General features: G+C 44.9%; 1 protein-coding gene across 1 annotated transcript; it reads right to left on the reverse strand.

The window, feature by feature from the left end:
• Positions 1 to 34,081: 34,081 nt before the first annotated feature.
• On the reverse strand, positions 34,082 to 114,142 carry LOC144754748 (uncharacterized). The gene is made up of 5 exons (XM_078642936.1): positions 114,040 to 114,142; positions 68,878 to 69,094; positions 59,467 to 60,222; positions 43,430 to 43,513; positions 34,082 to 37,001 (listed from the first exon to the last, which is right to left on the reverse strand). The coding sequence occupies exons 2-5, from the start codon at positions 69,071 to 69,073 to the stop codon at positions 36,625 to 36,627; spliced, it is 1,413 nt and encodes a 470-aa protein (XP_078499062.1). The 5' UTR covers positions 69,074 to 69,094; positions 114,040 to 114,142; the 3' UTR covers positions 34,082 to 36,624.
• Between the last annotated feature and the right edge of the window lie 30,037 nt (positions 114,143 to 144,179).

Raw genomic sequence — 144,179 nt, forward strand, 5'->3', positions numbered from 1 at the left:
CCCAGTGGTTGTCGGGGCGGTCGTGGCGTTGAAGCTGTCATGGATGTCTGCGATCTTGCGGTAGAAGAAGGTGGTGAGCGAGTCACACAAGTCGTGCGAGGGTGGGACGTCGTTTGTGTTGGAGCTGGGGTTGGAGAGTTCCTTCACGATGTTGAAGAGCTCTTTTGCTGTTGAGCATGTTATTTTCTAGCAAAACACAAAAGATGATGGACGGAATGTTGCACAATGGCAAAACATTCACCCCCAGTCACAGATCTGGGTTTAATCCATCGTTATTTTGCTCACCAAGCCACCCCAGTTCAGACATGGCCATATGCAAGTCAGTCTTGACCCTTTGCCTCATATTGTCTAGGCGGTTTTTGAAGGAGGCCCTTTTGGCAAATCTGATGCGGTGATGGTGTCTGCGGGTGGCGTTCTTGTGGGCTGCGTGGCTGTCCGGTGTTCGTTCACAGAGCTAGATCTTCTCCAGCTTTCGGCAGTTTTGCTTGGAGGCCCGGAGGTCTTCAGTGAACCAGCTGGCTTTCTTGTTGGTGTGACTGTTGGAAGGTTTCTTGATTGGGGCGAGGGTGTTGGCGTCCAATGTCTGAGGTTGTGGGCGGTGGTGTGGGGGTTGGTGGGGTCGGCGGGTGGGCTCTGGGAGAGGGTGGTGGTTAGCTGGTCCGCGGGGACTTTGCTCCAGCAGCGGCGAGGCATCTGTGTGATTCAGGCACCGCAACGCTTAATTGAAGAATTGTAATTGCCTGTACATCTTTGATTTATTCATGTATGTATTTTGTTAATTTTATTTATTTACATTTTTATCTATTTTGAAAAGTTGTAACTTTAGATTAACAAAGTGGAAGATGTAGTGTCTTGTAAATAAAAGAACACAGAACTCTTTTGATTCCCACTGTACACCATAGGCCTGTGACATAAAAGTTTGAGAGATGAGTTGAAGGCAGGCTTAGAATGTTGAGTTCTGACGCAGCAGAATAAAGATGTTTAAACTTACTCTCTGTGTGCAGTGTGGTTATTGGCGAGTACCTCGGCAGGAAGGCGCTACAGATTTTTCTGAGTGGGGCACAAAGAACTTCTAAAGATGTGCTCAGAGCTGCCTTGGACTGCACCTTTACTCTGCCTCTTGATGGGCATATACATCTTCTATTCAGGTGTCAGTGGATTCTTGAAGGTGGCACAGTCCCCATTATGTAGTAATCTCTACAATATTCTTGATTTTTCCCATCCCTGGCTTGACTGAATCCCTCAGACCTGTAAGGGATGGCGCTAACTCCTAAGATTGCACCATTCAAAGAAAGAACAGGATAGCACTTAAACCATTAATTTGCTCTCTATATATCATGTGAAATAGACCTGCTAGAAATGTCACTTAAGCAAGCTTAATTCTCATAATTTCTGGCTTTTTGCACAAGGACTTTTTTATGCGAAACTCTGTGGAGTTACAAGACAAATTGACAGTCACTTGGGTAAAGAAATCCAAGAGCAGGAGAAATGAAACAACCTGAAAGCACAGAACAAGAGTGGCTGTGTTTTTGCACTATTTTTTGTTGTGCAAAGTGGGTTCTTCAGGGTTGTAACGGGGGCACCCCCTTAGGCCCCGTAATGAGGGGGGGACCGTAGGATTCCTTGTTTTAGAGGTAGGCCCCTTGGTTTCCACGGCCATGCGATTGCATGTTTTGCAGAATGTGTGCAATGGCATGCATTTAAGAGATGGGTAGAGACTCTAGAAAGTCACTCTGTTTTTATTAGCAGGTCATCTGCATCATATGGGGGCCCAAACCATTTAGGGGGACTCCATTGAGCTAAAGACCAATGGATATCTGCGCGATCTGAGAGGTGACGGGCCCCTAATTACATTTTTAAGGGAAGCCCCATCATTTTGTAATACACCACTAGGGTTCTTGCGTTCACTTTTGATGCTAGGGCACATTTGAGCTAACAAATAGCACTAAATTTGCATAATTTGCAGCAACCCCTTACCTTCCTCCCTCCATGGTTGTTTGTGGTACCACTGCCCTTCCCTCTTGCCCTCCATAGTTAATTTAGATTATTGTGCTGCCACATTCCCTCATGCCTGCTGGCCATGATCAGATTGCTCCCTCTGCCCTGCTCCCTCTCTCTGCCCTTTATTGTCCGAGTCTTTGCCCTTTCCCCTGCCTTCCCATAAAGTATAAACAGTCTGTATATATGAAAAAAAGTGTGGCATACCTGAAGTAATCCTGATGGAATCTAAACTTTTAAACATAAAACATTTAATTTACAAATGAACAAAATTAGCCCTTTTGCATAGAAAGTATGGTTAATGATTCAGAAAGCAAAAATGAGGACATCAAATCTGTTTGTTTCAGGTAAAAAACATGAATGAATTTGATTACGTGGTTATTCGTTGCTACAACAAGCAAAAATCATTAACTTGATGTACTTAAATTGATAAAATTGCTTTCAATGTACCAAGCTAGACTGTTTTCTGTTACAGAGTAAAAGACACCAGGTGCAGGTAAGTGAAGTCTTTATTTATAACCTCCACCGTTCCACCAATGGACAACTCCAGTTCCTCTCATACAGGTCGCCTCTGCGTTCCCCTCTCCCTCAGCTCATAATTCTAAGGCAGCCATCCAGCCAACAATAGGGCAGTAGCAAGAAAGGAAATGGAGGAGGGGTGAGAGGGAGAAGGAGTACAGGGAAAGGTCCTTTTGATGTGAGAGAAAAACTAACAATGAACAAAGAATAGAAATGAAATATATAAGAGAATATAACATTTTCTTTGTAAATAATATTTCTTCGTGAATTTCCACCACTCACCACTCATCATGAGCACTGTATTGTATCTCTTACTGATTTAGAGCCATCTTTATATATGTATTAGAATCTTTGGGGCATATTATGAAGGGGGTTTATCTCTGCTTTTTTGGCTTTAAAAGCGGAGATAAAAGTATCACCCTATTACCTAGCTGTCGCTAACACCAGTTAGCGACAGCTAGTAGGAGATAGCGACCATCTTGGGCCCCGCTTTGCATGTCAGTGATATTCATCACTAATGAGATGCAAAGTGGGCGTGCCAAGATGTTAGCGACTGGAAACAGTCGCTAACATCGCTATCTCCTATTACCAACTTTTGGAGATATTCGCGCTAAGCGTGAATATCTCCAAAAGCTAACACCTGCCTCTGAGCAGTTTTAGCCATGTTATCCAATGGTAGGTGGATAACATGGCTAAGAGCATTAGCTCGGTAATGCATGAATATCGCTGACTTTTCAGCGATATTCATGCATTTCGGCCGATTTTTATGGCTTAGGAGATATACCTTGATAATAGCAAGGTTCTTAAGCGATAAAAATCGCCGCAGCTCGGCGATAAAAATATCGCCGCTAAACCAACATAGCGATAATTATCGCTAGTTGTTGGTAATATGCACCTTTGTTTTTGAGTAGTGTAACAATAATACATGTTTCTTGATAAACTAAACGTTTTTAAGACTACCTTGGTCTCATTTATTGATACTGAGGTGCCCAGGGGAGCATTTCGAGTCAAGATTTATTTAGGAATAGTATTCCCAGCTAATCCAACTATTTGGATTTATATAGGATAACAGATTGTAACATTAATATAAATCCTTTTTTAGTGGATTATAATCATTTTAGAAATTATGATGAGTTTTCAGGCAATTTTAACCTGCATAATATGCCCACCCTCTGTTTGGATATAATGAACCATGATTTGGGGGAGATTTTTTTTTTTATCTCATGATTTTCTCATCAAGATTCGGAAATTTTTCCAAAAACTAAAATGGGAACACATTTTCTACACTACCTTTCTCAGCAATGTGAGAATAAAATCTGACATTCTGAATAAAAAATGTAAAAGAGTTTTAATGAACAACAAGAGCACCAACATTCGGTATATATGACACACATGTAGTATACCTGAATGTCTACTTGATGGACCAAAAGCTGTAAAACTGAAAGCAATTTCCCATAGAGAGTACTGCAGTAAATTAACAAAATGAGGAGTTTCTTTTTGTCACAAAAAGTATGGTTAGTGCTCTAGAAATTTAAAATGAGGACACTTCCCATGAGTTCACAAATATCTTTCTCATCCATTTCACTAAAATATTCTGCTATGCACAGTGAAAGAAGTGATTCCACCTCCAGCAGCCGCATGTCAGTGAACTCCCTCGTTATCATCTGAAACATCACCAGAGTCCTTTTGAGCATGTAGCGCACTAACATGGGCATACCTGAACTCCATTTTGTTGGAATAGGAGCTGTTGAATTTAAAGCCTTTTCCCGAGGAGTGGGTTGAAGTAAATGAGCATTGAAAAGTTAATGCATGTATGAAACAAGTGAATTAAAATTATGTGGGGATGTGTGGGGTTTTTAGTGAAGGGGTTAAAAAGAGTTAAAGAGAGTGATGTTTGCATAATTATAGCATCCCCTCTCCACATCAAAATATATATAGGTTACAAGAATGTTAAAGTTAGGAGAAAATGTCAGTTTAAACTTAGCATTTTAAACTAAGAAAACCACTGAAATTCACCAGATATAATTATCCCACAGGATGAGGTTGTGTGCTTGGCAATGCATTCGGGCAGGTCCTGCGCCCTACCCCCAGCAAGTATCCAACCCCCCCACCTCTGTGCACTGCTGACTATGTCAGGTAACAATATAAAGGGTGTTATTTTAAGTAAGGCAAAGCAACTGGCTTTGTCAAAGGATCAGAACAGTAAAATATAAAAAGAGGCAGGTCTAATGACTCAGTACATCAGCATATAGAAAGCAGACCTAATGGTTTTGTCAAAAAGTGATCAATAGTTATAATCAAATGTATATTTCATTAACTCACATATTGTAAAGTTTAATGATAGTTATTGTCGCATATTATTTTCTTAATATACATTTTAAATAACATTAAACATGCCCAGGAGTCTTTCTGTAGCATTTTTCAGGCCACAAAGAACAGTCATGGAACCAACCACTCCAGGGAAGAGCATACAGCTAGAGTGCATTGAAAAAATACGGTTAGCTCTCCTGGGGTCATGGTTTCAGTGACCCAGGAGACTAATGCTTGGTGGTGTCCCTGACCCTTTTCAGTACCAGGATCCAAAAATATAAATAAAAAGCCTTTGCAGAGCATTATGAGGTGCTCCATTCTAGGAGAAGTGAATAATTAAGGAGAAGATCCTCATGCTTATTTATTATTCTTTTTTTCATGCGCGCTCCAGGGGCCCACCCGGGGTACTGACACTTTGCAATAACCTCTTCTGGCTTCTCAGTAAGCACCTATTGTGGGTGCCAGTGGGAGCAGAGGATCTTACTTTGAATGTGGATGCCCCAGTACCCACCTAGACCACCAACAAAATAGGTAATTGTTAGGGGGAGCACCAAGGCCCATGTGGCTGCTGCCAACTGCCAGTCAGCTGGTGGGAGCCAACTGTTTTAGTTTTAACATGGGTGCTGTGGCTCCTCACTGGGCACCCACAGCTTATGGCATTGTTGGCTGGTGGGGGAGGAGGACCAAGACCCCAGAGCCCCCATGGCAGCTCCCCAGCCATCGCCCATCCAGGCAGCGACTGCTTCATTCCTTTTGCTCATGCACTTTCTCAAGTGGTATTCCCTGACTGTACTCTCCCAGTCAGGGACCACCAGTGTCCAGTAATATGGAGTCCATGGGACACTGCTATCATCAAGCCATGGGAGGGGGTCCCCATGGCCGGTATATTGCTCAGCAATGCTGACCCAACGGCGGGGAATTCTATTTTACATTCATTCAGTAGTCACCCCCCTAAATTGATTTTTAGCATCCCTTATGGGGAGTTACTTAGGATTAAGAGGAATAGTACTAATGAAGAGGATTTCCACAGAAGTGCAGACAAAAGTATAAGGAGATTTAGAGCTCAAGGTTACGGGGAGCAAGCTCAAAGAGATTCATTGCGCACAGTACAAGGAACAGCAAGACAGGATTTGTTAAAGGACAGGAGTACTGCAGAGAAGAAAGAAGAAAATATCAGGATGATAACAACCTTTTCCGGGGGGGCAGATCATTTAGGAGCAGTGTTGAGAAGGAATTGGAATGTATTGAAATCAGATCCAGTTATTGGGGGGGATATCCCAGCCCACCCCATGCTCACTTTTAGAAGAGCAAGGGACTTGAGGGATTCTCTAACTAACAGTTATTTCACGAAAACTGTACCTAGACCCTTTGGCAAAGAGCTACGAGGGATCTACCTGTGTGGTAGATGTAAGGCGTGTAGTACCAGCAAAAAAGTCCTGACATATTAAGTGGTAGGGTCTAGGAAACAACGATGGATAAGGAAGTTTATCACATGCAGTATTCCCTATACTGTTTATTGCTTGGTTTGCCCTTGTGGGCTACGATACATTGTAGTACCATCCACCAAACTAAGATAAGGATCATAGCACACACAAGGGCAATAAAGAACTGTGATGTGTCATACCCAGTAGCCAGGCATTTTCAAGCGCAACATAACAGCAATAGTGAATTGTTGACCTTTTTTGCTTTGGACCATGTACCAGCACATCCAAGAGGTGGGGGAAGAGTAGCTAGACTAAGGAGATTGGAGTCAAGGTGCCTCATTTATGAGGCCGTGCGTCACTTTTACGCTGCCAGTGCGTCACTTTATGTGACGCACCAGCAGAGTAAGAAATGTGCTTTGTTGCACCATATTTACAAAGTGACGCATCTAGGTAGATGCGTCACTTTGTAAACCCCTGTGACACATTATACCTGCGCCAGGTATAATGTATGCAGGAAGGGCGTTCCGTCGCAAGAAAGGGTCACAGAAGTGACGCAGTGAAATCTATGAGATTTCACTGCACCACTTCTAGGACACAAATGCGTCAATATCTTACGCCTGCCTCACAGCAGGCGTAAGACTGACGCAGGCCCTTTCACATAGGGCTTGCCCCATGTGAAAGGATACATTGCTGGAGTTGCGTCACTTTTGTGACACACTCCAGCAATTCTCCACTTTTGCTCCATACAGATACGTCAGAAATACTGACGTATCTGTGACTCCTTGCGCAATGATGCGTCATACTGTAAATATGACGCATCATTGGTGGTGCAAGGCGGACGCAGTGAAAAATGACACATCGCTGTTTTCACGCAGCGATGCATCACTTTTCATAAATGAGGCCCCAGGTGTATTATAGACCTTGGAACCAAGACTCCTGGGGAACTGAACAGTAATGAGGAACTAACAGTGCACCTAGGGTAGAGGGCTCTCTTCTCCCTTTTGATACTGCTCACTATCACCCCCTTCTCATCTATGACCTCTCTGAGATCTCTTTGAGTTTCTGTATATAGTGTATATTCTCTGCACTTTGGGGGCAAATGAAATGTAATATTATGACTCTAAAAAAATGTAAATCCTTATCTTTCCCTTCCTTTCACTGATTAATTATTTCCTCAATTAATTTTTCATTTTTTTCTTTTTTTTCCCTTTTCCTGTATACAGTATAGAGTTTGGCTTGTCTATTCAATACCATGAAATAAGAACACGAGGTGTGGGTTCGAGTAATTATTATTGAGGGGACCTTATGAATTGAGGTAAATGAAATGGTATCGCATGCAATTGTAATGGAAGTTGTGATTTAATGACAAGGCACATACAGGGCAACATAGCACGCAATATCACAAGAGGTGTATACTGCATAATCTACTGTGATCATGTCTGATGATCAGTAGTTTTTTCACATTTTGCTCATTCAGGGCGAAATGTAGGAGATTTCGAATGTTTTGGTAAATATATTTATATTTTCATAAAACGTATATATTTATGTACTCTATACAAGGGATATATGTGTTACATGCTGCTAAAAGTGGATTCTGCATGCACAGCGATAACATGTTACCAAATGGCAATTTATTTGCGAGGTGTTTACTGGTCCCTCCTTTATGTTGCTACTCTGAAAGGGAAATTAGGTTGAATGTATAAAAAATGGCTGTTTCAGGTGCACCCATGTACCATCGAGAAAGGCGACTGCCGGAACGCGTCTGGTGCTGATAGACTCATAATAAATCTTGTGGACTCTTCCCCCTTGAGTGCTGTGTTTTTGTGCTTAAAGGATGAGACGTGTAGCTGTAATATTGGCGTGTACACCTCCCACTGGAATGGCACCTGTTCGTGAGTGCTCAAGCCTGGTGCAGGTGAAGCGTGAATATATAAATATAAATATATATATATATATATATATATATATATATATATATATATATATATATATATATATATATATATATATATATTCACTGAAAAAACCATAGGTTATAGACCATATATAGTTAGGAATTAGCATTTAAAAAACCTTATTTTACTCACACAAAACCATTGAAATTCCATATATAGTTAGTTGCACTAACTATATATCGCGCACCCGCAATCCACTGCTGATCATGTCACATATTACATCATTCATGACATGGTCAGTGACATCACTGATGACATCACTGATGACATCTCAAATGACATCACTGATGACATCACTGATGACAACATCCAGTGACTGTATGTTTCTGTAAAGTTAAAATATGTCTTACATATTGAAGAATGAGTGGATGTATAAGTGTCTGGATGAAGGATTTAGTAGGTGCGTGACTGACTGTATGAGTGAGTGATTAAATGTGTCTCACTGAATGCATGGGTTAGTGACTAAACTGTCTTAATTTGTGCATCATTATGTCTGTTGTGATGTAAACTGCTGCATGTGTTGATCATTAGCTATACGAGAGGCTATATGTGTTATTAATTGGTTGCCCAAGTATTTCTATGGGAGATTGAGTTTGTGTGGGGGTGGCTGGAAGGTGTGTGACTCTATGCATAGATGTGTGAGCAGTTTATTCACTAGGTGTATGAGTTCAAGAGTGCATGTGGAAACAGCTACATGGGCAGTTGACTGTGTGCATGAGTGTATTGATGAGTGAATGGATATCTCAATGCTACATGTCATAGTAAGTACATATGTAAAACACAGTACATGTGAGAGTTGGCATATATAAATAACTGTGCATGAGAGCCACTGAATGAGTGAGTGGTTGTATCGATCATTGTGAACTTGTATCAGGGATTGTATAAGAGAGTAAATATGTGTTAGTATATGTTTCAATAAGTAAGGTGTGTTTAACTATATAGTTGAAGAAATGGAGGTGAGATTGTTTCTTTGCATGACTGACTGGGTGTGTGAGTAACTCCATGGATGAGTGGCAGTGTGTGAGTGTCTGTATACACTGAGTGTATCTAAGGTTATATTAGAGTCTGAAGAGGTTTATCGTATTAGCACAAGAATGATGTCAAATGAGATGTCATCAGTGATGTCATCAGTGATGTCATTTGAGATGTCATCAGTGATGTCATCAGTGATGTCACTGACCATGTCATGAATGATGTAATATGTGACATGATCAGCAGTGGATTGCGGGTGCGCGATATATAGTTAGTGCAACTAACTATATATGGAATTTCAATGGTTTTGTGTGAGTAAAATAAGGTTTTTTAAATGCTAATTCCTAACTATATATGGTCTATAACCTATGGTTTTTTCAGTGAATTTTCAAGGTTTTGTAAATGCTAATTCCTAACTATATATGGTCTATAACCTATGGTTTTTTCAGTGAATTTCAATGGTTTTTTAATAGCAAATATCATAAGCTGTCGAATGTCAAGTACGTGGTAAGTGAAAACATTTTCGTGTTTATGCACACTGATCTGCTTTGAATGGTGCCCCCCCCCCTCATTTCTATTAGGAGTACTCTCTCTTTGCAGATAGTGAAAGGTAGTTAACGCAGGCCTTTGCCCCCGTTGTAATCCGTCGTGCCTGCTTCTCTCTCCATTTGATTGATTGTTATCCAAGTATTTACTATTTTAGAATTAGTTCTCTTTGGTTCATTCTCTATTTACAAACAAACACAGAGTCGCAATACTCTGTTTAGTCTTTGCAGATAACGAAAAATCGTGTAAAAAAAAAGAAAAGGAATCGAGCAAAATCAGTAGGCCACTAATGGGATCTCTTTTTGACCTCGCTAAAATAGAAACATTAGGAACAACCCCTCATGACAAATACAAAACTAGTGAGATGAACTGAACTCCACACAATGATGGCTGCAAAACAGCTCGGCTCCGCCACCCACCCCGCCCAAAATAACGATAAAGAGCGGCTGCCATGATTGGTTGCGGAATGGCCACGACGGAGCTACGAAATGGTGCTGCTCTCATGCTAACCCCAGCTTCAGTCTGAAACATCCAGAAACACTGTAGACTACCAATTCGATCAGTTCCGGTAGCGCCCCAATGTAACCCGGTAGAGAAGAACTAGCCCTCCCCTCTTTGACTGATGGTTCTTGTTGCCTGTCCCTTCTGTTGTCATTTAACAGAACTATTTAGCCTGCTGAAAGGGGTTGTGTTTCGACCGCTGGTTGGTGGAGACATTTTGACTATATTCTGGACCTGCGTTGTCGCGTAATGCGTCATATGACGCGCCGCGTTAGCGCATCCGGAAGTCATCCGGGGCGCGCAGCGCGTAACGTAAGCATAACAAGTCATGTGACTTGTTAATAAAACTTTTCATTGGTTCATTTTACTTTTCTTATTCTAATGATGAAAGCCTTGGTCATATCACCTAAAAATTACGCTTTTAATTACTTCCGAACATTATTTTTTCTTAAATATATGTTATAATGTTCCAGGCTAATGTACTTTCCCGGAAATTTTACAACTGTCCTGCAAGTAAAATATATTCTTTTTTCGAGAAAAAGAGCGTTTCTTCGTCCCATGACGGAGCCGTTGAGCAAAAGAGGGTCGACCTGCTGTCTTAGTCGCCGATACGCCTGAATATGAGATTCTTATCGATCACTTTATGTTGCAGGAATAGAAAACACAACAGCCCTTGACCATTTATCTTTACTGCGTTCCTTCGTATTATACCTTTTACCCTTCATGTAATTGGTCTGCTTTATTTCACTTGCCTTTTAATGATTCTAAAACAGTGACTATTATTAAAAACTTTACCAATGTATATACTACTACCATGTTTTCTTTTAAAAACCTTTATTGTGAAAATTTCATTATACAAATACGAGCCTATAACCACGTGGGCCTGCCACGGAGCAAACTGTAATCGTATATGATGAATAGACATTTACACTGTAGAGGAACGTAACGGGCGGGCCATTAGGTTGCAAGAACTAAGGTGTCTAACAGTTACGGAATCGGTGGACGTACATTTTATAATTAAAATACGACAGGGCCAGTTACAATAAAATTATCTAGATATACATTTGCGGGCAAGTACCATGGGTGACGTTAATTCGAACTTTCAACAGTACAGTAATCAATAACACATCAGAACTTAATATCAATAGGGATGTCGAAATATTCAATCAATTCTCGTCCCCGCCCGCCATGTGCTTCAAAACTGCATACGTATCTCGTGATTTCAAGGTTCTGCAACCAGTACACAACAAGGAGTTACGAGTCCCATTTATTCTGGCGCCATTTTGGGCGAGGACGGGCAGGTCCAGGATATAGTCAAAATGTCTCTACCAACCATCGACTATGATGATGTTCATATGCTGTATTTATTAGAGTAACACTCATCTGTCCACATGAAATTAATTTACCACAATCTAAACATGTCATTTTAATCTTTCCAAAGTTCTTCTAAATATTTGGGACCGTTTCCCTTGCCTCTGAAGCTCTCAGTGCCACTTCTTTGATGAATGTACTAGCAGGTCAGGGGTTCTCCTCCAAATCTCTCTTTTATGCAGCACTATAATTAATTGGTGCCACCTCTCCATATGACGATGCATGGTATAGTTACCACAACTATATTTTTTTTCGGTTCCTCTGGAGAGTTCATCGTGGCAGATGAAGCGTGTAACGTACCGGGCATTTACCTTTTTTTGCATGTACAGGAAAGGAAAAAAAAATCGAGCGTCCAAGTTCTAAGGTGTCCCAGGGCCATTTTAGTGGACCAGGCCCAAATCCAAAGAACAGCCATTTTGAGAGTCCTCTTGCAGCCGCCTGTCGCTGTAGCATCAAGAGCAGCCGAAACTCAGCTGAATGGCAACTGAAACGGTAAATGGGCGCCCCACTACATTTCAGCATTGTAGGATGACCACACCAGTACAGCAACTTGCTAGACATCACCTCGGTGCCATCCGGATCTCGGCGCCCCACTGCAGATGAAGAGCCTCTCAACTATGAAACCACCACGGTGACATCCGGATCTTGGCGCGTTGTGCTGCCTTCGGCCTATTCGCACATCGGTCCGCTACTGACGCCATCTCACAGGCTAATGGGGTGACCCACGCCGAGTTTCAGCATTGTAGGATGACCACACCAACTTGCTAGACATCACCTCGGTGCCATCCGAATCTTGGCATCTCAACGCCTAGTGGTATCTTCCATACAGAAAATATTGTTACGCTGCCTTTGCCCCCATTCGCACATCAGTCCGCAACTTAGACATCACCTCGGTGCCATCCGGATCTTGGCATCTCAGCGCCTTGTGGTGTCAGTCAGAAAATATTGTTGCGCTGCCTTTGGCCCCATTCGCACATCAGTCCGCTACTGACACCATCTCACAGGCCAATAGGGCGCCCCACGCCGACTTTTACCATTGTACGATGGCCACACCAGTGGCACAACTTGCTAGACATCACCTCGGTGCCATCCGAATCTTGGCATCTCAACGCCTAGTGGTATCTTCCATACAGAAAATCTTGTTACGCTACCTTTGGCCCCATTCGCACATCGGTCCGCAACTTAGACATCACCTCGGTGCCATCCGGGTCTTGGCATCTCAGCGCCTTGTGGTGTCTTCTACTCCGAAAATATTGTAGAAAATATTGTTGCGCTGCCTTTGGCCCCATTCACACATCAGTCCGCTACTGACACCATCTCACAGGCCAACAGGGCGCCCCACGCCGACTTTTACCATTGTACGATGGCCACACCAGTGCCACAACTTGCTAGACACCACCTCGGTGCCATCCGGATCTTGGCATCTCAGCGCCTTGTGGTGTCTTCAAATCAGAAAATATTGTTGCGCTGCCTTTGGCCCCATTCGCACATCGGTCCGCTACTGACGCCATCTCACAGGCCAACGGGGCGCCCCACGCCGACTTTCAACATTGTAGGATGGCCACAGAAGTGCGACAACTTACTAGACACCACCTCGGTGCCATCCGGATCTTGGCATCTCAGCGCCTTGTGGTGTCTTCTATTCAGAAAATATTGTTGCGCTGCCTTTGGCCCCATTCGCACATCGGTCCGCTACTGACGCCATCTCACAGGCCAACGGGGCGCCCCACGCCGACTTTCAGCATTGTAGGATGGCCACACCAGTGCACCTTACTAGACACCACCTCGGTGCCATCCGGATCTTGGCATCTCAGCGCCTTGTGGTGTCTTCTATTCAGAAAATATTGTTGCGCTGCCTTTGGCCCCATTCGCACATCGGTCCGCTACTGACGCCATCTCACAGGCCAACGGGGCGCCCCACGCCGACTTTCAACATTGTAGGATGGCCACACCAGTGCGGCAACTTACTAGACACCACCTCGGTGCCATCCGGATCTTGGCGCGTTGTGCTGCCTTCGGCCTATTCGCACATCGGTCCGCTACTGACGCAAACTCACAGGCCAACGGGGCGCCCCACGCCGACTTTCAGCATTGTTGGATGGCCACACCAGTGCGGCAACTTACTAGACACCACCTCGGTGCCATCCGGATCTTGGCGCGTTGTGCTGCCTTCGGCCTATTCGCACATCGGTCCGCTACTGACGCAAACTCACAGGCCAACGGGGCGCCCCACGCCGACTTTCAGCATTGTTGGATGGCCACACCAGTGCGGCAACTTACTAGACACCACCTCGGTGCCATCCGGATCTTGGCGCGTTGTGCTGCCTTCGGCCTATTCGCACATCGGTCCGCTACTGACGCAAACTCACAGGCCAACGGGGCGCCCCACGCCGACTTTCAGCATTGTAGGATGGCCACACCAGTGCTGCAACTTGCTGGACACCACCTCGGTGCCATCCGGATCTTGGCGCATTGTGTTGCCTTCGGCCTATTCGCACATCGGTCCGCTACTGACGCCGCCTCACGTGCCAACGGGGCGCCCCACGCCGACTTTCAGCATTGTAGGATGGCCACACCAGTGCTGCAACTTGCTGGACACCACCTCGGTGCCATCCGGATCTTGGCGCGTTGTGTTGCCTTCGGCCTATTCGCACATCGGTCCGCTACTGACGCCGCCTCACGTGCCAACGGGGCGCCCCACGCCGACTTTCAGCATTGTAGGATGGCCACACCAGTGCTGCAACTTGCTGGACACCACCTCGGTGCCATCCGAATCTTGGCGCGTTGTGTTGCCTTCGGCCTATTCGCACATCGGTCCGCTACTGACGCCGCCTCACGTGCCAACGGGGCGCCCCACGCCGACTTTCAGCATTGTAGGATGGCCACACCAGTGCTGCAACTTGCTGGACACCACCTCGGTGCCATCCGGATCTTGGCGCGTTGTGTTGCCTTCGGCCTATTCGCACATCGGTCCGCTACTGACGCCGCCTCACGTGCCAACGTATTTTCTCCGCATTTTACACCCTATGCCGCATAACAGGTCATGTGACTTGTTTATAAAACTTTTCATTGGTTCATTTTACTTTTGGTTTCCTAATGATGGAAGGCTTGATCATGTGACCTAAAAACAACACTTTTCATTGGATGAAAACTTTTTTTTTTTCCCAAACGATGAAAGCCCCACCTTGTTTCTGGATGTTTCAGACTGAAGCTGGCGTCAGCATGAGAGCACCACCATCTCGTAGCTCAGTCGTGGTCATTCCGCGAGCAATCATGGCAGCCGCTCCCCACCAGAAGCCTGCAGGAGTCGGAGCCCCCAAAACTTTTGATGAATTCTCAAGGCGGAGGGGACGCTTTCGAGAATGGGGTCCAAGACCTAGCAGACAAGCGTCCGATTTCCAAGGTGTCCCAGGGCCATTTCAGTGGACCAGGCCCAAAAAGGAAACAGCCTGCCGCCATTTTGAGAGTCCTGTGACAGCCGCCTATCGCTGCACCGCAAGAGTGGGCGCAACTCAGCTGAATTGCGGCTTTTGACACAGTTGACCAAAAACGGACGGAATGGCAACTGAAACGGTAAAGGGGCGCCCCACTACAACAGATGACACTCCACCTGGAGAGGCCCGTTCACCGCCTCCCCCGGGGCGCCCCGCGCCGTTATTCGGAGCAGCATTGTAGGATACCAAAACCAGTGCGGCAACTTACTGGACATCACCTTGGTGCCATCGTTCTGCTGCCTTGGAACTATTCGCGCAACAGTTTGCTACTGATGACCCACCCCCCGCGACGCCCCATGCCGTTATTTGCTGGGTGGCAACTTACTAGACATCACTTTAGTGTCATCTAGATTTCAGCGCGTTCTGCTGCCTTGGAACTATTCGCACAACAGTTTGCTACTGATGACCCACCCCCCGCGACGCCCCACGCCGGAAATCTGGACGTTGTGCTGCGTTGGGACTATTCGCACAGCCGACCGCTACTTCGTTGTTTTTCCCTAAAAATGTTTATATGTTATTACTATTTTTGTTTTCTTGTATATATTTATAAATTATTAAAGTTTTATAATCTTACTACTTTGTCGGAGTGCTATATATTTTTAATGTGACACATAATTGTAAAAACTTTGATGTACAAAGAGTCATCCCTGGAATCTTCCGCTTCAGGCTCGGTCCCCTCCCCAATCACAATACAGGATGGTTTTCAGATAATAGCAACGCTTCTGCTGTGACGGATCTCATCGAGTGTGGGCCTTGATCTACTATAACTCCTTTGAAGAGGGGTGATTCTTTACAGCTGTGGCCATAAACTACATCTGCAGGGCTAGCTGATACCCTAGGACCAGCCTGGACAATCGGACACAGAGGAAAAGGAGTATCAGAGGGTGCGGTAGTGAATAGGGCGAAAGGGAGGTGTCGGGCGGGCACAGGGTGTGATTCTCAGGGAAGAGCAGCGCAGATGGGGGGAGGTTTATTACCCATGCATAAGACAGAGAGCGGGGGTGACCACTGCCTGGGGGAGATGCTTGCGAGGGTGGGGAGCCATGCTAAGGATCGACAGCGTGCACAGAGTGGGTCTGGTCAAGGCATCTAAAATGGCTGCCGTGCACGACAAAAGTGTGGCATTTGAAAAAAGACAAGATGGCGCAGACAATGTTTTTCAACACTTCCTGATTTCCTTCGAATCGAACGTTAACAGACGTTGGGGCATATTACCAAAGTTAAGCGATATTTATCCCTAACGATGCTTAGCAACGATTTTTTTACCGTCAGAAATTATCGCAGATAAACCTTGCTATTATCAAGGTTTATCGGAAATACGATAAAAAACGACCGCAATGCATTAATATCGCTGAAAACTCAGCGATATTCATGCATTACCGAGCTAATGCTCTTAGCCATGTTATCCACCTCCCATTGGATAACATGGCTAAGAACTGCTCAGGGCAGGTGGTAGCTTTTGGAGATATTCGCGCTTATCTCGAATATTTCCAAAAGTTGATAATAGGAGATAGCGATGTTAGCGACTGTTTCCAGTCGCTAACATCTTGGCATGCCCACTTTGCATGTCATTAGTGATAAATATCACTCACATGCAAAGTGGGGCCCAAGATGGTCGCTATCTTCTACTAGCCGTCGCTAACTGGTGTTAGCAACAGCTAGGTAATACACATATAATTTTATCTCCGCGAAGCGGAGCGCTGTTACAGATATATATCTTGTTTCTGAACGTTAATTTCTCAAAATGCACTGAAGCACATATATTGAGACCTAGCAAAGGCACATCGGGCTACCAGTCCCTACAATTTTGCCAAGTTTCGTGCAAATCCATTCAGCTGTTCGATCCTACCGAGAGACAAGATGGCGGCCGCTACGGACTGTTTGGAATGTTTACAGACACCGGAGAGCCAATCAGCTTCGCTTCGCAAAGCTCCGTAATGCGAAAAGTACGCGAAGCGGTGCGCTGTTACAGATATATATCTTTTTTTGAACGTTAATTTCTCAAAATCCACTGGAGCACATATATTGAGATCTAGCAAAGGCACATCGGGCTACCAGTCCCTACAATTTTGCCAAGTTTCGTGCAAATCCATTCAGCTGTTCGATTATTATTATTTTTATTTTTTTTTGCCCCGCGGGGCCCTTTTAAAACCTCCACATCAAACCTAGGGGGTGAGCGACAATGTACTATGCCCCCTTATGGTCATTTGCCCCTTCGCTTTGGCCTCCTCTTGTCTCTCGATCCTACCGAGAGACAAGATGGCGGCCGCTACGGACTGTTTGGAATGTTGACAGACGCCGGAGAACCAATCAGCTTCGCTTCACAAAGCTCCGTTGCGCGAAAAGTACGCGTCCTGGGCCGCTGCCCGGTCCGCTGTTACAGATATATATCTTTTTTTAAACGTTAATTTCTCAAAATCCACTGGAGCACATATATTGAGACCTACAAAAGGCACATCGGGCTACCAGTCCCTACAATTTTGCCAAGTTTCGTGCAAATCCATTCAGCCGTTCGGGCTAAAAGTGAGGCCAACCGCCCTATGGAAAACTCAATGTTAAAAACACGTTTTGGGACCCCCCTTTTTTCTCGGCCCCCACTGGACGAACCCCCCCCAAATTTTCAAGGGCTGCTCAGAAACAAAATGTGCCATTTTCCTGAAACTTTCAGCCAATTCCGTCCACAAACGCCAAAGTTATTAGACATAGAATTTTCAAAAAACCCATAGAGAAAAAATCCTAACTATATATACCTACTGGCGCTTGCCAGTAGGTAATATATATATATATATATTCTCCAAAGAGCTATCAATGATAGCATAAGTCAGCACTCAAACAAAGGATATATTTCCCAAATTCTCCTTTTATTGTTCAAAAAGGCAGCATTCCTCGCATAGTACCAACGCGTTTCGCAACGTACTGTTGCTTGATCACGGTAAGGATACAATGTTGCAGTTCTTTCTTATATTTTACAAAAAAACGGCCTGAGACCCATCAGTATGATCTCACTTCCTGTCCAACAACAGGAAGTAGCTTGGGAGTTGTAGTTTTTACATTAAAAAAAACGAGTGTTTGTAGTTCTGACATTGGGGTCAATACAGTCTCTTATCTCTCTATGGATGTGTCAACATAATCAATCAAGTAATACATTTCTGTACATTTCATAAAAAAAAATGTTAAAAAAAATTTCAGGGATGACGCTTATTGTATCATAACATTTGTCAAGAAATTTTTTTCCCATTAAGGTGGGTGTCGAGTGTTCGCCCTCTGGTGGGCACAATTATTTTACCATCTATTCTCCATTCAAAACTCTCTAGTGAGTATCTCTGTCATACTTGTACATCTATTGAGGCCCTCTAGTGGGCTGAAGGTCCTCACCTTAACACCCCCTCAACTCTGCGTTTAATTATTTAATTCCCGTTAAGGTTGTTTAAGCACCCCAACATACATCCATCTACATTCCTGTAAAGTAACCCTTCTCATATCATTATTATTCCATACTGTTCATAGGGTACTGTGTTATCCCCCAATGTTTCTCATTATTCCCACTCCTTTATATACAGTTTCTCAACATCTCTATTGCATTCTGTCTCTCCTTCCAAAGAAAGACATATATAGAACATATAAAGAAATTCAGCTGTTAGTCCACATATCTCAGAACAGTAGTAAGTCCAATTGATTATAAATGTACGTAAAGTTCCTCACTCAAATTTAAACCCCAAGGGCTCATCGTTCGGAAGTTTAGAATTTGTCTTGATTCCCTGCATCGTAATTGTTTTTCTTGGTCTCCGCCCCTTTCGTGTGGCAATACACATTCCAGTGCATACGTTTTTAGGAGTTTCCAGTCGCTGTTGTGCATCAGTTCCATATGTTTTGCAACAGCATTGTTTTTGTCTTTGTTTGCTGTCGCTCTGATGTGCTCAAGGATTCGTAGTTTGAATTGTTTCTTCGTGCTTCCAATATATTTTAGTGCACACGGGCATTCGATTACATATACCACGTGTGTGGTTGTACAGTCTATCAATTGGTTGATCTTCCACAATTTTTTATTTGGTAACATTACTTCTTTTTTGTTAGTAGCAATTTGACAGACCTTACATCGTTGGCATTTGATGAATCCTTTCATATTCATCCATTGGATTCCCTTCTTCTTTTTTGTTCTGTCCTGGAAATGACTTTGTATCAATTTGTCTCTCAGGTTTTTTGCTCGACGAAATGTAACCAAAGGGTGATTGCCCATTATTTTTCCCATTGTTGGATCTAATTGCAAAAGTTTCCAATTCTTTCTGAGGGAGTTCACAATTTGTTTTGATTCTCTTGTGTAGTCCAATATTAGTCTCACTTTTCTTTCACTTGGTGGGTTATCGGTTGCATTTGTTGTTGATTTTTTTGTTCTCAGAGCATCTTTTCTTTCTTTCTGATTTGCTCTTTGCCATCCCTTGTTGATAATAGCCTTGTGGTATCCTCTGGTTTTGAATCTTTGAGCCATGTTTTTACTTTTTGATTCCCATTCATTCTTTTCTGAGCATATCCTTCTTGCTCTCAAAAATTCACCATACGGTATATTTTCTTTGACCGAGGATTTATGAAAGCTGTCAAAGTGTAAGATCGAATTGGTTGCCGTATCTTTTCTGTGGAGTGTCGTTTCCACCCTATTGTCTTTGATGTAAATTTCTGTGTCAAGGAAAATTGCTCTGTCCTTGCTTATATGGTATGTAAAATGAATGTTGGAAGTTGACGAATTTAGAATCCGAAAGTAGTTCTCAAATTCCACGGCTGTTCCTTCCCAAATTATTAGGAGGTCATCTATAAATCTGACCCATTTGGCTATTTTCTCCACGTGGATGTCATTGTCAGTGTGCCAGGCAATCTGTTGTTCCCACCACCCCATTGTGAGGCATGCGTACGCTGGGCTGAATGAAAAACCCATAGCGCAGCAATGGACTTGTTGGTAGATTTCCTCTCCGAATAGGAACACATTTTGGGTTAGGCACATTTCCACCATGTCGATTAGCATTTGGTTATGTTGTTGGAAATGAATGTTTCGTTCTTTCAAGAAGAAGGCACAGGCCTTTAGTCCCATGTCGTTATCAATATTAGTGTACAGCGACACTACGTCCATTGTTACCAATAGATAGTTGGATTGCCACGGTAAGTCCTCTAAATGCTGTAAGAGATCTGTGGTGTCACGTAGATAAGAGCTCAAGCTGGTAACAAACGGCATGAGGAAGAAATCAATATAATTAGCGATTGGTTCCATTAGCGACCCCTTTGATGACACTATGGGTCTCCGTGGTGGTCTTAGTGGGTTTTTGTGCACTTTTGGCAAAAAATAGATCGTCGCCATTTTGGGATGATCTGTGCACAAAAATTTCATTTCATCTGTGTCGATTAAATCTAGTTTGTTCCACAATTGAAGTTTTTGGTCCAATTTCTCTTTAAATATTGTCGTTGGATTCGCCTCTAATTTTCTGTAGTATTTTTTGTTTTCCAATTGTGAATGTGCCTCTGCTACGTAGTCGATTGTGTTGAGGACCACAATGTTTCCGCCTTTGTCGGCGCATTTTATAGTTATAGTTTTGTCTTCTCTTAAATGATTCAAGGCGTTTCTTTCCTCTTTGGATAGATTGTCTTTAAATTTCTGTCCCTTGATTTTATAAATATCTTTCACAATGGCCTCCTGGAATAGATCGATCTTGTTACCTTGGGGTAATTGTGGATAGAATTTGGAGGGTGCTTTCATTCCACTTAGGCCTGCGCCTTTTTGGTGTATTATCTGAGATTCTGAGATGTTTTCCCCTTCATTGTCCGTATCTAAATTAGTTAGTAGAGTCAGTGCTGGTAAGTCTGCTGAGGTTAGGCTTTGTTCTGTACAAGATTCATCCACTCTGTTTCGATTTTTATTTTTTGCATAAGATGCCATTCTTTCATTTTCTTCAAAAATCTTTACGAGTTTTATTTTCCTAATATACTTGTATATATCAATTCTTGTCTGTGCTATGTCCATTGATTCAGTAGGGCAGAATGTTATTCCTTTTTTCAGTAGTGAGGTTTCATATTCGTTGATCTCTCTGTCGGACAAATTCACAACCACTAATTCATCATGCATTGCGTAATTTATTTGCCCCTCTTCTGACGCATCGATCTTGTTTCCGTACCTACAGTTTCTGATCCATTTTTTCCTTTGTCCCCTTCTGGTTGTTTTTTTTGTGAGGTTCCTGACCTGGGTACCCATCTGCGTCCTCGACCTCTTCCTCTGATATTTTGATTTTGATTGAACTCCCATGTCCTTTGTTCTAATACCAGTCTCATATCCCCTAAAAAATCCTTACTAGCGGGGTCCACATTTTGCACTCCCTCTTCACTTGTACCCGTAGATGTCAGTGATGTAGCACTCGAAGAACTCTGTTTATTGAACACTTTACTTTGTTTTTTGAAAATATCAAATTTTCTGGCATATGTAAAGATGCACCCGTTATTATAATCCTCCTCATCCCTTTGAAATTTAGCTTGTTTACGATTTCTTACCACTTCCTCATGTTTACTTACATATTTTTCCAACTCCTCTTTGAATTTAGTGTGTTCTGGGCTCAAATCCATAGACGCTAGTTCTTTTTCTAATTCTGCCAATTCCTCCTTTATTTTTACCAATGTTATTTCCAAATGTTTCACAAGAATTTTAATTAATCCCAAGGATGATTCCAGTATAAATTCGCCCCATTCATTTAGCAATTCATCCGACACGTCTTGTTGGCTTGGCATTAGTGAGATCCGTAGTCCTCTCGGGACTCTCTTTACTTCAATGTATTTTTTTAATGTGATTAGTTCCCACCATTTATTAATTTCTTTCTTACTTAGTCTCTCCCACATCTTGAGCTTGCTTTTAGTATCCATTTTATCATCCTTATTTTTATCTTTGTTTTTATTTTTGTCCATTTCCGTCTTTCTTTGTTCAAAGAAACATGAATCCAATAGTTCAGTTCTCTCGGCGTCACGTTTATCCATTATGTATCACAAAAAAGGTTTTTTGTATCACACAAATTACTGTGCTTTCCGCTGCTTAGAGAAGAACAAATCTCACGTGTTCCTCTCCTTTTATTCTTTCCAATTTCAATTAATCAAACTCCTCCTGATTTTGCAATTGTAATGGAAGTTGTGATTTAATGACAAGGCACATACAGGGCAACATAGCACGCAATATCACAAGAGGTGTATACTGCATAATCTACTGTGATCATGTCTGATGATCAGTAGTTTTTTCACATTTTGCTCATTCAGGGCGAAATGTAGGAGATTTCGAATGTTTTGGTAAATATATTTATATTTTCATAAAACGTATATATTTATGTACTCTATACAAGGGATATATGTGTTACATGCTGCTAAAAGTGGATTCTGCATGCACAGCGATAACATGTTACCAAATGGCAATTTATTTGCGAGGTGTTTACTGGTCCCTCCTTTATGTTGCTACTCTGAAAGGGAAATTAGGTTGAATGTATAAAAAATGGCTGTTTCAGGTGCACCCATGTACCATCGAGAAAGGCGACTGCCGGAACGCGTCTGGTGCTGATAGACTCATAATAAATCTTGTGGACTCTTCCCCCTTGAGTGCTGTGTTTTTGTGCTTAAAGGATGAGACGTGTAGCTGTAATATTGGCGTTTACACCTCCCACTGGAATGGCACCTGTTCGTGAGTGCTCAAGCCTGGTGCAGGTGAAGCGTGAATATATAAATATATATATATATATATATATATATATATATATATATATATATATATATATATATATATATATATATATATATATATATATATATATATATATATATATATATATGCCCGTAAACCCAGTCCAGCACCACGAGCTCCCAATCAGCTTGGAGCTCAAACACGGTAAGGAAAGAGGAACCGACCCAGATTGCAGTGAGCAATTTAGAAGTTTATTTTGTGAAGCTCGCCCGCCAGCATAACGTTTCGGCCTGCCCAGAGGCCTTGGTCACATGACGCCAGCATATAAATTGTGCACCTTTATTTCCTCAAACACTACTAAATGGCTATACACCAATTTACAAAAGCACTCTTTCTGGACCAAGATTACGTTTTCTGCCAAATCTGGTGTAATTTCCTTCAGCAGTTTAGTCTGTAGCTGTGTGAAATTTTTCAATAAGAAACTGTCGCAATGGGGGCCAGATTCTCCCCCAGCTATGCTTGTCTTTTCATCCGCTGGTGGGAGGAGCTGGTCCCATTGGAGACCCACAAACATTATATGAACAATAATGTAAAAAATGTTTACAGATATATAGATGACTTATTCATTGTGTGGAAAGGTACACAAGGGGAGGCCATGGAATTTGTATCTGAAATTAAAAAAATAGCGTCAATCTCAGTTTTACAGCCACTATCAGTAATATCAATTCATAAACATAGATACAATGAAAGAACCAATAAATGAGAAATGAGCTTACAATGTATTTATTTACAATGTATGTGCGTATTCAATACCAAAACATTGAATGAGCCTTTATAGACTGTAAAGTGCCCCAAAGGGAGGGAGGAGGGAGTGACGAAGTGAGGATGGTGTGAAATCAGGAAAAGTGACTGTAAAATACACCCAACTGGTGTAACCACGTTTGATATGTCAATTTCAATTTGAACAAAGCTGGACAAACAGTTCAATACATAATTTGATTCATTTCATACTCCACATAAACAACAATGTGTATCCGTCGTGGGGTAAAGCTGAAGAACTAAGGACAGATGTCGACGTTTCGACCCTCTCAAATTGCAGGATTAGTAGTACCCTTGCTGTGGGGTCTTCATCAGGACAGGACGGGGCGGGAGACCTATTTAACACATATCGATCATTAATTAAATCTGCTTCAATATAGAAATAAATCACAGTAAATCCTACTTTAAAGCCCACATTCCGTGACACAGCATACCAGATTGGTTGTTGCTCGTCGTCAGTTTAATGGACACCCGGGTAGGACAGCTCGGGAGATGTCTGGACTTCAAATCCTAGGGATAAGAGCGTATTCAATACTGAGGGATATAGAAGGCCCTTGTTTTACACCTATAATTACAGTGTTAACTAGATTGGCACTTACATGATATGTAGATGCAGTACGGCCCACAAGTCTAGAAAGCGGAAAAATGGACATGGCGTCATAAAACGATCTTATTTGGATTGAGAAATACATCGTAAATCATCATACGTGAAAGAGAATAATAACTTACAAAACGATTAATCAATAACGTTATGTCCGACGGACTTGTTGTGGCCGGGACGCCTAAAGAAACAGAAACAGAACATACAGGCGGCGTGTCAATGTGTGAGCGCTAGATGCCGTGGCTAACTATTGAAACATAGGGGTAAAGGAAACGCTTACCCGTATGTAGATTTACACTACGTGGGTCCCCGCTGGTGTGGGCCACCAAGAACACGGCACAAATGCAGAGTCTGGGGAGGAATTACAATATCAGTCAGACGTGCTGATCAAAGAGGGTGGGTTAGATACACCAGCATGGCGGGAGCGCCGAACACTCACCGGAGGCAGAGTAAATCGTTGCTCTGGAACTGCTCACAGATAGTAATGGCGGGCAGACAGAGAGTCACAATAGTTACTCAGGCAACCGGGACACGTGACCTCAGTATTGGGAGTAGAAGTGGTAGACAGACTAGGTGGTGTATTTGGTATAGAGGAATAGTTTGGAGCATTCGGCATAACGAATGGTGTCATTATTTCAAACGAAATATACAACCTATAAAGAACACTATTTTGCAGAATCGGACGACTTGTCCACTCGACTCCAACAACGTGGCTATCCCAGACGACTGGTCAAAAGAGCAAGAAAATGTGCATGGTTCTTCCCCCGAGAGCACTTACTTACGCCAAAGGATAGATCTGATCAACAACAAGATAGAGTTGTGTGTGTGACCACCTTCTCTACTAAAAGCAATAAAATCGAGCACATTGTGAACCAACACTGGGGGTTGGTTTCAGACGACATCAACCAAAAGGATACCCCTCTACACGCCTTCAAGAAAGCAAAGAGTGTTAAGGACTACGTGGTACGATCCCTTTTACCATCCTTAGAGGAACCAACCATAACTTCTTTGTGGAATCTCCCGCCGGTCATCGGCCATTTCAGATGTGGACATTGCAAGGCCTGTAACACTGCAATACAAACCAAAGAGTTCGAATTCAACCATCGGAAAGTCGTACTTAAATCCCATAGTAACTGTAACACCTCCAATATAATATATGCGATAACATGCCCATGCAATTTGATCTATATTGGACAGACGCAACAAAAGGTGAAGGCTCGCATCCTCCAACATATGAGCCGCATCGGATGCGAAGTACCAGGCGCACCACTCGTCGATCACTTCAAAGCGAGTTCACACCACCCTGATAGCCTCAAGTGGATTGTGCTAGAGAAAGCATGCCTTGGACCCCGTGGAGGCGACATCTCCAGTATTTTGAATACCCGTGAACTGAAATGGATGCTATTTTTTGATTCAATTCAGAATGGCCTAAATGAACATGATACTTAATTTTCCCAATTAGCTACTCTACCCTGACTTAGTTAACTGGTCTGCATGGGGCAACAACGTTGAGATCTGTTTAATCATACTGTATGATGTTTTAATTGGGCTCTTGTGGTTCTCAATGGGTACTACGATAAGCGTATCGCACAATGGTGTGTAGAACAATGGACTCCGTTTATGATAGGGTTACAATGCCAATATGCTGTGCATAGAGACCCCCAGTCTGTGTGGTCTTTACCATCATGTGATAGGTACACCATGTGATACGGGCAATTGTAGGCACCAAGGTATTCCAATTTCAGTTACGATACACTACCTTAACTGTTTCGTCTTTTTTGTGGTCTTTACCATCATGCGATAGGTACACCACTGATTATTGACGTGAATCAATTTGATCAATCGATCTCACCTTCTCTGCATTATATGTATATGTTAATTTTTGGGAACATGGTCTGGTAATTAGCCTGAATACGACACTTCGTCTAGGTTGTATATTTCATTTGAAATAATGACACCATTCGTTATGCCGATTGCTCCAAACTATTCCTCTATACCAAATACACCACCTAGTCTGTCTACCACTTCTACTCCCAACACTGAGGTCACGTGTCCCGGTTGCCTGAGTAACTATTGTGACTCTCTGTCTGCCCGCCATTGCTATCTGCGAGCAGTTCCAGAGCAACGATTTACTCTGCCTCCGGTGAGTGTTCGGCGCTCCCGCCATGCTGGTGTATCTAACCCACCCTCTTTGATCAGCACGTCTGACTGATGTTGTAATTCCTCCCCAGACTCTGCATTTGTGCCGTGTTCTTGGTGGCCCACACCAGCGGGGACCCACGTAGTGTAAATCTACATACGGGTAAGCGTTTCCTTTACCCCTATGTTTCAATAGTTAGCCACGACATCTAGCGCTCACACATTGACACGCCGCCTGTATGTTCTGTTTCTGTTTCTTTAGGCGTCCCGGCCACAACAAGTCCGTCGGACATAACGTGATTGATTAATCTTTTTGTAAGTTATTATTCTCTTTCACGTATGATGATTTACGATGTATTTCTCAATCCAAATAAGATCGTTTTATGACGCCATGTCCATTTTTCCGCTTTTTAGACTAGTGGGCCGTACTGCATCTACATATCATGTAAGTGCCAATCCAGTTAACACTGTAATTATAGGTGTAAAACAAGGGCCTTCTATATCCCTCAGTATTGAATACGCTCTTATCCCTAGGATTTGAAGTCCAGACATCTCCCGAGCTGTCCTACCCGGGTGTCCATTAAACTGACGACGAGCAACAACCAATCTGGTATGCTGTGTCACGGAATGTGTGCTTTAAAGTAGGATTTACTGTGATTTATTTCTATATTGAAGCAGATTTAATTAATGATCGATATGTGTTAACTAGGTCTCCCGCCCCCGTCCTGTCCTGATGAAGACCCCACAGCAAGGGTACTACTAATACTGCAATTTGAGAGGGTCGAAACGTCGACATCTGTCCTTAGTTCTTCAGCTTCACCCCACGACGGATACACATTGTTGTTTATGTGGAGTATGAAATGAATCAAATTATGTATTGAACTGTTTGTCCAGCTTTGTTCAAATTGAAATTGACATATCAAACGTGGTTACACCTGTTGGGTGTATTTTACAGTCACTTTTCCCGATTTCACACCATCCCCACTTCGTCACTCCCTCCTCCCTCCCTTTGGGGCACTGTACAGTCTATAAAGGCTCATTCAATGTTTTGGTATTGAATACGCACTTACATTGTAAATAAATGCATTGTAAGCTAATTTCTCATTTATTGGTTCTTTAATTGTATCTATGTTTATGAATTGAATGTCCGCTACTGGGACCCCTTTCCTCTTAATACTGTTACTACCCAGGTCCCAGTGACTATGATTGGGTGAACCCCCTTTGTTATACACTATCAGTAATATCAGCATTAATTTTATTGATGTAGAAATATACCCCAACAAAAACAAATTAGAAACCAGAGTATACAGAAAAGAAACGGCTGGCAATTCGGTTCTTCACTTTTCCAGCTTCCACCCCAGACACTTAGTCCAAAGTATTCCCTATGGGGAAATGCTGCACCCTAAGAGAATTTTCAGCAACCCTAATGATCTGGCTAAAGCCCAACAAGAGAGCAAAAAAAGATTCCTATCCAGAAGTTACTCTTACAAGACCATGCAGGTGGCAATTAACAAAACACAGAATTTGAACAGGGAACAACTGTTAATTCCTAAAAGAAACAGAATTGCAACTAACAATTTCAAACCAAACCCCAATGATTTGAGACTTATTATTGCTTACAGTGCTTAGGAAAGATCTATTAAGAAAATCATGCAGAGAAACTGGCCAATTGTTAAACATGATCCTGTGATTGGAATGGATATGCCTACCGAACTGAGTATAACATACAGGAGAGCTCCTTCCATGCATAACAGCCTAGTTTCCAGTAGCCCAGCATCATCAACCACTTTCAATTGGCTGGTTCAATCGAATGGGTTCACCAAATGCAGAACTTGTAAAGCATGCCAATATGGCAGAAACAAAAACACTTACTTCACTACATTTTGTCACAAAGAAGTTAGAATTAACAAACCACTTCACTGCAAAACTGAATATGCTATTTATGTGTTGGAATATGCATGCAATATAAAATATGTTGGTAGTACCAAATTACCAGTGAACAAGAGGATTTTGCAGCACATTAGAGCGATAAACAATTGTGACCCCACTTATCCTGTCGCCAGGCACTTTCGCGAAACTCATGACAATAATTTGAAAGACTTCTTGTATTATGTCATTGATGCCATAACAAACACCAAAAGAGGTGGCGACAGTGAAGGACAACTCAGAAAACTTGAAACTGGATACATCCTCAATATGGCCCCAGGAGGTTTGAACAACACAGAAGATTTATACACATGTTTATGATGAGATAATATGTTCCCTACCAACTCCGATTCATTTTGCAGTAGTTTTATAACTCCTTGTTACAACATCCTTTTATCTAAATATTTATTCTATTCAGCGTCCTAGCACACTTGCACTTTATGACATAAGTGAGAAATAAACATAGTAATTTTTCGCCCAGTTAGAACGGATAGTGAGGCTGCCAACTTACCTAAACTATTAATCATTATGTTTTTTTAATAACACATGCACTGCATTTCTAGCACTTAAGTTTTAGTATTTCAGACACTGGATGGGATGGGGGTATTTAGATAGTTATAAACCTCTTATTTTAGAAGCACAATCACTTTTAACTGTATTAAATAGCCCTAAGATAGCCCAGGGGGGGACAAACTGATCAATAGGAAACTAACCACATGGAGGCATTCAGGCCTTATCAAAATCAAAAGAATTATACACAAGGGATTGATCCTAGCGATACCATTTAGCAACACAATTGCGTGAACTATTTCTGCCTTTTATACTTGAAATATTTATATATTTATATATTTATTGAGTTCAAATTATTGGATTGTATTTATTGGCTAAAAGCATTTTTAACAATGTCAGAATGTTATTGTTAAATGTATCGTATTCCGAATAGGATGGTTATTACAATCTTTTCTCTTCCTGATCCAAAAACACATGTTTTTTTTAGACAATGTAGAACCGAGGCACAAGAAATCAGTCAAACAAGTGCGCAAAATGCAAAAAGGGGGCAGGGTAGAAACATCCTGACCCCCTAGGCCCACAAGGACCCCCAGGGCCCCAAAAACATTTTTTTGTAAAAAAAAACGGCAAAATCCACGCAGGGTGCGGTGATCCTGCAGAGAACAAAAATGCGCTTTGTTGCTATTTACCCCCCCGGGGGGGCCAAGCCCCGGGGACCGCCACACCCTGGCTTTTAACCATTATGTGAGGGGGCTCATAGCCCCCTAGGCCCGGGGACCGCCACCCCTAAGGGCTACTAAAAAGACATGGGTGGGGGGTTCAAAGGCCCCCAAGCCACAGGGACCGCCACCCCCGGGCCTTTTTTTAAAATAAATGAACCTGTGGGGAGGCTTGAGCCCTCCCCATGCCCCATGGACCGCCACCTCCCCGGGCACTAAGTCTTTAGATTTGGGGGTCCGTTAAGGACCCCCAAGCCCTGGGGACCACCACCCCCTGGGGCTTTGAAAATGTTGGAAGGGGGGCCATGCTGTTCCCCTCCTGGAGCCCTTAATGGCCCTGGGGACCATCACCCCCAGGGCCGGCTCCTGCAGTGTCCCAGGGTACCCACCCCTAGGACACTGTAGTTTGCTACGGCAGGGTAGGAGCCTCGTGGCTCCCACCCTGCCATAGCAAACTCCTTTGGTTTTTGAAAGAGAGAGCAGGAAACCTTCTTTCTCTTCCAAAAACCAAAGGCGATTACTTTTCCACACTGGGAGCTGCATCTTAGCAGCTCCCCAGGTGGAAAAGCAATGCCGGCTCCCGAGGTACGCGCTGAGCCGGCGGGACCGTGGGGGGGATAGGAGATCCCCCCACGGTCCCCAACGGAGCCAGCCAGCCTCGGGGGATGGAGTCTCCGGGGCTAAAAGTGGTCCAGGAGGGGGACCCCCCTCCCCAAAATTTTAATAATAAAAAAACAAAGGCCAGCCCCAGGGGATGGGGTCCCTGGGGCCATTAGTGGCCTGAGGAGTGGGGCAACGCAGCCCCCCTCCAAAAGATATTTTTTTAAAAAGGCCATGCCCCGGGGCCGGATAAGGCCTTGGGAGGGTGGCCAGGCGGCCCATTTTCAAATAAAAAAATAAATAAATTAAGGAGCAGGCCCTGGGGGATGGGGTCCCCAGGGCCAATAAATTAGAAAAACAAGGGGGGCCACAGAGTCCCCCTTCTTAAAAAAAATAATAATAAAAGACCGGCATTGCGCCAGAGGCCACGACCCCTCCTTGCAGCACTCTGCAAACGCGCCCCCTGGCGCGTTTGCAGATGGGGAACGAATTCCCCTTGAATACTGGGGGTCTCTGGGAGCCAACTAGCCCATCAGGAACCACCAGTATGCGCCAGGGGGCTGCGTTGCAGAGAGGTGCTCTAAGGCAACGGCCCTTTTTATACCTCTCTGCAATGCAGCTCTGTGGTGCCTAATGAAGGTAGCAGGGGGCTAGTTGCACCCCAGGAACCCTCAGGATTCAAGGGGAGTTAATCCCCCAACTTAAAACACGCCACAGGGCGCGTTTGCACAGTGGTGAAGGGAGGGGGCGGGGCCTAAGGTGGCATGTGTGCAAACACACCCTGTGACGCGTTTTAAGTGGGGGAATTAATTCCACTTCAATCCTGAGGTCCCCGGGGGGCCAACTAGTCCACCAGGTACCTCCAGTAAGCGCCACAGAGCTGCATTGCAGAGAGGTGTAAAAAGGGGCGGGGCCTCTCAACACCTCTCTGGAACGCAGCTCTCTGGTGCATACTTGAGGTACCTGGTGGGCTAGTTGGCTCCCAGGGACCCTCAGGATTGAGGAGGAATTATTTCTCCAAATTAAAACGCGCCACAGGGCGTGTTTGCAGACATGTCACCTCAGGCCATGCCCCCTTCCTTCACCATTGTGCAAACGTGCCCTGTGGCAAGTTGTAGGTTAGGGAATGAATTCTCTTTCATTACTGAGGGTCCCTGAGGGCCAACTAGCTCCAGTATGTGCATGGGAGCTGCGTTGCAGACAGGTGTTCAGAGGCCACGCCCCTTTTAACATCTCTCTGCAACTCAGCTCTGTGGCGCTTACTGGAGGTACCTAGTGGGCTAGTTTGACCCTAGGGACCCTTAGGATTCATGGGGATTTAATATCTCAACTTAGAATGGCCACAGGGCGTGTTTACACGGTGGTGAAGGGAGGGGACGGGGTCTGAGGTGACATGTGCAAACACGCCCTGTGGCATGGTTTAAGTTGAGGAAATAATTCCCCTTCAATCCTGGGGGACCCTGGGGGCCAACTAGCCCACCAGGTGCTTCCAGTAAGCGCCACTGCACTGCGTTGCAGAGAGGTGGTGCAGGCCATGCCCCTTTTTACACCTCTCTGCAATGGCGCTTACTGGAGGTACCTAGTGGGCTAATTTGCCCCTAGGGGCCCTCGGGATTCAAGGGGACTAAATCTCCTAACTTAAAACAGCCACAGGGTGCGTTTACACAGTGGTGAAGGGAGGGGACGGGTCCTGAGGTGACATGTGCCAACACGCCCTGAGGCATGGTTTAAGTTGAGGAAATAATTCCCCTTCAATCCTGAGGGACCCTGGGGGCCAACTAGCCCACCAGGTGCTTCCAGTAAGCGCCACTGTGCTGCGTTGCAGAGAGGTTGTCTAGGCCGTGACCCCTTTTACACCTCTCTGCAACGCAGCTCTGTGGCACTTACTGAAGGTACCTAGTGGGCTACCCTGCCCTGCCAAGATTGCTTCCAACACTTCCTGGTTGAAGTGTTGGCAGCCAATCAGAGCTCTGCAGATCTTTGCGCAGGCTCATTATTGTTCATGAAGGCTTCACAGCCTGTGCTAAACAGATTTGGATTTCCTTTAATTTCTCGAAAACTACAGAGATATTTACACCAAATAACTGAAAGCGTAATCTGACAGCCAAAAGCGACCTTTCTGCTAAATTCAGTGTAATTCCGTCCAGCCGTTCGTGCTGCAATCGTGTTCAAAGCCACAAGAGGAATTAGCATGGGAATCTCAATAGTTTACCCTCCCCCTTTTTCTCGGCCCCCGCTTGATGGATCGCCCCAAAACTTTCCATGCACAACTAGAATCACCAGCACACTTTTGGGGGGAATTTCGTGAAGATTCATCAACCAAAACCAGAAATATAGGCAGGTCAAAAAATGCTTTTCCTCTGGAAGCATGGTCCTTACTATAACTACCTACTGGCGACTGCCAGTAGATAATATTTATGTATATAAAAGTCATTAAAAAGAAAACATTAAAGTTAGGTGTTGAAGTAAAGTAAAAGATAAAGTTTTAAATGTTTTTGGTATTGTGCTGTTCGCCTCTGTTTTTATATCATAATTGAATTAATTGCTGACATGTCCATATCTGCCACGACCTCCTCCCCCTGTCCTCTATTCTCTGTGTGCAAGCACCTTCTTCTCCTTCCTCTTCCCAGTTAAAATGTGGTGTCAGCCGTATATTATGGGGTAACCATTTAGTTCTCTGAAGCAGCTTAGACTTGGATAGAGCATGTATTGAGTCTTGAGGCTAGTACTAGAGGCAGTAAATTTAAATCTCGGACTGCCCTAATTCAAATCTACGATAAGTATGTTAATGTAGTAGGAAAATATATATTATGATCCTCAAGATACATTGCTAAAAATGTGAGAAGATGCTATTGCTTGAGATTTTTATTTACTTTTAACAAGGTATAAGGAAATGTGTGTATCTTTTCTATTTCGATGTCTATGTCAAAGTCACAATTTATATGAGGAATAGAGCTCTCTACAAAGTGTTGCACTGCTCTTAGAGGACTTTTGAACTTGGCTTGTAAGCCAACATGGTATGTACATCTAGTTGTTACACATCTAGGGCCCGATGTAGGTAATCCTCATTTACAGACTCTAAAATACCGAATTTTACCGATTCGGTATTCTAGATTCGGTAAATGAGATGTAGCTAAAAAGTCGGTATTTTTTACCGAATCGGTAGGATTCGGTAATTACCGAATCGGTATTTACCGATTCGGTAATTGCCATTGATTCCTATGGGCCTCAAGGAATCAATGTAATTACCGAATCCAAATACCGAATTGTCAAGGGGAACAGGGTGTCACTTTGACACCCTGTTGCACCCCTGATTTTGGCTTGTGTGCCATGTGGCACACATACATGCCCTTAGGGCACGTATGTGTGCCACATGGCACAGGTGTGCATGTACACAGGAATTCGTTATTTACCATGCAATAGTATTACATGGTAAATAACGAATCGGTAATGGCCTGTGACACTGTTTGAAGTGCCACCTACATCTGGATTTACCGATTCGGTAAATTTACCGATTCGGTATTTTACAGAATCGGTAAATTTACTTAATCGGTAAATATACAGATTCTGTAAATATAAGGCCCCCTACATGTCAAACACCAAATACCGGTCGGTAACGGCCAAAATCGGCCGTTACCGACCGATATTTGGTGTCCTACATCTGGCCCCAAATACGTAGAGACAATCAAGAAAGAAGTGCATATTTTATTAGTTAAGGGAAAGTGTTCTGAAGTTTTTTGTCTGTGACACGTCAAGGTCTGCAAGGTTTGATCGTCTGTTGTAAATTGTCTAAATTGAAAAACAGAGTACTAAGCACCATGTTAGAACATTTTCTGTAAAACAGAATACATTTAAATATTGGTGTGTGGATATAATATTGGAAATGTGCTTCAAAGGGAACAGGCTAGAATACACATTTTAAAAACAACGGAATTAGTATGTGAGATAGAGGGAAAGAAAGAAGTAATGAAAAACATAAAACCCAACTAAAGAAAAAATAAATTTTATTTACCGTGTACATTTGTGATTCACAGTTTGATCCAATTCCATAATGAACATTTTATATTTATATTTAATCTAGAAATCTGAAAGTTTCTCAGCACCACCACCGAAAGGAGTTTCTTTCTAGGACCCATACAGGGATTTTTGAGTGTCTTTGTAAATTACCAGGTGCACATAAATCTTCTGAGTGATTCAAAGCATGATTGCTGTCCCTCTTCCTGAGGGAGTGAAAAAAATATACCAAAAGACTGCTGAAATGTCATAAACCCAGTAGATGAAAGCATTAATAGACAGGGATGAGTGCTCAATAGTATAGTTTCTCAGAAAGTTCATCTTCAGGGCAAGTGCAAGGAATTCTGTCACTGTAGTCAAAGCAACATTATTTTGATTCCCTTCTAAAGAAATGAGGTAATTGTGAATTTTCCCTTCCGAGGCCGATCTTTCACACTTTCTTTGTGGTGCCCTACACTGGGGCTTAGAAGCACTTAGCTGTAAATCTGATCCTGGATGATGCTTAAGGAGGGTTTTTGTTATAATGGCTTGATAGAAGGCTCGAGTAGAGCAATATTGGGAAGTGGCCTAGTCCTTCTAATGCCTCTTCTATTGGGTGTGTGAAAAGTAACTGGCATGTAGTTGATACTTTCTGTGGAATCATAACTGTCTGGAAATGAGTCTATTTTCAGTGCGTAGTGATTTGTAAAACAATAAGCTAATTTTTTCTTAAAAGCCCACCACCATTGTTTCCCAATGCTTGTATTGTGGCATAGCAAGAGTGCATACCCTTTGGTCGCTTTCTTCCATCATCCATCAATTCCTGTTTCTTCATCTCAATCATGCAGGTTATATTTCATCCCAGCATTCTCTGTTTGTCACTGTGCTCTTCCCTTTCTCTTGCTTTCTAAATATCTCTTTTCTGCCTTTCTATTTCCTGCTCAATATCCAAAGCTGATGATGGAAAGTAAGTCTCAGTCCCCAGAAATGAGTGTGTATGACCACAACTTGCAGCCTCCGGCTCAAATCACCAGCGGAAATTAAGCTCTGGTGATCTTGTAAAGTGAACCAGGCTCTTTGAGAAAGAGTGGGACTTAGGGTTTGGCAACAATTTCTACAGATGAATTGCTATTCACCTATCACTATATCACCCTTACCCAATTATTAAGCCTCAACTCTCACATCTATATGCCCTTTTGACAACTGCCACACCAATAAATACAGGCCAACCCCTAACACTTTCAAAATATAGGTATATACTTTGTAAAGAGTGAAGAGACATACATTACATCTACATAACATAATAAAATGTTATATCTTTTTAGCCAAACAAGCATTACTGTCCCATAATAAAATACCAGGTAGCTTGCTGAAACTAGGTCAACCTAAAGACCCACTCCAAAAACGAGAAAAATATTAAAACAATAGCTTGGATTCAGACAGTACACAGTATAAAAAATCTACAAACATGTAATGGTGAACAAATCAGAGGGACACAATCTGCCAAATAAGGGAAATATATTACACCAGCCTTTTTGGCCCACTTTGATCAAAAGGTGTGGAAGTTGGACAAAGATAAGGTAACCATCACCTCACAGCCTACCTTCTAACACATTAGGTTTCTGCATACAAATGTGGAACTGTAGTACCATGCATTATCTGAATGGTTTACAAACATCTGCAATTAATGATATCATGTTTTGCTATGTTTATATCACTAAAACTGAAATCACAGAACATTTCCACAGGGACAGTCACTTTGTTCAGGTTTTTTGTTTTAGTGTGTTCTGCAGATCAACCACTGATAATCATTTGCAGTGGTTTGTTTTAATAGTTGAGCCAATTCAGTGCTATATTTGTCAAAATAAATACATGTAATATACACAATTTTCCCAAGTTCTTCATAGAAGCCTTCCACTGGTGGTGTCAAATGATGATGTTGTGAAATACCAAGGCTGATCAGTTTTGATTTCACCTCATGCCTCTTTCTTCAACTGCCCTGCACTTCCAGTCTCATTATTTCACTCATGCAGGTTCTTAAGTCATCCCTCTCTTGTTTTGTCACTCTTTTCCTAACATTCTCCTCCTCCTTCAGTCTCTCTTTTCTCGCTTGACCAGGGTCGAATTCTGATCATGCAAAACAAGACCTAGTCCGAAGAATGTGTGCAGGTGCCCGCCACCTGAAACCACCTGCACAGATCTAGCAGTGGCCTTTATGTTGAGACCTGCTTTAGTTCAAGTCGTATCTAGTTAAGGAAAGAAGGCTTATCTAAAATGTGATCATTTTACTTGAGTCTTTCGCCAAGACATTATTTAGATTTTGTCAGATGATTACCACATCACAAATGTGACATATATCTTGTCACTTTATTAGAGGTGCATTATATCCTACTGCACTTGAAATACCACAGACAGGCTATCCATCACATTTATGACTGGGTCACCTTTTCAATGTAAAGGCATATTTGATAGCAAGCCTTGACAGTATGAATGCATGTTCTCAAGGAAGATGGCTGAAAACAAGTAAGTCTAAGAATTTAGAATTCGCAAATGACCAATCGCTTTTCTCCACATGACTTATCATTCCACTTGCCATTGCTATATATTTCCACACAGTCTTCAACACCTTTTTCATTATTGGGCTCCTTTGGGGACCAGTTGGAGTAGCTGATTTTGTCTCCATTTGGGTATTTGAAGGTGCCTTCTGTCTGTATGTCATTTATGCCAAGATAGGCTAACTTCCCAGTCATTGCAACAACTTCCTGGATGGCGGCATTCTCTGCTGCATTCCTTGGTGAGGCCAGAAGACCACCGGCTTTCACACACGCTACTCTCGCTGCCTCATAGTTCATTTCGAGATTATTGGTCACAAAGAGTTTTTCACCCACACTCCTGGTATTCTGTAGAAGAGATGCTGTAAAACAGAGGAGAGAATCACTGCAAACTTTATCATTGCGATGAGAATTGCCTTCTTTGAGTTGAAGAGATCCTTTAAAAAATACAAACATGCAACAAATCTTTAAACTAAATAAAGATGATCACACAATGTGTTCCACTTTGAGGTTATTATTACTACAGATTCTACACTGGCTGCCAATGAATCTGTGGATTCTTCTTCAGGATAGCCCTTTCAATGATCCTTGTCTATAAGCGTCTAACAAAGATTAGAGATTATATGTCGTGCAACAACATGAACAGCTGCGGCCCGTGCATGTAAGAGCAGTGGGGCCTGGTGGTGGTGGGGGGGATTTTGACAGATGACGATGATCGGAAATTAATTATTTATTTGATTTTCCTTTGTGGTTGTCTGTCGAATCCCCCCCCCAACCCGGCCCCACCGACTCACCACTCTTATCTGCACAGGCCGCTCATAAACATGAATTTCAACTTTTAAGGGACCCTGGCAGGAACTTGTTAAATTTGGTTGACCTCTTCTGCAATGAGGGCCATGCTGAGGAACAATCTAGCCCCGTCTAGGGGTTTAAAGTCACAATATTGTGGACAAAATATTGACCTACTAAAATGTTGTGTCCAAAATATTGACCACCAGAATACCATGAAGGTAAGTCTATATAAGTATTAAATTTTGAAGGTACATTGATGTTAAGTCTGCCAAACCAAGACCTACCTGTTTGGAGCTACCCTTAATGATATTCAAGTAGTCAGTATTTTGGCAGGTCGATAATTAATTCTCTGTATTTTTACTGTAAATCCCTACAGTACAAGCATGCCAGAAACAAGCAGCATAAAAGCAGCATAAAAGCAATCTTACCCATTGGCAAAATGCTCTGATAACTCTGTAACATCAGAACAACCAAACATTTAAGCCAGAGTGAAGATGGAAATGTATCACTATATGACATTTGATGTGGCCATTCTACTCCACTTTATCATCATTCTTACCTGAGCCAGCTGTTTAATGATATGCTGAAGCTCTTTTACAAACACATAATATTTAATTGAGAGATTCAGCTGGTTCGGATTTTGTAACTTGCAGTTTTTGGGATTGATGCACCTGCCTGGGGATACTTCGAGTAACATTTTCAAGACCATCGAAGGGATTGAGGACAATATATACTGGTACGTTATGTGTAAAATATTTGAAAAAGTGGAAATTTAAGTTAAATTTGTTTTGTATCTAATGTTGCACCTGGCACCTTTAGATTTAATATACTAGAAACTTCTGCCCATGTTCTGCCAGCATTAGTTTGTGAGTCATACAACGTATTACACATGAGGAGGAGTCTCGTGTAAATTAGGGAAGGATTAGCACTGCCAACAGTTTCTCTGACATACATAAAGTGAAAAAAAATGTACATGATGGGACGGAATAGTCCTCCACCTGGTAATGAACATGCACTCCTGCGGGTCTGGCCTGGAAAACTAAACAGTGTAAAGTTCTAGGTTGATATTAATTTTCTTTCAAAGGTTTCAAGTTGGCCCTTGTCTATACTTCAGGGTTCTGGAGCTGGTCGAATCAACCAATCTTTGCAATGTATTCTTTGATTACTTTAATTTTCTGAAAACGTTCATTTTTCATACTGACTTGGAAATAAGAAGTCCAAAACTATCCTGAAGTACTATATTTCATATTCAGTATCAGGGGAACCGTAGAGTCAAACAGCAAAACCCATTCGCCTCTGAAATTCCAGGAGTAAAAAAAAAAGGCTTGGTGGATCTGCCTTCTTGCCTCTTTATGACTGTATACAAACATACCGTGCTACAAAGTTGCTTGCCGCGTCCACCTGGTTGTGAAGTGGGAGTCGGCACCTGAGCACCTTCAAAAGCAGCAGCGGGGTCCTGCAGCACCGGACGCGTGTGGGACGAGCCCGGGCTCGGCCCAGGTGAAGACCGGGCCATGACGGGCCCATCCTAGCTCATCATAGATCGGAAGAGGCTGGGCTGGGCCACCCCTCTTTCTTTTGGGGTTTGAACTGTGAACCTTGGGAGACAATGAGCGGGTATCTTTGGGGCATTCTTTGTTGTGTCACCCGCAGCCTCTGTTTGTCCTCCGCACTGACTGGGATCATTGGCCCAAGGCCCGACAGACTTTCTGTCGCTGTTATTACTGCAGGGGGTCAATTGTCAAACGGTGGGAGTTTGTTTAACAACACCTCTGGAGTGTGTGTTTTTCTAAGCCTGGTTTCACCTGTATCTTTCTGCAGTAGGTCACTTGACCAGTGCTTGAACTCTTATATTGCCACATTTGAGGGTTGGATGCAGATCAGAAGTCCATCAGGACTTATTTCTGGGTAACATACATGGGGGTCCTGAGCTATATTAGAGCGAACCACCGAGGTCCCTTTTTCCATCACTTCGGGCAGTAGAGCCCTATTCTCAAGGCCATTGACTGATTTAGCGAAATGAGAAAAAGGAAAGCTAAGCCTGTGACCCCGTTGGGGCAAACGCATCTTACTATCGACACAATCCTGGCAAAAGCTACAGGAGCAATTAATAAGGAGATAGATCGGGCTGAGAGGTGGCTTTCAGCCAATATGGGAAGCTTGGCACTGTGTCTTACATCTATGCCATCACTGACCGTCAACGCCCCCTTGGTCATTCCATTCTCAGCCCCATCCTGTCCGCCCTCAAATGTGGATTCAGGCGAGCAATCTCCTCATGAGTCTTCGGCCCGCGCCCTCTTCTATTCAGTCTACACCCCTTGCTGTTGTGGTGAGTCCCCCAGCTCCAAAACGGCAGAGTAAGGCTTAGAGAGCAAACGACTCCCCTCCAGCTACTCAACAGGAACAGGAGAGCCAGGTATCAGGGCCCAATGCAGAAGAACTGCTGTACCAGATGGCCCCAGTGCTATACAAAATTGAGGCCACTGTTTTTGATCTTATATCACCAATTCTGACCAGACTGGATAAGCTGGAGTCGGCATCTAGGGGTTTGACATGCAAGTTGGACGCTGTATTAGCTTCTTTGGCTAAACCCCTCAAGTCCATTTGCAAGTGCGTCCTCCATTACCTGACATTACACATTTGGGTAATCCCCAGAGTAGCAATGTTATCCTGCATTTTAATGTGTCCAAGGATGTGTCGCCCCAGCAAGTAGCACAAGGGTCTAGCATTTTGTGCTTAAAGGGTGATGGGACGCCCTTTGTTACCCATACTACGTAGGCCTCAGATGGGGTCGATACCCCCATCCAGGGATGCAACTGCCCATGGTTTCACAGCTCCCAGTAATTGATCTCCCCTGGCATGTGCTCCTTATGTGTGGTCCTGTCAGAGGTACCATGTTTGGCTGCCCACAAAGAGGAAACTATCACCCAATTGATTAATAAAGCCTCTCATTGGCTAGCGCAGCATTCAAGGTTCTCCGTTATGGGCTATCATGACATTTTGGTGGTGTGGCAGGTGGCTTGGATAGGCGCCTCAAGGAAAATACACAATGGAGATGCATCATCGCCTCTTTATACCACCGTGAGTTAACACGAAAAATCCTGTTTGTGGCATCCAAATTGTTTTCCGTAGACTCTTGCATTACATTACTTCCATTGGGTTTCTTTTATAGGCCCCCCCATGAGTAACTCGGATAAGGAATTGTGCAGAGTGGGTGGGTGCATTGATGGAGTTATGGGCTGCCAATTGCAAATTAGAAATTTGTACGCTCCCCTAGAGGATTTGGATGACCGGACTGACTACATGATTCCAAGGCCAGTCAGGTTCAGCCGCGCCATCACCCAGGTCCCGTGCGTCAGTGTCTAGGGGTTGTTGGGGTTCCACCTGTGTTAAGCTCAAATGGGATTTGCTTAGTTCCTCCCTCTGAGGTGTATCCTAAGCCCAACCCTGATTCTCATGGTAGGCCTTGTACTCCTTCTGTCCATGTAGGCTACCCAGCCACAATCCTGGAGGGTAATTTATGCTCGTCTCCTGGAATATGGCTGGTTTGTCTGGCAAGTTCTCTGGTGATAAATGGCTTTCATACATTAGATCATATAAAATTATATGTTTCAAGGAAACCTGGGAGACTAATAACAACTTCTTCCTGGAATGGTGCAAGTCCTTTTTTTGTCCAGCACAAGACTCTAACATGGGTAGAGCTAGTCACATTTGTGGCATTAGACTTATGCAAGGAGTTGCAGGCGATAAGGTGGGATTTCCAGGTGCTACAGGGTATTAAATTGCGTATGGGTAGAGAGCCCCGACTTATCATAATCAACTATTTTAACTTGAAGAAGGGTAAGGGTTGACCCTCCACTTTGATGCTCTAAATGTGGCCCTGGATGACTTAAAGGGAGAGGGCATGGGGCACACAAATGTTATTTTAGTGGGGGATTTTAATTGTTATCTGTGCTCATCTTTCGTAAAGATTGCCCCTATCACACAACTTTGTCCATTTACAGAGGATTTGCACATGGAGCGTACTACGGAAGGGGATGAGTTAAATAATCTTTTACTTGATCAAAATCTTGTTCACACTTTAGACAACTGGTACACTGAACCTATTTCACATTTGCCCCATCCTATAAAGCTAGGGGCACTACTACTATTATAGATTTTATATTTGTGTCTGCCTCCATGGGCATAGGCCTGGGCTCCTTTAATATAGAGCATAATCCATTTAGTGACCATAACCCCTGATACTTACACAGAGGGCGTGGGCAGCCATCAATGGGCCCTCTGAACTCCCAGGCACTCTTAATTTCCACAGACCAGGATATGCGCCTTTGCAGGACAAGCATAGATGGTACGGCTTTTGACTATAACTTTTTCTCCACCTGTCAGCCCAAGCTAGGCCGTAGTCTAAATCCGCACTCCCCAAGCGAATATATATTAAGTTCTTTTACTTCTATTGCACAGGTAGTGTCTGGTCTTTTATCTACACAGACAGTGAGGAATCCCCAGGCTTCTCACTTGTGGTTTGACCGCAAGTGCTCGCAAGCACTGAGGAGATTTAAGGTAGCCTTGAAGCAGGGTGCCCGGGAGAAAGACAGTGTGACTCAGTGCCAACGTCATTATAAGGAAGCAGTGATAGTGTGTAGGCAGCTGCTGCAGATGCAGGCCTGGGAGGATCTATCTAAAGCGGGGGAGCTGGGAGACTCAACATTATTCTGGAAGATCATTAACAAGCCCTGCTTTGCTGAATCAGCTAGATCGACTTTGCGCCATCATATTCCAACAGAACAGTGGGTTTCACATTTTGAAAAGGTCTATACTGCAGGCTCTCCGATGGACCCATGGTTAGACATACCCTTTAGTTCAGATTTAACCCTCATTAGTTTCCCTTTGGAAGAGGTATGTTCAAGATCTGTTCTGTGCTAATATTGAGTTCTTGGTCGCCATAGGGCGGCCAGGCTTTTTTTTTGCAGACAACAGTTTGAGCCCCAGGGATGTAATTATAACAGAAGATCCATTGTTTAAAATGTACTATTGACCAGCGTGAAATTATGGAGCTTGGCAAACCCTCTATGAGGGCTTATGTAATCTTAAAATCAATGTTGGTGTATGGAGACATATCTTCTTGGACTTTCCAGTGTCCATGACAGATTTAATCAATTATCCCATCTTTTAGCTTTTCCGGCTGGATTTCTCCCCCTAACCCAAAGAGGCCTCTGTGGCTGCGATCTTAGAACTCCACAGGACACACTTTCCTTTGTTTTATTGTGTAAACTGTTTTCAGTGCCAAGAAAGTGATATCTCCGGTCTTTATTTAAGAGTCTGAAGTTTAGGCTGGCAAAAGTGAAACTTTTGCACTCGCAGCTGTTACCAAACTCCTATACCCTTCGCTCAGTATCACGCTTTTTGCGGGCAGCTTATAGATCTAGGATGTCCAGGATTGATTGACTTCCCATCGTTTTGTATTTATGAAGTTATTGCCGGTTCAATGAGGTGTATAGCCGCAGATCTTGGAGGTTTTAATAGCTGGTTTTGCTCTGTTTTAATAACGCTGCGCTATTTTATATGTAAGTAATGATTTTCATACTATATGATTGTATAATTGTCTCTTTTATGGATTGGTGTTTCATCTGAATAAAGAAAGAAATTATTATTATTACCCTGAAATATTATATTTAATATTCTGTATCAGGGAAACCGCAGAGTCAAACAGCAAAAACCATGCGCCTTTTCCCACTATTACTAGCACCTCAAGCAAATAACCTCTGAAATTCCAAGAGTAAAAAACAAGGCTTGTTAGATCTGCCTTCTTGCCTCTTGATGGCTGGATACAAACATACCGTGCTACAAAACAGTTGGAATCTCGACTGTCACAAAGGTGACTGTGTTGGACATAGAGTAAACATGGACTTCTAGGACCAACTCATCTGACGTCTTTTATACAGTAGCATTGACAATCAAATAAATGTGGCATACATTCAGAGTGAAGAGTGCAATGTACCTTTTCTCTGTTTGGCCGAAGCAGACTGCAATGCCTTCAGCTGTGTGTCCAATGCAGTGACCTGTCGTTTCAGAAGGTCAAGTTCTAAGGAAAGAAAGATAGGTTGAAAATCTGGCAATTCCCTCAGTATCCTGTGCTTCCTGAATGTATAGACAGTTCATTTATAGTTCAACTCCATAGAACACATTAACTTAAGTAATTTAATGAAATCAGTTTGGATCCATGTCTAGGCTTTTGATCACAAGACAGTAAACATTAAAATTGTTATCATCTATTCATGTGAACAGTTCTAAAGTTTGTTTGACAAGTTGTTGACATAGGCCCTCATTACAAGTGGGGCAGAATAAGCTGGGGTATTCACCACAAGTGTAAATGCAAATAACTTTGAATGAAGTATTTACCACGCATAGTAAATACGCCGGATTCTGAATATGCAACATGAAATGAGTCATAAAATTGTTTTTTAACGCAACAAATTCTGCATGTTTTTACTTTATACCGGCCTTCTCTCACAATAAATTTTGCAAAGTTTGACTTGCCGAATCTATCAGGGGAAGTCGGGAGGGTGTGAAAACTATTGTTTGTACAGGAACCAGAATTTAGCTCTTTATTTGTAATGAGGGCCATGGTGTAGTGTTTAACTGTAGAGGCATCCACCTGAAAGTACAGTCTCATCAATGCAAAAATGCTTTTTGCATGTGAACACTTTATGATGTCATTATCACTGTACATCTGGCTAATGTATCACAATAAAATCGGAATCTCAGACACTTCAAACCAGAGTAGCCAAAAAAATCAACAATGTGAAAACAAACAAGAACTACTCCACCTAAAGGTTCTCCACGAGCTTCCACTTAAGGAAAGCTGCCGTTTTTAATCATAATGCCTGTACACAAAAATGTCCATAGGAAGGTACCAAAAAATAAAAAATACAATCAAAAATTATTTCAGAACCCTAGAAAAACCTGAATTCAAATTGACAAAAACGTTACATAGCTAACCCTTAAAAATCTCAGTATGGGAAAGCCGAATAATGGTAATAATATGGCATCAATTCAGAGTTAAGTCTCAACCCTAAGGCACCTTATTGGAGAGGGAACACTCAATGTATTTCGTATTAATATTGTTCCAAAAATTCAGAGCCGTTCATAAAGAATACAGGATCAAAATAGCTAGGATGCAAATACAAACTTGAATTGTATCTGTTCAAAAAAAAGTCAAAGTGCCGACCTTGACATGCATAAGTAAAGCCATTTAATGTGTTACTTATATGATTGCAGTAAGCATAATCTGTTGCAGCAGCGATGAAGTATGCTTAACGCCAACATAATGATTCACCTATGGAATTTAGATGCGTGTGGATCTTTGGTTTAATCACGGCAGAGACTACTCCCTGTCCGCTGTGATTATACCCCTACAGCCCTGAGGATTAAGGGCAATTAGAATCAGAACTCATTCTGCCAACCTTATTTAAATGGGCGAAATGAGAAGTCAGTTTTCACTGCCTGACATTGCCAGGAATACAATGGCAGTAGGAGACTGTGACACTGCTAAATCCTCCCTTCAGCCTCTATACACCAGTAGCGGGAGCCAGGAAAACTGATTCCCATGATATATATATATATATATGTGTGTGTGTGTGTGTGTGTGTGTGTGTATATATATATATGGATGTGATTTAGTAGGTGCAGGTCCAGTAATGGTTTCATTTTGTTAAAAGAGAAATATTATGTGGAGTTTTTGTTTAAAACCCCCAAGAAGGTTTTGGTTTATTTGAAGATTATAGACAGAGACTGAGATGTTTCAATTCGAGAAATTGCAAGAGTGGGTCTGTTTCAGTGGCAGACACATCACAAAGTTGAGGTGAATGGATACACAGAACAATAGAAATATTCATGTTTCAGTGGGAACAATTGTCCATGTATGGCTGTATTTCATAGAGAGATGAGGCAAAGCGTAGTCGTGTTTCGGCTGCAGAAGATATGTAGCACTGAGTCTGATTCAGTGGGACATGATTGTTAGTGTTAATTGTAGTTTGGTAGAATATAAAATGAAGTTGATGGTTACATTTGCGTTAAAAGTAGACACACTGGAAGTGTCTTGTTTCAAAAAGACAAGTTCTTAAAAGTGGCATATTCCTCTTGTGTAGGCAAACCATTCAAATATGTTGTTTGGTGGGTGAAAACTTTAAGAAAGGGTCAATTTCAGTACGAAAATACCTGTTGATCATTACATGAAGAAAATTTCAGAGTTGACACTCAAGTCAAGTAAGCAAGCCATTATTTTCGTTCAAATATTTTACCATTCACCTCAACTTTGTGATGTGTCCGCTACTGAAACAGACCCACTCTTGCAATTTCTCGAATTGAAACATCACAGTCTCTGTCTATATAAACCAAAACCTTCTTGGGGGTTTTAAACAAAACTCCAAATAATATTTCTCTTTTACCAAAATGTAACCATTACTGGTCCTGCACCTACTAAATCACATCCATCTTACCTAGCATCTACCTTCAGTAATTACAACCACACTGGGAACCCCATCTAACCAAAGCACAATTATGTTTATGAATTGTTTGCCTTCTTTGAATTTGTTCTATCAAACCACATGCCATGTCTGGTTTTCTCACCAAAATCGTCTTTAAGCGAAGCCAAGCCAGAGAAATTAATTTCCCAACACCCTTCAGCACAGGAAATTATATCACAGCACCCTGCACTCCTCTCCCAGGACTTATATAATGGCAGCTGCAACTAGGACGCGTAGGGGGCGCGCTGCTGGTATGCTGAAGGCATGCCAAAGGCAAGCCCATCCGTGCCCCTTAATGCCTGGTCTGCACCCAGCGTAAGGAACCCTGGACCAATCACCGCCCAACGGTACTCCGCAGCACTCCTAGGGTCACTAGATCCTGGACACTGTTCCTCCAACTGCTGCCATGCCTCATGTAGGAGAGTAGGGTCTGCTTCCTATGGTTACCCCCACTTTTTGCTGTGATTATCTGGTTTTTTCGACTTTAGTGTGGCTGTGGACCTGCTAATCAGGCCCACAGCCCAGCTGTTTTCTCTGTAAATTGATACCATGTCCTTTAGGTACATACCAGATTGGTTACTTAGTCCCCCTTGTGAGCCCCTGTATAGTGTACCATAGGTACCCAGGGCATAGGTGCACCCTAGTCCTACCAGGGGCTGCAGCATGTATTGTGCCACCCCTGGTTTGCCTTCCAAACTGACACCACAGGTCTGTTCACACAGCCTGGGTAAGGTGGTGTAATCACCCCTTACTTAGATATAGTTACCTATATCTATATATACATAAAGACACATATACACTTATAAGTCACTCCTATGGCAGGCCTTGACTATCCTGGAGGCAGAGTGCTTGGTTTTGTGTGAGAGGGTTCCCTAGCATGAGCTGAGCCCCTCTGCAGCTTTTCGGAGCCATCTCCTTATAGCTGTTCTATGATATAGCCATACCATGTACTTTTGAGTGCATTATAATCCTTGTGGTTAATGCTAACTTTGGTTTGGCTTTATCAAAACATGTCGTGTAAGGTGTCAAACACTTTGGAATACTACCCTCCCCCCGCCAGTTCTGGCGGCGGGGGTACCCTTCTAGAGGGAGAAGACATGTAGTTACTGGTTTACCGGGTTAAAGTTAAACAGAGCCTCAGCATCACAAAATAGATGCTGCTGCCACAGACACGAGTCTGCCCTCCTGCTTCTGGACGAAACTCCAGCAGGGGAGGCTTGGGCAATAGGTTCCCTGTCCAGGGAGGTGCTGGCACCTCCCCAGACAGGCTTTAGTGTAATGGGGCAGGGAGGGTTGCATTCAGTGAATGCTTTTCAGACACTGCCTGGGGCACTCTAGGTGCTCCATGCATTTCCCAGTTCAAACCGGTTGCTGGGGCACTCATCCGCAGCTCTGACGTGAAACAAGACAAAGGGGAAGGGGTGTAACCACCCCCACCCCGGGTCCACCCATAGGAGGGACCTTAAAGTTAGTCCAACCCCTAAACTAAGTATAAGTATAGGATCCCAGTCCCAAGGACTTTAGATTACCCTGGATGAAACTCTGAAGCATATATCCTGGACCTTCGACATTCCGTTTTCGACTGGAAGACGGAAGACATCTCCCTTGTGGTCAAGGAGTGACCACCCTGTTCAAACATGCACCAAAGCATCTATGTCGGTCTGCATTTTTGATGCTCCCGCCGGATCCCGAAGAATCTGTGAGACAGGACATGGACTTCCAGATATCTCTGACCCCGACCTTCGCTCACAACAAAGCTGAGACCCGTGGTGGGCACGAGAGATGTGGAACTAGAACTCCTGGACATCCTGCATTTTGCTACCTGCATCAACTTTCTGAGGTATCCCGTAGTTGTACATTGGGGTGCTTGAAGCGCGAGACCCGAGCACCTTTTGCACCGAAGCTCATAGCTCCACACTCCACGAGTGGCCGTGGGTTGCTTTGTGCATTTCTGCTCAACGTGTCTTTGTGGTTCCTAGTCGGTTGTCTTTGAGCCCCCAAGAAGACAATCCTTTATTTCAACTTGCTTTTCTGGTTGCTCCAGGATTGCTCCAACTTCCCTGCAAAGGAAAAGTTCCACAGACCTTGCTGGTCTGCACCAAAACCCATCTCGACATCCTGCGTGGGTTGCGTTTGCCAAGGCTTGTTGGGTCCAATCCCGATACCAACACAGCAGTCAACTAGATCCTTTGTGGCACAGCTCGAATCGAGCTCCTGGTTGTCGTCGATGCCTCCTGGTCCTCGTGCCTGAAGAGACAAACTTCACCTTTTCACCTGAAATCAGCCAACATCTGGTGGCATCTTTCTATTGCCGCACTGGTCACTGGCAAGTGGCCCAGACTCTGTCTCCTCTGCTTTCAGGTTCTTCAGATCTTCGATCCACCCTTGGATCCACCCGGACACTTTTCCTCTGGTCGCCTGCAGCACTTCTTTGCAGATCTCCATTGAAATCCACAACGAAACCCGACACCAAAAGAGACCTGTGCACCCGGCTTCCGTGGGTGAGATAACACGAGTACTCTGGTAGTCTCGAGGGTATTGGCCCTCCTAGTGTCTAAGTCTAAAATGGTTCCATCCTAGTTCAGTTAGAAGTGTCCCTAAATTGTAAATGTGTAACTGGTTTGTTTCCCATAGAAAGTCAATGGTAACCCGCGGCTGTGTTTAGACACTGCACGCGTCTCCCGTGGGCCTCCTACATCCTAACCTTTGGTTGTTTAGAGTAGCCCCAGCGATTCCACAGGCCCCAGGCCTGCTTTCTAATTCTTACGTGGTTCTTATACCACTATTTTAGTACATGGTTTGTGAGGCCCCTAGGGCAAAACATATACTGTGCAACTTATCGTATGCTAATTAAGTAACTTGTATTGTACTTTTACCTCTGACCTCATAAAGAGTGCAGAGGGGTTGTGTTTAAAATAATTACATAAATATTTGATATATACCTTGTGTGGTGTGCTTTCATTTGGTACTCAAGGGATTATAATTGGTAAAACAACTAGCTTAATTTGCTCTCTGAAGTCTTAGCCTGAAGACTGCTTGCCATTCCTACCCCTAGGATAGCTTTCTATAAGGTTGATTTTACAACCACCATCAATAAGGGTCGATTAGACTGGTGCAAGGTGCCCACTAGAACTAGTGGACATCATATGCCAGGCTAACTTCTCACATTGATGTGCAGCGGATGGGAAAAGAGCTTGCATTGTTTTACCAAATAATCTTGAGAAAATCATTTGGGAAAAATCACATCAAGGTACCAGTAGGTACATATGAATCAAGTCTTATAATACATACATTCTACTGAACTTAGCAGTTGTAGGTGGTAAGGGCTTAGCACACCCTGACTACAACTTCTAGAAAGGATCTAGTACTAAAAAAAGTAGTGTAGGTAGTGCACACACCACACCTCACTAGTCATGGCCTTAAGAGCAGGAGCTAGTGGTTCTCTGTAAGATGTCAGCAAAGTGCAGACATCTAAATATGACACATTCTCCTTCCAAGACTTAAGGGGATTATGTGTCACAAGAAAATTAAGGCAAGGACAGAGTCCCACCACCCAACACCTCATAGATATCCTGGTGTCAGATGACTTAGCAAAAGCATCAGATCCAGGTACCCTAGGTAGTGGGGAGGGGGGGCATCCATCACCAGAAGAGGATCCTAGTGGGGCTCCCCACCAGGACTCGGAAGAGGATGAGGATGCAGACCAGGAACTGGTTGAAGAAGCAGACCTGGGAGAGACAGGACTAACTGGAGATGGAGATGGCCATGAGGGTCACTCCTTCATTCCCCCAGGTAGGCCTATTGGTGTACCTAGAAGACAGAGATCTCACTCGGGTGAATCTCACCATGGTGGTTCATCAATAGGGTCCTCTGCCTCATCTCACAGGAGGAGAACATCCCCTCAGAGAAGAGAGCATGAAGCTAGAATGAAAGACGTCAAGCTTAGGATCCAGAGGCAACAAGTTGCCCTGGAGAAAGACACCCTAGCTCTTGAAAGAGAGGGAAAATTGTATGGGTTAGAGCCCACTGGTGGCAGCATAGTATCTAGTGGTAGGGATAGGTCTCATGACCATAGAAACCTAAACAAGATTGTCCCAGATTGGGGATGACATCCACAAGTGGATATTTGCTTGGAGAGGGCCTGCAAAGTACAGCAGGTACCCCAGAGTCAGTGGGCAGAAATCTTGTGGCTCTCCTTTGCAGACAAAGGAAGAGACAAGCTCCTCACTGTTAGAGAAGAGGATGTTGACAACTACAATGTCCTGAAGAGTGCGCTAACAGATGGGTTTGGCCTAACCACTGAACAGTATAGGTTGCTGTTCAGAGATACCCAAATTCACAGACTCAGGACTGGACAGATTTTGTAGATTGTGCTACTAAGGCTCTGGAAGGTTGGTTACTGGGCGGTAAAGTAAGTGATTATACCGGATTGTATAACCTTATAATGAGAGAACAGATTCTTAATAATTGTCAGAACCAGTTATTGCATTAACACCTGGTTGACTCTGATTTGACCTCTCCACAAGAATTGTGTAAGAGGGCAGACAAATGGGTCAGAACCAAGGTGAAGTAGAAGGTACAGAACCAAGGTGGTGACCAGAAGAAGCTAGACCAAAAGGGTGGGGAGAAAGCAAAAGACCAGAAGTCTTCTAAATGTACCCAAAAAGCTTCTAATGGGGATTGCGGGGGGGGGGGGGGGCGGCAACGACCTAAAAAGAAAGAAGGTCAAAAGAAACCATGGTGCAATGTTTGTAAAAGTAATACTCACTGGACCAGTGATTGCACCAAAAAGCAGGCAGCTCCAGTCACCATTGCCCCTAAGGCAACAGTTCCCCCTAGTTCAGCTCCAACTGGTGGTTCTCAACAGAAGGGTGTGTTAGGGTTAACCCTGGGAACTGAGATGGACTCTGGCCTAGTCAAAATACCAACTCAAGCTGTTTTGATCTGTGATGGAGGCATGGGTATGTCCTTCCCTGTGAGTCCCAATAACTTGGGCAAGTACAGACAAACTCCTTTAGTCAATGAAAAAGAGGCTCAGCCCTACAGGGACACAGGGGCTAATGTCACCAAGGTGATACCTGACTTTGTGGACCCTGGACAGATCATACTAGGTGAAACCTACCTAGTGACCAATGCTAGCAATGTCACTACTGCCCACAGTATGGCAGTTGTGAATTTCTCCTGGGGAGGGGTAACTGGCCTTAAGAAGGTTGTTGTTAGTTCAGACCTCCCTGTAGAATGTTTGTTTGGCAATGACCTAGAGACTTCAACTTGGTCTAAAGTGGAGTTTAGGACACATGCAGAAATGTTGGGCATATCAGCCCATGTTCTTGCTGTGACCAGGTCACAGGTCAAAAAATTGCAACACTGAACAGGCACTGGATTCTGGAATAATAGACCAGTTGCCTTCCAGGAAAAGGAGAAGTAGGGTTAAGGCTGTGCCTTCCCCCCTGCCTCAGGATGAGGATCAGCCTTCTGAGGAAGCTGATTGTGAGCCCATAGGAGGAACTGTCCTATAAGAGCTAGAACCTGATCAGGTTGAGTTTCTTGGGACAGGGGGACCGTCTAGGGCAGATCTGAGGCAGGCGCAGTTGGACTGCTCTTCTCTTGAACCCATCAGACTGCAAGCTGTGGCTGAGGTTGCAGGGAATGCTAGTGGAATCCATCAGGTTTACTGGGGTGAAGGCCTCCTGTACTCAGAGGGTAGAGACCCCAAGCCTGGTGCTTCCAGGAGGTTGGTTATACCTTTGGCATTCAGGTGCTTCCTTTTGACACTAGCCCATGATATTCCTCTTGCAGGACATCTTGGCCAGAATAAAACTTGGGACAGGCTTGTTCCACATTTTCACTGGCCCCACATGTCAGAAGACACCAAGTAGTCTTGTCGCTTCTGTGTGACCTGCTAAGCCAGTGGCAAAGCAGGGAGCACTACAAAGGCCCCCCGTATACCACTACCTGTGGTGGGGGTTCCCTTTGAAAGAGTTGGGATAGATATTGTTGGACCAATGGATCCCCAAACAGCCTCTGGGCACAGGGTTATTCTGGTGATAGTGGATCATGCCACCAGATACCCAGAAGCTATTCCACTTACGACCACTACAGCACCTGTTGTGGCAACAACCCTTTTGGGAGTTTTCTCAAGAGTGGGTTTCCCTAAGGAGGTTGTATCAGATAGAGTTGCAAACTTCATGTCTAGTTACTTGACTGCAATGTGGAAGGAGTGTACTATAAGTTCACCACACCCTATGACCCACAGTGCAATGGTCTAGTTCAGGGTTTCCCAAACTGTGGTCCGCGGACCCCCAGGGGTCCGAGAGACATTCCCAGGGGGTCCACAGGACTCGAGTGCCTGTCGTAGTGAAAAATTAAACGCCCATGTATCCTCACAGCACACAAGAGCTGTGACACAGAAGGCAGAAGGGCACAAAAAAACAAGTGGAACAGAGGGCAGAAGGGCACAAAAAACGAAGGAAAACGAGTGGAACAAAGGACAGAAAGGCACAAAAAACGAGTGGAACAGAGGGCAGAAAGGCACAAAAAATTAGGGAAAAACGAGTGAAACAGAGGGCAGAAAGACACAAAAAACGAGTGGATCATAGGGCAGAAGGGCACAAAAAATGAGGGGAAAACGAGTGGAACAGAGGGCAGAAAGGCACAGAAAAACGAGTGGAACAGAGGGCAGAAGGGCACAAAAAATTAGGAGAAAATGAATGGAACAGAGGGCAGAAAGGCACAAAAAATAAGTGGAACAGAGGGCAGAAAAGCACCAAAAATGAGTGGAACAGAGGGCAGAAAGGCACAAAAAATGAGGGAAAAACAAGTGGAACAGAGGGCAAAAAGGCACAAAAAATGAGGGGAAAACGACTGGAACAGAAGGCAAAAGGGACACAAAAACAGGGGAAAAACGAGTGGCACAGAGTGCAGATGGGCACAAAAAACAAATGGCACAGAGGCAAAATGCAGAATACAGAAATATAGGGGCAGCTAAGATCAGAAGTCAGAACGGGCAGAGAGGCACAGGGGCAGCGAGGGGAACAGAAGGGAAAACCGGGCAGAGACATGGGGCAGCGAGGGGTACAGAAGGAAATACCGGGCAGAGAGATCACGGTGATGGCGAGGGGAACAGAGGGAATAAAAAGGGACACGGACCACGTACAGACAGCGGGGAAAGACAGACAACAGCAGTCACAGACACAACAATGAAAATACAGGCAATACAATAAAAGCAATAAAACGTTGAAAGGCACATATGTATAGGTTTCCGTTACTTGGCAGGCAGGTAAAAATAGATGCAGCCAGGATTAGCAGTAAGATTTTCGTGCTGCTGTCTGATTGCTCACTTTCCACAAGCCCTTGGGTACCACTAAATAATACACTGCTGTATGCATACATGTCCATGCCAATAGACCCAATTCAGGCTGTCTCCCTATTGAAATTGCCTCTGCTTCAAAAGGCGTTTTTTTAAAGAAATGTAAATTGTACAAATTGCTTGGGGGTCCCCGGCTTCCAGTAGTGATTCAGTGGGGGTCCTCAGGAGTCAAAAGTTTGGGAATCACTGGTCTAGTTGAAAGATTCAACAAGACCTTAAAAGGTATGATTAAGGATCTCCCAGAAAAGCTTTGGCGAAGATGGGATGTCCTGTTACCCTGCCTTTTGTTTGCTTATAGAGAGGTCCCACAGAAGGGGGTTGGCTACAGACCTTTTGAACTTCTGTTTGGGCATCCTGTAAGAGCACCTGTTTGTCTGGTGAAGGAAGGATGGAAGTTACCTCTCAAACTTCCCAAGCAAGACATTGTGGACTATGTACTTGTTCTCTGCTCCCGGATGGCTGAGTATATGAAAAAGGCATCCACAAACCTTGAGGCAAGTCAGGAATTGCAAAAGACCTGGCATGACCAAAAGGCTGTGCTGACTGTTTACCAGCCAGGACAGAAAGTGTGGGTGTTGGAGCCAGTGGCCCCATCAGCTCTCCAAGACAAGTGGAGTGGACCCCACACTATTGTTGAACAGAAGGGAGAAGTAACCTATTTGGTTGATCTTGGAACTCCCAGGAGCCCCCACAGGGTGCTTCATGTCAACAGACTGAAACCATATATTGACAGGGCAGACATGAGCTTCCTCATGGCTACTGATGAAAGACAGGAGGAAGATAGTGACCCTCTCCCAGACCTGCTCTCTCAGAACCCTGATGATTGTTCAGTTGATGGTGTAGCCTTGGAACGCAGCCTCACTGACCAGCAGCAGAGTGACTGCAGACAAGTTATGCAGGCATACAGACATATGTTTTCACTGACTCCAAGTCAGACTACCTGGTGCACTCATGACGTGGACACTGGGGACAGTCTGCCTGTTAAAAATAGATTTACAGCCAACCTGATCATGTCAGGGACTGTATCAGGACAGAAGTCCAGAAAATGTTTGAATTGGGAGTGATTGAGCCCTCAGAGAGCCCTTGGGCCAGTTCAGTACTCCTTGTGCCAAAACCTCACACCCAGGGTGGTAAGAGAGAGATGAGGTTTTGTGTAGACTACAGAGGTCTCAATGCTGTCACTAAGACAGATGCCCATCCAATAACCAGAGGAGATGAGCTCATAGATAAGTTGGCCTCAGCCACATATCTGAACACATTTGATCTGACAGCTGGCTACTGGCAAATCAGGTTAGCTGATGAGGCCAAGCCAAAAACAGCATTTTCAACCCCTAGTGGGCATTATCAATTTGTGGTGATGCCCTGTGGTCTGAAAAGTGCACCTGCCACATTTCAAAGGTTGGTGAACAAAGTCCTCTCATGCCTGGATGACTACTGTGCAGCTTATCTTGATGATATTGCTGTATTTAGTGCCACCTGGGAAGATCACCTGATCCACTTGAAAAAAAGTTTTGGAGGCCCTGCAATAGGCAGTCCTAACTATTAAGGCTACCAAGTGCCAGATAGGGCAGGGTGGTCAGGTTGTGTACCTGGGTAAGCATGAGCGCAAAATCCGCTCCGATCGCGGATTTTGCGGATTTTCGGTAAATCCGCGATCCGCGAACTCTCGCGAATTTACCGAGAATCCGCAATCCGCGATCGGAGCGGATTTTGCGGTCAAAAGTTCAAGCCTAATGCATTTACGATGGCGCCGGCAAGCTGCCAGCGCCATCCTCAAATGGTTACTTAATTAGCTTCGACAGGAAGCTCTAACAGATAAGATAAAGCAGGGGCTCGAGCGCCTGCTTTATTTTATCAGTTGGAGCTTCCTGTTGAAGCTAATTAAGTAACTTTTGCAGGATGGCGCTGGCAGCTTGCCGGCGCCATCGTAAATTATTTACAGTGTCTTCTTGCATAAATTTGAAGGGCAGGGTTCATTCTGGCACGACGGTCCTGGCACAAAAAATAAACCTCAACAGGAAACACTTGCAGGTGTGCCTTGTTCCCAAATATACCATCGGAAATCCGCTGTGATGCTGGTCTCTGACCTTTTATACACACAAGAGGCATGTGCCCTCGCATTGAAGCCCCGTCCGCTTGGCCCCGCCCACACACTCGAGGTGTGCACCGTCTTCCCGCCATTTACCCACTATGATGGACATTTCACTCAAGGGACCCCTGCGCACTTCGGCGCGATTGCATTAACACACACTTGGTCGCTGGAACTAGTTGAAGCGCAAATGCGGTGACTCATTCATCAGCCCAAAAAAAATCGTGAAATCGTGGCATTTGCATCTTTGACTTTTAAGAGCACAATCCCCGTGCTGTTCCTGTGACCAGGGGCTTCTGTCTCTTAATCTGCTGCTCTGATCGGTCTCTGACGTTTTATACACACAAGAGGCATGTGCGCTCGCATGGAAGCCCCGTCCGTTTGGCCCCGCCCACACACTCGAGGTGTGCACCGTCTTCCCGCCATTTACCCACTATGATGGACATTTCACTCAAGGGACCCCTGCGCACTTCGGCGCGATTGCATTAACACACACTTGGTCGCTGGAACTAGTTGAAGCGCAAATGCGGTGACTCATTCATCAGCCCAAAAAAAATCGTGGCATTTGCATCTTTGACTTCTAAGAGCACAATCCCCGTGCTGTTCCTGTGACCAGGGGCTTCTGTCTCTTAATCTGCTGCTCTGATCGGTCTCTGACCTTTTATACACACAAGAGGCATGTGCGCTCGCATGGAAGCCCCGTCCGTTTGGCCCCGCCCACACACTCGAGGAAGCCCCGCCCCCAAATCAGCAGATCCGCAAAATCCGCAGATTTTGCGGATCCACGATCCGTGAATCCGCAAATTCGTGAATCGTGGATCCGCAAAATCCGCCCATGCTTATACCTGGGCCACCTTGTAGGTGGAGGCCAGGTTCAACCATTGCAGAGCAAAATCCAAACCATAATGGACTGGGTTGCTCCAACCACCCAGACTCAGGTCAGAGCTTTCTTGGGCCTGACTGGGTACTATAGAAGATTTGTCAAGGGGTATGTTTCCATTGTGACACCCCTTAATGACTTAACTTCTAAAAGAATGCCTAAGAAAGTTCAGTGGACAGTCAGCTGTCAAATGGCATTTGATGACCTGAAGCAGGCCATGTGCACTGCTCCCATTCTGCTAAGCCCAAACTACTCCAAAGAATTCATTGTCCAAACAGATGCTTCTGAGTTGGGGGTAGGGGTTGTACTATCACAATTGAATGATGAAGGTTAAGACCAGCCAGTAGCTTTTATTAGCAGAAGGCTGACCCCTAGAGAGAAACGTTGGTCAGCTATTGAGAGGGAGGCATTTGCTGTGGTTTGGGCCCTTAAGAAGCTGAGGCCATACTTGTTTGGTACTCACTTCCCAGTTCAGACAGACCATAAGCCCCTCTTGTGGCTAAAACAGATGACGGGTGAAAATCCCAAACTGCTCAGGTGGTCCATTTCCCTACAGGAGATGGACTATACAGTGGAACACAGACCTGGGAGTAACCATGCCGCCAATGCAGATGGACTCTCCAGATATTTCCACTTAGAACATGAAGACTCAACTGGTCATGGTTAGTTTAATGTCCCTGCGTTTGGGGGGGTTGTGTAGGAGAGTTGGGTCTGCTTCCTATGGTTACCCCCACTTATTGCTGTGATTCTCTGGTTTTTCGACTTTAGTGTCGCTGTGGACATGCTAATCAGGCCCAAAGCCCAGCCGGGCCCACCCTCCACCACTCTTACCTGCAGTGGCTACGGCTGTACAGGACACACACTGGACCTCATCTTCACCACAAGGGACAGCATCAAATACAACTCCACCGCACCACTCACACTGACCAACCACACCATCATCCACTTCCAAATCAACACACCTCAAGTTAACACCCCTACCAGGTTCAGCATTCCAAGCCACAGTTGGGGCAAAATCACCGAATCAGATTGGATTAGTGCCCTTGAAACAAATCAACCTAACCCCATAGACAACCTTGACATGGGCAACAACAAATGGATCAAGACCTGGGACGACTCCTTCACACCCATCAAACCCAACCAGCATGGTAGATCATACAAGCAGTCCAGTTGGTACACAGAAGACGTCTGAGACACAACAACAGCACTGCAAACAGCTAGAAAGAACCAGCCACAACACCACTAAAAGAACTACCAACAAGACTGCTTTCAGACTCTATTATCAGCAAATAAGTGACAACAATATAAAGCACTAGTGGACCGCATCGAAGAAGGCTCCATCTATGACAAGGAGCTCTTGATCTTTAAGGATTTCACCTTGCTCACAGCCACTGTCATCAACATTGCTGCCTCTTAACAACTCTGCAACAACTTATCTAACTTCTTCCACAGCAAAATTGCTAACAGTAACAGCAACTTTGCACAACCCAACCTCAGAGAACTTGTTGCTGACTTACCCACCAGCAACCAAGATGGCTACCTGAATGAATAAACCAACCCTCATCAGAAACGACACAGATACAGTCAAAAGCACCATCCACTGAGGGGCCCCAACGAAGCCATGCCCCAACAACCACTACTACCTGAGAACATAACCAATCAACACTACCCTGAACCAAATTATCAATGACTCCGTCCCGTCTGCAACTTTCCCAGAAATGGAAACTTGCTGAAATCAACACCCTCTTAAAGAAACCCAAAGACGGCCCCAAACAACTGAGCAACTTCTGACCCATCTCCCTGCTTCCCTATCCAGGCAAAGTGATTAAGAAGGGCATCAACAAGAAACTCACAGCTCACCTCGAGATTCACCTTCTAAACAACACTCAATTAAGATTCAGAAAGAACCACAGCGGTGAAACAGCACTCATCATGGCCACCAATGACATTCAAATCATCCCTGAAGAAGGAGAAACAGCATCCCTCATCGTGCTCAACCTCTCTCTGGCCTTTGACACTGTCTCAAATCACACCCTCATCAGAAGACTCCACGAGATTGGCATACAAGGATCTTCTCTCAGTCAAATGGATATGTTCCTTCTTCATAGGAAGAACCCAAAGGGTCAGGCTAACAGCCTTCACATCAAAGACAATGAAATTGAAATGCAGAGGGACCATCCCTCTACCCCACACTTTTCCACATATACATGACACCGCTATCTAGCATTATCTGATCACAAGACATCACCGTCTTCTCCAACACCGGTGATACCCAACTCATCCTCTACCTGATGGACAGAAAAATCACAGCCAGAACCAACTTTACCAACTGCAGACAGGATGTGAACCAACTGCCTGTAGCTCAACTCTGAAAATACATTACGTACTGGTCTTCGACAAAAAGACCTCCCTGTGGGACTCCACCTGGTGACTCTTGGAGCTAGGATCAATACTCACAGACCACGCACGAATTCTAGAGATCATCCTAGGCAAACTCAACATGATGGCTTAAGTCAATGTAGTGTGCACCTCCTGCTTCTACATCATATGCATTGTGGGAAAATCTTCAAATGGTTGCCTCAGAGCACCATTGGGATGACACACAAGCACTCATTAACAGCCGGTTGGACTATGACAACATTCTATATGCTGTAATATCCAAACAACTCCTACACATACTCCAGGCCATCCAGAACACCGCTGCAAGATTCATACTTAACCTCTCATACCACCCCCACATCACACTGTACCTCAAGAAGCTTCACTGGCTCCCCATTCATAGGCACAGACAATTCAAATGTCTCACACACCCATACAAAGCCCTACACAATTAAAGACCAGAATACTTGAACAACCACACCTACTTTCACCAACCAAACAGGAACCAATGCTCTGCCTCACGCTCAATCACACATATTTACAGCATATACAAAAGTAAAAGCTGGAGGTCACTCATTCTCCTACATTGCACCCAAGACATGGAATAACCACCCTCAACTCATTCAAGCCTACTTCTCACTTCTCGCAAGAAGCTGAAGACCTGGCTCTTCGTATATGCACCTTGGGGACAACAAATTTCCACAATTGTCCAAGCACCTTGATACACCCTCAGTGATTAGTGCACTAAACAAATTAATGTAGCATAACATAAGATAACATGCCTTCCACTTACCAGAACCTCCACTCTCTCCCTTCTGTCCTTTTTGTCCTAGAAGTCCTTGGTCTCCTTTTGGGCCTGGCGACCCATTTGCACCTTTTTGAGCTGTTGATCCTGCTGGTCCTGTTGCTCCTGTGGAGCCTTTGGGCCCCACTGCCCCTTGTGGCCCTGGTGGTCCACCTGAACCTTTAGGGCCTGCTGCACCTGTTGCTCCTACTGAGCCTTTGGGACCTGCAGCTCCTGTTGGACCTGGTGATCCTGATGCACCTTTCTGGCCTGCTGGTCCGGTTGGTCCGCTTAGCCCTGTTTCTCCTTTTGATCCTGCTATTCCAGTTTGTCCAATTGGTCCGGCTGGTCCCGGTGAGCCTATTGAGCCTTTTGGGCCCATTGGCCCTATTGACCCACTAGAACCTTTTTGCCCTGCTGGTCCTGTTGGTCCTGCTGGCCCTCCTGGTCCAGGTGACCCTGGGGCTCCAGTTGAGCCTTTTTGTCCTACAGCTCCTGTAGGCCCTGATGGCCCTGGTGGGCCACTTGATCCTTTTGGACCCATTACTCCAGTTGATCCTGCTGGTCCAGCTGAGCCTTTTAACCCTACTGGTCCCTCTGGTCCGGTTTTTCCCACTGGTCCTATTGGTCCTGTAGCACCAATTGATCCTTTTGGCCCAATCATGCCCTGTGCTCCTTTTAGACCTGTTGGTCCAGTTGAGCCGCATGGTCCTATTGGTCCTGCCTTACCTGGTGGACCCTGCAGGCCCCTCGATCCTAGCAATCCTAGAATTTAAACATAGAAAGAAAGTGATTATACACATACAGTATACGTATACAGGTATATACATAACCTTCATCACTAATCTTAAAAGTATTTCCCTGTCTGCCTGCTGGAAGTAAAGACATTGCTAAAATTACTGTAAGCAGAATTTGGTACAGCTACTAATTAACAAGATGTGCTTAGTGTAATAGTGCACACAGTCCATTGAAAAACGTATCATCTTGTGTCTGCCAAATATAGAGAGATAACTTCTTGAATGGCCTCCAGGAACAGGGAGAAAACTCCCTGCGCATTAGGGCATTTTTTTTGTATTCATGAAACAAACTCACAATTTGGGACTTTGTTTTCTCAATACAAAAAAGTTGATAGAGCTGCTACTTTAAACAAAGCTTCCACTTGGAACACCTTCAGTGCTATGAAGTGTGGTGACACCGTGATAGTTTCCTTCACAGCACAGAAATAAGTAGCGGGTAGACCGGGATCGCTCCATAGGCAGAAGATCCTCTGGCAGGGAGACATAAGCCATGGCCTTCCCCAAACGTGGTGTGATGGTGATCCTTGATCAATCTCTAAGTGCTCCCACAATATGGGTGACTGAGTTCAATGAAGCCTATTTGCCAAATATACCTACTGCATGCGAAATTAATCTGTCGATTTATAAGAAATTGATAGAAATTGACATTTGTAGCTGGCACTGGTATGCACCCTGCCCAAGCAAGAACCACAATCCTAGTCAGGGTAAGCAAAAGGAGGCAAGCCAACAAGCCTTTTGAGATCACTCTCAGGTCAAGGCAGAGTCCAGTTCTCCCTCAGCAGGGTAAGAGAGCAGCAGGCAGCAGGGCAGCACTGCAAAAGAGCAGTTCTGCCAGAGCAGCAGTCCAGCAGAGTGGCAGTCTTTATGGCAGCACAGTAGGGCGTCTGGCAGAGGTTCTTTACAAGTCCATAAGTGTCTGACTTGCTGGGGTTATAGACACAGTGCTTATACTCAGTTGTGCCTTTGAAGTAGGGGTGATTTCAAAGAAGGGTTTTTGAAGTACAAAGAAGTTTATTTCCCAGCATTGGCACCAGACTCACATCAGGGAGGTAATCAACCTCTTTACCCCTTTGTGTGGGGACGGGACACTGCCTATTCAGGTGTAAGCGTAAGCTCCTCCCTCCCATCCTGCCCAGGATAAGCCATTGGGATGCAGATGGGCACTCAGAAAGACCTACCTTTCCCTTGTGTGTGGCTGTCTAGAGGGAAAGCACAAAGTAAATCTATCACCCACCCCAGACATGTACAGGATGCAGGCACACAGACCTTTAAGAGTGGCGAAAGGTCGTCTTTTTAAAAGTGGAATTTCAAAAATTGTAATGTTAAATCCAACTTTATCAGTAAAAAGGATTTATCTTTACCATTCCAAAGATTTAAAACATGACAGGGCTACTCCTTCTCAATCATAAATTACAGCTTAGAGATGTAATAAGGGATTCCCAATGTTAACCTATGAGAGAAGGAGGTCTTGAAGTAGTGAAAAACAAATGTGGGTCTTTTTCACTACCAGGACATGCTAATCGTAAAAGTACATGTCCTTCATTTTACTAACACAGCATGCTGTCTTATGGGCTACCAAGGGTCTACATTAGTGGTGACTTATGTGTAATATGATGGGAGTTTAAGACTTGGCACAGGGAGTTAAATGCAAAGTGGTAGTCAAACTGCATACATAGGCTCTGCAGTGGCAGCCTGAGACAGGTTTGAAGGGCTACCTGTGTGTGTGGCGCAATTGGTGCTGCAGGTCCACTAGGACACTAGTAGCATTTAATTTACAGGCCCTGTGCACAGGTAGTGCACTCTACTAAGGATTTATAGATACATTCAATATCCCAATTGTTGATATGACAAATATAACCATGTTTAGGTCAAAACCACACACAGTTTAGTACTGGTCAGCAGGACTAAAGTTCTCAAAGTCCTAAGGCCAACAAAAAGATTCAGCAAAAAGAGGAGGTAAGCAGGAAAAATGTTTGGGGGTAAACTACCCAAACGCTAATAGGTCTAACACGTGTCATCCCCAGCTGAGAGTTGGTAGAGTTACCCAACCTCTAGGAAGTTCTCATCACTAAGATGGAAACACCTGGACAGTCCATCAGCATTGGCATGGTGTACCCCAACCCTATGTTCCACCCTGAATTTCTATACTCTGGGGAATTTGACTACCTCAACAGTTTTGGATTCCCCCCATAATTTGCATTAGCCACCTGAGGGTCCTGTGGTTAGTCTGAATCAGTAAGTGAATCCCAAACAGGTATGCATTCCACTTCTTCAGTGCCCAGACCATAGCAAAAGCTACTCTCTCAATAGCACTCGATATTTGTTCCCTGGGAAGTAACCTCCTGGAGATGAAGGCTATAGGTTGTGTCCATGCCCTACTCATTACATTGTGAAAGTACTGGCCCTATGTCATGCTCTGAGGCATGTATCCATACAATAAATTCCCTTGAGAAGTCAGGGGGCTTGGGAACAGGGGCTGTGAACATGGCCTGCTTTAGGGAGTCAAATGCTACTTGGCATGCCTCTGTCCAAATCACATTTCTGGGCTACTTCTTTGAAGTCAGCTTTGTCAAAGTGGCAACAATGGTGCCATATGCCTTGACAAACCTCATATAGAACCCAGTGAGGCCTAAGAATGAGCTGACCTCAGTCTCAGTTTTGAGGAGCCATTATAGTCTCCATCTTGGCCTGGAGGGGCTGGACCTTACCCTTGCCCAACAGTAAGGACTGCCGGTTGCAGAGCCTGAAGCTGTTCCTGAGGGTGAAAAGGGTGATCCTTCCAGCTGCTACTGATGACCACAAAGTCATTCAAGTAGGCAGCACTGATGGCCTACTTTCCAACCAGAACATGACTCACTAACCTCCATAAAGTAGCAGGGGCCTTATTGAGTCCACAGGGCATCACCCTAAACTGGCAGTGGCCCTCTGGAGTGGAGGAGGCTGACCTTTCCTTTGCTCTTTCTGTTAGGGCAATCTGCCAGTACCCTGTTGTACAATCAAAGGTACTTAAGGAACTTAAGTATTGGGCAGCCCCTAATTTGCCCATAAGCTCATCAGCCCAGGGGATGGGATGAGCATCAGTCTTGGTCACTGAATTGAATCCCCTGTAAGCCACACAGAACCTGTGATGGGGAACCAAACTCTGGTAAAAATACGCATTAGCTCCCTATCCACTGTAGATGTAGTTGCAGTCCTCAGAGGGATGTTCTCTGAGTATTGTGTGGCATGATCCACCAGAATGAGGTGCCTGAAGCAGTCTGGGGATCTATTGGCCCAATAATGTTGATGCCCACCCTCTCAAAAGTGTGCCAATGACAGGCAAGTGAAGAATGGGTGCTTTTACTCTCTGCCCTGTCTTCCCACAGGCCCGGCAGTTCACACTAGTCCTACAAAAAGTAGCAGAGGAAGTCTTGAACCTCTGTCAATAAAAGTGGAAGGCAAGCTTTGTAAAGGTCTTTTCTTGGCCCAGGTGTTCTGACAGAGGTATATCATCAGCCAGCTTTAGCAGGAAGGACCTGTAGCTTTGAGGGGCCACTAGGGCCCATGCACATGAGCCTTAGGCTCACTGTAAATTAATTTGTCCTGTCAGTAAATACAATGAGTTCCAGAAGCATCACCTCAGTCTGTTGCCTCATGCCCTCCAGGGTTGGACATTCTCTCTGTGCCCTACAGAACTCCTCCTTGGCGGGTCATCCTTCCACTTGCCATCCAGCAATTTCTGGGAAGACACCAAGGGGAGCAATGTCCTGCTCAGTAGGCTCTGGGGCAGCCCCTGTGGGTGCCCCATCCACCTCAACTGGGAAACATTCAGAGGGTGGATTCCCATACCCTCTGCCCTTCCCTTTCTTTGCAGCTAGCTAGGCCCTTCTTCCAAGCTCTAGCCCTTGTTGGATTCCATCCTGAGTAGTTACAGACCTGGTGGTAGCAAATATTCACCCAGACAACCCTAACATTTCCAGGTGTACTTTGAGCTCCTCTTCCTTCCAGATAGAATGTGCAAGGGCATTACCTAAAGAACAGTCCACTGGCATGGCGGGGCTCAATGAAACTTTTAGAAGACCTGAAAATCAATGTCTCTCCACGTTCATTCTGTGATCACGGGGTCGAGTCGTCAGTTTACGCTTCTGCTATGCACTACAGGTGAATTGCGGTTAACTTTGAACAAACGCGTATCCTTCTTTTAAACTTTTACTGAATTAGAGTATAACGGGCATTGATGCTTTATATTTTTCAGAGCGTATACACAAAGCCTGACTATCTAGGTAAGAGGCACGCATATGCGTTGGGCAAAGGATCGGTTTATGCCATTTTACGAGTAAGCACTAAATGAATGTGCTTGCATTTGTTCTTTACAGTTGCAGAGCGATGAATTATCCTTTTGGAGAGACGTTGATTTTCAGAAATTTGGCACTGGCTGTCTCAGCAAATGGAAGCAGTTATTTAATTATTCACACGGCCATTGTTGTCTTTTGTTCGATTGAACACTGAAGACAAACACGATCTCCTGGGGTAAGCATTAATGGGATATCCCTGGTTTTCACTTCATTGGCCGTTCTTGACCTAATGCACGTTGTGTTTTTTTAAATCACCCTTGTAATGGCGTACACATCAGACACCACACGTCTTGGTTGCTGACAGCTGTTATGTACACAGAGGATATATTGTTGTTGAATTTCAGCCTCACAATCACCAAACAGCGCTGGGCAGCACGGCTCTGTTCACCTTTGTATGGCAGAGCACCACACTGGGTTTGTGTCGTTGTCATCAATCAGTTTTTGAAACAAACTGGGCATTGCGGGTGCAAATTCTAATGACACTCACTTTGTGATTCAACCTCTAAGATGAATATGTATAGTGATATATGTTTTTGTTCTTGTTCTTTTATTTCATGGTTCCAGAGGGAGGCAGCTATCCGTTGCCCATCATTGTATAATTGTGATGTGAATTGTCTATATGTACCCCTGAAGAAGGGTTTTTAATACCCCGAAATGCATTGGGTCATGTGTTAATGCATTCTTACATGTGGATTTTGTTAATCGTATAACTTGAGCTTTATCAAGTTGAAAAATGTTTAATTTGATGATGGTCATTGTATGTGACATTTGAACTTCGTTTAGGTCTATTATTCATTTAATAGGAATTGACAAAAAATGATTTGCGATTACGTGTTTTATTTTTGGAATGAACCAACAGTAGGTTGATTATACAGCAGAAGCCTTAGGGACACAGCGGTGCACTGCACAGGGCCAGACTTTTCCGTGTCCTCAAATTTGCCGCAAATGACTTGCCTCATCAATATTCATGAGACAGGTTGCAATTTTTGACCAAATGGGAATGGCCTGCACTTACAGAAATGGTGGCTGCTGGGGTCAGCAGACCACCATGTCTATAACTGCTTTTTCAATAAAGCAGTTTTTTTGAATGCATCCCATTTTCCTTAAAGGGAAATGGGATGTATTTAAAAAAGAAAAATTAAACGTTTCTGTTTCATTTTTTAAGAGTAGGCAGTAGTCCGTGGCACCACTGCCTGCTCCTAATAAATATTTTCGCATCCATTCACAAAGGGCAAGGGGTCCCCTGAGGACATGTTGGACTTGGACCTTTTTGCACGGTCATCCCAGGACTTTTTGCCGACCTCCTGGTATTTTTCTGACCTGGTGTTGGTGGTTTTAGGACTCTGAGCACTTTATCACTGCTGTTCAGTGTTAAAGTGCATGTGCTCTCTATGGTAAGATTGGTCTACTAATGTTTGGCGTATTTAATTCACCTATCAGTCCCTTGCAAAGTGGTAAATTATATGCTACTGGTGGGCTTGCAGCGCTGCTTGCGCCACGCACCAAAGTAGCCTTTGAAACCAGTCTCAGGCCTCTGCCATTGCAGGGCTTGTGCGCACAGTTTACTGCCGCTGTAACTTGGCACATAAAGTGGTATCCATGTCTGTGACTCCCCTTTTACTACATATCAGTCACCCCTAAGGTAGGCCATATCTTGCCCTATGGACAGGGTGCAATGTAGGTAAAAATCAGGACACATGCTTTAACTGTGTGGCATGTCCTGGTAGTGACAAACAGCCTATTTCGTTTCTCACTGCTGTGAGGCTGCCCTCTCATAGGAATGCATTGGGGGTTCCCTGATATATGTTTCAGAGGTAAATCCTGAGAGGGGTGGTGTGATCAAGTTTAGTATGTTTGGAATAGTGGTACTAAATGCTGTGTAATGGTGTTCACAGATTTTTAATCACTACTTTAGAAATGGCACTTTTAGAAGTGGGCATTTCTGTGGCCTATGTGTCTTTATGCCTGCCTGTTGTGTATTGCGTGTCTGGCTCTGGATGACAGGGGCTGGGGAGGTGCAGTGTCTCCAGAGGGGTCGGGTGAGTCAGCGCTAGGCTGACTAGGTCGATCTGCATTTGGAGTAGTGGGAGGAGTAGCACCTGACCCTGAATAGGTGCCTGCCTTCCACAATGCTGGCTCTACCTCCCTGTGGTGTGTCTGGGGCCAGAGCCTACACTAACAATGGGGACTGTTGTGGACTTGTTAAGTGCCCCCCAGAAATGGTTTGGACCGGGCACAGAGCCCTGTGCCAGGGGGGAGAACAAAGACACTTGTAATATAAATATTGGGGCTGTGACCCCTGAAAGGGGTGTGTGCATACTTGAGACTTGTGGCCAGCGGGCTGCTGGATGGACAGGAGAAACCACCATGGGACCCAGTTGCTGCCTGAGGAGTCGGATGGGCTGACCTCTGCTGGGAGGCCCTGTATGCTGGTCTACCTGTGCCCAGCTATGCCCTTATGGAGGTCTGGCAAGGAAGCGCTGCCTGCTCTTTGTTGGTGGTTCCGTGTGGGAGATGAGCTGAGTGCTGTACTTTTCTTTTGATCTGCCCTCTAAACCCAGTGCGTGGTGAGAGCTCCATATTCAGGGTCCTGGGGGGCCTAACAAGGGCATTGTGCCCTTAGTGGCATGATGAGCCCTCCAGGATTGCTTTGTGCTGTGGGTTTGGAGCCCTGACGGGGGCTCGTGTAGCATGATTGCCTGGTAGGCGCAGATCGAGAAGTCACACCATTTCCAAGAAGCAGGCAGAGATCTCGCTTTGTAATTACTAGTGAGCCGAAAGTCAGTCAGAGGCTCAGCCTGACTGTGGGTGGGGCCTGTGCATTGGAAGCAGATGCTGAGGGCAGAAAGTGCCCATAACCGGAAGTCAGGCAATTGCCTGGTTGTGGGCGAGGTGTTCAGTGCGCTGTCCATGTGGCTGAAGAGGCGCCAGTGTCTTCATTCCGGGAGTCTGGCAACGGCGGTCTGGGAGATCCTAAAGGATCCCGGACGAGCTACATCGTTGGGACATGAGTCTTTTTGTTGCTCTGCACTAGGGGGAGCAGCGCTCCCCCCCTCGGATGTAAGGGAGGAAATAGCAAGGTGAGAAGCCGAGTTGGTGTCACCACACGTGGCCAGGGTAGCAGCTGCCCCTGATGGTAGTGGTCAGCTACTGGAGTGACCCTTGGCCCCACTAATTTTGGGGGCAAAGGCCTTGTGTGGGGTCTTCGAAGCTTGTCGTAAACCTCGACTGAGGGCCCCAAGCCTTGGTGGAGGAAGGGTCCTCCACAGAAATCACTGCACAGTCCAGGTGGTGAACGCAGAGGATCTGGGACTGCTGATTGGGGGCCAGTGGGCTCCCAGAGAGTTTGTTGCCTATAAACAATTACCTTTATGAGAAGGGATAATAAGAGGTACACTGTGGCAGGTGTTACTAAGGTGCACGGCTGCTGATGTTGTGCATAATTGTGTTATGCTCTGGGTGACCCCTACTGTAAGGTTCCTGCTGAGGGAATGTACTATGCTATAGTGCACAGCTGGTGGGTGCACCTTGTAAGTGATTATGGTGCACTGTTGCTGATTATGTTTTGCATAATAATGTGCTAAGTGTACCCTTACCAGTAGTTACTGGTTGTTTTCACTAACTGTGAATTGTGATGGTTATGACAGTGGCCCAATAGGCCATGTGGTGTATAACCCCTATAAAAACATACCAAGTGCCAGATGGCACAGTGTATATATGTGATTATATTCTAATGTGTTTTATGAGTAATACAAAGACTATTTTTGATATAACCTTGTGTGGAATTTTGTTTGTGGTGTGCCTAGTGTGTCACTGCTGTGTGAGTGTGTTGCGCAAACGCTTTACACATTGCCTCTGGGATAAGCCTGACTGTTTTGCCAAGCCACCAAGGGGATGAGCAGAGGTTATCTTCAGCATGTAACTACCTTGCCCTGACTAGAGTGGTGGTTTCTGCCTGGCTTAGGGTCATGCCCTAGCCAACCAGAAATCCCATTTGTAACAGAACCCTTTCCCATTTGCGAGTGGCTTACCACCTACTTGAAGTAGGTGGTAAACCGCAAGTGTTTTGCAACCACACACTCAATGCTGCCAAAAGGCTGTGTCATGCACTCCCATAAGGTTGGCTGATTAGGATCTAAACTTAGCAATGCTGATTACAAATAGTAAGCCGCAGCACCACTGGGAGTGTGTGTTTTTGAAACCACAGTGAATTGGCACTATAAATAAAGATGTACTGCTGTAGTAAATAGGCTTCTAAGCAACCAGGCTAAATACATATGTATTTTTACCTGGGTCTCCTTTCTCCCCTTTGGGTCCTTCCTTGCCATCTCTTCCATCTCTGCCTGGTAGACCATTGTTCCCAGCAGCACATGTAATCACAGGGCAGGAGTTGGCATGCTGCAATTCCTTCTTAGGTTCAACACTGGCGGCAATGACCACAGACACTACCAACATGAATATATTAATGGAATGAAGAATGTTCATGATTACTCCAATGTATTAGACCTGCAAGGAATCATAAACAGGGAGCTCAAGATATAGCATACAAATATCCAAACATATTTCATTTGTGATCAACACCACAAACTCAAGTATGGTTTCACTATGCAGAGTAAGCAAGTGCGATAGAGTTGTAAATACCATAGTCTCTTGATGGTCTTTTCTCATATGGAATCAATATTCTGCCACGTCCATTTTTCCTGCAGAACCTATCCCACCAGCTATATGTCCACCTTTCAAATTAAATATTCATCCATTTATGATATTATTTAAAACCACAGCCACACATCTATCCAGTTCACCAACAAATAATGACAAATCAAATATTTTGTATGCACTCCTAATAATATGCCCTACAATAATGTACACTTAATATTATGCCCAACAAACTAAACCTTCCAACTATCTGTCTGGTCATTTTCCCACCTGTAGCGATGTGTGTACATGCACGGGGCACTAGGACCTGCCCAAGGGAGAACGAGGGTGGGCGGAAAGGGAGGAGCTGGGGACGGCAGTTAGCCGATAGATAGAGGAGAGAGAAGACGTGCAATAAAAGGCTCAAACCGTTCCCGCCTAGTCCGTGTCTTTGTGGCTACCAAGACACTACAGCTGGCGACAAGGGTGGCCACAGGACCTGCGGTGGTGCGGTAGAAGAGGCTAACTGTGTTGGTGCATGTTGTGTGGCGTGTCCAGTGTGTTGGACCGCCTATCTCCCTACTTGTCGAGTTGCCGCGCGAGTGTCCTCGCGCGCTGGGAGCCCACCCCAGCTGTTCGCAGGTGTGGTATACCTGCTGGGAGCTCACCCCAGTTGCATCATGCTGGTGCGGCGAGTTGTGGGGCTGGAGCGCTGCTCTGTCTGTCGGCCGGGAACCCACCCCGGCGCTGCTGCTGCTAGAGGTAGTCACCTGCCTACCGGGAGCCAACCCCGGTGTTGCTGATACTGTCTGAGGCTACCTGGATGTGCCTTCCCCTTACCTGCTGTGTCCTCGACGCTGTTCACGAGGTGCGGGTGAGTGCTGGCCGCTCTCGACGTTGCGGGAGAGGGGGATGTACGGGCTGCAAAAGGCCCTAATCTCGGCCTGCACGAGAAACTCGCGGCGGCCATCTTAGAGTCAGGCATCCTCGTCCAATCTCCTGTCTGGGAGTGCCGGCAGCCATTTTGGGGTCAGGCAGAAGAGCCTGAAGGCCAACAAACATTGATGCGTGCAAGAGATCAAAATAAACAAGCACTGGCGAGTGTAATGCATCGAAATTAAACAAGCATTTGCGAGTGAAACATAGCAAAACAACAAGCATTGGCAAGAGCAATGAACCGAATCAACAAGCATTGGCGTGTGTAATGAAACGGGTAAACAAGCACTGGCAAGTGTAACAAAATAAGTCAACAAGCATTGGCGAGTGTAACGAAAATAGTCAACAAGCATTGGTGTGTGTAATGAAACAAGTAAACAAGCATTGGCGAGTGTAATGAAACAAGTCAACAAGCATTGGTGAGTGCAAGAAGCATACTAAATAAGCAGTGGCAAATCCGATCAAAGAACCGACAGAAAAGACTTTGTCAGTCCATGACTGATTGACGGGTTCCAGAGATGTCTGGAGCTTGTCAGGAAAATGCTGAGCCCGGTCCCATGGGTGTGTTGGGAGTGTCATTCCTGCACCCTCCGGAGCCCCTCACTCTTGAATCTGGTGGGGGTATGGGCCTTCGGTGGCAAGAATGGTTAGAAGATTTCACGGACTTCATGATGGGGTCCCATGTGACTGCAACAGCTGGACAGCAACTGATCGCTCTCAGGAACCTCGTAGGCAAGGAAGATCATAAAAGAGTTGCCTGCTGCGTCCGCTGCCGCATACGCTGACATCTCTGAAGCGCTCAACCGCAAGTTCTTGCACAAAAGGAATGTCGATTATGAGCGATACACATTTAACCTGGCATCACAAGAGAAAGGTGAGCAAATGAGTGTATTCATCACACGTCTGAGACGTTTAGCAAGATATTGTGACTTTGACGCTTTTTCCAAGGAAGATGCCCTCAGATTGAGAATTATAGAAGGCTGTTTGTCAGAATCCTTGAGACGCAAACTGCTAAAGAAAAGTTACTAACTAGATTAGATTGAAGAAATGACGAGAGTCAATGATCAAGCCGATGAACATGCGAAAAAGATGGAGGCTGGGAGAAGCAAGAAACGTGAGCAAGTGCTCAGAATGCAGTCTCGACAAGTGCATAGACGCTCCCCACCACAAGTGCGCTCCTCCAGATCCAAAAAACAGCACCATCCTTCAAGTCGTCGGCGCAGAAGTTCAAGTCTCACCAAGAAAAGGTCAGAACGACAACTAAAGTGGTACAGATGCGGCTACGATTTCCCACACGCAGACACATGCCCAGCGCTAGGTCAAAGATGCCGGAAGTGTGGTAGAGACAATCACTTCGAAAGTGTGTGCGGAACTTCCCACAAGGATGATCAACGGGCAATATCGTCCCTCAAGCAGCCGTCACCATGCCAGAGCAGTACAGGATAGACGACACTCATCCACTGGGTCGTCACACTCCAGCTGTCACTCCTGCCGAACACATCGATCTCGACGGTTGTCATCAAGAGGCTCAAGATCCCTATCACCCATCTCGCAGGACAGCGACAAATGCATATGTTTTGTAGCGGATCCCAACTGCTTAAAGGAATATCCACAGCTAGACATCAAATTTGGTTCCCACCATGCCAAGTTTGTGCTGGACAGTGGGGCGTCGCTCAATTATGTTCCTGTAGCGGAATATCAAAGAATGAGCACACCACCCAAATTGATCAACGCCCATGTGCGAGTATATACGTGGATGTCAAAGAAACCACTACCCTGTCTTGGGAAGTTCCCGACCGATCTTTCATATCAAGATCGCACCATCCAAGCCTACATCCATGTCATCGATGGGCCTGAGGTGGACTGCTTATTGAGCTTGCCCACCGCAGAGCGGCTAAAGCTGGTGGACATACTATACAAAGTTGACAACAAACTAGACATCACTAAGAAGTTCCCTAAGCTGTTCCAAGGTCTTGGGAAGATGAGAAACTGCCAAATCAGACTCCAAATCAGACTCCACATCAATGAGCAAATCACACCATTGGCACAACACCATCGGAAATCCCATTTCACTTGCAGGAAGCTGTGGAGAAGGAGCTCCAAGACTTACTTGAGGCTTACATCATCGAGAGAACTGATGGACCAACACCCTGGGTCTCTCCGATTGTAGTAGTTCCAAAGAATGGAGAGACGGACCAAGTCCATCTATGTGTTGACATGAGAGCGCCTAACACCGCAATAGAGAGGGAGAGGCACCCAGGCCCCCACATTAGTGACATGATCACGTCACTCAATGAAGTCAAAATATTTTCAAAATTGGACCTTAACAAAGGATATCACCAATTGGAGTTGCATGAGTGGTCCCTAAACATCACAACATTCTCAACACATGTAGGGCTGTTCAGATACAAATGACTCAGTTTTGGGGTGTCATCGACCGCGGACATTTTTCAGGAAGCAATTAGGAGAACGATCCATCATGTTCCCCATGTATTGAACTATAGTGATGGCATCTTGGTATATGGGGCCACCACTCAAGAACATGATACAGCATTAGATCGGAACTGCCATGCCCTGATGGAAGCCAACCTCACACTCAATCAATCAGGATAAGTGTGAATTTCATAAACCAACGCTGAAATTCTTCGGTCATGTCTTCTCTGGCAATGGCATGAAACCGGACCCCGAAAAAGTAGCCACACTAAATAATACCCCGAGCCCAGGTGACGTTGGAGATGTGCGCTCGTTCCTGGTCATGGACAGCTACGGCTCCAGGTGCATACAAGACTATGCCACAATAAGTTACCTCCTGAGAGCTCTCACCAAACAGGGGCAACCTTTTCAGTGGTCCACTCAATGTGAACGTGCCTTCAGAGACATCAAGAAAGCAGTGGAGTCTGCTGAAAACATGGCCGACTTCAACCCAAAAAGGAAGACAAAAATAACGGTGGACGCCAGCCCTGTAGGGTTAGGAGCCATTTTAGCACAGTATGACAGAGATGAAGACCAACGTCACATCGTAGCGTATGCCAGTCGGAGTCTCACAGATACGGAGAGGGCATACTCACAGCCAGAAAAAGAAAGCTTAGCTGTCGTCTGGGCTTGTGAACACTTCCACATTTTCCTCTTTAGAAAGCATTTCACCTTGGTCACTGACCATCAAGCTCTGATCACAATTTTTGGAAACCCTCGAGCCAAAACGCCGCCACGCATAGAGAGATGGGACCTTAGGTTGCAAGAATACACGTACACCATTGTACACAAGCCGGGGAAGGCGGCAAACCCTGCCGATTACATGTCCAGACACCCAACTCGAACCAGCAAATCCAATCAGTCGATTGCGGACGAATACATCCATTTCGTGGTAGATCAGGCTAGACCCCCTGCTGTTCCACTGGAAGCAATTTGTGAGGCAACCCAGTCAGATGTCACCCTGCAGGAAGTCAAACGCCGCATACAGACCAATAGCTGGCAACATACAGAAACCAAAGGACAAGGCGAGCAGAGGAATGACCAAGAAATGTCCGCGTTCAAACACGTCCATGATGAATTGGCAATAGCGGCAAATGGTCTCATCCTAAGAGACACTCAAATTGTGATTCCAAAACAACTAAGACAAGGGGTCATCAACCTAGCCCATGAAGGACACAGGGGCATAGTAGCCACGAAAAGAGCCCTACGCGAGCGGGTCTGGTTTCCGACACTGGACCTAATGGTGGAAACAACGTTGAAAAATTGCCCACAGTGTCAGCAAGTGAGCCGTCCAGATCCCCCTGCACCGCTGCAAATGTCTCCACTGGTATAGAGTCAAAATATCGAGTTTTTAATATCGACTAGACATAATATCGAGTAAAAAATATAGAATGGACATAATATCGACTAGACATAATATAGACCACCAAAATATCGACTAGAAAAATTTAATATCGAATAAAATGGACATAATATCGAATCAAAAATATAGAATGGACATAATATCACCTAGACATAGTATAGACAACAAAAATATCGAATTTTAGGTAAGTTAATATTAATTTATCTTTTTGCGTAATATAATTCTGTAGCGGGTTGTGGGTTTATAGGGGAATAGGGTGGGAAGTAATTTAATTATAATTAATTAAATATGTTATTTTATTTTTTGTTACTTAATTAGAATTAATTGTTAATCAATTATTAATTGGTAATTAATTAAAATATAATTGGTAATTAATTTTAATTGATTAATTGATAAATATTTTAATTTTAGTAATTTATTTTCTGTAGCGGGTTGTGGGTTTATAGGGGAATAGGGTGGGAAGTAATTTAATTATAATTAATTAAATATGTTAATTAATTATTTGGTATTTATTTTGAATTAATTGTTAATTCATTTTTAATTGATAAATAATTAATTCTTGATTGATAATTAATTTTAATTAATTTTTTAATTGATAATTATGTGAATAATATTATTTTATTTTCTGTAGTGGGTTGTGGGTTTATAGGGGAATAGGGTGGGTAGTAATTTCATTTTAATTAATTAAATATGTTAATCAATTGATTGATTGGTATTTATTTTGAATAAATTGTCAATGAATTTTTAATTGGTAATTAATTAATTGTTAATTGATAATCAATTATTAATTGATTAATTAATAATTATGTGAATAATATTATTTTATTTGTAGTAGCGGGTTGTGGGTTTATAGGGGAATAGGGTGGGAAGTAATTTAATATAATTAATTAAACATGATAATTAATTAATTGGTATTTATTTTAAATAAATTGTCAATTATTTTTTAATTGATAAATAATTAATTCTCAATTGGTAATTAAAATGTATTAATTGATTAATTTATAAATATGTGACTTAGATTAATTTATTTTCACTAGAGTGGGGATATTAAAATTTACCCCTATGCTATCCAACGCTTTCCTTACTGTTGCACTCTCTGGAGTGGGAATAGTAATTTTTATCCCTACGCTATCCAACGTCTTCCCTACTGTTGCACTCTCTGGAGTGGGAATAGTAATTTTTATCCCTACGCAATCCAACGCTTTCCCTACTGTTGCACTCTCTGGAATGGGAATAGTAATTTTTACCCCTACGCTATCCAATGCTTTCCCTACTGTTGCACTCGCTGGAGTTGGAATAGTTAATTTTACCCCTACGCCATCCAACGCTTTCTCTACTGTTGCACTCTCTGGAGTGGGAATAGTAATTTTTACCCCTATGCTATCCAACGCTTTCCCTACTGTTGCACACGCTGGAGTGGGAATAGTAATTTTTACCCCTACGCTATCCAACGCTTTCCCTACTGTTGCACTCGCTGGAGTTGGAATAGTAATTTCTACCCCTACGCTATCCAACGTCTTCCCTACTGTTGCACTCTCTGGAGTGGGAATAGTAATTTTTACCCCTATGCTATCCAACGCTTTCCCTACTATTGCACTCTCTGGAGTGGGAATAGTAATTTTTACCCCTACGCTATCCAACGCTTTTCCTACTGTTGCACTCTCTGGAGTGGGAATAGTAATTTTTACCCCTACTCTATCCAACGCTTTCCCTACTGTTGACTCGCTGGAGTTGGAATAGTAATTTTTACCCCTACGCTATCCAACACTTTCCCTACTGTTGCACTCTTTTGAGTGGGAATAGTAGTTTTTACTCCTACGCTATCCAACGCTTTCCCTACTGTTGCACTCGCTGGAGTTGGAATAGTTTTTTTTACCCCTACGCCATACAACGCTTTCCCTACTGTTGCACTCTCTGGAGTGGGAATAGTAATTTTTACCCCTACGCTATCCAACGCTTTCCCTACTGTTGCACTCTCTGGAGTGGGAATGGTAATATTTACCCCTACGCTATCCAACGCTTTCTCTACTGTTGCACTCTCTGGAGTGGGAATAGTAATTTTTACCCCTACGCTATCCAACGCTTTCCCTACTGTTGCACTTACTGGAGTGGGAATAGTAATTTTTACCCCTACGCTATCCAACGTCTTCCCTACTGTTGCACTCTCTGGAGTGGGAATAGTAATTTTTATCCCTACGCTATCCAGCGCTTTCCCTACTGTTGCACTCTCTGGAGTGGGAATAGTAATTTTTACCCCTACGCTATCCAACGCTTTCCCTACTGTTGCACTCGCTGGAGTTGTATTAGTTATTTTTACCCCTACGCCATCCAACGCTTTCTCTACTGTTGCACTCTCTGGAGTGGGAATAGTAATTTTTACCCCTACGCTATCCAACGCTTTCCCTACTGTTGCACACGCTGGAGTGGGAATAGTAATTTTTACCCCTACGCTATCCAACGCTTTCCCTACTGTTGCACTCGCTGGAGTTGGAATAGTTATTTTTACCCCTACGCCATCCAATGCTTTCCCTACTGTTGCACTCGCTGGAGTTGGAATAGTAAATTTTACCCCTACACTATCCAACGCTTTCCCTACTTTTGCACTTGCTGGAGTGGGAATAGTAATTTTTACCCCGGTGCTATCCAACGCTTTCCCTACTGTTGCACTCACTGGAGTTGGAATAGTAAATTTAAACCTGTCGCTATCTTACGGAAAAAATATTGTATATGTTTTGTTAATAATATGTATATATATATATATATATATATATGTTTAATTTTTTTTATTTTTTAAGTTACAATAATTATTTATTAATTTTAAGTTTATTTAAGTATTTTAAGTATGTTTAAAATAGTTATATTTATTATTATAGTACTTTAAAAATACTTTTAAGATATTTAAAAAAATCGATATTTTGACTGTCTATATTTTTTCCTATCGATATTTTGGAGTCGATATTTTTGTACTTACCTGTTTGTAGATAGGAGGTCGATATTCTGGCATTCTATATTTTTACCTCGATATTTTGACTGTCGATATTTTGACTGCCGATATTCTGTCAGTGATCCGTCTCCACTGCCGGATGGCGTCTGGCAACACGTTGCAGTTGATTTCTTTGGGCCGTTCAAGTTGGGGCAATATGTCCTTGTCATCATGGACGAATATTCCAGATTCCCTATTGCACAACTCTGCACATCCACCAAAGCCTCCAGTGCCATACCAATTCTAGATGAAGTCTTCGCTGAGTGGGGCATTCCTCAAGTGGTAAAATCGGATAATGAGCCCCCATTCAATAGCCAAGACTTCGCCGAGTTCGCTCACCACCTAAACTTTAAACACCGGAAAATCACACCACTCTGGCCCCAGGCGAATGGAATGGTTGAACATTTCATGGCCACGGTCAAGAAAGCCATTCAGCAAGCGGACCTCACTCGAAAGAGTGTACAGATAGTGCTCAATGAAGTGCTACGTGCCTACAGAAACACACCCCACTCCACCACAGGCAAGTGTCCGACCACCCTCATGCTAGGCAGGCCAGTGCGCACCAGACTGGCCATGATGAATGTCCCGGTGAATGAACCATATCCTGATTCTGATCATGAGGAAATTGCGGCGTGGACAAGTTAAAGAAGGAAAAGATGAAGGGATATGCGGATGAACGTCGAAACGCCTCTCACGCTGAAATCCGGGAAGGAGACTGGGTGCTGGCACGGCAAGAGCAGCACAGAAAGACTGACTGCAAGTATCATGAGACTCCGTTGAAAGTTGTGAAACAGAAGGGAACTATGATCACCGCTTAAACGGATGGAGTCACCAGGAACGTGACACACTTTAAGAAATGCAGCCCTAGTGTAAAAGAACTATTGACTGAACCACTCTCTGAGAACAATGGACATGAGACACCGCTCAGCAACAGTCAGGTATTGATGCGGACTACTGATGAACCTGAGCGAGATATCCCTGATCTTCAGTTGCGCCCCAGACGGACCATTAGAAAACCGTCTCGCCTCATTGAAGAACTGTAAGTGGTGATCTACAGCGACATGAAAGAAAAAAAAATGTTGATGCATTGTTGTGTTCTTGTTTTTGTTTTACAGAGGGGGGAGATGTAGCGATGTGTGCACATGCACGGGGCACTAGGACCTGCCCAAAGGAGAATGAGGGTGGGCGGAAAGGGAGGAGCTGGGGACTGGGGACGGCAGTTAGCCGATAGATAGAGGAGAGAGAAGACGTGCAATAAAAGGCTCCAACAGTTCCCGCCTAGTCCGTGTCTTTGTGGCTACCAAGACACTCCAGCAGCCTCCAGACCACCCATCATTTGTCCCGCCACCAGAATATTTAATCAAGTATCTACCCTCATATGTCTATAAATAAAAGACTAATCAACTAACATGCAACTCATGCAGATTCCTCTTTATCCACATGCAACTAATCAATGAGCTATCAACACATCAAATATTCTAATTTAATAATATGAGAATCCACCTACCAAAGAGTGAGGTCCACGGCCATTCATCCCCACCGTAATAATCTATCCACACATCTATCTTTTTATCAGTCAAGCTAGCACCCCAAACAAGTAATTCACCATCATTCACTCCTCAAATCTATCTTATCTAAATGTGTAACTACAGAACTGTGGTCCTGATTTAGATCTTAGCAGATGGCTTACTCCTTCACAATGGTAATAGATATCCCTTCCGCCGAAATATAAACCCATTTTTTCCTAGAGAATTTACATCTTGGCGGTTGGGATATCCATCACTGTTGTGACAGAGTAACCTGTCTGCCAAGAGCTAAATCAGGTCCTATGTAGCGATTGGTTCAACAAAGAATGTCTAAATTCATGAACCACCGAAGTCAAGCAACACTATTTTACTGTAAATGTTAGCCAGCACCCCTACATGTCATATACTATATTTACACACCATGGTCCTGGAGGGGTAGGGGGGTTGTTATTTTTTTCATCACCTGATTTTACTCACTTGAATAGAAATTAAAGTGATTGCAAAGTGTTCAAAAGTTTCAAGTGCAGAAGATCTAAAACATACCAGACATGGATAAGTAGCAGTGAGGTTGCTGTGAAATGTGGCAGTGGGTAAATACAATGCCTCAGCTAAACACAGGTCTACAGGGTCAGTTAGTTCCTAGGGACAGTCTGTTCTGGCACAGCTTCAGCCAGACTTTTTTCCAGAGCACTGTGCCATACAATGATTTTCCTTTTATTCGAGCACCATTCTGGGTTTTGAAAGGTTCTTTTTATTTAGAAATATTTGAACATCCTGTTATGCTGGTAAGTTTTCTGTTTTGCCCTCTAAAAATGATCTTTAGTTAGGAAAAGACACAGTTTGGCCATTTATGTGGATGCAGTACGCGGTCGATAGGAGAGGATTTTTTTGCGCTCATTGGTTGTCTTGAAGGCCAATAGCAGAATTGATAAGTAGTAGAACATGACACATTACTGTCTCTTAATCAGAGTTACCAACTTCTCAAAAATACCAACCTGTTAGTAAATATCACCGACTCCTCGACAGCCCTAACAATCATTGCTTTTCCTTCCTTTTCATTCTGAAGAGTGCTGTAACTTCTCCTACATCATATATAGGAATTATAAGCAGTGGCCGGAGTGAAGAGCAAGGGGGTGCTGGCGAGATCTTCGTTTAGTTTGCTGCTCTGCAGCAGCTGATTTAAGAGCAGGGGGGAATGATGCCTTTAATGAGACTGCAGGTATGAGCGGTGGGAGACCCCCATCCTAAACTACTGATTATATGTTTTACAGCCAATATTGGACTTGGCCCCTAACGACTTATCGTAGTACCCGGTCCCAAAATGCTGGAACAACTTCCCACAATACGTCATACCCTCCTCCACTCTTCTTGATTTTTGGAGGAAGCTAAATGACCTGGCTTTTCCAGTAAGCCCTCAAGTGCTGGCCTCACACTCCTGCTACAGAGTACATGGACATCCTCACATGTGATTAGTGCGCTATAAAAACACCGATAACATAACATAAAATCACACATCTCACTTCTCCACAGGTACATTTTGGCAGGTCAAACCTGTCTCATTTTGCCAGTGGAAAAATGCCCAGTAATTATCAGACCATGCAAATCTTGGTACAGAAAGCACCAAAATGTGTGTGCTATTTCCCCCAAAATTGTAAGAGGTAGTATTTATTGGCCCTAATAAATTTGAATGCTGCAGTCTGATTTTATCAGGTGCAATTAAAAGTGTACCAAACACTGGGCAACGTGTAATGAGTTGCTTAGTGAGTGTCAGAAGTGAAGCTGTGTGTTTTCTGACATGGGTCTCGTGAAGACCATGCCAAAGGAGTAAAGCTAGCCCTGCTGTTAAGGGGTGATGCCCCGAAACCTGTCCCAGGATGCTTGTTTCCAGTCATGAAGAACCTGGCCTGGCAGTTTGGGCTGGACTGTTCTCTTGGGGAAGAGTACAAGACTGATTTGCATTTGGTTGGGTTTAAACTGGAATGGCATGGACAGCAAAAAAAACTATGGATTTAGGCTCATATCTCTGTACTGGGGTGAACGTTTGACATTGATCAGCATTCTGTCCATCAATAGTTTTTATTGCATTTGTCACCCCGAGTGGGGCATGTATGCCCCGATGTGAGTCACACACTCTCCATGCCACTGGAGTCAAGCTAGCTTGGCTGATGAGGGATGATACCTCGAAAACGGTCCCAGAATGCTTGTTTCCAGCCCAGGGAGACACTGTCCTGGCAGTTTGAGCTGGACTGCTCCCATGGGGAAAATAGTCAAGAGTGATTTGCATAAGGTTGGGTTTAAACTGGAATGTCATGGGAAGCAAAACAACTATGGATTTAGAACCAGATGGCTCTACTGAGGTGGATGTTTGTCATTGATCAGCATTCTGTCCATCAATAGTTTTTTTTGCATTTGTTGTGAGGTCATATACATGAATGTCAAGTCATCAAAATGACAATTGTAGTTGAATACTAATCCCACTTGTTTTCAGCACATTCAGAGCTATAAATTGCTGCAACCTTCCTATATTTATGATATTTTTATAGCACCAAAGAAGCCAAAGGCAGCAGATATTATCAAAAGTTGGGGAAGCTGGGTTCGAGAGTAGAGGTGGACTGTTACTTCAATGTGTTGTAGGTTTCTTTAAAGAGGTGTGTCTACAGCGTTATCCTAAATTGGAGCAGGATTCAGATGGTCCTAAAGGATAAAGAGATACAGGGATTTCACTTCAATATTTCTTTTCACCCTGAAGATGAAATGATGTGTGCTTTTTTCATTTTTATTATGAAATTAGATTAGCATTTTGTTGCCTTTTATTAAATGGACAAACATAAAATCCTTTAACTTGCCCTAAATGTAAGCAATCTGGAGATACCGAATATATATGGGTTTTCCTTGGGGAGGTGGCCTATTCAATATTTATTTTATATTAGCACATATAACTGAATTGTAGTAGAATAATTGTTGAAGGAGCGTCACCGGATGGTAGAAATCAAACCTAGGAGAATATGGAAAGCCTAAAAAGATAAACATTCTAATTCTTCATATGTATATACTTGTGCAAGCCACTCCTTTACCTCCCTGATCTGCTGCTGCGGAGATAATGTTGAACATGGCATTCGGCAGATTTTTAGCAATCAGTAGCCTAAAACATGTTAATTCCTCACCTAGGAACATATCCCTGCCAAGGCTTGACTCATATCTGTATTCCCAGGGTCTCTTGCATTCCACTGGGTCTCCTGCTTGTGGAAGTATAAGATATGAGTGGGTTTTCATTGGTTTTGGGTAACAACAGGTAATAAACCTAGGACAATACACTCAGACAATTTTGAAAACAACTTAGAGTGCATTGCTTTATCATGGTACATGTATTACAATCATGTATCTCATGCCCTGGGCTGCATGAAGACCTGCCCAACGCTCTTCAACATCTACATATCTCCAAAAAAGGAGAGTGATTCAGTTAAGGGCTGTGGAGGCTGGAATCAAAGTAGGCTACAAACAAGGGTGTACCTCCCATTCCATAAATTTAATGATGATTTATACATAGATGGAACCTGGCTAATATTCCTCTTGCTGTCTATGAATAGACTTACTTTTTCAACTATTTTAGAAATAGCATTCACCCCTGAGTATTATTCTTGCAATTGTGAAAAAAATCCAATGAATTTGTTGTTGAATACAACTTTTTATTTTTACCTATTATTTAGTAAAGAAAGTTGTTCACACATATATACTCTGTACATTTGAAACCATGAGGACAGAATACTGGAAATACTTTTTTTTTTAGTTATTTTTTTATTATCACTTTCCAAGACATAACATGTCTAAAGTGAACAAACTTACGGACCATCACACTACAGCATCCATCATCCGGACACAATATTCATACAACATTATATCATGTATAGAGCATCAAACATCAGAAAGAGATACGGGATACATTTAGTAAACATAGTTAAACAAGTGGATTCGTAAGCAGGTATGCAGTTAAATATTTCCAATAGTCCTTCGGTCGGGATCCAGTGGGCAATTCTTCTTCATAAGTTCGAAAGGTGTCTTGACAATATGCCATATCACGGAGCCATTGATTAATCTTAGGAACATCTTTACTGTCCCAGCATAATGAAATTCTACGCTTAGCAAGTAACAAGGCAACCATGCAAAATTTACGTTTAGTTGCCCGGACATCTCGTAAAAGCCCCAGCAGACAAGTACGAATCGAACAGTCAATTTCAGTACCCACCATGTCACTCAATAGCTTGGTAACTCTCCCCCAATATTCCCGCACATGCATACAGCACCAGGCGAGATGCACAACATCAGCTGCATCATACCCACATCGCTTGCATCTCGTATCCTGCTGCAAACCATATTTAAACAGTCTGGCTGGGGTATAATATGTTTGACGTAGATATTTGATGTTGAAAGAGGATCCTCAAATTACCATTGGGCGTCAGCATTTCAGTGAGAGAACAGGCTATCTGCCATTCGTCCTCTGTAAGCACCTCATCTAGCACCTCATTCCATCGTGTCAGCGCTCTGTGCGTAGTATAGGTGATTTAGTCTTGTGCACTGTTATATAGGCGAGAGACTAGGGGCCAAATGTAGGTCGCCCAATACCGACCGGTATTTGGCATTTGGAATGTAGGTGGCATTTTTGTAGGTAACTTAAGGAATCCGTAAATTACCGATTTCTTAACATACCGATTCTGTAAATTACCGAATCAGTAATGTAGAGGGAACTCAAGTGAGTGCATTCCTCAGTTAAGGATTCGTTATTTACCACCAACTACAAGTTGGTGGTAAATAAAGAAAACCTTTGAAAAAGCAATTTTTTGCTTTTACAGCACTGCGATGTGGCACCGATGCACTATTCAGGGGTGCAACAGGGTGTCAATGTGACACCCTGCCACCCTTGTATGTGTTACCCATTTACCGAATCGGTATTTACCGATTTGGTAATTCCCTTTCATTCCTATGGGCATCTAGGCCCATATGAATGGGAATTACCGATTTGGTAAATACCGAATCGGTTAATACCAAATTTTACCGATTCAGTAAAATTTACCGATAAATTACCTACATACTATTTACTTATTCTTAAATACCGAATCGGTAAAATTCAGTATTTAAGAATCAGTAAATAATATTTACCTATATCTGGCCCTAAGTGTTTGCTACTAGGGGAGGTTATAACCATTTGCAGCATGTTAAGCTGTTGGGGATTCCGCTGGGTAAGTGGGATATAATTTCTTAATCGCCCCCTGAAGCCTATGATATGTAAAGCGGTACAGTAGTGTTTGGTTGTTGACATACGTCAGATCGTGTAGCGTTTTAAATGCACCATTGTGGAGAAGTGGTGCTCAATGGTTAGAGCGGCAGACCCTGATGCAGAGGTCTGGCCCGGGACCAGGGATCAATTCCCGACGCAGCAGGGTCTTGGGCTCAATGTCCGCGGACTCGATAATTCTCGCCTCGTGCCTACTCTAATCATGGGTCCCACTCTGCAACTCTGGGCAATAGCTTGTTTAATCTCCACAACGGCCCCAATAGTGCTGGGATGCCTGGCTTCATCTTGGGGGAGCCCAGTAGGGAGCATCTCACAGGGAAAGCCAGGAAGGGTTCCACAGCGGTATACAGCGTCAGGATGCCCCGAGGTGGGGCGGCAGTGCGCTTTACAAGTATACTTACATACATACATACATACAGGTCTCCCATTGTATCAATGCCTACCTGTTGCAGTAATCCCATGCCTACCTCTTCACTAGTGACAGGGAGTTCTGGGTGATGGTGTGGGGCATTGCTGAGGCATAGAGCGGTGATTTACGTGCTAGACTTCCTAACTTATTCCATGCTGCGATTGTTGCATCTATAGTTTTGATGTCTTTAGAATGCAGGGGCGGCCTATAATGAGTAATGATCTCTGACAGTGGGACTGGCAGTGCGTCCTCTTCCTCTATGACAGTATGCGTCAAATAAGGGACCCGATGGTACCAAAAGTGTGCATACTGGGCTTGTGCACACAGGTCATAGAGCAAGAGATCGGGTACCCTAAAACCCCCTTTGGAGTATGGCAGCGTTAAGGCTCGTAATTCTATGCGGGCCTGCTTACCTGCCCAGATCAGTTTAGTCAACAATGATGACAAACAACGAAAAACTTCTGTGGGGGTGGGACTGGTATGTTATTAAAAAGGTAAAGGAGTTGCAAAATCTCCATTTTCACTATAGCTAGCCGGTCTGCCAAAGAGAGTGGTACTTGGATCCAGCGATCCACTTTTTCTTCCAATGTGTTGATAGCCCGCCCATAGTTAGTCCTAATAACAACCTCTGGATCCCGATGGCACCAAATCCCCAGGTATTTTACTGGGTCTGTTTGCCATTCCAAAAGAAATTATGTGGTGTGAGGATGCGTGGTATCTGTAAGGGGGATTATTAGGGATTTTGCCCAATTAATTTGAAGACCAGATTGTCTCCCAAATTGTATATATTCACGTAATAAAGGGGCTAACTGATGCTCCGGATCCTGTACATAAAGCATCATATCGTCCGCGTATAGGAAGATATGTAGGGGCCTTTGCGGAAATTGTAAAGCCGAATAATGATGCCCCTGCCTGATTTTACACGCCAATAGCTCTAGTGCAAGTGCAAATAATAAATGGGACAGAGGGCATCCCTGCCTTGTCCCTCGCGCTATAGGTATGGAATCAGACACGTAGCCATTGACATGGACACGGGCAGTTGGTTTTGTGTATAGTACCTGTACTCATTGTATAAATACAGGGGGGAAACTCATCCTCCGCAGTACCGTCATCAAATAGGACCATTCTATAGAATCAAATGCCTTAGCGGCATCTAGCATTACTGCGGCAGCTTTCGTGCTAGGTAGCAGGTAGTGGGAAAGTGCAAACAAAGTCCTAGTATTGTGCGCGGTTGACCTAGTTGGGATGACACCAGATTGATCCAGAAGGACAAGATTAGTCATGAGTGGTTGTAATCTAGTGGCCAGCAACTTCGCCAATATTTTAGAATCTACATTGAGGAGTGAGAGTGGTCTGTATGAATTGCAGCACTCTGGGTCTTTAGTGGGTTTGGAGAGGGCAATTAGTATGGCATCTCCCAAAGTGGGAGGAAGCCCCATCTTATCAAACGCATCACCGTACATGGCAACCAGGTGTGGGGCAAGCTGGTCCACAAAGGCCTTGTAAAACTCACAGGTGAACCCATCTGGGCCCGGGGCCTTACCATTCGGCAGTGACTTAATAATCTCCGTGACCTCCTCTACAGTAATGGGCAAAGACAGATACTCATGCTGTGCGTCTGATAGCCAGGCTATGGCCACGTCGGCTAAGTATTCCTTGATCTCTGCTGATGAGGCTGTGGGTTGAGACTGATATAGCACCCCCTAGGTCCTCACAAATCCCTGCAGAATACCTTGCGCTTCTGTATGCACACACCCATCTTCCCCTCTAATTTGTAGAATAGTCTGGGGAGCACGGCGATTGCAAATTTTCGATGCCAACAACCTACCAGGTCTTCCCCTCTCACCAAACAATCTGGCTGCAGCACACTTCATGATGTATTTAAGCTCGTCCTCAGCATAGGACTGATACTCCAACCTGACAGATCTAATATCCCCCAATATTGTATTTGTTTGGGAAGTTTTCTATAGCGCTGGCCAGACCCAAGGGTATCGGAACGCTTTACAACAAGATGAGGAGGAGACAAAAATAAATGATAAGGCAAGGAAAGAGGGAATACAGAAAAGGTTCAAATGGAAGCATTACAGAGTGCTCGCACCTTGAGAGCTGACCACGTATATCTTTTAAAATTCCCGTACTTGTGATGATGCAGGCACCCCTCAATGTAGCTTTGCACGCTTTCCTTAGCAAACTAGGGTCATTAGTAGATGGTTCATGTTAGAAACGGGACCTCTGGCTGGCCAAGGCTTGCGCCAAGGTCAGTCAGGGATCACCATTTCTAAGGTCAGGGCAAGGGAGTCACACACCAAGATAACCCCCGCTCACCCTCTAGGTAACGTGGCGCGAGCAGCAACGCTAATCTCGGAGGCGATGTGTAAAGCGTTTGCGCGCGCACCCCAGCGACAACACCCTAGGCCCACCACAAAGGAAACTCCACACAAGGTTATATAAAAATAGCCTTTGTATTATAGTAAAAACACATTAGATAACACACACACTTTACAATGTGCCAACAGGCACGGGCAAGATTTACAAGGGATTATGTACAGGACAGGGCCACCTGGACCACTGTCAGGGGTATGCACTTGTTAGAAATAATACTTGTAGGTATAACACTTTAGCACATAAACATACAATGACTGTAACACAGAAATAGTAAATGTAGCATACAACCAGTAACTACTGGTAAAGAGAAAATACCTCCTACGCCACCCTAGTCTCTGTAGGGAAATCACGCAGGGAGCTAGGACCTTATCAGCAGGACCTATGGAAGGAAAACCTATCACCTCCTACGCCACCCTAGTCTCTGTAGGGAAATCACGCAGGGAGCTAGGACCTATGGAAGGAAAACCTATCACCTAAGCAAGTCACATTTAGCAAAGGGAAGGAAACCTAAAATAATCACCTAGGCAAGTAACATTTAGCAAAGGCAATTAAACATCAACATTCCTCTAAGCAGGTCACTTTTAGCAAAGGGAAATAAAAGAACAAGGCATTACCTAAGCAGGTCACTTTTAGCAAAGGTAATGACACAACCAATCCTCTAAGCAGGTCACTTTTAGCAAAGGGGATAAACACATAAAGAATTACCTAAGCAGGTCACTTTTAGCAAAGGTAAAAACAAACATTCCTCTAAGCAGGTCACTTTTAGCAAAGGGGAATAAAAGAACAAAGAATCACCTAAGCAGGTCACTTTTAGCAAAGGCAATAACAAACAAGGGCACATGAAACATTAAAACACATTCAGAGGTGCAGGTAGAACATTTGCGCAAGAATCATATAGCAAAGAAATCACAATGTGCAGGGTGCATGTAGCACAACACTCAAAATGTCCCTCAGGCCAACTGGCCTCGAAAGGGGCGGAATGCCCTGAGTCTCAGTGTCAGGGAGGTCTGCGCAGGCAGCACAGACACAAAGCCTAAACGTGGCAACTGTCCACTAAGTGCTGGACAGTTGTAAATATGACTGAGCAACGTTGGAGCCAGGAGGGCCCAAGAACAAGGTGGGGAAGGAGCCTCTCAGGGGCTCGCCAAGCAAATCTGCAATTTAGAGCTTCAGCGCTCTAAACAAGGAACATGCCCCCAGCGAGTCTCTCAGGACTCTAAATGAACAAATATGCCCTTAAGAGCTCAGCGCTCTGAAATAAGGGAAATGCCCCCTCGAGCCTCGGGGCTCGTAACATAGAAGTAGGGCGGGAGCCTCTCGGGCTCTAAATAAACAAATGGCCCCCAGGAGCCTCGGGGCTCCAAGCACCAAAAATGCGGCCACGTGGGAGTCCCTCACGGGGGACTCAGGAATCAATAATGCCCCCGGAGCCTCTTGGCTCCAACAAAGAAATGCCACACACGTTGGAGCGGCCCTCTGCCAATCGGGGCCGCTCGGGAAACAAGGAGGAATGGACAATGCCCCACGAGCCTCTGGGCTCGATCACACCGAGGACCTCGCTTGGTCCGCAAACGGAAGGGGAGGGGCGGCACCGACAGCGTGCCCCGACGCCCTCCTCCCTTCCTTCACTCACCGGCTGTCTGCTGGCGGGACGGCTCCTCTTCCTCGGGAGCCTCGTGGACACGGGAGCAGGCTTCCCTGGTCTCCTGCCTGGCCTCGTCGCACCGTCCTTCTGCCTGACTTCCGCCGGGGCCGCCAATGGCAGCGCGGCCCTGGGGGTCAGGAGGCGGGACTTCCGGGTCGCTCTAGGCAGCGGCCCGGCAACAGCTTTCAGGGCTCCCGGGCTGCGGCGGTGAACACGGGGCAATGCCGGGTGGGCACCGGCTTGAAATAAAATCCGCACAACGGGGCAATGCCGGGTGGCACCGGCCTTCAAATTAAAAATAAAGCGAGGTGGGCACTCGCTCGCTCCAAAAATCGGCAAATCGGCGCCAATGCCGGGTAGGCACCGGCAATATCGACAAAGCGCTCCCAGGCGCTCTGGGAGCACAGGATCAGCGCGCTCAGCGCTAGAAAGACAAGCAAAGCGCTATTGAGCGCTGGGGCACCAGGAAAGCGCTCCTAGCGCTATAAATCCAATAAAAGCACTCCCAGGCACAGCAAAAGCTCCAGCAGGGACTGGAGGCAGGCAGAGGGGCAGGGCAGGGCCAGAGCCAGCACACTGGGTCTCCAGGCAGGGAGACAGTCCAAGTGGCGGTCCTCCTGGCCCCAGCAGCAGCAGCCCCCTCTGGCAAGGATCCACAAGTAGAACCCTTCTGTGGGGACACAGCCCCATATTTATACAGAGAAATCCTTTGTTAGGAGGTGCAGGGTGGGGGGAAACCAGTTGCAGCTGGCTTGGGAGTACCCTTGATGGCCCAACCACCCCTTTCATTCACTGGGGAGGCTTGGGTCATTAGACAAACCACAGGGGGGCGGAGCCAGCATTGTGTGGGGAAAACCCAGCCCATCCAGGACCCAGATCTACTCCTCCCACACATCACTCATGCTGATCTCACACTCACCACCAGGCAGACCCATCCAGACTTCCTGGAGCCTGGCATGCCAGCCAGCTCCAGCCAATCACGCTCCACTATCCTCACTGCACACATACATCAATGTCCAGAAGTAGCACTTCCCTTCTAGACACATACAAGCCGCACATACCATTGCGCAGCATTCATTCTCACGAGTTTATACATACTAAACTCGAGCCTGCACTCCCCACACATCAGGAACTAACAGGGCACACACATTCCCCATGCATTCCTATGGGAGGGCAGGCCAGCCATACTACACGCACGCACTTTCACTCTGGGACACAGGGAAAAAGTGCGCCAAGACCCAAAAATCACTACACAGGGTCACAAATAAAGGCAAAAAGATTAGGGGTGAACCTGCCCTAAGGCCCAAGTCTAACACGACCCCCTTCCAGCCAAAACGCAGGGCAGACCGATCACCACCGTGATGGGCTTCCCTGCTTGGGGCGATAAAACAAGGACGCGGGCCCACAACGGCAGGGACACCCTCCTGTTTTACGCCACGGTGAACCCCTAGGGTTCCTTCTAAAACTACTGTAGGGACTAACTGGGGTACCCCACTGATACTCTCCAGCTGCCCTCGGCCAGGACCAGGCCCTAGGCCATCCAGGTACCACTGGATCCTGTATACTCACAAAGTGGGGGGTAGTAACCCCTGGCACATAATAGCCATGCTCCACTCTTCCTGTCTGTAAGACAGGGCTAGACTGCCACTGGTTCTCCAGCCTAGGGTCTACAACCTCAGGCGGACCAGGAGTCTCAGGGAAGGCTCTCCTCCCCTTACCTCTTCTCCTAGGGTTCCTCCTCCTCCTGCGAGGGGTCCCCTCTAAACAACATTCTCCCAACCTAGGGTTTAACCCCTCAGGTGGTAACGGGGTCAGAGGTGGGCTTTCCCACCCTCTGCACCCCCTTCCAGAGTCCGGCTCCCTCCCAACCGGGGCGGTACCTTTGGAGAAAGAACTGGTCAGGACACTGATTACAGTATTCCCACCCTTCAGGTCAGGTAAACCCTGAACCTGGGCCTCCAACCTCCGGTCTAGAACCTTTGGTGGAATCACTGCCTGGCACTCCAGGACTTCTGGGGATTCACACACCATCCCCCTGAGGCTAGCAAATGACACATATGTTGTGTGACTGTCTGTCTGGCGCAGATCTCCCGCCTCCTGTCCACCTGACAGTGCGCAAAGATCCCCCAGCACAGAAGTGGTGTTACCATGGTCACTCCACGGGATCCTAGCCCCACTGGGTAGTCCCTGACCCACTGGTTCTTCCACTGGGGAACTCCCCCAATCACTCCTCACGCTGGACTCCGGTACTCTCCCTACTGGAGCAGTACTGCCAGACTCTATAACCATGGAAGCTCCGCTTACAGATGCTCCAGGTTCTCTACCCACTAGGAGATCTCCCTCAAGTGAACTAACAGGCAAGTCTAGGTTCCCTTCCTGGTGTTCCCTAAAGGAACCATCCAAGCTCTGTGACAGGGCTTCGGGCGTCTGGGGACTCTCGGTCACACACTCACTCCCGCTCCACTGAGACAGGCAGTCAGCCCCTCACCCTTCTCACTAACCAAGGACCTAGCTGGGCTACTCTCACCCTCCTCCACCACACTGGGCTGGAAGACACCTGACCCACTATTGTTGGAATCACTCACTAGTGACTCTAAAGAACCTCTCGCACTGTCCCAGCGTTCTGCTTCCTCTGCGAGGTCCCAAGGACAAAAACACTTCAACTTCAGCAGGTGCTGGCGCAACTCTGGACAAACAACACTGAGCAACTGCTCTTTGAGGAACATATTCACCACACCGTCCACCTCATTGTCCGAGTTAGCCGTCAGCCAACCCCACATTGCATCCGAACAGTCATCCACAAAATACCCCCACTTCTGGTGAGATGGTTTCTTAAGGTTCCTAAACCTCAACCTATTCTCCTCCTCTGGGGAAACAGGAACCATACTCGGGGAACTGGGAGCGGGACTGTCTACACTGACATTTAAAAAGCTGCCACCACTGGACTCCACCCTCTCTGGGGAATCCAGACAATTACAACTGTGGGTAGGGGAGAGTCTATTCTCTAGGGCTGCGCTCTCACGGATGATGGCCCTTCTCTCCACCTCTATCCTCTCCTGCGCTAAGAGTCTTTCGATCTCTAGCTGCGCCATAGCCTGGGCATGCTCTAACATGAGCTGTTCCATTGCTAACTGATGCTCCCTCTCTTCCTTCCTATCTAACCAATCCTCTGGGGACAGGGAAAGGGATGGGGCGCTGGTACTGACACTGGGCCTAGCAAGGGACTCCCTATCTATGGGGTCCTCACTATCTGCTGGGGCCCAACCACTGTCATCATCCAACTCACATTCTTCATCAGAATCTTCAGGGCTCCCCACAGACTCACCACCCTCATGGCGTGTGGCCTGGGCCCTTTCCTCGCTGCGCTCAAGATCCCTTTGATCCTTATACCATTGGACCAGGTGGTTCCTAAGTTGGTTCTCAGTATCTGACTCATCCACCCCTATGTCTCTCTCTCTACAGAACCTTTCCAACTCCTGCATACTGTACCAAACTAGATCACTGAGATCAAAAACAGGCTCCATTTTGGCAGACGTTCTAGAGACGAGATCACACAGGGAACCTGGGGGTCTGAGCTAAACAGGAGTATACAATCAACAAAATTCAGCAAGATTCCTAACTCAGAACTTGCACTCCACTGTCCAGCGTAACACACACTCATTCACACACAACCCTCCCCTCGGACTGGTAAGGCAGTTTCTACCACCCCTGATTATCTCAACCTGACCACTAGCGACACAGGTACCAAACTCTGGGAGCAGGGCGGGGAACAAGGTACTGGACAAAATACAAATGACACCTTTCAGGAGAAGCAAAACTGAACTTCCCTAAAAAACAATAATCCCCAAAATGTGGTTATCTAAAATTGCAGAGTTTTGAAGTGTGGCCTGTCGCCACTGTGGTACAACGCAAACGCAAGTCCAATCCGCACCGCTAGCCACCAATGTTAGAAACGGGACCTCTGGCTGGCCAAGGCTTGCGCCAAGGTCAGTCAGGGATCACCATTTCTAAGGTCAGGGCAAGGGAGTCACACACCAAGATAACCCCCGCTCACCCTCTAGGTAACGTGGCGCGAGCAGCAACGCTAATCTCGGAGGCGATGTGTAAAGCGTTTGCGCGCGCACCCCAGCGACAACACCCTAGGCCCACCACAAAGGAAACTCCACACAAGGTTATATAAAAATAGCCTTTGTATTATAGTAAAAACACATTAGATAACACACACACTTTACAATGTGCCAACAGGCACGGGCAAGATTTACAAGGGATTATGTACAGGACAGGGCCACCTGGACCACTGTCAGGGGTATGCACTTGTTAGAAATAATACTTGTAGGTATAACACTTTAGCACATAAACATACAATGACTGTAACACAGAAATAGTAAATGTAGCATACAACCAGTAACTACTGGTAAAGAGAAAATACCTCCTACGCCACCCTAGTCTCTGTAGGGAAATCACGCAGGGAGCTAGGACCTTATCAGCAGGACCTATGGAAGGAAAACCTATCACCTCCTACGCCACCCTAGTCTCTGTAGGGAAATCACGCAGGGAGCTAGGACCTATGGAAGGAAAACCTATCACCTAAGCAAGTCACATTTAGCAAAGGGAAGGAAACCTAAAATAATCACCTAGGCAAGTAACATTTAGCAAAGGCAATTAAACATCAACATTCCTCTAAGCAGGTCACTTTTAGCAAAGGGAAATAAAAGAACAAGGCATTACCTAAGCAGGTCACTTTTAGCAAAGGTAATGACACAACCAATCCTCTAAGCAGGTCACTTTTAGCAAAGGGGATAAACACATAAAGAATTACCTAAGCAGGTCACTTTTAGCAAAGGTAAAAACAAACATTCCTCTAAGCAGGTCACTTTTAGCAAAGGGGAATAAAAGAACAAAGAATCACCTAAGCAGGTCACTTTTAGCAAAGGCAATAACAAACAAGGGCACATGAAACATTAAAACACATTCAGAGGTGCAGGTAGAACATTTGCGCAAGAATCATATAGCAAAGAAATCACAATGCGCAGGGTGCATGTAGCACAACACTCAAAATGTCCCTCAGGCCAACTGGCCTCGAAAGGGGCGGAATGCCCTGAGTCTCAGTGTCAGGGAGGTCTGCGCAGGCAGCACAGACACAAAGCCTAAACGTGGCAACTGTCCACTAAGTGCTGGACAGTTGTAAATATGACTGAGCAACGTTGGAGCCAGGAGGGCCCAAGAACAAGGTGGGGAAGGAGCCTCTCAGGGGCTCGCCAAGCAAATCTGCAATTTAGAGCTTCAGCGCTCTAAACAAGGAACATGCCCCCAGCGAGTCTCTCAGGACTCTAAATGAACAAATATGCCCTTAAGAGCTCAGCGCTCTGAAATAAGGGAAATGCCCCCTCGAGCCTCGGGGCTCGTAACATAGAAGTAGGGCGGGAGCCTCTCGGGCTCTAAATAAACAAATGGCCCCCAGGAGCCTCGGGGCTCCAAGCACCAAAAATGCGGCCACGTGGGAGTCCCTCACGGGGGACTCAGGAATCAATAATGCCCCCGGAGCCTCTTGGCTCCAACAAAGAAATGCCACACACGTTGGAGCGGCCCTCTGCCAATCGGGGCCGCTCGGGAAACAAGGAGGAATGGACAATGCCCCACGAGCCTCTGGGCTCGATCACACCGAGGACCTCGCTTGGTCCGCAAACGGAAGGGGAGGGGCGGCACCGACAGCGTGCCCCGACGCCCTCCTCCCTTCCTTCACTCACCGGCTGTCTGCTGGCGGGACGGCTCCTCTTCCTCGGGAGCCTCGTGGACACGGGAGCAGGCTTCCCTGGTCTCCTGCCTGGCCTCGTCGCACCGTCCTTCTGCCTGACTTCCGCCGGGGCCGCCAATGGCAGCGCGGCCCTGGGGGTCAGGAGGCGGGACTTCCGGGTCGCTCTAGGCAGCGGCCCGGCAACAGCTTTCAGGGCTCCCGGGCTGCGGCGGTGAACACGGGGCAATGCCGGGTGGGCACCGGCTTGAAATAAAATCCGCACAACGGGGCAATGCCGGGTGGCACCGGCCTTCAAATTAAAAATAAAGCGAGGTGGGCACTCGCTCGCTCCAAAAATCGGCAAATCGGCGCCAATGCCGGGTAGGCACCGGCAATATCGACAAAGCGCTCCCAGGCGCTCTGGGAGCACAGGATCAGCGCGCTCAGCGCTAGAAAGACAAGCAAAGCGCTATTGAGCGCTGGGGCACCAGGAAAGCGCTCCTAGCGCTATAAATCCAATAAAAGCACTCCCAGGCACAGCAAAAGCTCCAGCAGGGACTGGAGGCAGGCAGAGGGGCAGGGCAGGGCCAGAGCCAGCACACTGGGTCTCCAGGCAGGGAGACAGTCCAAGTGGCGGTCCTCCTGGCCCCAGCAGCAGCAGCCCCCTCTGGCAAGGATCCACAAGTAGAACCCTTCTGTGGGGACACAGCCCCATATTTATACAGAGAAATCCTTTGTTAGGAGGTGCAGGGTGGGGGGAAACCAGTTGCAGCTGGCTTGGGAGTACCCTTGATGGCCCAACCACCCCTTTCATTCACTGGGGAGGCTTGGGTCATTAGACAAACCACAGGGGGGCGGAGCCAGCATTGTGTGGGGAAAACCCAGCCCATCCAGGACCCAGATCTACTCCTCCCACACATCACTCATGCTGATCTCACACTCACCACCAGGCAGACCCATCCAGACTTCCTGGAGCCTGGCATGCCAGCCAGCTCCAGCCAATCACGCTCCACTATCCTCACTGCACACATACATCAATGTCCAGAAGTAGCACTTCCCTTCTAGACACATACAAGCCGCACATACCATTGCGCAGCATTCATTCTCACGAGTTTATACATACTAAACTCGAGCCTGCACTCCCCACACATCAGGAACTAACAGGGCACACACATTCCCCATGCATTCCTATGGGAGGGCAGGCCAGCCATACTACACGCACGCACTTTCACTCTGGGACACAGGGAAAAAGTGCGCCAAGACCCAAAAATCACTACACAGGGTCACAAATAAAGGCAAAAAGATTAGGGGTGAACCTGCCCTAAGGCCCAAGTCTAACAGTTCATTTAACAAAAAATAGTTTGTAATGGCCGTGGTAATAGTATCTCTATATACCGAATCGGACAGTGCTTTCGCATTGAATCTCCAGCCATAAGGAGGAGGCACATAATATGGCACGTTAACGGATAGCAGTATAGGGTTGTGATCGGAAAACGTCCTGGGTAGGTGTGTTATAGCTTTGGTCCAGAGCAGCGCATTTTTTGACCCAATCCAATAATCAATACGTGACCAGCTGCTATGGGCTGCTGATGCATGTGTGGCTTCTCTACTCCCCGGATTTTGAGTCCTCCAGATATCATGTAGCTGCATTTCTGACACAATATCTAGTAGTTTAACCCTCGCCTTTCGGTGCGGTTCTGTAGTGCTGCCGGACCTGTCGAGGTGCTCATTCTGTACAAGATTAAAATTCCCTCTCATAGCAAGGTTTTATTCAACACTCCATGTAGTTTTTGCCAGATCCCATGATAGAACTCAGGATTATCCGTATTAGGGCCATATGTGTTGATAAGTGCAATTGACTGCCCACGAAGCCTGCCTGCAACAATAATATCATTAACTGTAATGGAGTTAACCCTATAAACCTGAGAACCTGGGTGGGTAGTTAAACGAAAACAATGGTTCTGTTGGTGAAGGACTATTCAAATTATCATAGTACTTAATACACAAGGCTTTTCATAAAGTCCCAAGGGGGACAATAATTGTACACTGACCACAAGTAAAAAGAACAAATAAATCTTTAGTTATCATTTGTTTACGATTTTTTTCACTTGTTTTCAAAACATTTTGGTTTCTGCAGTGAATCAGATATGCAGTCCAATATACAAATGATACGTAGGACTGTGATTATACAGAGTGTGTTGATCGTGACTAGTGACTGAGTGTTACAAGTGACAATACATAAATACATGAAACAGAAAACTTTTTTTCAAAATATCCAATACGGGGCACAATAGGTACAAGGGAATTTGAAATGTTCCTTTTGTTCTGTGGTACTTTGTGCGAACTGGTGTATGACATAAGACATCGACGTTTCAACACTAAGGGATGTGCTCATTTATGCGCATCTGAGGCGGGTCTTCATCAGGACTCGAAGGAGGTTGGACAGCCTATTAATGTAAATAAAATAGGGTCAGGGCCTAATGTGTGTCAGTGGTTAGAGATTAAAAGGAGGAGATCTACTGGTATGCTCACCTTGTAATTAGGTGTATTGTTCCTATACATATTGTTCTTTTTACTTGTGGTCAGTGTACAATTATTGTCCCCCTTGGGACTTTATGAAAAGACTTGTGTATTAAGTACTATGATAATTTGAATAGTCCTTCACCGACAGAACCATTGTTTGCAACAATAATATATCGCCCTTGAGTGTCTGTGATTGTATTCTCTATCGTGAAATTTGTTCCCTTTTTTACCAAAACCTTGACCCCTCCGAGAATACGAGGAGTAAGTGGAGTTGTGAATAGATTCTGCCCATTTACGACCTAGGTGACAACTGGTGTGGGGAGCGATGTGTGTTTCCTGCAAAAGGGCTATGTCAATATGCAACCTATCAAAATATGCAAACCTTTGTCTGATTTTTTGGGGGTTGTTAAGCCCTCTAATATTCCATGTGAGCAAGTTCAAATGTGTGGGTCTTGGCTCAGCGGCAGCCATGACAATGATAGGATATTATATTCCAGCACAGTGTGACTTTTATGAGTACTAACCACGTGTGATGTCTGTCGTGGGAATGAATATGATTGACATTACTAAAAACATTATCAGTTCAGATCCCAGCGATGCATCTCAAGTACTCAGGTCCGCAAACAATCCCAAACTCTGACCCACCACCCACTTCGGGCACCCCAACCATGCCAAAGACAAACCCTAGAGGAAAACACCCGCCCAAACAAAAACATGATGGGGAACTCCGGCGTGAGGGTCCGCCATGGGCACACGTCACCATCCAAATCAATGGATGTGGTCAGACCTATCACAATCAAACACAATAGAGCATAACTGACAGCAAAATATAGCTGACATGAGGCCCCAAATCACATCACAGTTCACATCATGATGACTCGATTGGAGAACTGCAGAGGACCATGCCCCCAACATCAGAAGGGAACACAATAGTGTCATACAGTTTGTAACTCAATGATCGGCCAGTCGTGTGAGAATTGGGGACTCAAGAGCCTTACCCCAATCTATCACCACAAAAACTCAATGACCACGCTATTTCGGGAGCAGGGCCCCGCTGCATCCCTGGTGTAGTGTAGGGACATAGCAGATAAGTCTTCACGGCTGCACCAGGTGGAAACCCCTTCGGACCTTTTAACTCCATGTACATCCACCCAGTACAGTTTGATAACAACATGCTCAACAACAGTCTGAGATGTGGTCCATCCAGGCAGAGACATACAGAGGTTTCGCACCGCACAGTGAGGCCAGCAAGGCAACAAAGTCATGAAAAGTGTTCATAAAATGCATTGTTATCATCACCCCCTCCAGGTTATCCATAAGAATCCAATGTCCAGCGCACCTCGCCTGCCCGTGGCATTTGCGCGCCAACTTCCCAGGGGGGGATCAAACTTGTCCAGTATTTTACATTAGTCACCGCTGCCAACCAACAGAGTTTCCACCCATTTTTCTGGGAACAAGATCTCATTAAGAAACATCATCCCTCAGTAGTAGCGTCTGGTCAGGTAGTGCTACTAACAACACATCTTACATTCAAAGATTGAACTTACAATACTGAGCGCTAGCAGCGCACAGAAAACTCATAGTGCACAGGCGAGCATCGTCCAGCGACACTAGTGTGTACTGAAAATTACCTCCACATATGTCCTACTGTCCAGTGAACCATTACCGCTTTTCGATAGCCTCGTCAGAATCCTGGTGATGGTCGTTACGTTTCTGCTCCTTGCGCCTAGTAGCAAGCTTCTTGAGAAATTCTTGTGCAGCTTTAGGTGTCTGGAGAATCATGGATCGGCCGTCCCACGTCACCTTCAATCGCGCTGGATAGAGCATGGCATATTCCACATTCAATTCACGTAATTTCGCCTTAGCTTACGCAAATTCCCTACGAGCTTGCTGCACAGCCATCATGAAGTCAGGGTAGAACTCCAACTTGTTTCCTTGTTACGACACCTGCTGCCGCTCCTGAGCCATCCTCAAGACACTGTCTCTATCTTGGTAATTTAGGAGCCGAGCCACTATCGATCTAGGTGAGGCACCTGGTGGTGGACGAGATGCCAGCGACCTATGTGCATGCTCCACAATGTGAACCGAGGAAAAGTGTTCCACCTCGAAGACAGTGCAGAGCATCTCCTCAACATACGTTTCCATACGGCCAGTGTTGGTGGATTCTGGCACCCCCGCGATTCGTACATTGTTCCGGCGTGATCTCGCTTCCAAGTCCTCAGTTTTAATTTTTATGACTTCCAACAGCTTCTCCATCCCAGCGCACTTACTGGTCATGGCATGCGCCTCATCCTCTACCGCTCCAATCTGGGTTTCGGCATTGTCCAAGCGCTCCCCCTGTTTGTCGATCTTCGCCGCCATGCTATCCACTCGCTGGATGAGGTGGTGCAGTTTCCCATTAATATCTTGGAGACTGGTTTGGAGTGCCTTAAGAACGGATTCCATAGCGCTGTTAGGTGTCGCCTCCATCTCTAATTCAGTGTCGGAAAGTGCAATGGCACCCTTTGTCTGCATTCGTGAGTCAAACGTCAGCTTAGGTTGTTGTTTGTCTGGCTTGCCCAGGATTAATAGAGATAGTTGCGCCGGGTCATGGGAATGGAGATCACAGCCCAATATTAGTCAGGATAAGTCCAGCACGCGACCCGTCTCCAACAGATGAGAACTGTTCATGTACACTGCTTATGTTACCCCGAGACAGCACTACATATCATCACAGTGGGCAGCCAGGATGGAATCCGTATCAATGTGTATAGAGAACATTCAGGACAGGTCATGCAGACATTACAGGAAACAGATCACAATTGTGGGCCTCTCTCCACCAGTGCCACCCAACAGCAAGTCATCAGTGAAACCAGTTATCAAATTACCAATAAAATGGGCACTATAGCAGCAACTGTTGCAGGACAGATCCTCCCGGAGCGCCTCGCCAGCAAAAAGGACGCACTTTAAACGATGCGATCCGAGGCGGCAGTTCAGAAGCACCACATCATGGCCAGCACAGCGCCTCAGGAGCCGCAGATGGCGCGCCGTCCCATATGTCACCCTCGCACGTTAAACAAATCTCCATATGTCCGATAGGCGTCTCCCGCATACAACATTGCAACACTGGTTTACACTTCAAGAAGGAGCTATATAGCGCCACAGCCCCTCTCTTTTTTCACCAAGTCCTGGCTGCACAGTGCATAAGCTCACCACCACTCTGTACGACAACCAGGGGAAACAACCTTTACAACGCAACTTTTACAACGCACTACCATGACAACGAAACTTTTACAACGCAACATCCATTACAACGCATGTCTTTACAACGCAACCATTACAACGAATGACACTACAACGCATACCATTACAACGCATGTCTTACAACGCAGTCAATACAACGCATACCATTACAACGCATACCCCTGGAGTTAGAATAGTAATTTTTACCCCTACCTATCCAACACTTACCCTACTGTTGCACCCCCTGGAGTTAGAATAGTAATTTTTACCCCTACACTATCCAACACTTACCCTCCTGTTGCACCCCCTGGAGTTAGAATAGTAATTTTTACCCCTACACTATCCAACACTTACCCTACTGTTGCACCCCCTGGTGTTAGAATAGTAATTTTTACCCCTACACTATCCAATACTTACCAATCATGCAATGTAATGTTTTGCGTTGTTTGGTATGCGTTGTAAAGGTAGTATGCGTTGTAATGGAATGCGTTGTAAAGGTAGTTTAACAATATTCGTTGTAATGGCATGCTTTGTAGTGGAATGCGTTGTAATGGATGTTGCGTTGTAAAAACTGCATTGTAACGGTATGCGTTGTTAAAGTATGCGTTGTGACGTCATACATCCACAACCAGATCACACGCTAACCTTAAATTATCCTGGTAGATGTCTTTATTTCCATCTCAGCAGCTCTCCAGCATCCGCTGAGCCATCGCTTGGGGCGCCTGAGCCGGGACGAAGGCATGGGGTGCTGCCATTTTGTGTCTGGTGTTCGCACCAATTGACCGCGGGCCGTAGCAGTCACCTTGTCCTCCACGCACAGGCATCTAGATATCCGGCAGAGTTAGGGGCATAATAGCGTGCACACTGTTTTTCACTTGCCGATCAAGGTGCACAGCAGGTGCCAGCAACACGTCCCTCCACCCACGACCGGGGCCCGCTATCAGTCAAGCCCCACCATTTCCCCACAGTCCCGCACGTTCTTCTCCCGGGACCCACTACTGGGGAAAGTTCCTCCCTTACAACGCTGTAGAGGACCCCAGCCCATATCTGCTCGCCTGGCAAGATAGCGACAGAGCCCCTGGACCGCGCGTGGTGATGCCACTGCGACCTTACTGCTCACTGTGTCCCAGCAGCAAACAGTGCACTAGCGGCCGCCATCTTGACGAGCACCATGCGCTCTGGGCCGTCAGGGCTGGAAGAACGATTACACCACCTTTTGCCCGCCGATGCAGCTTTCATAGGGGCTCCATTTAATCACGGCAGTGTCCAATGTCCATTACTGCCATTTGTCCAAAAGTTAGTGTCCGCAACACATTATTATGCGATTCCTGCACCTGACCGGCGGAGCTGTCACTTCAGGCAGCCATCCCGCAGTGCGCCCTCTAGCGCCCCGAATACAGGAAATACTTAAATGTGAATCTCATGTGAAAACATTACATGATGACATTACATAAACACATACGGAAATTGTGACAACAAAAAAATACCACTTCGTCAATACATACAGGACATATTTACAAGCCACAAATTTGATACTCCATTTCATTTGTGAATACATCAAGAATCTTAAAAGAAAAGACCACAAGACCGGGTGGAAGAACCTTCTCCATTGTGGCCAAGACCTGGAATGAGCTCTCGATCGACATTCAACACACCCTCACCCTGCACATCTTCAGGAAGACCCTCAAGACCTGGCTCTTTTACTGACAGGAGCTGCCCCTCCCCCCCCCCATCCCCCCAGCGCCTTGAGACCCTCACGGGTGGGCAGCATGCTTAAAACTCCCTGATTGATTGATATTTCAAATTTCTGTGTAAGAAAGTTGTGGGATCACCGGGCTGACACAAATTTCCGACCACCCAGCATTCCATCAGGTCTCCCAATAAAAATTGTACCTCACCCGTGTGAGTGGCCCAAGTACCCGCGACTGGCAAGGGTCCAAAACGTATTGTGGAGACATCACAATTACCTATCAGAAAAGGACAAGGTTTTGCAAGGGGAGGCACCTGGGTTTTTGGGCCCGGGCTCAGCGGTCATCCAGAGAATCCTGCCAAACCCACACATTTCTGAAAACTAGACACACTGAGGAGTCCAGGGAGGTATGGCTAACGTGGATCCCCTGACGTTTTCTTACCCAGAATCCCCTGCAAACCTCAGATTTAGCTGAAAAAATTCACTTTTCCACACATTTTTGTATGGGATCACTTTGCCTGCACAAATGTCCTACCACCCAGCATTTCCCTTGGTCTCCCGAGTAAAATGATGCCTCACTTGTGCAGCTGTCCAATGCCGAATCAGCTAAAAACATATTTGTTTAAAAATGTAGCGCTTAGAATTCACTGTCCTATACCCTTAATCCCTATGTTTTTGGCCCTTCCCAGTCACAGGCCCTTGGCCCACCCACACAACAGGGAAGAATCGTGCAATGTGAGGCACAAACCATAAACATTGCAAATGCCAGAGTGGGGGCACCACAGGTAAATGCACTTGTCATTGCATTTATATAGCGCTTACATGATAAGGCACTGAAGCACTTCGCAGTGAGTAGCATGCTACTCCGGAACCTAAAGCTAGAGGTAGTTCAGTAGCAATTTTTTTCCTGCTTCTTCTCCTTAATGAGTTAATTGGGTTATGCTTCCGCTCTCGAGGTATCATGAATTTACTCCAGTTTTATGATAGAGTATTATAAGAACTTGATTAATAGAGGTTGGATGTGAGTCATTAGTGGGAATGAGTGAAATGTGCCCCGTTAGTCACATTAGTAGGTTGATGGACAGATGTCTGAAATGCAGTTATGAGAGTCCATGAAGTCTGAAAGGTTTTAAGTGAGTCAACAAGCAAAGAAAAACAAGATTTGGACAATAAAATAGGAGTGCTTGAAAAGGGTGGGTGGAAATCAGGATGGTTGATGTAGGGAATTGGGAAGAGTTTTTTTAAATATACATTTACCCATATACATAAAAAAATATACATATTTGCATCGCTAGACATACATCCAAGCGTTTGGCATACCTATTAAGTATGTCGCCCACATACAGTGTTTATACACACATACAAAGGCATATTTCCGTGAGTTGGACTCTGTGTTTCCTCTTCTCATGAAACTGGCTGCCCAAACCCTAAAAGCTCTTTGCCACCCATGCCTAAGCCCTAAAATCTCCTTCCTATCCCTATACACTAACATCCATGTACCCTAAAACCCACTACAACTCCTAAATACCACCTATGCGAGCCCTATAAACCCCTTACTTCCCCTATATGCAACCCAGCCGTGAACATTATAAACTCCTTGCTAACCCATACACTACTCATCCACAAGCCATAAAACTCCTTACTACCAGATACACTACCCATCCTTGAAACCTAAAAGAGTCTTGCACTCCTATACACTACCCATCTCTGAACCCTAAAAAACCCTTGGCACCATTAAACACTACCCATCCTTAAAACATAAAAAAACCTTCTTACCTATACAATACACATAAGATAACCCTAAAATTTCCTTTCTACTCCATACACTACCCATCCCTGAGCCCTAAAAATCCCTTGCTTCCATAAAAACTACACATTCCTGAACAATAAAAACCCTTACTAGCCTTATACACTACCCATCACGGTACCCTAAAAACCCTAACCTTCTTTTCATAAATTACCCACCACAAATCAATGAAAACTAGCTAAAAACAAACATATTACTACCCCTAACCAGCTAAAAATCACTATTATGTATATAGAACATTTAAATTACGTGTTTTGGCAACTCAGTAGGAGGGTGTTTTGCTTTGGTTTATTGTAAGTCCTCGACCCCATTATTCGTTTGATTGAGTGAAGTATGGTGGCCATCTAGCTTCAAACATTATAATGGTATATGGCCGTAGGTTTTAGAGTTTTCATCTATTGGGTTTCCTTATCAACTTTGTTTGGTTAGACCATGTCTTGCAGGTCTACGTGAATGCAAATATATGTAAAGAAAACACAATCACAGAAAACTGAAAAAAATAAAATTATGTTGCAAGATTTGTTAGATTATGTAGAACTAATAAAGCTCTTTGAAATGAGAGACCATTAATGTATTTTTTTCTGGTAGGATTGCTCAACTGCTTATCGAAGAAGGCATTCGTCCAATGAAGAGGTACACTTTGTTTTTTCCTCTGGCCTATTCAAATTTATTCACGCACTTTATCAACAGAGATATTCAATGCCTTCATATCATAATAGTTTCACAATCGCTTTTCTTATTTCATGAGTCAAATATTACTTTTTGTTTGCTCTTCAAAGAAAGATGAAAATGCTGCTTATTTTTGTAGGCACAGGTGAAATATCCTTACGCCGGCATAATCTTGTGCGAGTCCTCAAATTTTTCATTATGGGCCGAAGAACACCTACTTTCCCTTGGAATATTTCCAAAATGGTGCATCCCTCCCAAATGGATATTCTGGGGGAGATTTACTAAGATTTTGCGCGGTGTTTGTGTCATAAAGATGATGCAGAATGGAGCAAAATCTTTTTTTCCTAATTTACTTTCCAGTGCTAAACTTGTTTACTCCTGGAAATAACGTTAAAGTAATGCGAAGCAGAGCATAGCACTGCTTTGCAATACTTTGTACCATGGGGGCGTGCCAAGGGTGGTGCATGGGTATTCCCATGCAACCACCCGAGGTTTCTCACGCTAAACCGAATTTCCTAAATACAGTAGATTGGGTTTAGCGTGAGAAAACTGCACCCTATTGAACTAGGCGCAAGGAAGAAGAAATGCTTTCATTTCTCCTTCCTTTTCTGACTTTGCATGCGTGCTGCACTGTGCCGCGCGCATACAAAGTGGGAAAAGCTTTCCCTTGTGTCTAGGCATAGTATTTTGTACAGTAAGGGTATCCTTCCTGTACAAATCCTATGCTAGATTCACACACACACCATAGTGCTATGGCGCTAAGGTGGTGTGTGGCGCAGGGCAGCTGTAATCAGGGCCGGCGGAAGGGTTAAGAGGAGAGAGCCATATCTTTGAAAATATGGCACTCTCCTGCTCCTTCCCTTTCGTGCAACGCAGCGCAGCCTCATGGGAGGCTGTTCTGCGTTGTGTGTAGATTTGGTAAATCTCCCCCTCTGTCTCCTGCCTGCAGCTAAGAATACCCATTGGAACATCCCTGTTGTAAAGAATCGTCTTGTTTCAATCTCTACTGACCTCGCTAGCTTGCTTTGGGTTGGAAGGTTTTTCTCCCTGATAATATTATGGGGCATATGTATGAAGCCCATTTCCTGTTCGCAAACTGGCCGATTCTCAGAATCGGCCTGTTTGCGAACGGGGCAAAGCCTTTTGGGATGTATCATCCTAAAATGCTCTCGCGAAATAGGGAATCGCAAAATTTGTGGTTCCTTATTTTGCAAAAGCATTTAAGGAATCGGAATTTACGATTCCTTAAATGCGATGTAAAAAGCACCCAATTTGTGCGATTTCTCCTTAAGAAATCGCAAATTACCACCAACTTGAAGTTGGTGGTAATTTGCGATTTCTTTGAAAAATACACTTTTATGCATTTTTCAAAGTGCCACGTGGCGCACATACATGCCCTTAGGGCATGTACGTGTGCCACATGTGCACACATGTGCATTTCAGGGGTGCAACATGGTGTCCTTTGACACCCTGGCACCCTTGAAATTGCATTCTCAATTTGTGATTCTCTAATGGAGAATCGCAAATTGAGAAGGTCTTCCCATTCATTGCTTTGGGCCTCTAGGCCCGTAGGAATGAATGGGGAGGTATTCCTTAATTCCGAATCGCAATTTGTGATTCGCAATTAAGGAATATGTAGGATTCGCAAAATGTTTTGCAAATCCTGCATACATAGCGTTTTGCGATTCTCAAATAACGATTCTCTAAAAATCGCTATCTGAGAATCACAAATGTATCCTTTGATACATATGCCCCTTAGAGTTTAACAGAGCAGGTAATCAATAATAAATTCCTAATTCACCTGCCCACCAAACTCACAGTTTCCCCATCCATTTGGAGATGTGGAAACTGACGGAGGCTCAGCTAGTCAAAGAAGGGAAATTATTGAATTGACCAAATGTTCACCACCAGCTGTCTACCACTGGGCTCCCAAGTCATAGTAACAACCAGCCCCGCTTATGTAGGTGACAGGGTAAGGCGACAGTCACTAGGATTCTCTGTCCTTTACTATCATACAAGGTATGGTAGTTAGCATGGTACTTAGAAAGATTGTAATCCAAGGCAGTAAAAATGCTGAATGGCCCTTACATGTAGGGGAAAAAGTCCACGAGTGTCAGGGCCACTGATTTTTTATTTTCAAAAAGAAACTCACACTATGAGAGCTTTATGTAAAACTGCAAATGTTGGCCAAGTGCGTGTAATGGAAATTTCAACAGAAATTACCTGTGATAGATCTGGCAAATTAAGAGGGTACTGACAGCTTTTCTTACATACCAAAAAATGTGGCTTGGAGTTGGACAGGCTACATGTCAATTAAACTACAAAGATCTCAGGTAGGCCTAGGCAAAATGACGGTTACGCTGGCGTAATCTTGCAAAATGTCTGTAATTTTGTGATTTGCCTGTAAGCAAAATTCCTCAAATTATGGTATTGAGGGCCATATGTATCAAGCTAATTAGCAAAGGCCGAAATTCTGCGAATTTCAGCCTTTGTGAATGCTAATTAGATAAATGGTATGTATCAAACATGTTTGATGCAAAATAAGGAATTGCAAAATGTGCTATTCCTTATTTTGCGATTGCACTTAAGGAATCGCAAATTTTGCGATTCCTTAAATGCAATGTATCAAACAAAAAATATTCAAAAATTGCCATTAAGGATTCGCAAATTACCACCAACTTCTAGTTGGTGGTAAGTTGCGAATTCTTTTCAAAAAGCTTTTTTACAAAAAAACAAAGGTGCCATATGACGCCCATACATGCCCTTAGGGCATGTATGTGCGCCATATGCCCCCAAATGTCTTTTTCAGGGGTGCAGCAGGGTGTTCTTGAGACACCCCTGCACTCTTGAAAAAATTCCTAATTTGCGATTAGCAAATTGCTAATCGCAAATTGCACTTTCATTCCTATGGGCCTCCTGGCCCATAGAAATGAATGGGTAATTTGCGATTAGCAATTTGCTAATCGCAAATTAGGAATGCTAAGGAATCGCTATTGAACAGCGATTTTGTACATACATACCGTTTTGCGAATTCCAAATAGCGATTCCTTAAAATTCGCTATTTGGAATTCGCTAAACGGAAGTATGATACATATGGCCCTATACGGGACACGGCCAGTACAACGCGGCCGTTTCCACGAGTTACCATAACCACGCATGCATTACAACGCATGCGTGGTTCCACGGAAAGCCTTTACCACGCATACCTTTACTACGAGATACGTAGTAAAGGCATGTGTGGAAAAGGAAACCAAAAAACGGGGGGGGGGGGCTTGGGGGGTCTCCCCCCACCACCAAAAAAAAAACGTAGGTTAAATAAAGGGGGGTTGGGGGGTCTCCCCCCAAAAAAGAAACTCACCTGATTCAGCAAGATGAACAATTATGGAGGCAATCGGCGTCGTTAGAGGAAAAGGAATGACATTTCCGTTTCCTCTAAACTACGTGAAACGTCACCTCGGAAGGGCTTGGAGTGGAGAGGACGTGGAGAGGTAAGGAGGAATGAGGGGGTGGTTTCAAAGGGGAAAAATATACGGTTTAATTTTTAGTGATAGGAGATATCCTTTAACATAAAAATGTCAATAACATGCATATTTTCAGAACGAAAAACGTTGTAAAAATATGCGTGTTAAAGGCATTTTCGTGGTAAAGGAGATGCGTGGGAAAGGAATTCCGTTGTAACGCATGCGTGGTAAAGACATGCGTTGCAACGGAATTCGTTGTAACATCATACAACCGCCCTATACCACGTAGTCCAAATACATACTGCTTGCAGTAAATATTTAGCACAAGCGCACAGGAACAACATAAACGACAGGGAACACGAGAAACTGCTGTTTCGGGGCTTGTGCTTTTTGTGTAGTTTTTTGGTACAAAATACGTTCTTGCTTCCAAATCGGACGTGAGGTTGCAGTTTGGGTAAAATATAGGGCCAAGTGCCGGATTTGCGTTACACAATATGGAAATATTATAGTAATTGCCCCAAAATTTAGCATAATTATGCAAATCCAAATTACACAAATTTCGCACCAAGCCAATCACAATTGTGTGCTAGTCTATCTCGACCCGAATTGGCAACATCAGAGGAAATAAACATATTCATGAACACCTTAAAGATTAATATGTGTTTTTCTTTTTAAGTTAAAATGTAAAGACGATTAGAGATCTTTGATTAATGATGATAGAACAAAATGTACATTCATAGGCCACTGAATGTTTTCGGATGAAAAATCTCTCACTATACTATACAAAACAAGTATCTCTGTAACCTAAAAAAGTTCAAATAAAGTTGAGAGAAAAAAGTTTGCCAAGCGGATGTAACAAAATGATGCCCGCTTGGCAAACTCTTGCCCTTTCAGATCACACACTGCAGCATCGCGTGATCTGAAGGCCTAGAGATTCCCGTCAGACAGAAAGATTGCCTTACTGATGCTGACTGAGACTCATAATTTTTTAGAGGCCTCTTTTTCCTGATCCTTGTGCAAACACTGCACCGCAAGCGGGCGGAGTATTGCCCAGCCACCCCTAATGCTGACATTTCAACCGCATAGGAAACAATAAACTTTACATGGTGAATTGAGACAGAATTTCAGTGGCACTAATTCACCCCATTAGGCCTATTACTAAGCTGTGATGACATCGGCTGCATGTACTGCTGCTTACTCTCAAGTCATGAGGCATCACGGACCTGGAACAAATTTTAAGGCGCTCGGAGCAATAGCAATTGCCACATAAATATTTAAGAAAGTCACATTTCATTTTCTCGGATTCTTTCAATTGAAGCACTCTCCACAGTTCCTAATGATGATATTGAACCAGTTGTCTCCTTTTTTATAGTACCCTGCCACTGGAATCGAACAGTGGGCTGCGCTGGATCTGCGTAGCCAAGTGCCTGTGTTTTTCTCATTACACAATTTGGGAAAATGTTTTCTTTTCTGAATGCACAGAAGCGCACCTAACATACCAGGGGTGTTGTGTCCTGTGAGACACGTTCTAGTGTCTCGACAGGCACTGGTTTAGTAGCCACTCCCCTATGGGAGTGGCCACACACACATCACCCACCCATCACCGGCGTCACGAGTAACGTGCCTCGGCTAATAAAGGGGCACGAGCAGGGCACAAGTCCTAAAAAAAGAAGTGGGGGGACGCTGACATCACGACGGGAACTGACGTCACGAAAAGAGGTCAAAGAGTGAATGTGTGGTTCCATTTTCTTTAGTTATCGCGCTCCTGGTAAAATAAGTGGAGGGACGCCGTCCACCCGCGTGTTACCCCGACTTGAGCCCTGGGCCCGAGTGCACATGCTCGTGGCCAGTTCCAGTACAATACTAAGGTGTCTGTGTAGTCCTTTGGTCCACATGTGGGTCTAGCGGCCCAAGACACAACACAAGGGTTCTCTCCTCACCAAATAACAGTATTCATTACTGCGGTGCATATTTATACTATACTCGCTGAGCGCCGCAACACTATGTACGAACAAATAGCAGCACCATCAGGCGTTTCACAGAGACAGAAGTAATGCACACACCTTTGGCAGAAGATCCTCACAGTAGCGATGTCACACAGGGCAGGGGTTACTTGGAAGGTGTGGGGTTATAGACTCAAAGTCAACAAACCACCCCCATCCAACACTCATTAGCTAATCAACGTCGGTTCAGTGAATGGAAAAGAGAAAGTACTTTACTATTCATACACACTGCAATAATGGACACAGATAATTATTACTCTGCATTCAGGTGATACTTTGGGGCCTTCTGGAAGGCCCCAAACTGGCTTCAGGTGATGCAAAATGCAGCGGCTCGGTTGGTCCTTAGGCAACCGAGAAGGGCTGCTTCCAAAAGGGCCTTGGATGCTCTTCACTGGCTCCCTGTCAGGAAGAGAATTGTGTTTAAGGCCCTTTGTACTTGCCACCGCATCACCCAAGGCATTGGTCCTAGGTACCTGCAGAATCTCATCACTGTCTACAGGCCCGTACGGTCCCTTAGACCTACGGGGACTGGCCTGCTGGTTGTCCCTAAAGTCAAGAGGGCAGGATGGGTGGCAGATCCTTCCGGCTCTTGACGGCCAGGAGCTGGAATAAACTTCCTCTCGAGCTTCGGTTGGAACCCTCTGAGACCAGGTTTAGAAGAGAGCTTAAAACATCCTTTTTCCTTCATTGATAGGCCTGGGCGTTTTAGTCTGGGCATGGGGCTCTAGGATCTCTCACTTTACTACAGCACGGGGACACGCCGGTGGGCATAACCAGGCACTTTATAAGCTTCCTTATAATTATCACATATGCTGTTCCAGTGGGACAGGTATCAGTGGTAATTTTAGTCCAAATGTAGTCTGTTTATCCCTCCTGGGGGAGACAAGACGAGTAATATTGGCAGGCAAGTGGAACCGAACTTTACCAGTGATTGTGAGTGTCCACTCCTTTAATAATGGGGTCCCCCGGAGTAATATTTACCCATTTCCCACAGTACCTTTTGTTTGTTCAGTTGTGGTAGAGCAGCCAGTACCTATTAGTGTTTGGTGGGCTCAGTACTGCTGTGTTGGGTGGGGGTTTCAGCACAGTCCATTGAGCTGGAATCAAATTGGCTCTACCCTGATCCAGTTCACGGTGTGGTCTATGACAAGATATGTTGTGCACGTCTATATAAGTAAGCATTGGCAAAGCCTATATCTGGTGGAAGTAGGTTGAGTCATGCCACATGCAGTTTAGTGGATCTTGCCTATTGTGTTCTTTCCCTGCATATGACAACTCAAATCTACTTTCACCCAAACAACTGAGGAGCCCGCCTTGGTGACCCTGCACTCTTGGTGAGAGTCCTCTCTCTGACTATGAGTGGCGCGTTCCTCCTGGGCACAGAACCTTCTCCGGTACTCTGGATCTAATATGCTCAGTAAAATGAGTGCTCATGCTGTGCCGCTCTACAGCATATACCACAGCTCTGCATCACAGTCCGTCTGTCAGAAAAGGGCTTCAGTACACACACAATTGGGTATGTTCAAGCAAGGGACAAAAATCTATAGAGCTTGCTATGATAGACTCAAGATAGGGGTGCACTGTCTCTAGAGCCATGCAGTGAACCTTTCTCCACTCAAACACTTACATTTGATGATATATGATGTGATTTATTTAGTTCATAACGACTGAAGAGTGCAGTACATGTAAGGGTTGGTGGATCCGGCAGAGCCATGTAGACCGCATTCTTAGCTCCACCACCAACCCCTGTCACTCAGTATGTGCTGTTACCACATGATCACGTTGTCTTAGCTGGCATATTGGAAGAACTGCCACATTCTGTACCCGCTGCAATTTGGCACAAGCATAAACCGGTATTTCCACACAGAGACTATTACTCTTGATAAAATGCAGGCTGCTATTCCAAATGTGTGAAGGAAAAGAGATAAACAGTAGGGTTTGCCTGATAAAGTGATGCTGGTAGAAACATGATCTACACACATTATTCACCTACGAATTCATGGTGAGTTATTGATCTAGTAAAACACCATATTTCATACACAAGCGATGTGCGATCACCTCCCAGGCTGATGGGCTTGAGCTATTCACCCATCGATAAAATTGTTACTAGTGCTTAATATGGGAGAGTGGTTGCAGGGGGGTTCCACAGGCACAGATTTTTGGGGAAAAACACTTATTTTTCTTCAACAATCTTTTACCCAACAAAAGAGAGAAAAACACAAAAGTGAGAGCGAAGGAGAAAAAGAAAAATGGAAAATAGTGATGGCAACACACATGGAAAGGGCAAAAAACATTGAGAAATTAATTATTTCTCCTCGTACTGTCTGGTAATCCATGGCGTTAGAATGGTTCTGTTTTGGACTCTACCTCAGCCTTGTAAATCCGGGGCAGCATCAAAAAGCAATGGGTGTTGCGGTGGAACGCACACAGCTACAACCATTGCATGCCCCTTTGTTGCAGAGGACTGCAGCAGAAAGTGGCATATTTACAAACTGACATTAAGTCACATTAGGTGGCTTAGCGCCACCTTGTAAATATGGGAAATGGTGCTAAAACATAGAAAGTTCACATAGCCATTATTGATTATTTATGTGCAGGGTGTCCCTTCCAGTACATAAACAATCACCTCTGCAGCACAGGCACCCATTCAACATGGCAGCAGGGTGCCTGCGCTGGCGCTAGGGAGCTTTTTTTGTGCCAGCGCTAGGGGAAACATAGGAGTGCGCTGTATTCTTGTGACTATGGCCCATCCCTGCTTTTTAAAAATGTTGGAGCGCGGCACTGCCGAATTTGGCGCAACTTTGCACTCCGAATTTCTTTTGTTTATATATATATGCCCACAAGACTTGAACATGTCTCCTCGCATTTTTAACCCAAGACAGAAGAGAGTAAATAAATAGTTAACCAGCAATATTTGAGAATAATTCGGTGGTAGGTTGTGACAACCGTTCACCACTAATTTGACAGTTGAACAAAAGAAAAACAATAACACCATTTACTAAAAGGCAAGTGTAACTATATCAAACAAATATAACAATGGACATTTATATATAACAGATAACAGCCAAAACTTATTTTGTTTCTTAAAACATAATTTTTTAATTACACAGTTTAATGTAGTAATATTATTGATTAGAAAGGATGATAAACAGAGAATTGTAAATAAGGCCCACTTTCACACTACACTCAGAGTGAAAGGGGCATGCAATGCATATTGTGGTGGGCATTCCGCTTCAACACTCATTGATTTTGACGTGGCACCCTATTTACAAGGATGGTGTAAATTGGAGGCAGCACTAAAATTAAAATCAGGGACAACCTTGTCGTAGCATGGCGAAACAGGGAGCTTTATTTCTCCTAGCTTTTGCTGTTTCTATGTGTGCATTCTACAGCACACATATAAAGTGCAAATTGCCATGAATGATTGTTTATGTGCAGGAAGGTGTTGCATTCCCTTAACTCAAGCACTCTTGCACTATTATTGTAAATGCGGTGCATCCCTGTGTTTCTAAAGTCAGGGAGCACAGCTTTATCAATTTTGGAGCTAACCCGTGCTCAGCCACTTTCTTATACATATGCCCACTGTATTTCTGTGCCTCATGTAGCAGATGCGCAGGACAACATAGATCTGCTCTGGTCGTCTGCCTGGTAACAACGACTGGAGCAGATCTATCCTAGAGAACATTGCAGATGTATTCAAAAGAGTAATACATCTACCATGGCACGATTGGTCCCTCAGTTTGTCCCGATTAAGTTGAAACATCTGCTCCATCAATACTGCATACAGTGGCTGTCCTGCGCATCTGTCATCCACCGCGATTGAGCAACATATGAACATACAGGTTGTCAGCCCAACAGTCCATCTCTCATACGGGGCACCCGACTGAGTCCCCGTGTGAGTATTCCTTCTCTTTTCTCTCACTTTACCTGTATCTCACATATCTCACTGTTTCAAGTGGCTGCGCAACCACTATCAGATTACCTCATATCCCCTGGTCCTGAGGAGACACTATAACGTAAAAGGCTAGAAACGCCATCGACTGTAATTTGAAGCGGACCATTTCAACAGCTCTGACTATTGTATACTGCAGCTGGAACTATCACTAAGTCACTTTTGGTCATCTTTGAAAATTGCGGAAACCAAGTTGTACACATCACATGTTTTTCACTTTCTGTTTTATGGTTCCATTTCACTTGGGGACACAAAGCACCATTGTTTTCTGGTTTGTGTATATATCAGTCTGAATTTTTCTATTTTATAAAAAGAATTAATGTTGATACAAACAAAAGTCTGCGAGGTCATCTTTCTTTCTGACATCACCATAACTCATTTTTGGATTGCGATTGTACATATTATTATCATCATTGATTAGCTTAACTTTCCGCTGAAACCGCTGTTTCTGTTACATAGGACTTACCCTGGTTCCTAGTGAGTAGGGTCCCCCTTGTCCTTGTCCCCCACAAAGAACTAAAAGCAGGTCTTTTAACGCAAGTATGTCCTGAACATAAACTATTTCATCATTAAATCATTACTCTATGTTTCACAAAAGCGTCTGAAAATCCAAAGCACTCCATTAAAACAAGACTATAAGGAAGAAAACAACATGGAGAAAGCACATTCTAAATATTAAATACTATACCTTAAGCCATAGGAAGCCCTGCATAAGATAACACAGAGTTAGACATTTCTCCACTTACTGTTTCTAGCGCTCCGTTGGCGGCGGCTTCAGTCTCCCAACAGCATGTCAGTGACAGAATACTCTGTTTATATACCGTCCTTCTGCCCTCCTAGTGCTGTGGTATTTGTTATCTTGGAATATCCCGCATTGCTGGTTTGCAGCTTTGTAGGGTCAAGTCTTGAGAAAGTTCAACCTGCGCTCGTTTTGTAGATTGGGAAGTACCGATTGCATCTGACCTGGGCTGCAAGAGACACATATTTCAACATCATCCAGTTATGAAACATGAGCCTCTTTAGAAATTGCGGATATTTGTTCTTGATTTGAGGCTTGTGGTTTCCCTATGTTGCTTGACCGGTATGCACACGTTTAGCCACAAAAGCATGTAAAACAAGCATTGACAACGCCAATAGTTGTAGCCTTGGGATGCTGTTTGTTGTTTTGTTTTTTTAAACATTTTTTGTTGCAAATATATAAGAAAGAAAGCACAATGCAGCCTCAACACAGTTTCCAATAGTTGTAGCCTTGGGATGCTGTTTGTTGTTTTGTTTTTTTAAAACTTTTTTTTGTTGCAAATATATAAGAAAGAAAGCACAATGCAGCCTCAACACAGTTTCCATATGGTTAAAAGTATTGGCAAAAACAAAAGTGAATAATTGCTTTTAAGTTACTGTAACCTGTAAATATTGGACAAAAAAGAAAGACTAAAAACATGAAGAAGAATGAATAGGCAAGCATTGACAAAGCCAATAGACCTCACGGGTGAAAAGCGCTAGCAATTGTTTTGACTTTGTCATTACTTGTCTGGCTACTGGAACGCATCTGCAGTAAGGAAAAAACATGTTTTTTGTGCATCAGCAGCAAAAAATAAAATGCAATGAAAAATCAAATATGTCTTGTAATTAAATACATGAACATGATTCTTCAGCATTTGTCAAGGCTGTGTGTGGATGTGCTTAAATGGGTGAGTGGGTTTATGTGGGAATCAATCAACAGTTGGGTGGATGAGAGAGTGATGGATGAGCAAATGAATGAACGACTGAGAGCACGCATAGTTAATATAACAAGCATTTGCAATGCAATAGGTCTCGCATTAGGAATTTTTGAGCTATTGGTATTGTAAATGGCAATTTTTTATTTCTGTGTTGGTTTTGAAAATAGCTAAATTAATAGCTTTGTCATTTACAATGCCAATAGTTATAACTTTCGCAAATGTGACACCTATAGCATTTGTAATGCAATATGTGTTGTATTTATGTGACTTAGATGTATTGCTATTACGAATAACAATGACTTTTAATGTTTTTAATAATTAATACTTAAATAAAAGTTCTTGTAATTTATAATAGCAACAGCTTAAACTTTTGTAAATAACTTTTGTGAAGATTGTGTTAAGTGTATTTTACTGTGACGAAAATCCAAGAACAGAAGTGAAATATTAACATCTTTTTGTGACATTTGTAATAAAGTTTGAGACATTGAGAGAACATATTTGAACCAGTTGTTGTTGAATGGTTGCACAGATTGATGCTGTGGTGCCCCTGAGTGGTGGTACTGAGTGAGTGCGATAGATAGAGTGAGTGCGTTAGATAGATAGAGTGAGGGCGATAGATAGATAGAGTGAGGGTGATAGATAGATAGAGTGAGGGCGATAGATAGATAGAGTGAGGGCAATAGATAGAGTGAGTGAGGGCGATAGATAGATAGAGTGAGGGCGATAGATAGATAGAGTGAGGGCGATACATAGATAGAGTGAGGGCGATAGATAGATAGATAGATAGATAGATAGATAGATAGATAGATAGATAGATAGATAGATAGATAGATAGATAGATAGATAGATAGATAGATAGAAAGTGCCTATAAATAAACCCATCAAAAACATAAACACCTAATAAACAAAAATGCCTAATTATTGAAAAGGAATAGACCAAGATATTAGATTTGTGCAAATACAATAAACAGAAGCAAGACAGTGAAGGGGCAGGAGAGAGTGAGACGGAAATAGAGGAAGAGTGGAGAGGTCAAAACAGTGAAGGGGCAGGAGAGAGAGAGACAGAAATAGAGGAAGAGTGGAGAGGCCAAGACAGTGAAGGGGCAGGAGAGAGCGAGACGGAAATAGAGGAAGAGTGGAGAGGCCAAGACAGTGAAGGGGCAGGAGAGAGTGAGACGGAAACAAAGGAAGAGTGTAGAGGCCACGACAGGGAAGGGGCAGGAGAGAGTGGGACAGAAATAGAGGAAGAGTGGATAGGCCAAGACAGTGAAGGGGCAGGAGAGAGTGAGACAGAAATAGAGGAAGAGTGGAGAGGCCAAGATAATGAAGGGGCAGGAGAGAGTGAGACAGAAATAGAGGAAGAGTGGAGAGGCCAAGACAGTGAAGGGGCAGGAGAGAGTGAGACAGAAATAGAGGAAGAGTGGAGAGGCCAAGACAGTGAAGGGGCTGGAGAGAGTGAGGCGGAAACTGATGAAGAGTGGAGAGGCCAAGACAGTGAAGGGGCAGGAGAGAGTGAGGCGGAAACTGAGGAAGAGTGGAGAGGCCAGGACAGTGAAGGGGCAGGTGAGAGTGAAACAGAAATAGAGGAAGAGTGGAGAGTGCAGAGGCCAAGGCAGTGAAGGGGCAGGAGAGAGTGAGACGGAAACAGAGGAAGAGTGGAGAGGCCAAGACAGGGAAGGGGCAGGAGAGAGTGAGACAGAAATAGAGGAAGAATGGAGAGGCCAAGACAGTGAAGGGGCAGGAGAGAGTGAGACGGAAATATAGGAAGAGTGGAAAGGCCAAGAGAGTGAAGGGGCAGGAGAGAGTGAGACAGAAATAGAGGAAGAGTGGAGAGGCCAAGACAGTGAAGGGGCAGGAGAGAGTGAGGCGGAAACTGAGGAAGCGTGGAGAGGCCAAGACAGTGAAGGGGCAGGAGAGAGTGAGGCGGAAACTGAGGAAGAGTGGAGAGGCCAAGACAGTGAAGGGGTAGGAGAGAGTGAAACAGAAATAGAGGAAGAGTGGAGAGGCCAAGACAGTGAAGGGGCAGGAGAGAGTGAGGTGGAAACTGAGGAAGAGTGGAGAGGCCAAGACAGTGAGGGCGATAGATAGATAGAGTGAGGGCAATAGATAGAGTGAGTGAGGGCGATAGATAGATAGAGTGAGGTCGATAGATAGATAGAGTGAGGGCGATAGATAGATAGAGTGAGGGCGATAGATAGATAGATAGATAGATAGATAGATAGATAGATAGATAGATAGATAGATAGATAGATAGATAGATAGATAGATAGATAGAAAGTGCCTATAAATAAACCCATCAAAAACATAAACACCTAATAAACAAAAATGCCTAATTATTGAAAAGGAATAGACCAAGATATTAGATTTGTGCAAATACAATAAACAGAAGCAAGACAGTGAAGGGGCAGGAGAGAGTGAGACGGAAATAGAGGAAGAGTGGAGAGGCCAAAACAGTGAAGGGGCAGGAGAGAGAGAGACAGAAATAGAGGAAGAGTGGAGAGGCCAAGACAGTGAAGGGGCAGGAGAGAGTGAGACGGAAACAAAGGAAGAGTGGAGAGGCCACGACAGGGAAGGGGCAGGAGAGAGTGAGACAGAAATTGAGGAAGAGTGGAGAGGCCAAGACAGTGAAGGGGCAGGAGAGAGTGAGACAGAAATAGAGGAAGAGTGGAGAGGCCAAGACAGTGAAGGGGCAGGAGAGAGTGAGACAGAAATAGAGGAAGAGTGGAGAGGCCAAGACAGTGAAGGGGCAGGAGAGAGTGAGGTGGAAACTGAGAAAGAGTGGAGAGGCCAAGACAGTGAAGGGGCAGGAGAGAGTGAGGTGGAAACTGAGGAAGAGTGGAGAGGCCAAGACAGTGAAGTGGCAGGAGAGAGTGAAACAGAAATAGAGGAAGAGTGGAGAGGCCAAGACAGTGAAGGGGCAGTAGAGATTGAGACGGAAACAGAGGAAGAGTGGGGAGGCCAAGACAGGGAAGGGGCAGGAGAGAGTGAGACAGAAATAGAGGAAGAGTGGAGAGGCCAAGACAGTGAAGGGGCAGGAGAGAGTGAGACAGAAATAGAGGAAGAGTGGAGAGGCCAAGACAGTGAAGGGGCAGGAGAGAGTGAGACGGAAACAAAGGAAGAGTGGAGAGGCCACGACAGGGAAGGGGCAGGAGAGAGTGAGACAGAAATAGAGGAAGAGTGGATAGGCCAAGACAGTGAAGGGGCAGGAGAGAGTGAGACAGAAATAGAGGAAGAGTGGAGAGGCCAAGTCAGTGATAGATACATAGTCCATGGGTATCCTGAAAACGTGTCAAGGCACCAATCTTCCTGGACTTACGATGGACACACCTGATGTACTGTTTTCTGTGCATGCATATGTTGTTTTAATGGTGTGCAGGCATGCACTTTTGATAGTGGATCGTGCATTATTTGGGGTTTGGGTGCACGCACTGTATGCATGCAGTGTATGTGAGAGTGCGTGGGCTGTGTGTGCACCCTGTGCGTTAAGGGAGCCCAGGCACAGTTTGACAGCATGAAGAGTGGGCCGCTTGTGCTGTGCTGAATGGGCGAATGCACTGATTTTATGAGCAAGCACACTCTCTGATGTGCACGCATGCTGCAAAACACCCCTATGGAATGAATGACTCGAACATTCCAGTTACATATGGTGCCAGTGAAACGCTACCGTAGTTTCTGTCGTGAAATATGACTCGCAACCATAGAATGAGGAGACACAACTTAGGAGGTGCGTCACTTCCTGCTATCGGGGAACAGTAGGGAAATTTAAGATGACTGGTTTAGGAATGCTGGTTAGTCAAGATGACTGGCTTAAGGAACGCTGGTTGTCCTCCATTTTAGCTCAAATATAGTCTGCTTAGCTTTCGGATATGGCAGCTTGCACTTCGTCCTTTATTTTAGAGGAAACTTTTTTTTTTTTAATAGAGTTTTATAGAGTGTAACTCTTCAGGGCACTGCGACTGGCTAAGCAAGTTACACCTGGCTCTGGATTTACGAGAGGAAATGTGGGTGCCAAGTCTTTCTTTACTCTTCAGTGTGTAACGCAAGCCTCTCTTCTTTAACCAACCCCGCCGTTCAGGGGCCAACATGACTTGGTCACGAGTTGTGAGCCAAGAATGTAGCCAAGCAAGGAAAATATACCGTATCTGTTTTCTTTAATTTTAAAACGCTATCAAGAACGTTGGCTCAATGGGGCAACCCGATTATGACAAAGATAGGAAGGAGGTGGTTGCGCCAGAGAAGAGATGAGAGTGAGTTAGAGAGAGGGGACTTGACATTTTAAAGTAATGTGTAGACGGGCAAAAGAGGATGAGGGTGACGGGGGGGTGTCCGCTTCAGAGCTCCAGAGAGTTGATTGAGGGGTGGAGGAAACAGACGAAGACGGGAAGAGGAGGTGAGAAAGGAGGGTCCGGCTGGGAGCTGGAAAAGAGGCTAAAAGGGCTGAAAGGGAGGGGAGATGAATGCACGGAGCGCATTACAATGAAGTCTGGTGCGAGGCGTGGGCACTGCAGGGTGCACTGTGTCAAGAATGTGCACAATACTGCAGGAATTATAACCATTGCGTCCGAACATTCATTTTGCAGGGGTCGGCAATACTGTAATAGGAATGGCCACAATGTGCTCCTCGGGGGGAGCAGAGCGGAGCGGTCTCCCCCCGCGGATTTTCGCCCGGGTGGACAGACCCGGTGCGATGACGTGTTAGAGCAGGGCAGCGCGCGCGTAGATTGCTGCGTAGGCGTTAGTTAGGTGAGAGGCGCCATTTTAGGTTCTTGTTTTCTAGGAGGCAGGGGCTTTTTAGGCGAGGTGGTTAGTCAGGGTAAATAAAATTTATACATCCGTATTTCGAGACTGCCGCTTACTGCAGCAGCGCCCCCTCCCAGGCCCCCGAGGAGACAGGCGTAGACTGGCGTGAGGAGAGCCATCGACGCATGCAGACAGCCGGCGGCAGCGAGAAAAGGTGCAAGGAAAGCGCGCTCGGCCAGGGGTGCACGCCAGCCTGCGGGGCATGCTCGGCAATTGGCCATGCTGAGGGGCCAGTCTTCCCGCTCCCTCTCCCCGACTTTACTGTGAAGATCTGGCGGTTCTGTCAGGCGGCCGAGTGAGTTGGTCACGCCCTCGGGGTACAGGGAAGGGTTGGCAGTGGGCGGGCCTGGCCCTGGTCCTTTCTGTATGGCTGCAGGAAGGGAAATGACTGCCAGGTCTGCTTCAGTTCAGCAGGCGCGGCCCAGGCCACTGCCCTTTTTTAGTGTGCCACATGTTTCAGAGGGCAAGGCAGTAAAGGGGGCAGACAAGCGTGTGCTCTCTGGCGCGTTGCTTCATGCTCAGCAGCCACAGATGCAGCCTTTAGTGGATTACTCCAGTGGGCGTGATGAGGACACTGGGGCCACGCCTATTAGCGCTGAGCCACCCAGGGGCCTAGAGGGTTTAATACATACAGGGGAGAGGCCCAGGGATTTAGTTTTTGGGGAGGCTGGAGGGTCCTTCAGCATCATGGCTAATACCGCTGAAGTTTCAGATGGTTTCAATTCGACACAGGAAGGGCTGCAGCCACAGCCTTTGGAGAAGAGTTCTCAGGGGAAGGATGCAGGATGGTCAAAACCTTACCAGGATAACTTTATTCATTACATGTATGACCATGGTTTAGAGCATATGAGATTCAATAGGGAGTACATGTTCCCAGTTGCGCGTCAGCCTCCAATAGGTTTTGGTTCAGAAGAGCAAGATTTGGGGGTCTCTTTAGAAGGGCAATGGGTGTGGGTTGAGCACTCTCCCCCCAAGACACGCAACGGAATACAAAGAGAACAAGGTCTACAAACGGCACGGTACCCCAGACGGCGGAGGCAGTTAGTGCGTCAGGCAGTACAGCAGGGGAACGGGTTCAGATTAGGGCTCAGTCAAGAAAGAAGAGGGCGCATGGCACAGACTCTGCGACGGACAGGGCGGCCACTGACCAAAGTGGTTTTAACGTGGATTTTGTTGCGGATTCACAGGAGGCGGACAGGTCTTTTGAGCGAGGGCCTGTTTTGATTGGGCAACTTATGACGGGGGCGTGGGTGATGGAGAGTGTCCGGGAGGAAGCCAGCAAACTTTCGCTTCCCAAGCTATGGCGGCAGGGGAAGAGCTTTTCCTGCACGACTCGGATGACCGATATGTTGGCGAGCCTCTAGCGGGTTTGCGCAAAAAACGTACAGATTCCTCAGTAGGCCTAGGGAGGGGCAGGGGGGCAACAAAATCTGTTCCATCATTTCAGGTTCAAGATGACGAGGCGGACTCTGAACTGCAGAAGGAGAATCTCGGTATACAACCTTTACAACGCAACTTTTACAACGCACTACCATTACAACGAAACTTTTACAACGCAAATGTATTTACAACGCATGTTATTACAACGCATGTTATTACAACGCAAGTACCTTTACAACGCAAGTTCCTTTACAACGCAAGTATTATTTTTATATATATATATATTATTATATTTTTATTTTTAAAAAAATTTAATTTGTTTTGTAATATCATTATTATTTTATATGTAACTTTAAAAAAATAAATTAATACTCTAGTAATTTTGGGAAATTATATTGTTAAAATTATATTGTTATAATAATATATTATTAAATGAAAATTGTTTAAAATGTTATTAATAAATTATTAATTGTTTTATTTAGAAATATATAAGTTTGTGTATTAAGAAATAATACTGTAGTATTAATAATAATATTGTGATAAAATTATTTTTTAATTTTTAAAAAATATTAGAAAATATTATTTTATATATTTAATAAAAATAAAAAATTAAGACTATAGTAAATTATATTATGATTATTATTAGTTTATGAAAATATGTATACATATTTTTTTATATATTTATTATAAAAAAATTAATACTCTTGTAATTTTTGAAAATGATATTGTTATAATACTGTAATATTAAATGAATATTATTTAATATATTGTATTAAAATAATTAATATTTTTATTTTTGAATACATTTATTTCAGTAAAATTAAATAGTACTGTAGTATTAATAATAATATTGTGATTATTTTATTTTGATAAATTATAAAATATTTATGATTAATAATTTTTATATAACTTTAAAAAAATAATACTCTAGTAATTTTAAGAAAAATATATTGTCATAATACTATATTATTAAATGAATATTGTTTAATATTTTGTTAATAAATTAATAATTATTTTATTTATAAATATATTAGTTTATATATTAAGAAATAATACTGTAGTATTAATAATAATATTGTGATTAAATTATTTTTAACATTTCCCCAAAATTTTTGGGATATTTTAAATTTAAAATACTATATTATTAAAAGAATATTGTTTAATATTTTGTAAATAAATTAATAATTATTTAATATAAAAATGAATTTGTTTGTGTATTAAAAAATAATACTGTAGTATTAATAATAATATTGTGATTACATTTTTTTTAATTACAAAAACATATTTAAAATATTATTTTATATATTTAATTTACAAATTTACATTAAGACTCTAGAAATATTTAATATGATTATTATTAGTTTATGAAAATATTTTCTCACGCTTTTACATTGATTCCAATGGAAACACTTGTCCTTCATTTATTTCAATAGCTGGAGCAGTACAGTCCGCGGAAATGAAAAAGAAGGTGTCAAAGAAGAAGAAAGGGGATGAGTAGAAAAGAAAAAGAAAAAGGATGAAGGTAAGGATGAAATATCATTATTTATAGAGTATAAACATGTAATAATAACATTATGCTAACATAAATACATTCAGAAAAAAATTATTACATTGTTAAATTTTTGAAATTTTTTTATTAAAAAATATAGTAAAACAACACTGATTTTTGTTTATTTTATTAACAATTTTGTGATTTTTATACATATAAGTAGTGATTGGAAAAAAATTAATGTAATCTTTAAATTACAGTATTTAATAGTCCATTTTCTATCTTTGCAGCTGTTTGTGACGTATTCACGTAAACGTAATCGAAAGCGGCCATTTTGAACAGCATCGATGGAGGAAGCAGCTGGAAGCTGATCTACGTCCAGGTAGGAAACATTTTTCACTTAATAGATACATGTTTTACTTAAAATTAATACATATATGTAAAAGAAAGGATAAGGAGTGGTTGCCGTTTGTAATTTTAATGTTAATTTTGAAGTACAACATGTCGACGATCGTGTTAATAGTGTATGCCTATGTCGGGTCGCCCAAAAAAATTATGTTTTGAATGGAAATAATAAATATTTATTTGAAATACATTTATATTTTCATTAAAGATATAATTAAATTGGAAACGCATTTTCAAGGAAATAGAATCGATTTACATTCAACTATAATTTTGTAAAACGAAAGAAGAATGTTAATGGAAAATGCTTCTTAAAATTATTACTGTTAATTTGGTTAGGTACACTGTTGAGAAATAATTTTGTTTGTTTGCATTGTTTTTTAATTAAATTATTACGAATGGTGGAATAAAAATTCGGAAATGGTTGGATGGATTATTTCTTGATTTTCAAATGGTTGGTCAGTTGGTAAAAAAAAATTATATTTTGGCTGTTATAAATAATACAGCAGGGGGCGCTAGAGGGCGCACTTGCGGAATGGCTGCCTGAACCCGCAGCTCCCGCTCCTTGGTCTTGATCCTACTTAAATCCTACGCCACGGGGTGCCAAATCGATCCCAGACGACCGGATTCTGCACCGGAGGGGTGCCCTCTGCACTCGTTCCGAGTTTGAAATGCCTGCGAGCCCTGGCGCCGGAGTTACAGGCTGCTGAAAAATGCCAGGCACTTGCTCTGGAGTAATTTGAGGCGGACACACGGGCACTGTTTCTACGCAAGCCCGAGGCCTGCCACGAGGCTCCCAGGCCGTACCGCGACCTCGCCTTCCTGATCCTTGCTGAGACGGCGGGCGGAGGGGGCTGTGAAGGTAGGCGGCCGCAGCGGACACTCGCCTTGGGTCTCCCCCCCCCTCTCTCCCCAGCCGTCACCTTGCTGGTCCCGTGAGGAGGGTGCTCCTGTTCTAGCGCCTGCTGCCACGGCTCCTCAAGACCGACGCACCTGCCGCCCATAGCGCTGCGGACCCGGACTTGCGCGGCGCTATCCGCCGGGGCTGTAGACCAGGGGCTGTGGTTGCCCCCTGCTGTGCAAAGTCCCGCTGTCGCCACCCGCAACACCCGCATAGGGAGCGCTGTGCATAATTGGTGGCCAGACACGTTGGGGGCCATACATACGAGACACAGACACCATTCCGGGTGGTGCCGACCGGTGAGTCGTGACGCCCCGCCGCTGTGCTGGCAATCTGCTCCCTTGGATCCTACTCTGCAGCCCGCCCTGAATGCCGGTACTTTGACCCATATATTGCCTGGGGTCCACGCAGCGAGTGCGTGACGTTGCAGCCGGTTGCCCAGGCCTGGACATACTGCCATTACTACTGAGCGGTTGGTCACCGCGCGGCGCCACTGTTGAGCACGACCATATTGCGACACCTGGACACGCGCCAAACCCGACACCCACCTGCCTGCTGCTGGCTGGTACTTACCTGCGGTGTGCTACCATCCCTCGGCTTTGGCGTCTTACCTCACTCCGGTCACTGTCATGGGGCGACCTGAGACTCGCCAGCCGAAGTTGAGCTTCGACAACACCCGCAAGAACGCCACGTCGACACAGATGAACCCGGGACCCAGCGCACCGCCTCCGCAGCCTACACCGCCTTCTGCACCTGCTGCGGACCTTACCAGCCTGATACAGGAGATGCGTCAAGGCTTCGCCACCGTAGTGGAGAAGGTAGATGGCGTCACGGCTCGACTGGACGCCCTGGTTCACAAGGTAGATCGCCATGAAGAGCGCCTCACAACTGCGGAACAGAGAATCTCTGACAACACCGATGCCGCCACGACCCACACGACACAGCTGGCAAGAATGGACAATCTCCTCCGCATCATAGCGGCAAAGAATGAGGACTTGGAAGCGCGCAGCCGCCGGAATAACATTCGCATTACCAATGTGCCGGAGTCCACTGCCACGGGCAGGATGGAGTTATATGTGGAGAAATTGCTCAAGGGCTCAATTGGAGAAGAAGTTTTCTCGTCCCAATTCATCATGGAGAGGGCCCACCGCTCCCTGGCACCCGTACCCCAGCCTGGCCTGCCACCGAGACCTATAATCGCTCGACTTCTGAATTATCGCGATCGCGATGCGGCCCTCAGAGCTGCCCGGACTCAGAAATCATTGCGGTATGAAGGCATCACATTCTCCATCTATCCCGACTTCACGCCGATGGTTCAAGATGAACGGCGCAAGTTTCTTCCAGTGAAAAAAAAACTGCGGGATGCCCAAATAGACTATGCCCTCTTATATCCTGCGAAGCTTAGAGTTACCCACCAGGGCAAACAGCGTTTCTTCACTAACCCGCAAAAAGCTGAGGACTTCCTAAAGACGATCCGAAGAGCGCGCAGGGATGACCATATGCCTGCGGACGAACAGGAGAATGCTGATCTACCTCCAGAGCACCGTGAAGACTGATGGACCTATCGTACTTTAAACTGCATGAGCAGCATACCGACCTACCAGCTGGCAACGGCTCACCACACGTGGGCTGGAGAGATACGGAAGCGGCGAACTGTCTGGACCTTGCACCCCAGTGGTAACGTATACCAAGGACCACTCTTTCGGCCCTAGACTCCACCGAGGGCGGTACAGTTCTGGAGCTATGGGCCGGATAGTGGCAGTGCGCACTTTCTGATGTACCCCTATCGGGTGTTCCCCATTGACTTGTTGTTTCTTTGGCTGTTTGCCACGTCACAGTTGGGGGGGGGGGTTGGGGGAGGGGTCACGTTAGGGGGATCCATGGCTACTGGCATGTTTGGGATGCTGGGGTGGGTGGGGGGGTGTTAGATTTCATGAGGTTGCAACTGCATAGGCTGTGTAATTATTTGCTGACTTGGTGTGTGGTTTGGGCCTGCGGAGGCGGATATGGACTCAAGTTTTGGCCCCTTTGGGCATTTCCGCCTCTACTGTCACTATGTCCATGGCTGCTCTTAACACAACTGCGCGCCTGACATGTTTGTCTTGGAACGTCCGGGGGTTGAACGATGCCAAAAAATGCAGGAATGTCATTGCTTACTTAAACAGACATCATGTACAGATTGCCATGCTGCAGGAGACACATATGCCCATGGGTAGGGCCACATCTTTCGCATTGAAATGGGCTGGTGCCCGCGTTTTTTCCTCCTATTCGTCTTATGCGAGGGGTGTGGCGATTCTCGTTGCCCGTGGCGTACCTTTCCACCGCTTTGGGGAGGAGGTGGACGGGGAGGGGCGGTATGTTTTGCTATGGGGTAGGTTGGGGCATGACACCTATTTATTTGTCTCAATGTATGCACCGAATGTTGACTCACCTGCCTTTTTTTCCACACTGTGGGGTAGAATTGTCTCCATTGGGGCGCGACACATCGTCTGGGGTGGTGATTTTAATCTGGCACTGGCGCCCCACCTAGACAGAGCTGATGGGGTCTGCTCCTACAAGCCGCGTGCCAGGGAAGCTTTGGAGGGTGTGGTGGAGGAGGGTGGACTGTTTGATGCCTGGAGACACCTACATCCCAAAGGTCGAGAGGGCACACATTTCACATCTCACACCGGGACATGGGCGCGCTTAGATTACTTTCTGGTCACCCGAGATATTACCAGGGGACTATTAGGAGTTGACCACTTGCCCAGAACCTACTCAGACCACAGCCCTGTTAGGTTGCAGTTCCAGACCCCTGGGTGGGACAGTCCGAGACCGCAGTGGAGGTTAGGCCCCGATGTGCTCCTTGACGATCTCTTTCGCATTGAGTTGGGGGAGGAGATCAGAGATTTCTTCCCTAGAAACAGGGGCTCGGTTGAGTCGGTTGAGCACATATGGGAGGCTTTCAAGGTCACTATCAGGGGGTTCTGCATCTCCAAAGGCCACAGAGTACTACGAGATATCTTGCGTACCATCACCACACTGGAGGGGGAGCTGAGGGACCTAGAGCTACGAATGGCGGCGGATACTGACCCCCGCCTACAGGTAACCTTTAGGGAGACATTGTCCAAATACGAGGAAGAGGCTGCCAGGGAAGCGAAGTACCGGGGCAAACACTGGGTGGCCCGGAGATATTGTGAGGGGGATAGGCCTGGGAAAGTACTAGCTGCACTCACACGTGTACCACGAGAACACAACACTATCTTAGAACTTACCGATGCGACTGGTGCCACTATTAGAGACTCAGATGCGATACTCACTGCTTTCACAGCACACTACTCGACATTATACACATCCACAGCAGAGGCGGACGCACCATATGCCGAATACCTAAACGACGTAGCACTTTGCTGGCTCAGCGACGGGGACAGGGAGTTCCTAGCAGCGCCTTTCGAACTGGACGAGGTTCGCGAGGCCATCATGTCCCTCAAAAATGGTAAGGCTCCGGGGCTTGATGGCATTCCGGCCGAATTTTACAAAGCCTATATCGATGTAATGGCTCCCGTGCTCAGTGAAGTCTTTACCGAATCCCTAACTGATGGGAGACTACCCTGCTCTATGCGCGAGGTAGTTATCACCTCCCTCCTGAAGCCGGGTAAGGAGCCCACCTCCTGTGACTCCTACCGTCCACTTTCCCTTCTAAATTGCGATGTCAAGATCCTAGCCAAGATTCTGGCTACATGTCTCTCGCTACTCATGACCAGAATTGTCCTACCCGACCAATCTGGATTTGTGGCGGGCAGATCCACGTCCCATAATCTCCGCACCCTTTTCTCCCTGCTCCGCACGGTCCACCCTGACGTCCCAGTGGCGGCGGTGTTCCTTGACGCCACCAAGGCGTTCGACTCTGTCGAATGGCCCTACCTCTTCTCGGTCTTAGCCAGTATGGGGTTCCCTACACTGTTCTTGGCCTGGGTGCGCCTCCTATACACGGACCCTACGGCAAGAGTACTAATAAATGGAACGCTGTCACAACCCATGAACCTTACAAGAGGCACCCGTCAGGGATGCCCGCTCTCGCCTCTTCTATTTGCCATTGCGGTCGAACCTCTGGCCTGTCGCCTGCGTCAATTACACCGAGAAGGAGCGATACAATGCCTGCAGCGGCAAATTGATGTGTCCCTCTATGCAGATGACATCACGCTGTACGTTAAATATCCGTCCCTACACCTCAATCCCCTGCTTCGTGAATTTGTCCTTTTCGGAGGGCTGTCTGGTGTTCACATCAATTGGTCCAAATCGCAATTCTTTCCTCTTACTGACGCGGTACACGACTTCCCCCTAGATTATCCACTGGTATGGTGCCGAGATGATCTTCGCTATTTGGGGATCCGTATCGCTCGGGACAAGGATGAGACACTCCGATCTAACTATGGAATGGCCGTGACCAAATTGACTGCCTCTGTCGATAGATGGATCACGCTGCCACTCTCCATGGCTGGAAGGGCCTCCCTCATAAAAATGGTGATACTGCCCCGCTTCCTGTACCTTTTCCTAAATATCCCCTATTACCCTGGTGCCTTCTTCTTCAAGACACTCCGCACAGAACTGCGCAGACTCTTTTGGGGTGGCAAATCTCCCAGATTAAAGTGGTCAACGCTGACCCTTCCCTATGACCAGGGAGGGTTTGATGTCCCCGATTTTGAAACGTACTATTTGAGCGCACAGGCACATTTTGCCTATCACTGGATGGCTCCCACTCCCTTCATGCCACATATAGCGGTGGAGGATTGGATAGTGCACCCGCTCCCGCTGAATGGCCTGCTGCACTGTCCCGAGACTTCCATCGACACTGCAGATACCTCGGTATCCTGCACATTGGATGCATGGCGCCGCATCGCTCGGCGATTATTGTGCGTACTGCCCTACTCCCCCGAGCTACCGCTTACCTATCACCCGCGGCTTTCCTTGTTGTCGGAGCTGGGGTTCCAGCGGCTATGTGACAAGCTTCTTATCACCCGCTGGGGAGATCTGTTCCGTGATGGTCATTTTAAATCGGCTGACCTTTTCTTCAAAACGCACGAACGTACACCCCTTGATCTATTTTACTATGTGCGGCTGCGAGCCGGGATGCGGGACATCCTACCTGATTACCCTGATGAGCCGATGACCCTGCCGCCACTACACTTCCTTCTGGGGTCGCAGGATGGGTCCCATTTGGTCTCTGGGCTCTACCGCCAAATCCGAAGTGCTGCCCCATTGCAAGCCTCTGCTGCCCGCCTGCACTGGTCTGCGGAGCTTGGACTAGAGCTTTCGGATGATCAGTGGAAACACTGCTGTGCATTAACCTCCCGCATTTCTGCCAGTTGCAGACTAAAAATTATACATTACAAATTTCTTCAGAGAATATACTACACGCCGGTCCGGAAGCATAGATTTGGGCTGGCCGATGATGATCGCTGTGAGCGTTGTCGTGCAGAACATGCTGATTTTCTTCATCTGGCGTGGTCCTGCCCCCAGATTGCCGACTACTGGCGACAGGTCCTCGAAGCCGTTGCGGAGATGGTAGACGGGGAAATTCCTGCAGACCCACTGGTAGCCGTCCTCGGATACACCAAGCAGCTGCCCAGAGAATACAGAAAATTCATTGACATGGCATTGCTTCTGGCCAAAAGGCGTGTTGCTTGCCGTTGGAGCAGGGGCAGAGCGCCCAAGTTCAAGGACTGGCTGACTGACTTAACATACTGCCAGGACCAACATACCACCTTTGCTGAACTGCTGCCTCTTTCGTGCCGACCCAAGGACGTTTGGGATCCACTGGTACACTACTTGCTTAAGCGCTCAAACGACGATTTGCAGTCGGATGACGAGCCTGCCACTCCCCAGCGCCATTGACATTTTTCCCATACATGTCCTGCGATCTCGGGACGGCTTCACAGACTCCCCTCATCGGACATAGATCACTGCCCCCGTAGATTCCCCGTAGAGTGAACTGTCCTATCTGGGCGGGAGTGCCCTATCTCCCCTGTCCGTGCCTACACGTCCCCATCGCCACCACGCCGCGGGATCGCCTCCTCTGGCGAGCCGTGTCCTTCGTGCCCCATGGCTTCTAAGACTGACACCCCACGGACACCAACGGCCCATGAGAATGAGCACTGGACGCATCATTACCCACGCCGCGCCTCCGGCTGAGACCACTAAAATACACCATTGACACACATTTTCACTACACAGTCATGCACCACCTCTTAGTTGTAACCTGGTTGGGGAGTTTCTTGGTTCTTGTTATGCAATCTACCAAACAGCAGTGAGAGCCTTCTCTCGCTCAAAAAAAAGCCTGTTCGACTGCTGCTCATCCTAGCTTGGCCTACGCCGTAGGACACAGAGGTTACGCTGTTTCAAATTTTGATATGCCGTCGGGCCCCCGGGATGCCGACAAACAGGCTGTGTATTGCACTTCCTCTTTCGCTGCCGGCCTCCGGGTTGTAGGCGATCCAAGCTGTGTATTTTACTATGTTTTGTTTTTTTCTCAATAAAGCAGATTTGAAAACTAAAAAAAAAAAAAAAAAAAAAAAAAAAATAATATAGCAGCTGCTTTGGTTGGTTTTTTTCGTTTAGAAAAATTGGTAAAATTGTACAGAATACTAGCAAAATTACCTGTTATTTCTGAAAAAAAAAAACTAGTTAGGGTTGCATAGCGAGAATATGTTTTTGAAGGAGATAGAAAAGTTTTTGGATGTTCTAATCGAACTGGTATATGTAGCAAAAAAAATGTATGTTTAAGATTTCGAAATGCAATTGAGTGTGATATTATTTTAAAATAAGAAAAATATTTTGGAAAAAGAATGAAAGGTCGTATTTTAAACACATAACTTTTGATACTTTTGGTTTTAAAATGTATTTACTGTTCAAAATTATTTCGTATATCGAACCAATTTCATTTAGAAAAAAGTTTTCAAATTTTAAGAAGCATTTAAATCATTTTTTATAGTTGAAGAAACGTTCATAAGTTGGTAGAGAACTTTGAATGGTTTTGGGGACGCGATATTGAGCACGGAGGCACTTTGTTTTACCCTGAACTGTAGCGGCATTTCCTGGACCTTCCACCACAACTCGCCGCACCCGCTCCGCGGGTGCCGCTTCGCCTCAGCAGACACCGGGGCATTTGGTGACGGACTGCAAGCAGGCTACCGGGTGAGTGTGGTCAGCGGGGCTGCAAGCGTGCAGGGGACTCCAGTGTCCAGGAGTCCCTGCAAGACCATTCTCGAACTTCCGGTCCGCTCTCCCTGCTGCCACGCCCCCGCCCCTTTTGCGGTCTTATAAACTTTCCCCACCCTTTCATCTGTGGGACGCGATATTGAGCACGGAGGCACTTTGTTTTACCCTGAACTGTAGCGGCATTTCCTGGACCTTCCACCACAACTCGCCTCAGCAGACACCGGGGCATTTGGTGACGGACTGCAAGCAGGCTACCGGGTGAGTGTGGTCAGCGGGGCTGCGAGCGTGCAGGGGACTCCAGTGTCCAGGAGTCCCTGCAAGACCATTCTCGAACTTCCGGTCCGCTCTCCCTGCTGCCACGCCCCCCGCCCCTTTTGCGGTCTTATAAACTTTCCCCACCCTTTCATCTGTGGGACGCGATATTGAGCACGGAGGCACTTTGTTTTACCCTGAACTGTAGCGGCATTTCCTGGACCTTCCACCACAACTCGCCGCACCCGCCCCGCGGGTGCCGCTTCGCCTCAGCAGACACCGGGGCATTTGGTGACGGACTGCAAGCAGGCTACCGGGTGAGTGTGGTCAGCGGGGCTGCGAGCGTGCAGGGGACTCCAGTGTCCAGGAGTCCCTGCAAGACCATTCTCGAACTTCCGGTCCGCTCTCCCTGCTGCCACGCCCCCCTGTTTTACACGATCTTTTACTTATTGTCCCAGCACTCCCGCAGCGCGGGACGCAGCCCGGGGCGAAGACCGGGCAAAGAGCGGGCCGTTTGAGGCCGTTCGAGGACTAAGAGGGCTGGGCTGGGCCACCCCCCCTTGTTGGTGCATTATACAGTTTTACTGTTTGTATGTATTGTAATTTATTCACTTGTATCCTGTAAAATGTGCTCATGGGGTAGTCGGAGTAAAACCCTCATGGCTGCGAGTAATTCCAACAGAACCCTGGATGATTTCCTAGTCAAAACCAATTTGGCCATTGACGAGGAAATCAGTAAAATGCAGCACAGGGTCTCCTTGGACCTTGAAGCTGCAAGAAGGTTGTCAGAGCACATAGCTAGTACAAAAAAATCCTCCCTGGGGAATATTGCCTCTGCCCGTACCCCCGATCGTACAGCTGCCCCCCGGCCTCTGATAATAACGGCAGCTATCCATCCCGCACCACCAACTACCTTTTTAAAGTCCCCTCCTAACCCCCTACCTATTCCAGTGCAACAAAACAAGGACCCTGCCCCACTAATTAGTGTTACAGGCTCCATCCCTTCTCCCAAAGTTAATTTAATCACGAGATCGTGTAGTGCCAAGAAAGCAGCAATCTATAAAAAGAAAAGTCTTGCAAGATCAATTTATGCTTGGAAAAAAGCTAGAATTGCAAGATCACAGTTTTTTAACAGTAGACGGGCCATGGGTTCTCTTGGGGTGAAAGATGATAGCTCCAAAACCGATCCCAGTGTTTTGGGGGGGGGAAGTCGCTCCTAGCTTACATAGCCCGGTGGAAGACAACATCCTCATCACCTCCCCAGGGAAGAATAGTGTGAACAAACTGGAGGGTCGGCTGAGTAGACCTACGAATGACAGGGAGGGTGATGAAGAATTCCTTAAAATAGTTTGGGGCACGCTAAAGCAATTACTATCCCCCTTGGAATTAAGGCTCTCTCGTATAGAGAACAATTTGCTGGAAATGGATAGGACTATAGTCACCCTGGCTAGTCTGAGCTTAAAGGAAATGGAAGCTAAGCTTCCATGTGTAACCGAACCTATCCCTCAATCTAAGGCACCCGAACCCATACTACCTCCCCTGCAACTACCTCAAAGTATCCCTGTGACCTTGCCAACACCTAAACCTATACCAAAGCCTCGCACCACTACTGCTAACCCTATCGCACCTTCCCCTAGCCCAGTTGTACCAAAATCTCTCCCCGTGCAAAAACCTGTTAATAGGCAGAACCTTAACCTAAGAGCAGCAGCCCACCACGCCACAAGGCTTGAACATGTGAATTACCCTCAACGGCAGGCCAGCCGTTCTAATTTTCGCGGAGGGTTTATTGACCTCCCACCGGAAGCTGGGCCCTATGTTATTATATTAGCCGGCGTCCCAGAATTGGACCAGCATTCCCAGGAGAACCATCTTTCCTTGAAAAATAAGGTCATTCATTGGCTTAATTGCAACAAACAGCTCCCCGATCAGCATAGAAGTAGTGTTCTAATGGTACGGAGAGTGCCTTGGATAGGCCCCACGCACAAGTCTGTAGCTGGTGACTGTGTTGTGGTATCTTTTGCTGACCCCCACACAGCCCAGCATCTCTGTGCATGGCCATCTTACGAAGCTAATTCCACAATTGTTGTGAGACCTCTTACTTTTTTCTACCCTCCTAGACACCAACCTACGAAGGAGGGCCTATGGTCAAATGTCCAGCATGCCAGATGCCCAAATCATATGTTTGATGGACATATTCAGCATAATTGGTGGCAGGGGGCACCGACTTCCAATATGTTTGGCTGTCTGGAGGATGTCGACTGACTTAAGGGGTCTGGTGACATTTTGCCTTTAATGAACTCTCCTCACTCACGGGAGACCGCTTCACTTATTACTTTAATATCGCCTTGTAATGACTTAACTCCGCCTAGAAATCTGGGCCCAATTCCAGATCCTATTGATATTCTGGTTAAGCCTAGGCCAGATGAGATGGGCCTGGCACTGACGCCCCGAGCCAATGGTACGGATTATCCACTGAGAGTGGCATCCTGGAACATTGCAGGGTTACGGGGACGCTTGGACAACGACGATTGGGCCAATTTCATTGACTCATATGACATCGTTGTCTTCCAGGAAACATGGTCAACAGTCCCCTTACACAGGTTGGGCTATCTCAATTTTTCAAAACCTGCTATCCAGAGTCCCAAGGGTAGGGCCTCTGGTGGCCTTACCATCTGGATTAAAAATAATCTGGGCTTTCATGGCAAGGAAATCCCGGTAGAGAGCGCGGACCTCTTATGTATTATCCTGAGCAAAGCCAACACCACTGATTTTCTTTTGGTTGATGTTTACGCCCGTGGCTGTCAGGGTGGGAGAAAACAAACCGTCCTGAATGACCTCGATCGACTTCTGAAGAATTCTAGAGCCGACCAGATCACCATTGTAGCGGGCGATATGAACGCATCCTTTGAGCCCATACTTACCCTGGCAGAGGATGTGGGAGCTGAGGAGGATATAGCCTGGAACATTCCCCCGTTAACCATCTCCAAGGGAGTTAGGGGCACTGAGGCAGCCTTGCATTGGCTGGGTTTTTGTTTGGAATGGGGCTTTCGGGCCGTTAACGGGCGCACACGCTCCGATAGCTTAGGGACAAATACCTTTGATAATGGTCTGAGCTCTAGCCGCATCGACTACATATTGATCAATATTGAATGTTGGTCTATTGTACGAGATATGGTGGTCGAGCCCCGACCAGAGAGTGATCATAATCCTCTTTCACTTGAGATCCTGGTCCCCGGCTTGGGTGCCCCAGATAGGGGAACAAACTGCTTAACGTCAGATGTAGTTCTGTGCGACAACAGACGTCGAGTAAAATGGTCCAGGGTTTTAGATGACCTAGCGCTTATTTCCAAGATTGAGGGGAAGGTCCGGAGTGTGTGGAGTAGAATGCCACCGCTATCCCCCTCTGGTGTCGCTGATTCTATAATCACCAATCTCCACGAGGAGTGTTTTGTGAGTCTTAAAAACCTCCTTACTAAGCCCTCAAAGTCTGTTATTACTAAGGTGCACAAAAAATGGTACAACAAGAGTTGCAGAGATGCTCACAGCAGCTTAATAGCTGCTGTCAAGGCCAGGAACATAGCAGACATTAGGATAGCTAGGCAGTGCTATAAACATACTCTTTGGGCTGCCAAGCGGGATTGGGATGACTCCTATTGGCTCGACCTCCTCAGAGCCTGTGAGTCCTCTAACTTAACTGAGTTTTGGCTGATTGTCAGGAGGGGAAGGGCCTCAGTCGCCCAAACTCCTGACAATCATGTCTCAGCTCAATCCTGGGTGGAATTCTTTTCGGCACAATTTAACGACCCAAGTATAGCACCGGACCGAACAACAGCTACCATGCTACCGAGTTCCCTCCCACAAATAGGAGATAGACTCATCTTTCTTGAATCTGATACTGTACATGCCCTTGAGTCAGTTCAGTCGGATAAAGCTCCTGGCCTAGATGCTATCCCTGCAGACCTCTTCAAGCTTAATCCTGACCTATGGGTTCCCTACATTACGCTACTTGCAAATAATATAGCTGCAGGGGCTGAGATCCCCAAATCTTGGAAAGGGGCGGAAATTTTGCCAGTATATAAAAAGGGTGACCGCTCCATCCCAAACAATTATCGGCCCATCAGTTTGATCGATTCGATCCAGAAAATTGTGTCAAGGATGATTTTAGTAAGAATCCAGGGTTGGATCGATAAAAATAACATACTTTCCCCCATGCAGGCTGGGTTTAGGTTTGGCACCAGTACTATTGATCAGGTCCTCCGGTTTTCACTACTCTTTTGGAAGGTGGTCTTTTTGGACGGCGGTGTAATATACGCCGCATTTGTCGACCTTAAGTCGGCCTTTGATTTAGTCCCAAGGAAGAAGCTGTGGGAGGCTCTTAGATCAATGGGCCTTCCTTTAGAGCTTTTGAGCCTAGTCCAGCGCATGCATGAGGATAACTTTGCCCAGGTGAGGTGGGGTAGCCAGGGGCAGGTGACTAAAAGTTTCCCTGTACAACGCGGGGTACGCCTAGGTTGTGTCCTGGCCCCCACCTTGTTCCTTTTGTTTATTAATCAGGTGGCCCAATATTTTAATAATATACAGTCCGATGCACCAATGCTGGGTGGTCGTAAATACCCCATGCTTATCTTCGCAGACGACACCCTCCTCCTTTCAAAAACAAGAGGTGGGCTCCAGGTAGCCTTGAATAGATTCTCTGAGTTTTGTAAAATAAACGACTTACAAATAAATGTTGATAAGACCAAATTTATGTTTTTTTGCAAGAAAACCCCTCCGAATTGCTCTGTGTCCCTAAATGGTGTTCTACTTGAGCAGGTCAAGGTCATGACATATCTAGGTGTGACTCTTGATCACCATCTCAACTGGAACTCCCAATTGGAGACGTCTAAACTGAAATTTAATAGGTTGGCTGGATGTTTGGTTCATGAGCAAAAGAACTCTTTCACAAAACGTATTACTCCAGCCCTTAAGATCTACGAGGCTAAGGTCATTTCTGCGACCCTATATGGAGCCGAAGTCTGGGGCCACAAAGACCTTTCATGCTTGGCTGTGGCGCAGAATAGGTTCCTACGGAACCTTGTAGGTCTGCCGCAGTCTGCACCTATAAAACCTTTGTTATTAGATCTTGGTTGTAGACCAATTAATGAGTTGGCCCAGTATCGCCTAGTGGCACTATGGCGTCGCCTTTGGACCACCCCTGAGCTTAGCCTTTTCTCTCGGGAATTAGACGAGGTAAAATCACTATGGGGTGCGCAAAAAAAACCTTGGCTTAGGGAAGTTAGAAACATCTTACACATGATGGGCCTTCCAGAGCTTTGGTCCAACCCAGGGGGGACAATCTTTCCATCAAAACCTGAGTTTAAGGCGCTCTTTTGGGCATGGAAAAAAATCTATTTTAGTAACCCAATCCTTGGATACAAATCTAACTGGATTATTTTTATTGCACAAGGTTACTCCTTCACTTGAGCAGTATTGGGATTTGATTTCCAAGGTGTTAGATCGTAAACTATATCATCAGTTCCGCACTGGCACCTTGCCTGTCAATTCCTTTACTGTTAAATGGGACATGAAGTCAGAAAGCAAATGCCCCTGGTGTCCCGACCAGGAAGAAAGTGTTGGCCACTTTTTCTTTGGTTGTCCTGTCTATCGAGCGCCAAGATGCAAATGGCTAAAACCCATATGTTCATCCCTGAATTGTAGTGGTTATCGAGAAGCACTCACAAAACTACAAGTTGTAAGATCTGAAACAGTGGTGGTTTGTGTTGCTAAATTTTTGGGATGGGCCTGGCTGATTCGAACCAAGAGACTGAGTATACCTTTGCATTGATCGTCCTATTTAGATGTATATATTGTTATTTCTGTATGTGTACTGTACTTTTTTTAGTTCCAGGGAATAACCAGTGGATCTTATATTGTATATGGTTGTATATTGTCTTTTATGAATTTTTTATTCGAAATAAAGACCAATTGACTGACTGAATGGTTTTGAAAAATTTGAAAAAAAAGAAACTAATTATTCAATGTGGGGAAAAAATAGGATTATGTATAATATGAAAAAGGAGAAAAATATGATATATTAAACTAAGCAGACCCGATTACATTTTTGAGTTAATTTAGAAAAAAATGAAAAATTTAGCCAATTGTAATTAGTGAGTTTTTTAATTTAGGGTAAAGCAGGAAAGTAAGGTCAAATGTTTTTATTAAAAAGTTAGAATGTTAGCCACATTATCGAGGTAGTCCAGAGCCACACACAACGAAAACTGTTGCATTATACCCAATAGTCTTTCAGACATCTCTTTAGTTTTTTTAGTAACTCGTGGGTTTAGACTACCACTTAATGCTTGAGAAAGTCTCAGTTCTTGGAAACTTTGCTCCTTCTTCAAAGTTTCTAAAAATGAGTAGAAATTAGGGTGATGTTTTCCAATTGTATGATGGAAGGAGTTATGCCATCCTCAATGGCATTATTTGTTTTAGCTTCTCCCTCTAAACAGCTCAAGTAACAATTCCACCACTCCACATGGAAACGTGGCTTCCTCCTGCGACCTGATCTGCTTAGGTGTCCAATCCATGTGTCTTCGAAATAATTTAAGATGGCTGCCAATTTGTCTTCGTTTTGATTGTAAAATTCAGATTCAGTAATGGCAGTGTAGTACTCATCTACACTATCGGGAGGAACAAAACAAAGTGCAGTTAATTTTTTTAATTCAACTTGGAGTTTGCTGTCTTTTGAGTATTCTGTAACTAGGGATGTTTTCTGTAATTTACGCCAAAATGCCTGGGAAAAATGGAAAAAACACCCCTGAATTTGGGTATCCATGTACATTTTACTGATCACATTGATCATGCTCAATTCAAAATCTATTATTATTTTCCTAGGACTTTTTGATGTTTTATTTTTAATATCTGATAAAAGTTCAGTGTATGTTGCAGAAGTCTTATCAGGCAGCAAACTGTATACTAAGGGAATTACATTATGGTTAATTTTTGCGTGAATTGTGTAAATTTGGTAGAATGGATGGGGTGTACTTTTAAACGTCCCATCCATCATCCAAATTTCACTGTTTTCTAACTTTACAAGGTTGCGGGGAGTACTAAAAATTAAAATACGCTTCTGAGGGTTTTCATTGTCATGGAGAAGGAAGGGTTCATCAGCAAAAGAAACAGTAAGTTCATGTGGAATAACAATGTCAGAAAAAGTATGAGGTGTTGTAGTTTGAGTGTTACTTGCCTGCTTTTGTCTTTGAATAATTCGTTTCAAATTTGGAATTATAGGCATATTAGTAGCAACATGAGAGGGGACATGTTGTGCAACCACTCTTAAAATGGATCCTGTGGAATCATTGGAGGTGCATGCTAGTTCTTTCATCTCATTAATAGTTTCCCTTACATCAATCTCCATTGCAGAGGAAGAGTGGTTGTGATCAGTAGTTTTTACAACAATATCATCATGGGTAACTGCTCTGCCGCTGCAATGGGATGTGTAGTATTGCACACACCTCCAATGATTCCTAGGAAAACGTATCCTTTCTTTAGCATATATGTATCCTGCATGGTTCAGTAGTTTATTTCCTTTCCTGGATTTGATGTAGGAGGCTCTTTTATGAGTAGACATTATCTGTTGGAGGTAAAAAAAATGTTTCAATATTGTGTATGATTAAACAAAAAGTTAAAGAATTTAATGTTTAATGTTTCTTTACATCACACTGTTGCAAACATTTGAATTGTTAATTTTCTGTCATTGTATTACAGTCCTTTCAATACCCCTACACCATCCCACACTTTCCCTACTGTTGCACCTACCTGGAGATAGAATAGTAATTCATACCCCTACACCATCCCACACTTATCCTACTGTTGCACCTACCTGGAGATAGAATAGTAATTGATATCCCTACACCAGCCCACACTTACCCTACTGTTGCACCTACTTGGAGTTAGATTAGTAATTGATACCCCTACACCATCCCACACTTACCCTACTGTTGCACCTACCTGGAGATAGAATAGTAATTAATACCCCTACACCATCCCACACTTATCCTACTGTTGCACCTACCTGGAGATAGAATAGTAATTGATATCCCTACACCAGCCCACACTTACACTACTGTTGCACCTACTTGGAGTTAGATTAGTAATTGATACCCCTACACCATCCCACACTTACCCTACTGTTGCACCTACCTGGAGATAGAATAGTAATTGATACCCCTACACCATCCCACACTTACCCTACTGTTGCACCTACTAGAAGTTAGATTAGTAAATGATACCCCTACACCATCCCACACTTACCCTACTGTTGCACTTACTTGGAGTTAGATTAGTAAATGATACCCCTACACCATCCCACACTTATCCTACTGTTGCACCTACCTGGAGATAGAATATAAATTGATACCCCTACACCATCCCACACTTACCCTACTGTTGCACCTACCTGTAGTTAGATTAGTAAATGCTACCCATACACTATTGTACATTTCCTGTTGCAATATGTGTTTTATATACCTTTTGTGTTTCTTTTTTTCTTTATGGTTTGGATTCTGGTTGTATTTTCGTGTCTTGGTGGCCTTTAGAGTTGTTGTTCTTTTGAGATATTTCTGAAAATCAGAAGTTTTTTTCAGAGTTTCTAAAAAATGAAATTTGAAAAAGAAATGTCATTTAAATGCAAATTGTTTATGATGAAGTTAAAAATGTCAATAACATTTGGTATAATTATTTTTTTATTTGCAGTGTTCTACATCATCCCACACTTTCCCTACTGTTGCATCCACCTGGAGATAGAATAGTAATTGATACCCCTACACTATCCCACACTTACCCTACTGTTGCACCTACTTGGAGTTAGATTTTTAATTGATACCCCTACACCATCCCACACTTACCCTACTGTTGCACCTACTTGGAGTTAGATTAGTAAATGATACCCCTACACCATCCCACACTTACCCTACTGTTGCACCTACCTGGAGATAGAATAGTAATTGATACCCCTACACCATCCCACACTTACCCTACTGTTGCACCTACTTGGAGTTAGATTTTTAATTGATACCCCTACACCATCCCACACTTACCCTACTGTTGCACCTACTTTGAGTTAGATTAGTAAATGATACCCCTACACCATCCCACACTTTCCCTACTGTTGCACCTACTTGGAGTTAGATTAGTAAATGATACCCCTACACCATCCCACACTTACCCTACTCTTGCACCAACCTGGAGTTAGATTAGTAATTGATACCCCTACACCATCCCACACTTTCCCTACTGTTGCACCTACCTGGAGATAGAATAGTAATTCATACCCCTACACCATCCCACACGTACCCTACTCTTGCACTTACCTGGAGTTAGATTAGTAATTGATACCCCTACACCATCCCACACTTACCCTACTGTTGTACCTACCTGTAGTTAGATTAGTAAATGCTACCCATACACTATTGTACATTTCCTGTTGCAATATGTGTTTTATATACCTTTTGGGTTATCTTTTTTTCTTTATGGTTTGGATTCTGGTTGTATTTTCGTGTCTTGGTGGCCTTTAGAGTTGTTGTTCTTTTGAGATATTTGTGAAAATCAGAAGTTTTTTTCAGAGTTTCTAAAAAATGAAATTGGAAAAAGAAATGTCATTTAAATGCAAATTGTTTATGATGAAGTTAAAAATGTCAATACAATTTGGTATAATTAATTTTGCATTTACAGTGCTCTACGTCATCCCAGACTTTCCCTACTGTTGCACCTACCTGGAGATAGAATAGTAATTGATACCCCTACACTATCCCACACTTACCCTACTGTTGCACCTACCTGGAGTTAGATTAGTAATTGATACCCCTACACTATCCCACACTTACCTTACTGTTGCACCTACCTGGAGTTAGATTAGTAATTGATACCCCTACACCATCCCACACTTTCCCTACTGCTGCACCTACCTGGAGATAGAATAGTAATTCATACCCCTACACCATCCCACACTTACCCTACTGTTGCACCTACTTGGAGTTAGATTAGTAAATGATACCCCTACACCATCCCACACTTACCCTACTGTTGCACCTACTTGGAGTTAGATTAGTAAATGATACCCCTACACCATCCCACACTTACCCTACTGTTGCACCTACTTGGAGTTAGATTAGTAAATGATACCCCTACACCATCCCACACTTACCCTACTGTTGCACCTACCTGGAGATAGAATAGTAATTGATACCCCTACACCATCCCACACTTACCCTACTCTTGCACCAACCTGGAGTTAGATTAGTAATTAATACCCCTACACCATCCCACACTTTCCCTACTGTTGCACCTACCTGGAGATAGAATAGTAATTCATACCCCTACACCATCCCACACGTACCCTACTCTTGCACCTACCTGGAGTTAGATAAGTAATTGATACCCCTACACCATCCCACATTTACCCTACTGTTGTACCTACCTGTAGTTAGATTAGTAAATGCTACCCATACACTATTGTACATTTCCTGTTGCAATATGTGTTTTATATACCTTTTGGGTTATCTTTTTTTCTTTATGGTTTGGATTCTGGTTGTATTTTCGTGTCTTGGTGGCCTTTAGAGTTGTTGTTCTTTTGAGATATTTGTGAAAATCAGAAGTTTTTTTCAGAGTTTCTAAAAAATGAAATTGGAAAAAGAAATGTCATTTAAATGCAAATTGTTTATGATGAAGTTAAAAATGTCAATACAATTTGGTATAATCAATTTTGCATTTACAGTGTTCTACATCATCCCACACTTTCCCTACTGTTGCACCTACTTGGAGTTAGATTAGTAAATGATACCCCTACACCATCCCACACTTACCCTACTCTTGCACCAACCTGGAGTTAGATTAGTAATTGATACCCCTACACCATCCCACACTTTCCCTACTGTTGCACCTACCTGGAGATAGAATAGTAATTCATACCCCTACACCATCCCACACGTACCCTACTCTTGCACTTACCTGGAGTTAGATTAGTAATTGATACCCCTACACCATCCCACACTTACCCTACTGTTGTACCTACCTGTAGTTAGATTAGTAAATGCTACCCATACACTATTGTACATTTCCTGTTGCAATATGTGTTTTATATACCTTTTGGGTTATCTTTTTTTCTTTATGGTTTGGATTCTGGTTGTATTTTCGTGTCTTGGTGGCCTTTAGAGTTGTTGTTCTTTTGAGATATTTGTGAAAATCAGAAGTTTTTTTCAGAGTTTCTAAAAAATGAAATTGGAAAAAGAAATGTCATTTAAATGCAAATTGTTTATGATGAAGTTAAAAATGTCAATACAATTTGGTATAATTAATTTTGCATTTACAGTGCTCTACGTCATCCCAGACTTTCCCTACTGTTGCACCTACCTGGAGATAGAATAGTAATTGATACCCCTACACTATCCCACACTTACCCTACTGTTGCACCTACCTGGAGTTAGATTAGTAATTGATACCCCTACACTATCCCACACTTACCTTACTGTTGCACCTACCTGGAGTTAGATTAGTAATTGATACCCCTACACCATCCCACACTTTCCCTACTGCTGCACCTACCTGGAGATAGAATAGTAATTCATACCCCTACACCATCCCACACTTACCCTACTGTTGCACCTACCTGGAGTTAGATTAGTAATTCATACCCCTACACCATCCCACACTTACCCTACTGTTGCACCTACCTGGAGATAGAATAGTAATTGATACCCCTACACCATCCCACACTTACCCTACTGTTGCACCTACTTGGAGTTAGATTAGTAAATGATACCCCTACACCATCCCACACTTACCCTACTGTTGCACCTACTTGGAGTTAGATTAGTAAATGATACCCCTACACCATCCCACACTTACCCTACTGTTGCACCTACCTGGAGATAGAATAGAAATTGATACCCCTACACCATCCCACACTTACCCTACTGTTGTATATCCCTGTAGTTAGATTAGTAAATGGTACCCATACACTATTGTACATTTCCTGTTGCAATATGTGTTTTATATACCTTTTGTGTTTCTTTTTTTCTTTATGGTCTGGATTCTGGTTGTATTTTCGTGTCTTGGTGGCCTTTAGAGTTGTTGTTCTTTTGAGATATTTGTGAAAATCAGAAGTTTTTTTCAGAGTTTCTAAAAAATGAAATTGGAAAAAGAAATGTCATTTAAATGCAAATTGTTTGTGATGAAGTTAAAAATTTCAATAAAATTTGGTATAATTATTTTTGAATTTACAGTGTTCTACATCATCCCACACTTTCCCTACTGTTGCACCTGCCTGGAGATAGAATAGTAATTGATACCCCTACACTATCCCACACTTACCCTACTGTTGCACCTACCTGGAGTTATATTAGTAATTGATACCCCTACACCATCCCACACTTTCCCTACTGTTGCACCTACCTGGAGATAGAATAATAATTCATACCCCTACACTATCCCACACTTACCCTACTGTTGCACCTACCTGGAGTTAGATTAGTAATTGATACCCCTACACCATCCCACACTTTCCCTACTGTTGCACCTACCTGGAGATAGATTAGTAATTGATACCCCTACACCATCCCACACTTACCCTACTGTTGCACCTACTTGGAGTTAGATTAGTAAATGATACCCCTACACCATCCCACACTTACCCTACTGTTGCACCTACTTGGAGTTAGATTAGTAAATGATACCCCTACACCATCCCACACTTACCCTACTGTTGCACCT

The sequence above is a fragment of the Lissotriton helveticus genome, chromosome 5_1 (genome assembly GCF_964261635.1).
Source record: "Lissotriton helveticus chromosome 5_1, aLisHel1.1, whole genome shotgun sequence".
Taxonomy (NCBI): Eukaryota; Metazoa; Chordata; class Amphibia; order Caudata; family Salamandridae; genus Lissotriton; species Lissotriton helveticus.

Coding starts and splice junctions, on each gene's coding strand:
- LOC144754748 (XM_078642936.1), bottom strand. CDS start 69,073: ATGAACATTCTTCATTCCATTAATATATTCATGTTGGTAGTGTCTGTG. Junction 43,514..59,466: donor GGGAGAGAGTGGAGGTTCTG/GTAAGTGGAAGG, acceptor TTCTTTCCTTAG/AACTTGACCTTCTGAAACGA. Junction 37,002..43,429: donor TTCGGCCAAACAGAGAAAAG/GTACATTGCACT, acceptor TCTGTTTTACAG/CATCTCTTCTACAGAATACC.